Genomic DNA, 143,073 nt, shown 5'->3' on the forward strand with positions numbered 1-143,073 from the left:
ACCAGCCATGGAAACAGAATAACTTTGTGACTTGATACAAGTAAATTTGTGTTTATAAAGTTAGCCTGCTACAATGGTTGCAACATAGACTGTATTTAAGATAGATGATGGATTTAGCCAAAATGTTCCGGATATGGTCGCTGCCATCTTGTGCTGGTGACATAATTTGGAGCCAGAGTCTGCACAGTTGTGATCTCTGTGATATTTCAATTGAGATGTTTTAAATTCACATTTGGAGAGCTGTCATATCATCCATCTTTCTATACAGTTTGCAATGGCTGCTCTTAAAAAACATATAAATTTAAGTGAAAATAATTTAATATGAATTTTATATAACTTGAATTTAAAATTTGTATTATTTAGTCGTAAATCTACACAATTCTCAGAAAAACTGGTAGTTGATATTTTGCTTATCCCTCTTTTTACACACCAAAGAGGGGTAGCATACAGTAAGCTGTAGTGTGGTGCCCTGGAGCAGTTAAGAAATCTGATGCCTTGCTTAAGGGTACCATGGCAATGCCCAAGAGGTAAAATTACCCTCCGTTCAGTTTTCGTGAATGCCGAAATTAGCTATAGAGACCGAAATCGTTGTTGTTGGGTTTTTTTTTTTAAACCAGCCTGTAAACATGTTTATTGCCACTGTAGAGTGGTGCATTTTAATGTGGAGGTGTATGAGGATTGACTCTGTTTTGGAGCCAGCCTCAAGCGGCAATTAGAGGAACTGCAGTTTTTGGCACTTTGGCATTGGCTTCATTTTGGCATTGGCTTCATTTTTCAGCCTAGGAGGTTGCTGCTTGGTACTGAGCTTCTGCCCTGTATATTTTAACGGAATGTCTATTTTTATGGCACCAGCCATTTCAAGCTCATTTAGTAGTCTATTATGCTGACAAAAATGTTGACAGTTTGTTTTATCTTTCAGCATTTTATTTTTAGTGTCAGTGGAACAACAGGGGTGGTATTATTCTCGTGCTCTGTGTGTAAATATAAAAGTGGAACCAAAATCAGGTCACTTGTACTTGTACAAATGAGGAACAGTGTGTGTTCATATCGTGTCTTGCCTATAGGCCTCTGTAGCCAATTAGACTGCAGAGATGGAACGCTGTGCGTCTGTGCTTCTAATGAGCTATAATGTTGTGATGGTTTGTCTGGGTATTGGAAAGTGCTGCTGTTTATTAGTGCTCAGGCATCATCACTAACCACAGATAAATCATTAAGGTGTGTGTGTGTGTGCGTGTGTGTGTAAATGAACACCTGCCTCAGTGTGCTTACATATGTTGTTTTTTGCCGTGTGTGGGCTTACACATGCTGTGGTCAGGAAGCTGCATGCTTATACCATTTGCCGCCAGAACAGCATCTCTTTGCGGTGTGTGTGTGTGCCTGTGAGTGGCCCTGAGGGACCCTCCTATTCTCTTTGCTCAACTATAACTCAGTTGTTGTCAGGTCTGGCCTTTCATATGCCAGAGAATGAGGGGTGGTTTAGGTCAAAGGAAGTCTAGAAAGAGTGAAATTAGATGTTGAGCCTTGTCTCCTCCTATGCGTGACTGCACTGTAAGGACAACCCTTGTATCTGTGATGGAGGGAGACATGCGTGCGTGCGTGCGTGCGTGTGTGTGTGTGTGTGTGTGTGTGTGTGTGCAAGTGCTTTGAAACATCCACCTGTGTACCCTTTTTGCATATTGCTTCTCTTTATGGCAGCATTTACGTACATTGCAAGAGTGAGGCATGTAGAAACAACAGTTTCGACAGAACAGCTTGGATGATGAAACTTGCGTTTTAGCATTTTGAATTTACAGAATCTTTCTCATTGGGAGTTGGCCCATAAGTTCAGGACTGGCAAAGATCTAGAAAATGTGTACACACCAGACTCGTGCCTCATGGGAACTGAAACGCGAGACTGCTGCTTTTTCTCGAGACAGTTGATCCTTTGTTTTGGTTAGGGGGACGGAGAGGGGAGTGATGGGCGCGTACCTGTCAGAACCTGAGAGCCTGAATCTTTATCAGTCAGCTGAATGAATATTTTCCAAGATTACTCACATTAACACACAGTTACCCTCAAATGGGGAGACAAACAGCAAAGGGAGAAGTATTCAGTGCAAGACTGCCAGAGCTTTATTTATAGAGCACTTTCATCTAAAAACAGACTTTTACGAAGTGCTGTTAAAATAGGAATGCGTAAAAGGTGAAAAAGTTGAAGATAGCTGATGAAAGATGTTAAAAATAACACAAGAAATAGACAAAAATGTTGGCTGGGGACTGACAAGAAAAAGAATGAAAGTCACGAAGATGTTAATGTTTACCTGCTTGTGTTGTGCTGGTTAACTATTATGGAGTCAAGGTCGAGTTTTTGTCACCCTTACCTAACCAGCCCTTGGTCTCTTGTGGTAATATCAGCCATGTCAGGTTAAAGTCTACAGAAGCTTGACAGTGCACACACTTCTTCCTCAAAATGTACATCACAAAGGGGCAGGGTTTTTAGGCGTCCTGGTGACTCACACAGTTAAAATGTGACCTTTATGCCAGAGTTTCACACATATATTTATATGGGGTGTCCTGCTATGATAAAAACATCTTCTGCCACGTATTGAGTTTCTACTTTTGGAGCTGAGCTGTTCATTAGGAGCGCCGTTGGAATATATATACCGTTTCATTTTTTTTTTTTTATAGCATTGCACTCAAGGAGCACAGAGTGTATTCTGGGCACAGACAGAGCAGCAGAACGTCAAGTGCATTGAAAGTGAAACTTCATTTATCTGATCAACTCTGACTGCATTAACTGATCAATTATCCATCTCGTGACTCAAACTCCCCAAACTGCTGCCCATGAAAAAGAACTCTGTGTGCTGTATTCTGTGCAATAACGTCTGATTTTAGAGAGTTGACAGAAGATTAAAAAAAAAATCTTCGCACACACATAAAAGTCTGATTCTAATAATTCCAGTTCGGTATTCTGGACTTCTGGTCTAAATGCGTCTCAATGCATTTGCTCCGGAAAGCATCCTTTGTGCTTCATAAGCATCTGCAGAGGACCTACATCGATTACTACGGCACCATTAATGAAGGGAAACAGTGTATAAAATAAGCTAACTTTCCTGCTCGTCTTTCCTCATTAAAATAACATTTAATGTTGTTTAGACAGGTGGCAAGCATAAAAGTGTCAATCATCACAACCAATTGCAAGACGCGTTGTGCATTAGTTTTGTGTAAATGTAGATACAGTAAAAGAAAATGGCAGTGACAACGTTGTTACAGAACGTTTCACAACACAATCACAAAGTAAACTAATTGATGAAATTGTCATTCTGCTCAGTTCACTGTGTGCGCCGGCATGTTGCTATGAGCACAGGTGTGTTTATGTCAACAAACTCAAGCTAGACAGACCTTGCATGAGTTTCAAAATAGGAATTCCGACTTCAATGAATGGTCCATTGTGCTCTTCCATGTTTTCCAAGGTAGTTTCTTCCAAGTTCCAAGTACAATGCATTGCAGCAATATTCATAGTTCATCACGTGACCTTTTCTGTTATTTCAAACCCAATGTCTCTCATCTAAAATAGAGATAAAAGTGTCTTTTTGGGACTAGTTTGACATGCAAACATGCAAATTTGCTTTCTTGCTTAGTGTTCCATAAGAAGATTAATACCACTCAATATCTGCTAAATATGAAGCTACAGGCAGGAGATGGTTAGCTTAGCATGAAGACTGAAACAATTAGCATGGCTTTGTCAAAAGGTAAAAAATCTGCCTACCAGCACCTCTAAAGCTCTCTAACACATTACTGTGTGTTAGTTATTTGTCAAAAAGTGCTGATGAAGGGCTGTGAGTTAGGCTGAGCACCTGGTTGGCTGCTGTGGCATTTTGCATCAGTAAGACCTGAGGGGAGTTTCGGGGATCAGCGTCTTGTGTGTGTTCAGCACAGACACCCTGCAGCGATGCCTCAGGCTCAGAGCTGCTCTGTAGCAAAGCCTTATATATTCTCCTGAAACTCCATGATGCAATGTAGTATCGGCCCGAATAACCACGTGTATTGTAATTAGTCTAGTACAGGGATAATGGAAAATTAACCAGTTTTTGTTAATGTCTGTCCTCTTTGTGTCTCTCTTCCCTCTCTGTGCTACATCTTTGTCCTCTCTTCCCCTCCTGAACTTGTCTTTCTTTACTTCCTCTGCCTGTTATTTTGCAGAGGAAGCTGATTACACGACGTTTGGCACCGACTCGCTGACCAGGAAGAAGAACACGGTGCTTTCGGCGGTTCTTCTGCGGCCTGACACCAACAGGAAGAAACCCCCAGTGATCATCAGCCTTCCGAGAGACTTCCGCCCCGTCTCCTCCATCATCGACGTGGACATCCTCCCTGAGACACACCGGCGCGTTCGCCTGTACAAGCATGGCCAGGAAAAACCCTTGGGCTTCTACATCCGGGATGGCTCCAGTGTTCGGGTCACTCCACAGGGCCTGGAGAAGGTCCCGGGGATATTCATCTCTCGCATGGTGCCTGGTGGGCTGGCAGAGAGCACTGGCCTGCTGGCAGTCAACGATGAAGTACTGGAGGTGAACGGTATCGAGGTGGCTGGAAAGTCTTTGGACCAAGTGACAGACATGATGATCGCCAACAGTCACAACCTCATCATCACTGTCAAGCCTGCCAACCAGCGGAATAATGTTGTTCGTAGTGGTGGTGGAGGCGGAGGTGCGGCGTCCGGTAGCTCAGGACGCTCGTCAGACAGTGGTGCCAGCTACTACGGCTACTCATCGCATGGGGTCCCTGCAGCGGCTTCCATGCCATCGCACATCATACAGAACTTCCCTGTCGGGGAGTTGGAGAGCGACGAGGACGACGAGGACCTGGTGATCGAGGCGGGGGGTGAGGCTGAACCCATCAGACGTGCCCCCTCCAACTACAGCATGCCCTCGCTGCCTCGCTACGAGCCGCACCTCAACCTCCGCACTGCCTCCACCTCTGCCTCCGCCCTCTCTATCAACGCCAACGGAACCCTGCCAGCCAGCGGCAGCAGCGGATCACTAAGCAACACCAATGCCACTTCGACCACGCCGTCCCCAGACAGAGTCATTGAGAGGCGGAGTCTGGAGGAGGATGGCACAGTTATAACTCTGTAGGCATTCACACGCTTAACACTGGAAACCAGAGAGACAAAAAAACTCAATAAATCACGCTTGTAGGAGTCCTGGATCAGCTGATCAAACCGGGGAACATCCATCATACAGCGACTGTACCTGAGAAGCACAATAAAAAGTGTACATATTAAATCTCGATGTACATCCTAACATTTACACGTCAAACACTGCACTCCATACCTTACAAGCCAATGACAACGCATGTGTGCCATAGCGGTGACCTCCACCCCCTCCGCCAGTTCTGCAGGCATAGAGTTTAGTGTAATTTGATGCCCTCCTCTTTATCTCGAAACCACTACAAACACTTGTTTTTAACCTGGAAATTGTTGTTGCGCTGAGCTTCCACAAGAAGGCAGCGATGAGAAACCCCATCATCAGTCCCATGAATAGATGTCAGTTGAACTCCCGTGAACAAGTTAGTTCCACCTATCGCCACCATTATACAACTGCTGCCCACTCCACTGGTCCACCAAAAATGAATACCTCTATTAAGAAATTAATACGAAAGTAATAAATAATTGGAGAACTACATTACTGTCCTTAACCTTTTGAAACCCGGATCTACATCAATTTTCTTGTGCTGTGTTGAGATGCTCTTCACAAGCTATTTGACCCTAGAAACCTGAGCAAGTTGGTTTGACTTCTTTCAAAAAGATGACAGGCAAGAAATGTCCTACAAATTTCAAGATATTAGTAAAATGTGACAAGAAACTGACCTGAAAATTTGTTTTAAAAAAAGAGGAAAATTTATATTTATCATAACCATATATTTAAAATTCTGTTAATTAAAAAAAATGTGTACAAATTATTTCTCCTTTTTTTTTTTTTAGGATTTTTTTGTGTCATTTTCTTTTTTGTTTTTTACATGTCTTTTTTTTAAGTAATTTCCTGCTTGTTTTTGACCATGTCTTGTTAAGTTGTTCATTGCTTTCTACTCATGATTTTCAAAATAATCAAACCAATTTGCTCAAGTGTCAAAGTCGAAAGAGGCTGTGGTATGCTCATTTTCCAAGCTAGTGTGAGGGTACTGGTATCTTGTAATAATCAAATTACTAAAATTCAGTTGTAGCTTTCGGTTTTGGTGTGCCATCCCAAGATGTTTAGCGGCCCCATATGGCAACCCTTTAAGCGCCCTTCCTGCTGCACAAAAAACCCACAAACACCAGCTAACATCTGGCTTTTGTATTTAATGGGAAAGGCACCACTCTGCATTCACTCCAGTTTCAAATAACTCTGCAGTAGTCACAGGTATTTATCGATCCAATCAGCAATGTTGGAAATACAACACCCAGGTGGACGTGCAAGTTTTAGCCCCTTTAACAGTAAGATGCCGTGATGCGGCACCAGAAAATACCGTCCGTCTCCGCCCAGCTCTCAAACTCCGTTCCAAATCAGTCTGCACCGAGTTTGAAAGAGAGCAGGTAACCACTGTTAGATTTTCACTGGCCTCCATGCTGCTTTCTACTGTATACTAACATGTTTTCTGGCTGCCTGTGACCTCGAACATGACACAACGGTAAAAATACAAAAAGAGAAGGGTGAACGCAGCTCTGCTCTACTGGCAATGGGAAAGGAGTTTATAGCCTATTTTTTAGTGGGTTTTACCATGTTTTGAAAAAACCTGTGTACATGCGCTAATTTCGGTGGAAAAGGGGTATCTGAAAAATTTCTGGGGTCACCCAGAAATGATTCCACCCCACCATTTCAAACACTCTGAAGCAGGATTTTAGCTCAAGCATTTGTTGACAATCTGTGGTTATTTTTTTCCTCATCACCCCACCCCTGCACCACACTCTGACCACCGCCTTTACCCCAAGGTGACCACAGCATTTGATTGGGAAACAGTTGCGGTGCTCTCCACACAATGCCGCACCGCAGCAGTCAACCAAGTGCTGAGATCTGCAATAATACTGTACTTTTTCTTTTCTTTTTTAAAATTTTGCAAGGAGACATCGCCTACAAAACATGTCTGGGTTCTTCGTGTCGGCTTAGATGCTTTTAACCACGCTGTTAGCTGTCCTTTTTACCTGCTGTGTTAATGACTGATGAGTGAAAGGTTGATGATTTCAGTAATTTTTGGGAGCAACTTGTCTTGAAAATTCCCTTTAACACCATGCCTGTGTTTTATATTATTTGAATATTTTGTTTCTTTTTCTTTTTTTACAATACTTGTACCTCACAACTGACTGTATGACCAGTTTCCATCCGACCACTTGGAAGTTGCAAGTCACTCCAGAAAATTGCTCCTAACAGGAAATGAAATATCTTAGAATTAGTTTCATATTTCCTTCATATTGCACTCCCGCTCCTTTCCACGACAAGGGCTATTCCCCCTGCTGCATGTGTACAAATGACAAAATGTGAATGTGATTTAATTTTTGTTTATCTTCTCCCACTTCATTCTTTCTGGGCCGAGACTCGTTATATCTTATCTCAGTGCTGTACAACATATTTATCTCTGTTGTTTTGTAAGGCTCTGAGTTCACTTGGATGTGTCCCAAATCATTCACATATGAGAAGTGTTCTCGCTAGTATTTCTTCACCATTTTCCATTTTTTTGTCTTCATTCTCATTGAATTCAATTATTGTTACACTGGGATAAAATATAGCGCAACATCTGTATTCAGAATGCTACCAAATATTGACTTTGGGACTAAATTGCAGATCAATGGCTGGACTACAAACACTGTTAACACATATAGCCACAGTGGTGAGTTGAAATGAGTGACACATACAGTGACAAGAGAGAGAAACCACCTATATTACAAAAATAAGCCCTGGTCAGACTGAGTCATATTTGAACAAACACACATGCAGGTACACTGGGCACAAACTGATTGATGCAGGGTGTTTGATAAAGGTGAGGCAGATCTGTCTTATGTACAGAATGTCTTGGTATTTCCATCGAAACAGTTGCTTTCTTTGAGAAGTCCCTCAAGAGGCTGTTTAGAACTTCGTTTCAGTAAAAACTTGTCTGACAGATCAGGCCCAAACTTTAAAATTCAAATATAATTGTTGTGTTTTTACTGTAAAGCTGCACTATGGAAAAACAATGTGACACAAATTTGTGATTTTGGACAGTGTAAATACTACAAGTGACTTGACTTAAATAATTTTTTGGTAGTGGACCCAGTAAAATTAGGCCCTGTTTTGCCATGTTTTTGTGTCAAAATTGAGATAACAAGTTTTGAAATTGGTCCAATATCGACATAGGTGGATTATGAAACAATGGGCTCCTGGGCCTGGATGCATAAAAGGCCCCCCTACATCCTCCACCCCCCTGTCCGGTACAACATGCTGTTGTTTCTGCCTTTTAGATTTAATAACAGCAGTAATACACCTATTAGGTTTAAGAGAGACCACTCCAGCTGCAGTGGTGAAAAGGGCTGCAATTTAATCTAATCCCTATAGGCAACTGTGCACCAACAATTTACATCCACTAGAGGACAGACTCAGATTGTTTGAGAAGTGTCTGAAAACATTATGGAAAGCACCCTACAGTGAAATGAATGTTTTAACTAAACTTTCGCTGATCTGTTCATTATTGTGACCAAGCCTCGCTCAGGGAGAAGTCTTGTTCTGAAATGCAACTTTTTGAAAACAAATTTTTGAAAAGCTTGGGAAAATATATATATATAAAAAAACCCTACATTTATAATAGTCATAATTATAAATTTGAATTGTTTTGTAGAACTGTTATTATTTTTAAGCACTTTCTATGAGGGTTTTTTGTTTTCTTGTTTTTCCTTTTTTCTTTGTGTTTTTTCTAATATTTAATTTCCTTTACTTTTTTTTAAAACAGATTTTTATGCCAATGCTAATTTTGGGGTCATTTTGTCTTAAAATTTCCATAACCTTTTACCATGTTTTTGAAAAAAAATCAGGCCAATTTTTCGGGTTTCAAATGGTTAAAAATATTAAAGTTTTCCTCTAATCTAAACTCACCAACAAAATTTCATAGTGCAGCTTTAACATGTATTTGTGGACTTCTTGAACTTGAACTAATTTGGTAATGAAATCCATCAGAAAGGTGTGCTCCCAATCACATGCCATGAAACACTCCACAGAAACGAGCTTTAGTTTTCTGTTCTTGAAACAGATCCATAACAATATTGGAAGTATGTATCCATTAACCCAACATGCTGCTGCTGACTCCCTCCCTGAAGTGAGAGCAGACGTCTGTTATTTCTCTTATTGATTTTCACCATTTGCTCTCTCGTGAAAAGTGATAACATAGACCTTAGCACGGATTTGAGCTCACTTGCTCAGACATTGTGTGTGTGCGCGTGCACACACACACACACAAACGGGCACTCTCAGTAATGTTAATGGCTTCAGCTGAATCTATGTGCACTTGCTATGAGACACAGTACGTTCATACAGACCACCATCACACTATTGTAGTTCTGTTTATTGCTGAATATCTGCTGAGCCTATCAGACAGTGAATATCTATGACTGGAAACCAACACACAGGCCATGTATGTGCATCCTCTATTGTATTTCAAGCTCCATGTATAAGGTACTGTCTTTTTGGCCTTTTATGGTACACAGAGAACCTGTGCGTTTCTCTTGTACTCCATTCCCGACATTTAACAGTCATGAACGGTACTCTTGAGTGGAAGACTTTTAGAAATCAATGTTAATTTATTTTCTTAATTTCTAACTCTACCACAGGACACTGGGATTGTAACCACAGCGACATTGTTATTTATTCTCTAATCATGCGTCTGCATATTTTCTTCCTTTGTACACATTTTATGAGTTTATTTTTTACAACTGATAATGTTTTTTGTTTATCCGTGATTGTTTTGGTCGTAAATCTCATGGTAGATGTTATAATGCCCTATAGGAGATGATTTCAGTAGGTGATTTTACTGTTTTGGCTAAAGCAACAGGAGAATCTGTGCAAAAACGTGACACTATTTTTATTTTCCATACTGTGAATTACCAATATTATGTTGCGGAAGAGAAACAGTTGTATTAGCTCAACCTCAAAACAGGCTACTTGTTTTGCTTTGGCTTTTTTTTTTTAAGTGATTGAGCAATGATTTTTTGCTTGCCAGATAAATCCTATGGTATAGATTTGTAATGAAGATTGTCAGTATTTTCATATCGATGCTATATATGATGTACATTTTTATCCCATTTAATGAAGATGTTTTAAGATTCAACTGGAGATGTATGAATTATAGATGTACACCTGTAATTGCTGACTGGAGGAGCTGGATAAAATAAACTAATATGTAGCAATCTTGTTTGTTGTCTGTCAGCTGAAACAGCTGAGAATACATGAAGTACATATAGTAGGGGAGAACGGGGTTAGTTGTAACACTTGACTTTCATTTGAATCCCTCAAAAACTATCCTTAATAGATTCCCTTTCAACTCTTGAGCTTTTTCGGATAAAACAATATGGACTGTAAAATATGTGTTGTGCACTTGTGACATTCATTCATTCGTCACACACAATGGTATCGGTTATCCTTATGCTATTTTAATGGGAATAATTTTTTTCAGTGGGTTCGGGTTATGGCTAGGGGGACAGAATCGCAATCTTAAAAATGGATTTAAAAAAAATCATTCCTATAAGTGCACTTTTTAAATCCTTTTATAACATTATTAAAACAAACAAAACAACAAATAAAACATGACAACTGACCCCTGACAGAATGTGAGAAGCATGCCCAATTGTGATTTTTTTTTAAGCTAGCGGCTAAGCTAACAACCACATGTTGTAGCCTAGGTAAGAAAAGCAACCTTAAGTGTGGCTCTCTTTCGCTTGAAATGACCCTGTGGGTGACCTCTAACCCCAATTCTGAATATTTCAGTGACATTTTTTTTCACAAGACTCTCTGGGGAGTGAGATCTAAAAAATGTGATAACCACCTGCATTCTCCGCTGAATACAATGCACACTGAGCAAAAAAACTGTGCAACACTTTTGTTTTAACTCAAGTTATAGATTTAAGACTGTTTTGCACTCAATAAATGTATATCTCACAAATTGTGCACAGTGATTTCTTAAATTGCATGTTATTGATGATCCATCCACCTGACTGATGTGGCATGTCAAGATGCTAGTTAAATTGCTAGTTGTCTGGATTGACATTGTTTTTCTTGTGCTGAATCCAGAAGCCTTTCATAAGCTTTTAAACCTCTGCAACCTGTGAAAATTTGTTTGATTTCTTTTGAATGACATGTAGAAAATACAAAAGAAAAAAAATTAAAAGGTGACAAGGCAGTGACCTGACAATTAGCCAATTAGCAGAGGGGGATTATTAGATATTACAAAAGAAATAAAAAAAGACAAGTGAAAATCTTCCAGAAAATTTCATAAATAATTCTTAAAATTTTATATTAAAATGATAAAACTATTGGATTTTTTTTTGCACTTTCTGAAAATCTATTTGTTTAGTCTGGCTTTTAATTAATGTAATTCTTGTATTTATTGCTTTACATCAGTTCTCTTATTTTGACTCTTTCTATTGGTCTCTGCTTTTATTACCATACGTTTTGAATATCTAATCTTGTTCGTTGTTCTTTGTGTTGCATTTCTTTTATTGTGAATCACTTTAAGCTGCATTACTTGGATAAATAAAGTTTACTATTATTATTACTGTTATTATTATTATTATTATCATTATCATTATTTTTCGTCTTCTTCTTGTTATTATTGTTATGTTTTTGAAATATCAAACCAATTTGCTCATGTTTCAAAGGGTTAAATGGGGGTGTTCCTGTGATTTCATTGTAGTGTTTTAGTGCCACCTGCACGACATTTCAAGAACTGTTTCTTTTCCGTGGGAGCGCTTGTTTTGCCACAGCGGAGAAAATTTTGAACTACTGCTTAACTGACATGGCCACGTTTAAAGCTCCTCTAAGGTATATGTAACCGCACAAGTTTTACACTGTTGGCTTTAGTCGGGGTAAACATTTCGGTGAGTTAACTATGCGCTCATTTAACCCGGGTCGGGGATGCTGCGTGCTGCTCGCGGTGCTGTTGTCAAAACCCAGACAGCTGAGCGTCACGTGACGTGACGTGTAAGCAGCATGGCGGCGCTGAGCTGAGGTAGCGACCCGACTGGACTGACACGGATAGCCTGGCTTTTCGTTAGCTTTCCTTGTCACCTGCTCACTCGCAGGGCCGGGCCGAAAATGACGGCCTGAGAGAGAAGCGGTAACAGGGACCGAGAGATGCAGCAGCAGCAGCAGCCACAGCAGCACAACTCACAGTCGAAGGCAGAAAACAGTAAAACCAAGAGCATGTTTCTGTCCCGGGCGCTGGAGAAAATCCTCTCGGATAAGGAGGTGAAGAGGAGCCAGAACAGCCAGCTGCGCAAAGCCTGTCAGGTGGCGCTCGGTGAGTGTTTTTGTAATGTGCTTTGCCGAGCTTTGTGTTTTATTTCGTGCTTCAAGGAAACAATTCGGTCGTGTCTGGCTCGTTTGAGTGAGAGCTAACGTTAGCATTAGCTTCTAAATGGCCTCCGTCGTCTATACAGCTGTCCGTTAACGTTTACAGTTGACGTTAGCTAAATGTGTGTTGGCATCGCTTTCACATCATATTTATTAATTCAGTTACCACCCTGCCTCCCCGCTGCACCGTCATTACTGCCAACGTCGACAGGTAAACAAGCTAATGGGTAGCTGTGGATAGCTAGCTGCGGCTAGGTTAGGAAGCTAAGCAGACCAATCCGTGTGTTGTACGTAGCACTGTCACCCAGCCAGACAGCCCAGTCCTGCTCTGCACCCAGGCACACAGGCCACCCAACTCCAGGATCCTCTGACGCCCGTGCTGCTCCATTCAACACAGTCCCGTATAGTGTTACACAGAAGTTCATTGTGATTTGCTGTTTATATGTCAGCTCGAGCTGCTCGGCCTGTTTGTGTGCACCCACCTCAGAGCCATACTGTTTGATGTGACAATTAAAAAATAACTGGTACAGAGGCTTCAAGAGCTTGTGATGAATAGACAGTGGACTGGTGCAGATTGGATACAGTTAGTTTTTATTTGAGGGTGTTTTTTGCACTCTCAGTGGGAATGCAGGTGATTGAGAAACTAGCAAACATGAAGAAGTTCACAGTAACAGGAACACAGAATAGCTTGCAAAGATATAAATGTCACTGAGAGGCGGGCAAACAGATCTGCCTGTTTGAGCTGCTTTGTCTGCTCTCGGTCCCTGTCTGCCACTGACACTCTCTTATTATTCATGAGACCTGAGGAAAACATGACTCCTTTTTGACTCCTCACACTACATATGTAGGTTGTTTGGTGTGTTTTGCATGGTCATTCTGATTGTCTGGTGTTTTGGTAAACGGTGTGCAAGCTGAACGCACATCCCATCTTTCAAATATCAAAATTGTTATGGTGTGGATTGCAGGCCTTTGCATCTGTTGCAGGGTTCCCACAGATCCTTAAAAAGCCCTAAAAGGCACTGAATTCATTCATCTGAAAATAAGGACTTATTTGGTATTAAAATGACTTAAATTAAGCTTTAAAAGTGCTCAGACCTGGGAAGTAGGATTTTATGAATCATTTCTTTCTGATGTCACATTGGTATATCTCAAAATAACTGATAGCATCGTTGTAGTAAGTAGTAAGTAATGTAATGAATTCCTCTTTTTAAACTTGTGATGAAGGGAATCCAAACAGTTTGATCTCGCATGCAGAGTGAAAAACATAAAACTACCAAGAAAACTGCGCAGATATGCCATATATTTCCCACTTTGGTTGATAAACCAAATACATTCTTTTCTATAATATCGTCATCGTCTTTCATGTGTTTCACTCAAAGTATTTTTTTTTCAACATTTGACACAGATTAACAAGGTTTTTCAATGGAATATATTGATCTATATGTGATAACATCGATTATTTTTGTTAAATAACTTAATAGATTTCTCTTCGTAAACTGGTCACGATGTGATTCCAAGCAGTTGAATCTCACATGCAGAGTGAAAACCCCCCCCAGATATTTCAAGTGCCAGATATTTTACACTTTGGTTGGTAAACCAAATAGATACTTTTATGATAATATAATGTGTTCATTTTCTTCCATGTGTTTCACTCCAAAAAGAAGGTTTTTTTTCCACATCTGACACAGATTAACTAGCCTTTTCACTGGACATAAGAAATGTTATGTTTTATGTCATAATTAACATTTGAGCAAAGAAATTGTCCAGCTTTAATTTTGGTTATTAGAAAATGTGTCTTCATTCAGAGTGGCATTAAAAAAGCCTTACAAAGCATTAAATCTTACTTGTCCTGAGCTACAGGAGCCCCGTGTTGCCTCCATGATGAATTGGGCGTACTTTGGAAAGAGAGATTAGTTGCTAAAGGCTGTTTTTGAGTGAAATGCCAGAGCTTAGCCAGGTGACTAAATAAAAAGATCAGGAGGGTTATTAACGTTTTTTTTCTATATTTAGGTGCAGCGCTTATTTATGGAGAAAGCAGTTGAGCTCACAATTGTATCACATGAAATGACGCGTCATGCATTCCTGGCACTCACTTTAAATATATCATTGCTATTATGGCGATTGCGACATTTGTGGTGAATGTTGCTCAAGCTGATTTCCTCGCTGTAGACGTGTGAGTTTGTTAGAGTCGAGTTTAGCAGTATTAGCTGCCACATTGTTTGTGGTTGATCTAGTTGGTCACCTCTGGCTGACTGTACATCATTTCTCTCTGTTCCCGGCTGGGTGGCTGAGTAGAGCTGCGGTGAATAATCGATTAGTTGTCAAGTATTTAGGGGGAACTTCACCTATTTTCAAATTCACACGTTATTCCTATGATGTAAGGCAGATTGAAAATATTAGTAGAAATGAACAACTCTCCAACATCTAAAACCATGAGTGCTAAAACTCTGGAGCTGCTCCACAGACGATGAATAATGAAAGGTGTTCAGATTTTACCTTAGTCATTTGTTTAAGGTCCACACACTAGATTAACAGTTTTATACCACACAATGTAAACTACATGTTGGCTTATGCTGCCTTTACCTGCTCCTCAGAAATATTGTCTTTACTCTATTTACGCATATGAATGCAATGAGCACATTAACAGCCCACCAAAGCCGTAGTTTGATGACACCTGAGTTGCAGAGTTTTGACATTTGTTTCAGGGCAGCAGAAATGTTGGAAAGCATGGAAACTGTCAACAATTGACGATAAAAAATGGTATATTGGTTATTTTTTTCTTAGAAGCTATCATTTAATTTTAGCAGTTGCACATTTTAGTATATGCATTTTTTTAGCCGTAGCAAGCAAGCAAACATTTGACCAGAAAGTATGCCATATGTGATATGTGATTGCTTTTGGTAAAAAAAAAACAAAAAATCAGCCACGAGAAAACACATTTTTCTACCTTTAACGTCTTTGTTTGTAGATTTTTTTCCGACCAGAGCACTTGAGTGTGTGTATGTCGTAATTACTACTGCACAGCTGGGAAGCACAATATTTCCGAAAAAGCGCATGAAGGCAGCATTAGAACACAAAGACATATTGCATTAAAGATCATTTTGGTATAAAAAGAGAAAAAAGCAATTATGTGTCCACAAAATCAGGCTCCCATTCATTGTCTGTGAGCTACAGACTTCATACTTGATGACATCACAAGTTTGAGACTTACCTCTCTGGTTTCTGGCTTTAAGAGAGAGCAGCTCATGTTCACAAATATTGATTGAACTTCACCGGACCATAGAAATAATATATTTGAATTCTTAATATCAGTGTCGTTCTCCTTAAAAATCACTGCCTAGTTTTGGGTTTTTTTTTTTTTTTTTAAGAAAAAAGTTAAATTTATCTCATTCCAGCCTCTTAATCTTGATCATTTTCTGTTTATTTTTATTCCTTTATGACAGAGGACAGAATATCTTTGGTTGGGGACAAAACAAGACGTTTATGGATAATGTCATCTCGGGCTTTGGGAGACATACATAGACAATTTTTTATTTATTTTATAGATCAAAACAACTAATCAAGAGAATTGACAATGAAAATAATAGTTGGTTGAATTTGTATTTGGTTATATGTATGCACTAAATGGTAAATAAAGGGTAATAAAGGCTATAAAGTACATTACCATTCATCCCAGAACTTGCTAAAATCAATAATTAAAAAAGCGCCAAAGTTTAAAAAAAAAAAAAAAAAAAAAGAAGAAAGAGTTAGTTGCAGCCCAGTATTGTTTCTGTAGCTTTGTATAGATTAGCGTGTGATTAAAAAGTATGAAGAAATGAAAGTAGATTTAGTGAAAGAAGCTTGCAGCAGATGGGAGTGGTGATGCAGGGGTTAAAAGAAAAAGTAAAGATCTGAAGGAGGCTGTGCAGTTGAACCAAATGTGATTAGAAATAAAATAATCGAGGCACTCTCAGATTAAATCTAGCTCATTATACAATAGTATACTATGAAAAAAATTGAAACAAAACATGTCCTGCTACAGTCTGAAATGTAACTGTGCCAGTAACCCCCAGATCTACAGTCACATCGCTGATGGGAGCTGAAAAGGGTCAAAGTTCAGACTTCAGTAACATTTCATCTCTTGTGTCTCCCTCCACAGATGAAATCAAGGCAGAGCTTGAAAAACAAAAGTGAGTATTGTTATGCGTGTATCTTTTTCCCTGAATGACTGAATGAATGAAAGCACAGCAGCAGTTTGCTTTTCTTGTGAGGCAAGGTTTGCCCTGCAGCAGTCTGCAGTAAACTCTGCTGCTCACTGTGATTTGCAACCAAGGTGATCTGCTGCTTTTATAACTGCTACTTAGGAGTATATCAGCAGCACTTCAAACAGCCTTCAGGTAACATAACTGCTGCTACAGGCAAGCCGTTATTAAACGTTATGCCATTATTTAACAATCTGAGGTTTAAATGCTCCATAAAATTCAGCACTGTGAAAATATAAATGCACAGTTAAATGTTTTACACAGCACTAGGCGTTAATTGTCAGTGGGACTCTGTCTTCACAGAATCAGTGACCTCTTTTCAAAAACTTCTTAAAACTCATTTTTATCCCCTTTAACACCTGTACTGTCATCCGTTTTCTTGTTCTGCATTTAGACACCTTTCACAAGAGTTTTAACCTCTGAAACCTGAGCAAAATTAACAATAATAAAATTTTCCAGAAAACCGTATTTACAATTCTCTTAATTATATATTAAAAATTATGTTATGGTAAGCAAGGACAGAAAAAATACAAAAATTTTAATAAGAAAGAAAATTATATGATTTGGCACTTTTTTGGCAAGAAACCAAGCTTAGGTGTCAAAGGTTAAAGACTTGGTTTTATGTGAGGTTGTCTCTTTTTTTCCTTCATCGCTTTTTAATTTATCTTTTAATTTTTTCTTTTATTTTTTTAGTCTGTCTTGATCCTGCTAATTATTATACTTGTTAATAATAATAACAATAATACTAATAATAATGTTTTCTGTTTATGGCCTTTATTTTGCTATTGTATTTTCCTAACACGTTTCTGCCTCTAATTCCGCCTTAACTCTGGCCTTTGTGTGACATTATTGTTTGGCTTTTATTATTATTTTGTATTTTGTCTGGGGTTTCTTGCCTTTTCTTTGTTTGCCAAAGAACTTTGTAAATGCTGTTTTTAAAGGTGATATATATATATATATATATATATATATATATATATATATATATATATATGTGTGTGTATGTATATATATGTAAAGTTATCATTATTATTTATTATATCTAGCTCACACTGCTGTTTGCGCTCCTCCTCCCTGCAGGGATGGCACAGTGGTTCCACCTAGAGCCAACTACATCGAGGCTGACAAATATGTGCTGCCCTTCGAGTTGGCCTGTCAGTCAAAGTCCCCCCGGATAGTTAGCACCTCTTTGGACTGTCTGCAGGTCAGTATTCACTGCTACACACACACACACACACACACACACACACACACACACACACACACACACACACACACACACACACACACACACACACACACACACACACACACACACACACACACACACACACACACAGGCTATACTGGCCATAAGTTTTTCTGCTTCCTCCACGACTCCTCTCCACAGCAGGTATTTTTTGGTTGAATTTCCCACTTAACGGCTGCAGGAGGGAGATCTTGTTCCACCTGTTTCACACTCCTGACATTCACGTGGAACAAAGGCTCCACATTCCACGCACACAAACACACACTGCATTCTTTCACGTTTCAGTAGCTTTTCATAGCAGCTACATTTCTGTGTTCACATTAGCTATAATACGTTTAGTATATTAATTGCTCTATTAAAGCTTTGAACTCTGAGCAAATTGATTTCTGTCAAAAAAAAACTGTAAAGGCTTTTAGCAACTTGGCAAGATTATTATTATCATTATTATTTTGGAAATTGCAAGACATTAAAAAAAATTAGAAAATTTAAAAAAAGCTTGGGAAAAATTTCCAGAGAACTGTGATTATCATAACTATGTATTTAAAATTATTATAATTTGAAAGCCTTTTTTGCTGATCAGTTCCTTGCTTTTGTGTTTTTCTTTTTACTTTCTTGTTTTTTTTTTTGTTTGTTTATGTGTTTGATTTGGGGTATTTATTTATTTCTTTATTTATTTTTACATTTATTTACTTGTTCTTATTTCCAGCTAATTTTCTTTATTTAAAGTGTGCACTATATTTAAAAAAAATTGTCACTGCTTCACCACCATTAGGCAGTGATTTTCGACGGGGAACCAAAGCCGTTATATCGCTCTCTTAAAAGCCAGACTCAAAACAGTAATTTCACATCGCTAATCACAGGAGCTGCTGGTCTACTGCTGCTTTTTCAAATTAATATTTTTGGGACTTTTTGCCTTGAATGGATGGGACAGTGACAGCCTGAAAAGGGGGACAGAGAGGGGATGATATGCAGCAAAAGGGCTGAGGCCAGACTCAAACCTGCAGCTGCTGCAGCGAGAACGTAGCGTTTTGTACTTGGGCACCCGCTCTACAGCTACTGGCCACCCCAGGTCTACCACTGCTTTGATCAGTTATTTTGTGTTATTGTTCGACTTTGACATTTAAAAGTTTTAGTTTGGATTCAATGACTTAAGTGAGCCAAAATTGCTGTTTTTGTCAGTGGAGTCTGGTGGCTTTAATGAGAGCATAAAGGGGAACAAAAACAAAAAGTGCTTCTCCTCGGGCTGTCTGGTGGTAATAGAAAGCAGTAAAATACTCTCAACATAGCTTACACCTTAACTGTTATAGACTTTTTAGGTGTTTAAAATATGTTTTTTGCTGCTGTCCCCGCCGTACAGAGCTTTCCTTACATTCTGTCACTTCAAACGGGGGGCATGCTGACTGACATCTCTTGTGTGTAAAACATTACCTATGGATAATTAACTCATACAACTCCTCTTCTAAAGATCTGAACTACCTCTTCAAATAGTGTTTGTGGACACAAAATGAGTCACAAACCCACAACAGAGCAAAACAAACAAACACACAAGCGCCAATGAAACAAACTCTACACTCACCCACTTCAGTACAGACACAGTCACATGCGTGCAGTGAATCCTGTGCATCACACCCCACAAAATCACTCTTCAATCACACAGAGACCCCAAACTTCTCCTAACCTAACCTGTGCACCGTCTCCACTGTAGAAGCTGATCGCGTACGGCCACATCACAGGCAACGCCCCGGACAGCAGGACCCCGGGCAAGAGGCTGATCGATCGGCTGATGGAAACCGTCTGCAACTGCTTTCAGGGCCCGCAGACGGACGAGGGAGTCCAGCTACAGATCATCAAGGTACACCCAGAGCCCCTCTGCACATCTGGCAGCCTTCAGATCCTCCAGCTGTCACTGCTGTTGTTTATCTGAGACGCCATCAAAGCTGTCAGGACTGAGACTCCAAAGAGTTCAGTCATTTAATACACGATGCCTGTGATCTCATAACAAATCCAAATATTCATTCCCCTTTGCTGCAATTTTATAAAATTGGATTTAAAGGTGTTTTTAGACTGACAGCCTTCATTTGTTGCACCTTTGACAAATCTAAAGAGCAACACATTTCTACTTTTCCTCTCTGAACAAGTTTCGACACCAGCAATCCAATTTTTTTTTTTTTTTTTTTTTTTTTGATTTGTGAAAAAAATATTAAGTTTGTAATGCTGTGATACATGCACACTTTTGCCATCTTTCTCAGACATTTTATCACATTTACTCACATTTCTTGCTCACTGGTTTGGCTTGTTAACCTGCCTAACTGTTTACACAGCGATTATGATTCATAACTGCTGCTCACTGAAGTTTCCTCTTGGTGAATGAAATACACATCCTGATTGTTTGGAAAGGGCAAAGTCTCTCTGCTGTAAGAAGCACGCAGTTTTATCACTGTTGACGAAAGATTTATAGCAGATTATCAACTACTGTTGGCCATCGAATGAGAACTCAATGTCAGTGCAGTCTATTTACTGACCTGTCTAAAACGAGCATGAACACAAAATTCTATTTTTTAAAAATAATTTTCCATTTTTTTTGCATCAAAATGGAAGCATAACGGAGCTTAATTTTGCACCAAACATACTGCAGCACGAGAAGTACTACAGTTTTATCGTGCCACATAAGTAGGGAAGTGGAGTGGTGATTCAGCAGGTGCAGCAGCATCGTCTGAACAAGACATCCTGTCTGATAACTCTTGACTTCCTTGTCTCTGCGTCCAGGCCCTGCTGACGGCGGTGACCTCCCCCCACATCGAGATTCACGAGGGCACGGTGCTGCTTACCGTGCGAACCTGCTATAACATCTACCTGGCGAGCCGCAACCTCATCAACCAGACTACCGCCAAGGCAACGCTCACACAGATGCTCAACGTTATCTTCACACGCATGGAGAACCAGGCTGTTAGTGCATTTACCACTGTTACTCTGTCTGTACAACTGATGGCAAAACACTGAGGAATGCTTGCTTTCTCCTCTGCACTGTCTGTTAAAACTAGATCACCAAAAGAAACAATAAGGATATCCACATGAAACATAAATTTATGCCATATTCATAAACCCAGCCAAAATGATCATAAAGTGAAATGTGCATAAAATGCGCCAAACACTCCCTTAGGGTTCAAGTGATTAAAAAACTTTTCTTTGAAGGTAAATACTGAAGGAACAGAAAGAGTTTTATTCATTGCACAGAAACAACAGCGTGAGTAGGAAGGCCAGGCTTTATATGTTGCCATGGTTACTGCTGTGTGATTATAAGTGGCTGACTGCTCTTCACACAACCTTAGATAGTAACATTTGCCAGGAAAGCATCGTAAAGCCAGACCCTTCTGCCAGGATTTGGGTCTTCTGTCAGATATGACAGATTTGTTACTGTCTTCACCACTGTTCTTAGCCTTTGCTAATTATATTAACCCTTTGAAACCTGGAGCTACATCACTTTTGTCGAGGTGCTTGCAGGTGCCTTTTACAGATATTTAAATCTTTGAACTCTGAGCAAATTGGTGCAGTGTGCAAGTTGGCAAGAAATGTTAAACAAATGAATAGATTTGGAGAATTATTTTCTAGAAAGCGACTGAAAAATGTTAAGGGAAAAATAGAAAAGCTAGGAAAAGACTACATTTATAATTAGCAAAATTGCATTTTTAAAATTACGTTATTAGAAATTATAATTACTATATTTTAGGAACTTTTCCCAGGTGATTTTCTTAAAGATTTTTATTTTATTTTATTTTATTTTTACTTTTTATTTAAGTTTTAGTTGAAATATTGTGGAATCACAGGTAGTTATTTTTTAATGTGAATCAGCCGGTCAGACTTTATAATAACTTCATTTATATAGCATAAGAGGTCAAAATAACAACAGAAAGCCAAACAGTCTTACTGAAAATGAGAGAGACAAAACTAGGGTATAAATGAGAATTTAAAACAACAGGACAAATAATACAAGATGCAACATGTCACTATAAATTAATAAGAATCACCATCCATCAGCAACTACAGAAATTCAAGCAATACAATCAAAACCACAAATAAAGAAACAAAAAAAGAAAAATTAGAGAATAATCTATCTAATTGTTTATTTTCATCTTTTTTGGATTCAAATCTGCGTTATTTCTGTGACTAGTGGTTGTGTCCACATTCCCTTTTATTAACCAATTCCCCAACATGGCTTTTCTTTCCGCTGCCTCTACAGGCTCTGGAGGCCCAGGAGCAGGAGAAGGACCGGCTCCGTCTGCCCCAGCAGAACCCGTCGCCAGTCCCAGGCAATCGGCGGTCCGGCTCACCCCGGTCTGACCAGACACCGACTCCAGAACCCCAGAGCTCCCCATCCCCAGCAGCCAGTTCTCCAGACCTCACCAACACAACCAGCTCCACGCCCCCACCGCCAGCCCCCGACCCGGACCAGGACCAAGACACACCATCCATCAATGGAGAACCCGAGGGCGGAAACGCTCCGATGAATGGAGGAGCAGAACAGATCACACCATCAAGAGGTTTGTGTCAACCTGGATCCCCGGCTTCCACTTTAACCCTTTGAAACCTGGAGCGACATTGCTGTTATTGTGTTGCTTTCAGACGCCTATCACAAAAATGTCTGAGCAAATTTGTGCGATTTCTTTAAAAAACTTAGGGGGGGGGGGGTGTAATTGGAGGCCAGACTTAGAAAATGAGTTGTTAAAAAAAAGTTAGGGGAAAATGGGGAAAACAGAAAAAAACAATGTAAAAACAAAAAATTATAATATTTTTAAGAACTTTTTCCAGGTCATTTCCCTTTTGTTTTCCAATATTTTTTATTACTTATTTTTTCATTTATTTAGAAAATTATTTTTAAAAGCTACAGTAAAAATGAAAGAAAAGCTACATTTACAATGGTCATAATTACATATTTAAAATGATGTTACAGAATCATAATTTTTAGGCACTTTTCCTGGGTCATTTTCTCTTCCTATTTCCTTTTTTTCTAATTCTCTGATTATTTTCTTGTACTTTTTACTAATTTCTTGCTAATTTTGAGTGATTTTTTTTCTTTTGTTGCTCATTGCCTTCTACTCATGTTTTTGAAAGAAATCAAGCAACTTTGCTCAAGTTTCAAAGGGTTAAACTTTAGGCTCCAATTTAGTTTTCCTAAATAAAAATCATTGTTTCTTTTAAGTATTTTTATTTAGGAAAATCTGACTTTGATTTTGCAGTTTGTATGTTATGGCTTCTTTATTATTCATGACTGGTCATCGTCTTTGTTTCCATCAGACTCAGTTTTTGAAGATGGTGTGGAGACGCCTCCTGCAGCAGCTGAGCGAGCTGAAGAAGCGGACAAAGCAGAGAGCGAGCCAAATCCAGCAGCGACTGAAGGAGAGCAACAAGGAACAGGTCAGAACGCACTCTGCTGTTTTTCTTTCAGTTATCCTCTCTTTTACATCTCCTGTCTCTTTTGTTCTTAATAAATGTTAAAATACAGTGTTTTAAATGGCGGTCATAACCTGTAAATATCCATTATGGCCTCTCCTCCAGGAGGTGAGCAGCACCCTGCTGAGGAGCAGACAGAAGTGGCCCCCCCCAGGGTCAGGACAGAGGGTCAGCAGATGAACGGCATCATTGAGGACCGCTCCTCTGTTTCCTCCACAGATATGCTGGTGAGTTGTGTTGATACAATCAATTATTTATCATTATTATTTGTTGTGTGCTGAGGACAAAAACAGTGAAATGAACAATTTAAATTCTAAAAAAATAAATTAATCTTGAAGTGCATATGGGTCCGTTATTCTGTTGTGGTTTGCGTCTGCAATAAGTTAGATATATGATGGTTAAAGAAGTATTTCATTGCTGGAAAGGTGGTCTTTTCATAAAACTGGCTTGTCTCTGCAGTTGAAAGACGCAAATACTTTTGGAATTAGTCCACATGACCAGAGAAACGGAGAGAAAGGGCTGTGATGTTTGCTTTTGCTTAAAATGTACAAAACCTACAACTACCAGAATGCATTGCTTAGCACGGTACCAATAAAAGCTCCTGCTGGTAGATGACATAATGCAAACTCGTCCGTTGGACACAATGGCGGCAGGCAGGTAACAGTAAGTATTAAAGTTAGATGGTAAGAGACAATGTGACTCATGCAGCAACATTCTTTTACATTTCTCTAATATTTTCACAATGCACCAAGTTTAGCTGTATTTCTTTAGCCCTGAAATTGAATAATCCAGTCATTGTAATTACTTTAAAAATGTTATCTAAATTTGATTAATGAAACTGATGCATTTTTATCATATATTCTTCAAATATAAACCTTATTTTTTCTTGCGCTGGGCAGCAGTTCGTGATCTGTGAAAACTAGATGTTTTTCTCTTATCTCGGTCAGAGTGCTCTTGACCACTCGTTAAAATTTTTCTTACCTAAAAAAAAAAAAAAAGCAAAAATTAGAATCCCAAAAATCAATGGGTACTGACAAAATAAGAACAGATCCTGGATAAGAGCAAAAACAATGACAGTTTGTTGGTATATAGTTGCTTGCATGATGCCCAATGTGTTTCTTAAAAGATTTGAGCATAGGTAACGCAATGCATGAGGTTAAACATGTCTGAAAAAACATTGCATATATTATAGGAGCAATTTGAAATCATTAATGACATTTTTCTTTAACCAAATTTTATTCTAAATGCTGCTGAAATGGGTGGCACTTTACACTGTTCATTATGAACAAAACACATTAGCCTACAAAACAAATACCATTTATTTACTGTGTATTCAACATCCCGACTCATCTCCTTTCAAAACACACACCCAATTGCTAACTCTTTCATGCAAGAGGGTGCACACAAATTGACACACACACACACACACACACACACACACACACACACACACACATCCATAAATGTCCTGGCTTGTTGGGATCTCTCATGCAACCAAAAGCTACTCTGTCATTCAGCCTGGAGCGAGTGTGTGTTTGAAGTTCGGACATACTTTCTGCATTAAACAGCTGCTGACTTCTACTGGTTGCATGCACACAGTTCCATCAGTTGAGTCTGGAAGCACATATTTGTATTTGAGTGTGTGTGTGTGTGTGTCTGTGTGTGAAAGATAGAGAGACAGGCAGAGTCGTGGGTAATCAGAACTGCTGGTTAGTCTCGCATGCTGATCCAAACTCCTCTCGTTCTCCTGTGGGTATCTTCATAAGACGTTAAACTGAGTTGTAACTCTGGTACACACTACTAAGAGTAGAAATTTTTAACTGTCTAGCCGACTAATTGCGTACTTTCCGAACACAGGCAGCCCTGCCTACTGATAATGTGTCTGGCACATGTGAGATATGGCCAGAAAGCTTTCTTCCATTGTGTAAAAATGGTCTACTTTGATTTTTATTAAGGAAAACTGAGCAGCAATACTTAAGTCCCTTTCATCAGTCACACTGTGCACAGCTGAAGCGATATGAACATTTGCAGTAGTTTTAGAGAACTTCAGTTTTATGAATATGATTAAGTAGTAAGCTGCTCTGTCTTGATTAAAAGTAAAATGAGAAACATTTTAAGGGAGAATGTTTATCCTATTTTTCTCTGTTCCAACATCAGGACACATCTGGAGTCATTATGGAAATGTCCCATCACAGTCACAGTTTAGGACATATCAGAGCTGCTGCTTTCCTGTTTTGATGATGTGTTGTTTGCATAAAATATAAAAGTGATTTTCTTCCTCTGTCTCAGGATGCTGAGGCGCTGCAGGGACCCCACAGTGCTGCCCGGTTCTCTCACATCCTGCAGAAAGACGCCTTTCTGGTGTTCCGCTCTCTGTGCAAACTCTCCATGAAGCCCCTCGCTGACGGACCTCCAGACCCAAAGTCAGTTTTTTCATATAACAATCTCTTTCTAAAATCGTTTGTTTTTTTTCCCCATCCCTAGTGACGAGAATAACAACTGGAATAGATTTCCTGCTCCATGAACCTGATTTCTGACTGAGTCGTGTCTAATAGGCTCAGTTTTCATCGGCAGTATTGGTTGTTTAACAGTGAATGATTTTATTTCACGATACCATCAAAGTGGCAAAAATTAACATACTGTACATTTCAATTGTAAGTCTTTTATGTGGCAACCTCTTTTTGTCATGCTGCAGTTCACGGAAATGAATGTAGATGCTTTCGGCTTTGACACAGCGCCTCATCTCAGTCTCTGCAGGTTAATTTGCTCTTCTCCATCTTTGGTGTGGCCCCGTCATCTCTAGTTACTGTAACATTAGACCAGGAGCCAGTCAGTGTGAATAGGCTAGAGAAAACTGAGCCTGGAAGAAACTGACAAAGAAGTCAGTCTGGCCTACATTTAATAAATACTGTGAAGAAAAACCTCTACACACAAGTAGCTTGTATTTCCCTCCATTTAGAATAAATCAGAACATTTATTGATGAGTTAATGGGGCACATCTGTGTCGACTGAGCGTGCCGCTGGATCTTTGTGTGTTTCTTTTATTTGTGTATTTAAAGCACACAGTGTCACGGTCCCTCTCCTCTGCAGGTCCCATGAGCTGCGGTCCAAGATCGTGTCCCTGCAGCTGTTGCTCTCCGTGCTGCAGGGCGCCGGGCCCGTGTTCCGCACCCACGAGATGTTCGTCAACGCCATCAAACAGTACCTGTGCGTGGCGCTGTCCAAAAATGGCGTTTCCTCTGTGCCTGAGGTCTTCGAGCTCTCGCTGGCTATCTTCCTCACCCTGCTGTCACACTTCAAGGTCCACCTGAAGATGCAGATTGAGGTACAGACGCAGAGAAACACACTCATCTGGGCTTATTCAGGCTGTCTGGCATATCTTAGACTGAAGAGAGATGTGCAGCTGTTTTATTTTTTTAAATTTTTATAATAACGTTCTTTAATGCAGCTTGTTTGATTGGAAAGTGACACTGTCTTCTGTCTCCTCTCGTCCACGTTGCCTCAGGTGTTTTTCCGGGAGATTTTTCTGACCATCTTGGAGACATCGACTAGCTCCTTCGAGCACAAGTGGATGGTCATCCAGACACTAACACGCATCTGTGCAGGTACACAGACGCCAAGTACACAGAATCCACTGATGCCAACTTTACAAAACATAAAAATAAATACTTTGGTTTTTTTGGCAGCCAGGAGCTTTACAAAAAAAACACAAAACTGTTACAAAAACTTAACTTCAAGCCAGTTTTGGTGGTAATAAATCACAACAAAAGTACAAGGCAAAAAGCAAGTTAGCAGGTAAATAAGCAAAAGCACACAAGGATAGATCAATTTTAAAAAGTATATTAATAAAATGAACAAATGAATTCATGAAGAAGAGTCAATCAATCAAATTTTAGTTATATAGCACCTTTCAAACAAATTAAATGCAATCCAAAGTGCTTTACAGTTTGATTGAAAAAACAAGAACAACATAAGAAATAAGCAAAAAAGGATCTTCTGATCTTCTGATGAGGCTCCTGCTGTGTGAGAGGAAGTGGTATCGGTTGAATTTTAATGATGTGATGGAAGACGGCTGCATCACTGATGGATTTTGTTTTTTGGGGACTTACCTCCTCTTGCGAACCTAAAAATATTTCACAATCATTAATCATTTATTACAATCTGTAGATGGAGAATTCTGCTGCCTGTTTCATAATGTCAGACAGCGCACAATCTCAGAATACTAAGATGTTCATTTATTCATTTATTGCATGAATGTGAGTAGTAAACATGAGGAGAGAGACACCTGGTCCCATGATTCCTCTGATTGTACACAAGCTGTGCTATTTTTAACATTTCCCACCCTTACAGTGCAAAGAGTTGAAGATGCTTTTTATACACTACTCTGAGGTGAGAATCATCTCCTCAGCAGCTTAAGCTACGCTTGTTAATGTGTTTCTTCTTTTTTTAATTTAAATTTTTATTGGAATTAAAATTAGCGTACATTATACAGGACAGCATGCTTACATCATTTTCTGTTTCTAACATTAAATTGGGAAACAAATCAAATTAAATTAAAACAGATTGGACTTATATGTTGCAAAATTGTTCATACAGGTGATACTAAAAGTATGTTTTTTTTTTATTGTTTTTTTTAAAGAAAACCAATAAAAAAAGCAAACAAAAGATATAAAAAGAAACCAGTCCACCTCCCGGTAAAGTTCTAAACGAAATTTGGCAGGACAACAAAAAAAGTAATAAACTGCAAAGATTATTTCTTGCACCTCTATACACTTAAATTTGTTACCATCACATCTTCCGGCCTGTGTGAAAATATTTCAGAATCACTTCCCTGAACATGTTCATTTGAACCTTGTGAGTTAAGACCGATATGTGAAGTGAAATAGGATTAGATGTTGTTACAGCTGAGGTTGGTAGAAAAGGAGACTGATTTTTATTAAAATGAGTATGTAAACAACAAATGCTTATTATTATCCATTTACTCAAGCCAAGCTAGAACCCAAGATAAATAAATAAATGAAGTAATTAAAAACTAAATAAATCAATAAAATCTATAACAATAATACTTTGAAAGGAGGTCTGGCTGCATACTTGTACTCCTAAAGAAAAGAAACAATAGAATCAGAAATAAACTATGAACAGTTAACTCATGAGTAGCTCAATGTTAGCTTAGGGGAGGTGCTGTTATAATCATATCTTCTTAGATCCAGGGTTTCCGCGAATCCTAAAAAGCCTTTAAAAGCATTGGATTCATTCATCTAAAAATAAGGCCTTGTTTGGTCTTAAAATTACTTAAATTCGTCTTTCAAGAGTCTTATGAAATGGCAAGTAGGATTTTATGATTTTTTTTCCTGACGTTTTATTGTAAAATCTCAAAATAACTGGCAACATTTGTTTTTTTTATTATTTATTATTATGTTTTTAAATCATTTAATAAACTCCTCTTCCTAAACTCGTCATGATGGAGATCCAAGCTGTGCAGTCTGACATGCAGAGTGAAAAAAACACAAAATCGCTAAGAAAATCAGTGTGTGCCAGATTGTGCCCGATATTTCCTGCTTTGATTAGTAAAACTAAAAGATACTTTTATGATAATATTATTTATTTATTGTCATACATGTATATTACTCTTAAAAGGTTGTTTGACATTTGATGCAAATAATCTAACTTTTTCACTGGACCAAAGGCTAAATAAAACTGTCCTTTTTCAGTTTTGGTTATAAGAAAATTAGTCTCAAGATTCATTCCAAGTGCCGTTAAAAAAGTCTTAAAAAGGCTTAAATCTAACTTAAAGTGATGTCTAATTTAAATGTGAATATATGTTCCGTCCACGATACCCTTCAGCTTTTGAGTTTTAATACTTAGATTAAACAGATTTTATTTTCATTGAGCAAAGGAGCATTTAGTAACATAAGATTTATATGTCAGTTTCTTAATAAGGCGGAACAACATAAGCATTTCGTCTCTTTCTGTAAGCTTGTTGTGCTTTAGCTGTTATGTGAATCTGACAGCATTAGATTCAGACTGATGTGTTTGAAGTCTTACAGAAACGTTACAGAGGACACACAGTTAGAGATGTAACATTTAAAACCACCATGCTATTAACATAACAGGACACATGACTGACAGGGGCTTAACCCCTCCGACTGTAGCTGCTTGTCATGGCGTCCCATGACTCGAGTCACATGTCGAACACACACCAGCAGCACAGTGGAGTTGGGAGTTGTTGGTGAGCGTCATCCTATCAATTGTCTTTTTTCTAGTGCAGCTCTGGAGGTATTCTGCTGATATTCAGTTGACAGTGATGCACTTTACACAAAACTCTTGAAATAGTTTAACTGTTGCCACCATGATCAGGTTTTGGTTAAAGTGGCCTATGATTTGAGTCATGATTGCTTTCATTGATCACTTCAGCCAACAGTGATTTACCGTATCACTTCTTGTATCTTAAAAAATGAATTTACTCTGTATTTTAAACATTTTTACTTACATTTCCCTCCCCTCCAGATGCCCAGTGCGTGGTTGACATTTATGTGAACTACGACTGCGACTTGAACGCAGCCAACATCTTTGAGCGTCTTGTCAACGACCTGTCGAAGATCGCCCAGGGAAGGAGCGGGCAGGAGCTCGGGATGACTCCTCTGCAGGTACACTCAATGATTCATGGTCACTCTGTTGCAATTTGTAGAGATCAACAACATAGGAGCACAAGTTTTGATTAAATGGGTCATCTTACTAATTCCTCAATGTTTCATATGAATATTTTGTATCCTAGTAGGTCTGGGCAACGTGTCATTTTTTTGGAGCAATATGGCAGATGAATACTTTATCATATCAAGATAGTTCTTATGCATTTTAGTAATTTCTTTATGCATTAAAAAGCACACAGACACCCCAAACTGATCAACCACGTCCACCAGTTAAACGTCAATAATGGTTCTGAGTTCATATCCAATTAAACGCAGGAAGATCCCGGAGTGGGTCTGTCATCCACATCTGGTTCACTTTCAGGATGGCAGATGTGGAGCAGACTAATTTCCTCTGTGAAATATGCCACAAAACAGTTGCTGCTAAAAGTAAGCAGAACCACAAAACTTTTCATCACCTAAATAACACCCAGTGCAGAAGACTGGAGTCAAACTGCAGCCTCTAAACTAGCCCTAATGTTGTTTTGTGGTGCGTGTATATACCAGGTATTACAGTAAGAGAGTGTGAGGACTGGCTTCAAAATAGAAGCCATGGTCTGTTTCACTTTTAATCAATATCTGAAAGAAACGACTAATAAATCTACCCTGTACCTTATACCTTGTCTGTCTATCAATAATAAATTCATTAAAAAAATACGTACATATACGTACATGAATAAATAAACAAAACTGATATACTTAACCTAATCATGATCATTTAACAATAAAACTACCGCCTTCAAACTATATTTCAGAGAATAATTGAATTTTAACTCTGTGAATTCTTAGTCAAACTTCCAAAGACCGAGTCTCCAAAATGGCAGTTCACCCCAGAGTGTCACAATGGTGTCGGCTTCAAGTGTGATATATAATGTGTCAGGAGCGCTTTATAAAAACGATAACAATGGCTGACCTCGTCCTCTGCCCGTAGGTTATGGAGCTTCCAAATCTCACTGTTTCCCAGTTTTTGGATATTCATAGCTGCTGTTTTTCTGTGAGATAGCTGCTGACTGCTATCAGCTACTTTATAAATCTCCTGCGATGGGTCGCACATATAACACGCAATCAAAACGTCACACCCCATCCAGTCCTAATCCCGTCCTGCCAGCTGTCCCTTTTACATGAACACAGTTTCGGTGCTGTTGCTTTTCTCGATTGTAGCTTTAAGATAAAATGGCAAGGTTGCATAACAGCAAGATATTCATAGCCCTGAACATGTAGGGTAAAAGGGGGCAACAGACAATATCTGGACCTTCTGATATGGAATTTCAAAACGAAAGCCCCCTAAAATGTCATAAATTTTGTCTCTAAATTCACAGTACTACACGACAGTGGTCACACTGGCATGATCATAAAGGTTAAATCAAGCAGTGGTGTTATTTTAGAGAAAATATGGAATATGGAAGCCTTACCGCCCAGCACATAGTTGTGATGTGGTCAAGGCCAAGGTGGGACCCTCAGTTTGTTTCTGTTGACTTGTTTGTGTGAGTGTGTAAATGATGTTGGTTGGTTGTGTGATATCCACAGGAGCTGAGCCTGCGGAAGAAAGGTTTGGAGTGTCTGGTGTCCATCCTGAAATGTATGGTGGAGTGGAGCAAAGACATGTACGTCAACCCAAACCTTCAAGCTAACCTGGGTGAGTTTTTGATGTGCAGTAAATATGTGAACAATACACAGGAAGAGGGGGCAGTGCATATATATATATATATATATATATATATATATATATTTTTTTTTTTTTTTTTTTTGTGTGTGTGTGTGTGTGTGTAGGCCAGGAGCATCCGTCTGACAGTGAGGGAGGAGAGCTGAAGCTCCCCGAGCCACTGGCAGGACGTCGAGACAGCATCAGCTCTCTAGACTCCACCGTGTCCTCCAGCATCACCGCCTCCCAGGCGGACCACCCTGAGCAGTATGAGGTCATCAAACAGCAAAAGGACATCATCGAGCACGGCATCGAACTGTGAGACCCTTTGTTTTATGCAGAACATTCTGCCTCCATCCTTTTTGTTCTTGTTTAGAGAAAATGAGCATTGATTTTTTTCCTCTGTTCCTCTGTTTTTTCCCCCCAGTTTCAACAAGAAGCCGAAGCGAGGTGTGCAGTACCTGCAGGACCAGGGCATGCTGGGTTCCACAGCAGAGGACATTGCCCAGTTCCTCCACCAGGAGGACAGACTGGACACTGTGAGACGTTACGCACTCTTTAATTGTACAACGCTGTATTCTCAACTAAGAAAACTGTTTATTCAAGTTAGTAATCCCCTCCAACCACTTTACCTTTGCATCCACAGACCCAGGTGGGAGAGTTTCTGGGCGAGAACATTAAGTTCAACAAAGAGGTGATGTACTGCTATGTGGACCAGCTGGACTTCTGCGGGCGGGACTTTGTTTCTGCGCTCAGAGCATTCCTGGAAGGCTTCAGGCTGCCCGGTGAAGCCCAAAAGATCGACAGGCTGATGGAGAAGTTCGCTGCTCGATATTTGGAGTGCAACCAGGGGTAAGGCCCATCGTAGATTTCCTATCAAAATATAAGACATTGGAGCTTGTCAAATTAAGCCAAAGTGAGGTCTTTTTTTTACATAAAGTGAGAAGAATTTACATAGAAAGAAAACTAATGACTAACTCTTGCCCTAATACGCGTCTTCTTTTGCAGGCAGACTCTGTTTGCCAGCGCAGACACGGCCTACGTGCTGGCATACTCCATCATCATGCTCACCACTGACCTGCACAGTCCTCAGGTGAGAACTGTTATTTGTTTTATGACCCTTCACTATTATTATCAGAATCACTATATGTGGGTTATTACATCATCCAGGATGCAACTGTGTCCTGACTCTCTGTGGAGTATTTGATAAGGATTGTTGTAACACCTTTTCTTTCATCGAGTAAACTGATAACTGCTGAAAAAGTGACATGAATGTTTAATATTATATTTAGTGCGTAACAATAACAGTACAGAACAGCTCAAACTGTGCAATAAACACAAATGGTGAAGGCAATAACTGACGTTTGTGTAAAATAAGGGAGATGAGTTCATTTAGAGCAGATTATTTCCTGTGAATATTGCATCAGAGATGAGCATTCCTAATTTATTGGGGAACTTTTTTATGGTTTTCTCTCCCAGTGTTATGCATTTTTTTTATTTTTATCAATCATGCATACTTACTAGGCTTCTTTATTGACAAATTTAGTGTTTTCCTCTTGACATTTGGCCGTTATTATATTAGCCCTTTGGTCTTACAGGGCCCTTCTCAAAGTTTTCATCTTAAATAATGATCAAAAGCTTAAACTTTAAAAAATACAATTCCATTTAGGTTTTTTTTCCACAGAAATGAATGAATCAATGACATGAAGGCCTTTGTGTATACTTTTGTGAAAAGTTTTCTTAAATCCACTAAAATCAAGAAGGCTTTGTGACCCCCTGTGAAGCTTTGGTGACCCCTAGTGGTGATCAGGACTCCCAGGTTGGGAACCATTGTACTGAAGGATCACACTAAGTTTTATGCAAAATGTAAGAAAAGCAGAACCACTAGAAATTATGTTGGCATTCAGATGAAAAAACAGCTGTGTGTTTTAGAAACAATGCACAGGCATGCTTTTGTGTGGCTGTTGTTGTTTCAGCTACTGACGAGACGATAAAATACAGGAATTCCAGTCTGAGTAACAGATCAATGAGCTAGAGGGCTTATCAGACACCAAAACACTGCAAAGTTGTTGCTAACTCTGAGACCGGATCCTACAAAACAGCAAAAGGATCACAGTGACAGTCGTTTTATTTCTTGGAACTCCACCTGCAAAGTAAACACTGCACAAAGTAATCCACCAGCGCTTACATGTATTTGATTGGGCACAGCAGCAGTTTGAAAGGTGACTATATGTTACATTATAGCAAAAGTCCAACAAGGCTCATCGTTTTTGCAGGACGACCCTGCGTTTATTCACCAGAGTCTGGGGACCGTATATCAGTTGCAGCGCAGCCTTCTACAAATAGCAGCTGAGGCTGATTTATCGCAGCAGACAGACCGCTGTGACAGAGGAAATTGCTTTTGAAATTTAAAGTCTGAGAAAAGCAGGTGTGAAATGTGGTGCACTGTGACACACACACACATATATATACACTCACACACACACATATATACACACACACCGGCCCACACATACAGAGAAACAATAGCTAGGGGGAGAAGAGAGAGACGATGAGACAATGTCTGACAATGAAAAGACTTAACTGACAGCAGCAAAGACTAATACAGTAAATTAAAAGACAGCACAATACAAAAGAGCAGCAACAGTCACTACGCTTTCTTTGGCTCTGCTACAGACGTGCATCAAAACTGCAAATCAGATGGATTCCCTCCCTTGTAATCAATCACTTCAACTGCCTTTCTCAATCCTCTTTGTTTGTGCAGGTGAAAAACAAGATGACAAAGGAGCAGTACATCAAGATGAATCGTGGCATTAATGACAGCAAGGACCTGCCTGAGGAATATCTATCCTCCATATACGATGAAATCGCAGGCAAGAAGATCGCCATGAAGGAGAGCAAAGAGTTCTCAATCACCCCGAAGTCAACCAAGCAGAGTGAGTCTCCTCCAGTTTTCACCAGCTAGTGTGTGACAGACAACAGACCAGTGATGGATCACTGTAGTGTCCTCCAGCAGGGTGCAAAATAATTTTTGTGTGTCCATGCAGCAGTGCATGTAACTTTTAAAATTACACGCACCATTTTTTTCCTGCACCAAATTAATTTTGTACTGCCCCATTTGGTCTGTTTTTCCTTTTTTATCTGCATCTCCGCCCCTTCACAACGAGATATATCTAAAATTATAGTAATATGTTGTGAAGCCCACTACTATACTAGTTTAATATAGTTATAGGAACATTTTAAGCAGCTCTTCAGTAAATCTAATATGGAAAATTATATTTGATATGAATTTGTATTTATATGCATTTTACGATCGATATTCATTTTCCAGCACATATCAATGAGCAGGTTATTCTTGAAATGAGTGACAGCAGTGCATACAATCAATGCCTAAAAGACAACACTGCTGAAATAAGACTTATTAATTAAATATTAATACATAATAAATGTCTACCTCTTCACTTCAATTACCAACTTCTCATGATTATGACAACTTTCACTGCTATTTGTAAATATGAATGAAACCCAGTAAAAGTTAATGGAAGATATATCATAATTGTTTTTTTATGAAAAATAATAATAAAATAAGCAGAGGTGTGTCCTGTGTGTCTGATGTATTCATACGTTTTGATATTAAATTTGACAACTCATGAGTTGGCGGCTGTACCAAGTTCCTTTCGCTTTCTGTAGAGCTGACAGTTATCTGCACACCTCGAATGTGCACGTGGTATTTTGAGCATGTGTAGGCTCAGGATCTAAAGCACTTCTGTCCTCCTCCCTCCAGGTGTAGCCAGTGAGAAGCAGCGGCGTCTACTGTACAACATGGAGATGGAGCAGATGGCAAAGACCGCCAAAGCTCTGATGGAGGCAGTGAGCCACGCTCAGGCCCCCTTCTTCAGCGCCACACACCTGGAACATGTCAGACCCATGTTCAAGGTACTGCTTGTCATTTACTTTACATTCCTGATTAGACTGAACCACATGTTCGAGCAGAGGGATGTTCGACCATCAGTATGTGGAAATGTTAGCGATGTGCGCTGTGTGTTACAGCTGGCGTGGACCCCCCTGCTGGCAGCGTTCAGCGTGGGACTGCAGGACTGTGATGACCCAGAGGTGGCGTCATTGTGTCTGGAGGGCATTCGATGCGCCATCAGGATCGCCTGCATCTTCAACATGCAGGTCCACTCATCTCTTAACCACAGATTACGCCTAATGTTGTGCATATTATGTTTCATTTTTTGTTGATTCTCAGCAGGTCACATAATCAGTCAGTAATGTTTTATTGTAAAATGGTCTCAGAGTTTTGGACTGAGTAGTAACTGTCCCTTCTCCTCTCTCTGTAGTTGGAGCGGGATGCGTACGTCCAGGCTTTGGCCAGGTTCACCCTGCTGACGGCCAGTTCTAGCATCACCGAGATGAAGCAGAAGAACATCGACACCATCAAGACCCTGATCACTGTGGCCCACACTGACGGAAACTACCTGGGCAACTCCTGGCATGAGGTGACCCCCTGCTGACAGGGATTATGAGCAGGATTATCAAAGAGTTAAACTTATATTGAATCTCAGGAATAACTTTTGTCAATATTGAGTATTTTTAAATTCATTTTCAGGTCATTTGTTCTACCTTTATTTTTTAATTTCTCGCGTTTCTTTCTTCGCGTTTTTTTTTCCCTTCACGTCCTTGAAAGAAATCAAACAAATTTGCAAATTTCAAACGGTTAAATAGCTTGTGAAATGTGCCTGAACACAGCATGAAACTGATGTCAATCCAGGTTTCAACGGGTTAAAGTCACACTAGGGCCAGGGTTTTCTTACAGCCTGTTGCAAATGGATTATTGGCAAATCTGGTTATGATGTCATGTTTATATCATACATAATATACAGAGCTTAGTCAAATATATTTGCATAAAGCCTTTACATAATAACATGAATTATGTTGCTTTTTTTAAAATCTATTTCTAAAGGCCGCTGACAGAGAGTTACAACTGATCATAATTTATGCTTTGCAGCTGAGAGTCTCTAATATGATGTCATACTCTCTCACAGGAGTAGTCCTGAATGTTGGAAGAGTTATGTATGACTTGAAGTCATATCCTGAAATATGAGTGCTTTTAATCTTTGGTTAACTTTCAGCTCAACTCCCCAGGCATATTTTTAGATGACTGATATAAAGGAGAAGCCTTGGTAAATTATGTTCTCACCACCAAAGGAATCTGCCTCAACCATATTTATTTAGTTTTTATTATCACTTTTAAGGACATATTTTTCATATAAACTGGAAATTGTTCTCAGTTTATCTCAACTTTTCAAAAAATTATTAAAACATACAACCATGAGAAGTTATTTGTGTTGTGTGTGTGTGTGTGTGTGTGTGTGTGTGTGTGTGTGTGTGTGTGTGTTTGTGTGTGTGTTGTAGATCTTGAGGTGTATCAGTCAGCTGGAGCTCGCACAGTTGATCGGCACAGGGGTGAAGACACGCTACATCTCAGGGGTGGTCCGGGACAGCCAGGTCGGCATCAAGGGCTTACCATCCGGCACAGAGGAGTTCATGCCCCTGGGGCTCGGTAAGACACACACACACACACACTCACACACACATACACACACAATTTCAGCTCACAATTCAACCCCTAACTCAAAAAATCATCACTAAATGTGTCTCGGTCCTGAAGATTCTCATCAGAACTACAGGTTACTGTTGTGCTTCTGCAGTAATAACCAGTGTCAACTCTATTTAAGCTACCAAATATGCAGTAGTAACTCCAAAGCAGCTATTGTTTAATCAGAAAACAATGGCGCCCCGGTATCTCAGCACAGAGCATATACCATTACGGCTGAGTCCTTACTACAGCGGCACAGGACAAGTCAAGTCCGGGACATCTTGCTGCAGGTCTTCCCCTCGCTCTCCTCTTTTATATGAGTCTTTATCTCTCAATAAGGCATGAAAAATGACAAAAATATCTCTAAAAACAATGCCAATGGCAACAATTCTTAAAGTGAAAAGAGTTTTAATTACATATAACAGTGCACACATTCTCATGCTTTTTAAAGACACACACATTTGTTTATTTTATTTGTTCAACCTTTATTTAATCAGGTTGGTCACACTGAGACTCTGTTTTTCAAGGGAGACCTGGAGACAGTCAGCATTGAAAACACTAAGTTGCAGACAGAGACGCAAAGGGAGACAAAATACAATTCACAAGCAGTAAAATTTGCATTAAAAAAAGAGCTATCCATGTGTCAAAAGAGAACTTTCTGGGAGTCAGTTGTATGACCACACAGGCTAAAAACAGTCTTTCATTTTACATTTCAAAACATTTTGTGTCTCATACTCAACTGTTTACTTTAGTTCATGTTGAATGTGTTTTCTGTTGCAGGTAACCTGGTGGGAAGTCAGGACAAGAGACAGATGGCTCACATCCAGGAGTCAGTGGGAGAGACCAGCTCTCAGAGTGTGGTGGTAGCTGTGGACAGGTGCACCAACATGCCATTAAAAATACCCAGACACAGGACATTAAAGACATAAGTGTCATTACATAAATGTTTCTTTTTCTTACAAATACCAATGCTGCTGTTATATTTGCAGGATCTTCACTGGTTCCACCAGATTAGATGGAAATGCAATTGGTGAGTGTTGTGTACAGTATCACTGTTTGTGTATGTTAAAAAGAAGTTGAAGTTATTCATTGCGTTTTTCTGTTTTTATTGTTTCCAGTGGACTTTGTGCGGTGGCTGTGCGCGGTGTCCATGGACGAGCTGGCCTCAGCGCACCAGCCGAGGATGTTCAGTTTGCAAAAGATCGTGGAAATCTCGTACTATAACATGAACCGCATCAGGCTGCAGTGGTCTCGAATCTGGCAGGTCATAGGAGACCACTTCAACAAGGTCAGTGGACTGAAGCGATTGAAAAGTTTTTAAAATGTTTCACGTGAAGGTTTGGTTTTTTTTTTTACCACACATAAGTATGAGCTCATGTGTTTTAAGTGGTGTGGCAGGCTGCAGCTGGATGACTCAGTATTCTTCTTCCCTGCTGCTCTGTGCTCCCTGTTTTGTCCTGTGTTGCCCTCTCGGGGACATAGATTTACCGCCGTGATGACATCAGACAGCTCTTTAATCATCTTCACACAGGCTGAGTGTTTGCAAGACGTTTATTTTAATGTGTTTAGGTGGGGCATGTTTTGTCCAGTACACATTCAAATACATATATAGATTCTGCACTGAAATGTTCTTTCACTGAGCTTTTTTATTTCCCATGCACTGCCGCTAAGATTACAGATGCAATTTTAAAAATAAAATTAAATCCAGAAGGTACAAAGAACCAAATAATTGATGCAACACTTGCTCAGTAAAGCAATTTTGGGCTTTCACCTTATAAATTTATTTATTTATCTATATATGCACCTTACTTAATCAGCTATTACAGCTGATTCTGATAAAGGCGATAATATTTCATCATACAGCTTGTTGCACTGCCCCCAAGCGACAAAAAACAAAACAAAAAAACAATAACTGTCAATCAAATTGAGTCCAAGTATAAAGTGCACATACGGACCAAACTGTCTTGGAAAGAAACTGTTCATCCTGATTATTTTTGGTAAATTTAAAGACTGTTGGATCTTCCTCTAGGTGGGCTGTAACCCCAATGAGGATGTCGCCATCTTTGCTGTGGACTCGCTGAGGCAGCTCTCCATGAAGTTCCTGGAGAAAGGAGAGCTGGCTAACTTCCGCTTCCAGAAAGACTTCCTCAGGCCTTTTGAGCACATCATGAAGAAGAACAGGTAGAGACCATGGTAGTATGGCCAGATGGGATGAGACTATATAATATCTCAGTACACAAGTGGCCTATTTATATTTATAGTAAAAAAAAAAATACAGTATCATAGGAGTAAGAATGGAAAAGTTTTTTTCACTAAAATGATAGATGCAGTGTACATTTTGTGTGTGTGTGTGTGTGTGTGTGTGTGTGTGTGTGTGTGTGTTTGACGTTATAATAACTCTCACTCTGCCCTCTTCCAGGTCCCCCACCATCAGAGACATGGTGATCAGGTGTGTGGCTCAGATGGTGAACTCCCAGGCATCCAACATTCGTTCAGGTTGGAAGAACATCTTCTCAGTGTTTCACCAGGCAGCCTCGGACCACGATGAGACCATCGTGGAGCTGGCCTTCCAGACCACTGGGCACATTGTCAGTGAGTATGATGGCAGCTCTTTGCTCAGGGCGGGGCCATATTGACTCAGGTGAAACTCGGGTCAAACTGCTCAGCCGACAGTGGACGGATCCTCAGTCTGCATCAGCTGTGTAGTGACTAAAGATCTGTGCTTTAGCCGCTACTGGCTGACGTGTACTCAGAAAAAACAGTCTTTATTTGTGTTTCTGTAATATAAGTTCATTTTTTCACAAAGCGTCTGGCATGTATGTATAACTTCCAATAAGTTTCAACACGGTTATGAAGAAAACTGTTTGCTTCCCTCAATCAGCAACAGCTGTGTTAACAAGCATGAACTTAAATCTCTACGGCCTACACTAGCTGGTACAATAAACCCCCTACTGCCAAGGCAGGACATTACACTTTAACAAAAATTAAATATGTGGCTCCTATAAGCAAACAACACATAAAGTAAAACATTACATTCACAGTCAATCAGCTCTGACAAACATTTACATCTGTACATGCACATTGTACAGTATCTTAAACAGTATTAAACGATAAACATACAAATAATTAAAATATATAGATATATTGAAAAAAATTATAAAATTACAATAAATAAAATGAAATAAACATTTAAAAAATGTTGCGGGGAAGCTACTGAACTGAAATCTCCAATTCTTTTCCTTTATATCCTCGTTAGGACTAAAGGACCACTAATTCTTCCTAGGAGATGTGATGTGGTTGAAATGATCAGTAAAAGGTTGCCAAAGAATTATTCTTGTTTTCTGATTTTTATTCCCTCTCTTCACTCCTCTGCCATCAGTGAACACCTTCCAGCAGCACTTTGCAGCGGCCATTGACTCGTTCCAGGATGCGGTGAAGTGTCTGTCAGAGTTTGTGTGCAACGCAGCTTTCCCCGACACCAGCATGGAGGCCATCAGACTCATACGACACTGCGCTAAATACGTCTCAGAGAGGCCACAGGTGGGAGTCACAACGACTGCTTCAATAAAAATAGTGTGACAGAATAATAGCATTTATCTGTCATTTGCAAAAAGCACTATGTGGTCTCTTCAGAATGAGTGATGTAATATTCCTCTGTGTGTGTGTCACTGTCCAGGCTCTGCGGGAATACACCAGTGATGACATGAATGTTGCCCCTGGTGACCGGGTGTGGGTCCGCGGCTGGTTCCCCATTCTCTTTGAGCTCTCCTGTATCATCAACCGCTGCAAGCTGGACGTCCGGACCAGGTAAGAAACACAGCTCAGCGTGGAGTGTAGCCAAACTTTTATTAGCTACACCTTTAAGCTTCAGTAATGTTTCCTCCAACAAATTCTCAATTTTATAAAATTTAAGGCCTTAAAAGTTCTAATATAGACCTAAATTTGAATTTTTAAGATTTTAATTTCCACTAACATTTAACCTTATTTTATTTATCTATCTCTTAATTTATTTTTTTCAAAATGAGTCAAGCTCTTTTGTGTGAAAGTCCACATTTGTGATACAATGAAGAAAACTCCCTGTGCACAGCCAGTGTGATCGTCAGATGCTGGTTGGCAGCAGAAACATATGAAGTGAAAAACAAAATACCCAGCCTTCTCACTTAGACAGAGGGACAGCTGTGGGACTGATAGTTGATCCTTTTCATGAAATTGAGCCTGCTAGATAGCAGTTAATTTTCTTATTGTGAAAATTTGGTGTAAAAATGTAAATTTGCTTATTATTGTAGGCTCTTTGGTGTTTCTGATTAATGTCATTTTTTAATATATTGTATTTGCTCACTTTTGAAAATGTTATTGACACACACAAAAAATGAAGGGAAGAGAGGTGATACTGATAATTGGTTATGTGACTCGTGTATTTATCACATCTGTAAATACTCTCGTAATTTCACTGAACGAACCTGAAGAAGCCACAGGTGAAACGCGTCGCTCCCTCTGAATAAACAGTAATTTTACGGTAAATTTTGTGATGTTTTAAAATCTTTGAACCACTAAACTTAATACTTAGCTTTATACTTGCACTTACTTGTTGGCAAAATGTGTATTAGCCTAACTGACTTCAAAAACCATAATTCTACTTCAAACCTACATCTGCACTGGACTGCATATATAAGATAAGATAAGATAGAACCTTTAATTAATCCTGAAGGAAATTCTTGTGCCAGATTGCTCCAGAAATACAGTAGCAAAAAAGAATACAACAACACAGCATCAAATATATGAAAATAAAATAAAATGAAATATAATACAAGGTGTCTGAAATAAAATACAAACTCTCTAGTAATAATAATGTTTAAAAGTAAAGACTAAATAATTTTTTAAAGTAAAAAGAAAAGAGTTTAAAATTGTACGTTAACATAAGTACAGTACTATTGCACAAAATATACTTCAGTTTTTCTTCCTGCAGAAGGGGAAGGACTTATATACCTTCCCTTGATTCTTACCTGCAATACTTACATAAAAAACGGATACTTAAATACTGAATGAAATTAATTCTTGATCTTGAAAGGGTCTTAAAAAGCATTAAAGGAGAGTTTCTGAAACCTGTAGACACTTTAATATAAAAGAAACAGAATTAAACAGAAAATCAGATGTAAGACAAACAGAGTGTTAGGGAACGCTCACACTGCGTCTGGCTTGTTGCAGAGCTGCTGAACAAAAACACTGACGTGTCAGCTGTTTGTGTTTGCTTCTCTCAGAGGTCTCACAGTCATGTTTGAGATCATGAAGAGCTACGGTCACACCTTCGAGAAGCACTGGTGGCACGACCTCTTCAGAATCGTCTTCCGCATCTTTGACAACATGAAGCTCCCCGAGCAACAGACAGAGGTCAGAGGTCACTGCCAGCGGGCTTTCAAGTCCCACACTTGTTTATGTTTTGGGTTTTTTTTTTTCAAGTTATGTCTGTTGGGTTTTTGTGTTCATTTGGAATAAACAAAACAAATATTCACAAATCCCATCCCATATAACAAAATCTTTCCTGGTTAAAGGAAAAACTTAGACAAATCTATCAATTTTAGATGAAGTAATGATGAAAAAGTTAAATAAATAAAATTTAAAAAAAGAAAAAAAACACATCTGGTTATATAATAATCTTATACATTTAAACCAAAAATCAAATAAACATAATTCCTTGACTGCATAAAAATCAGCAATGTATAAAACTGTCATCATCGTATTTTTTTCTGGCTGTACTTTAAGTTAAAATGGTGATGGTGGTAATGGTGATAGAACCTGTTTATCTTACTGGCATCTACACAGTTAATTCTTTCATGAACTCTAAGAAAGGTGTCCTCTGTACTGATGCACTGTCACAATCAATGTTGCTGCAAATCGCTGACATATCCCAGGCTGTGATAATTATTAAATAATAATGATTTAAAAAAAGTAATTTTAATAATGATTTGTTTTCTGTTGCATGAAAAAAAAATCATATTCATGATTACGACTGATGTTGGTTAGAAAAAAAAAAACTCAATGAAAGTAGAAAATATTTTTTAGAGCCTGATTTTAAAAAAGCGCATTTTGTTTGCTGAGCATAGTCAGCATATATGTACATATGTGTATGTTTGTAATATTAAAGCAAGCCCTGAGGTTTAAAAACAGTTGTTACATGCTGCTGATGTTTGCCTCCAGAAAACTGAGTGGATGACGACAACATGTAACCACGCTCTGTACGCCATCTGTGACGTGTTCACCCAGTTTTATGAGCCTCTGAGTGAAATCCTGCTGGCTGACATCTTCACACAGCTGCAGTGGTGCGTCAGGCAAGGTGGGTGCTCACACTCATGCAAACGGGGAGAGCAGAACATGCACACTACACCCCATCAGGCAGAGCGGCAACAACTTCTGTGCAATGTTTGATTTTACAAACCAGATGTTTTTGCGCTTTGCTGGTCTGACCTGCAAACAGTTTCTCCCGCCATTGGACGGCTTTTTAGGCGTCAGTGAAGCTGACAGTGTCTTTATGTGTCTGGTGTGCTTTAAAAGTTCTTACCTTTCCTCTACAGACAACGAGCAGCTGGCTCGGTCAGGGACAAACTGTCTGGAGAACCTGGTGATTCTGAACGGGGAGAAGTTCAGCCCCGAGGTGTGGAACATCACCTGCTCCTGTATGCTGGAGATCTTCCAAAACACCAGCCCTCACGCGTAAGTCCTGAACCACCTACAGCAGGACCACAAGTCAATTTAGTTTCAGCTTAATCAGCTCAGAAATCTCAATGAAACTTCACATGAACATTGTGACGATAGCGTTGATTCGGTCAGTTATTTAATTAATGGTCATGGTTTAGATGGATGTTGGTTTACTTGACCCTTTAAAACCCGGTTGGACATCAGTTTTCTTGTGCTGCACTCAGAGACCTCTCACAAACTTTTTTTTCCACTTGAATCCTTATTAACACAAATATTTTTGACAGTGACATGTCTGTTCCAGACCAGTGTCTTCTTTTTGAGTCTTGTAAAGAGTTAATTTTACCAATTTACTTTTCTTAGCCATTGGTGTTTCAGAGAATTTACATAGATAAAGGACCAAACAGCTGTTAGGGACCTCATATTCTAGTATTTGATTCCTTACATAGCATTTCCCAAAATGTTATTGTTTTCTGACATTTCAAAAAAAAAACAAAAACAAAACTCTCACACCCTTTCAAAAAGCTAAACAAATTAGATTTTTTTTAAAAACATGGGGAAAAAAAGGCAATGACCAACTTGCTAAGAAATTTAGTAAATTAGTAAAAGGTGATGAAGAAAATGATCTGAAAATGAACTTTAAAAAAGGGGAGGAGATTATTAGATAATTCTCAAAACAAGGGAATAATGTTCAGAAAAATATATTGAAAATTATTATTCAAAAATGAATACATAAATATGTAAAATGGAAAATAAAATGGGAAAATGAATACATTGATAAATTAAATGGGAAATTAAATATTGTCATCTTTGGCATTTTCATTTATTTATTGACACATTTATTTATTTATTAATTTTTGATTTTGTCAGTTTCAGTCCTCCATATGGGCCAGCCTCACAAAGTTCTTGTGTTTCTGTGACAGCTTATTATCACAACACCTGAGTCCTGACCTGCTGTTCTGTTTGCTTTCCAGTTTGTTGACATGGCGACCGGCTGGACAGGAAGAGGAGACCACAGATGGCAAGCATTTGGTAAGGAAACGAAAACAAATATAGTCATATAACTCAACAATGTATACAGTGTGTACAATAGCAGCTCTGCGGATGCTTCATACTTGGTCTGAAAAGTGCTGTTACACATCCTTCTAACCTTCCCACCACATCAGCAGTGTGACTCTAACTTGTGACTTTTGTGTCTGTTTGTCTGCAGGAAGCTGATTTTGACAGCTTATCCCAGAGCAGCTACGACAGAGCTCTGTCTGAGAGAGGACACAGCCAGATGTCCAGCGACGACACCTGGAAGAGCAAGTCCAATGAAAGGGCGCCCCACCCCCCCCCCCCGCCCCCCACTTTTTAAAAAAACCAAAGGGGGGGGGGGGGGGTGCCATCACTTTTCTTATGCTGCTTTCAAATGACTTTTTACAAGTATTTAAACTTTTGAACCCCGAGCAAATTGGTGCAATTTCTTTCAAAAACATGGGGGGAAAAAGGCAATGAGCAACTTGATAAGAAATTTTCCACAAATTACAAGAAAATAGTAGAAAACTATATTAAAGAAAGCTAGGGAAAAAAAAGAAAATAGCTAGGGTAAAGCTATGTTTATAATAATAATAATAATAAAGTCACAGAATTTTATCATTCTTTATACACTTTTTTCAGGTAATTTCTTTGTTTGTTTCTTCTTTATTATTATTTTTTTATTTTACTAATTTTCAGATAACTGTCTTGTCTCTTTTAGTAATAGCCTTCTTTGCATGCTTTTGAAAGAATTCAAGCCATTTTCCTCAGGTTTTAAAGGGTTAACTAGTCTGTCACATACGTGTCGCTAAGTGTTAGTGTGAAATTAGTCTCTTGTCAGAGTCAGTTTGACTTTTAAACGCTCACGTCTTTACACCACCACTGTTTTTTTAATGTTGTACAGGAGTTTCAGACCAGAAGCTGTTTGCTGGGCTGCTGATTAAATGCGTAGTCCAGCTTGAACTCATCCAGACCATAGACAACATCGTCTTTTACCCAGCAACCAGCAAGAAGGAGGATGCTGAGAACATGGCTGCTGCACAGGTGAGCTACAGCAGCTACTGTGTGTTGATTTTATCCCAAAATTACCATTTAGTGAGCAGCATTTTAGAGCAGGTTAACTGATATATGAGCTCTCACAACCCTTTTGTTCCTCGTTTTCGACTGCAACACTGTTTCCTCAAATATATATTAAAAAAGGTCATTACAAAATAATCCGAAATGATATGGGGAAGTAATCGAATGTCAGACTGAGGCACAAGAAAACCTTATAAAGGTCAGCCCTGTGTAGTATTTTTTTAAACAAATTTTCAACAACATAGCCACTGCAGTACAATCAGCCTAGAATATCAAAACTATAAGAATTTGCATGTTATCTCTTTTTTGTATCCCCCTAACCCCCACCAGAGATACTGATAGACAAATTATATAACATTAAATGAAAGCTTACATACATACACATACATGTACACAATTAAGACGGTGAAATAAATCAAAATGTAAACATAAATACTCACACATATTCATACAAATAGATGTAAACATTAGTCACAGTTGTCTATAGTCTATATACAATGTCTGTAGCCATTGTAATTTGCTTTGAATGGGGACCAGTTATGGAAGAGTACACAGTTTTGGGTGTCTTCATGTATGTCAGAAATGGTTGACATGTTGCACTGGACATGTGTGGGAGACGCCTCCTGCTTCCACTTCAAAAGTATAATGCGTCTCCAGTTAAGGAGGCAAAATCTGGAGCATTTAAATATTGCCTGGGGAGGAGTGTGTCCTGTTGCACTACTCTGAAAATTGCAATTAGTTGGAAAGGGGTAAATTTGACTCTTAAATCAACTGCGAATGTATCAAATATAGATGTCCAATAATTATGGAGATTTGGACAAGTCCAAAAAGTAAGGATGAGGGATCCTGTTATTGACCTACATCCGTTGCATAGAGGATCAGTCTCTGGATTATTCTTGGCTAGTTTATCTCTGTGGAATCGTAAATGTTCAGATACACTGAGTTTAAAATCTGTCCTCCCATCAGAGAGATGCTCTGGAGGAGTCGGAGGCTGAGGGAGGGGAGGCGGGCTCAGATCAGGGCATGTACAGACACATGACCTCTGCACACCTCTTCAAGCTGCTCGACTGTCTGCTGGAGTCGCACACCTTTGCCAAGGACTTCAACTCCAACAACGAACAGAGGACAGCACTCTGGAGGGCAGGTAAATACAACAAAAATGCCTTTATAATACTTATTTTAAAAAATGTATGTATTTATAAATAAAAATTTTATCCCTATCTTTTGCACTTGTTCTATATAGTATGTGACATACAGTAGAATAATTTTGAAACATGTTATGGAGTTATGGACCGTCCATCTGCTGTGAGACAGTGTCTCAAAACAAGTTGTCAAAGCTCATCTCCTTAACCCTTTGAAACCTGGAGCAACATCACTTTTCTACTTTCAGACGCCTTTCATAAGTATTTACACCACTGAGCCCTGAGCAAATTGGTGTGTGTGATGTTGTTTGTTTTTGTTTTTGTTTTTTTAAAAAAGAAAAAAAGGGGGGAAAAAAGGCAATGAGCAACTTGGCAACAAATGTTTCACAAATTAGAAAAAAAAATTAGAAAATTATTTTTTTAAAAGCTAGAAAAAAATGTCTAGTGAAAAAAGAAAAAAGCAAGGGAAAACAAACTAGAGACTTATAATCATATCATATCATAAAACTGTCAGAATTATTCAAATGTTTTTAAACACTTTAAATCTTGTTTTCTTTTCTTTTTCCTTTTAATTTTCTTTTTTTTTTATAATTTTTTGGTAATTTTCATGTCCATTTTTCACTAATATCTTGCAATTTTTGGGCAATATTTTTCTCTTTTGTAACTCATTTCCTTCCTCCAATGTTTTTGAAAGATATCAAGACAATTTCTCAGGTTTTAAAGGGTTAAAGGAACAGTTCACCCCAAAATCAAAAATGCATATTTTACCTCTTACCCTTTAGTGCTATTTATCAGTCTAGATAGTTTTGGTGTGAGTTGCTCAGTGTTGGACATATCGGCTGTAGAGATGTCTTCTTCTCTCCAATATAATGGAACTAGATGGCACTTGGCTTGTGGAGCTCAAAGCGCCAAAAAAATACTTAAAAAAAAACCCAACAGCAATGTCTCCTTTCTGAAATCACCACCCGGTTACTCAAGATAATCCACATATCTTGTTTTGAGAAGTTTCATGTAGGAACTACTTTCTTCTTTCAAACTACACCCACCAACCTGCTCACAACAAGGTCTTTTAGATTATCTTGAGTAACCAGGTCATGATTTCTGGAAAGAGACATGGCGGTTTTTCAAATTTATTTAGTTATTTATTTTGATGCTTTGAGCACCAGAAGCTGAGTGCCATCTAGTTCCATTATATTGGAGAAAAGGCAGACATCTCTATACCCGAGATCCTCAACACTCTGCAACTCACACCAAAACTATCTAGACTGATAATTAGCAATACTTGAAAGAGGAAAGAGGCTGAAATGTCCCCTTTAAAGTCTTTAATGCGGTTTGCTTACAGTTCAAAGGTTATTAGAGGTTTACAAAGTAATCAAAAATTCATAGTCAATGCAAACGTCTGTATTAAAAACTGTGTTGTTGCCAGGACTGAACCTGAAAACTTTTCCTTATTGGCTGACCTTTCTGCTGAGAGAATGTATTCTTTGTGCTGTGAGAAAGCAGGCCAGTCACGCCGAAATATCTTGAAAGTCTACATTCTTACAAGAAATCCCCAGATCTCTTGTTATTAAGTGGCATCGACCTTTGCTCATTTTGGCCCTTCCTCTGTTGTTGTTTTGTCGTATTTTGGGGGGATTTTCTGCCTTGATTTTAGAGACTTGACGATGGAGAGATGTCAAAAGGAGAGACTGAGGGAATGACCTGCAACAAAGGTCCCTGGCCACACTTGGATCAGGGATATTGTAGTTCTTTGGCCAGTGCCTTAAAGCTTAAGGCCACTCAGAGATTATTGTTTTGTTATTTTTGCCTTTATTTGACAGAGACAGTAGAAATACAGAAAGGAAATGAATGGTGAGAGAGGGCTATGGCATGCAACAAAGTCCAGATCCAACCAGGGTCATTGCAGCATAATAACCTTGAGGCCATGCAAAGCCCTTTTGTTGACCCTCCTGTTGATGTTTGTTTTAACCAATGATTGCCTTTGCCTTGCCTCCAGGCTTTAAAGGGAAATCGAAGCCCAACTTGTTGAAGCAGGAGACCAGCAGTCTCGCCTGCAGCCTGAGGATTTTGTTCAGGATGTATTCTGACCTTCAGCTGCAGGACTCGTGGCCCGACATTCAGACACGCCTGCTGCTGTGAGTATAACAAACCACAGTGGTTTTGTCTTCTGGGGGGAATTGTTGACAGTAAAAAAAAAAAAAAAAAATTATCAGCAGACTTTTTTTATGAAGGTGCAGCATGTAGGATTTAGGGGGGATAAATTGGCTAAAATTGAATTTGTTATGGTGATAAGTATGATTTTTGTAGTGTATAAGCACCTGAAAATAAGAATTGTATGTTTTTGGTACCTTAGAATGAGCCGTTAATGTCTACATAGGGAGCAAGTCCTCCACCACAGAATCTGCTATGTTCTTCTACATTAGCCAGACATTGACTTTGGATATGGCCATTTTTGTTTTCGCGCTGGACACTGTAGTTAGAGCCCCTATGTGACAAGCAGAGTCAGAAAAACAGTGGTGTTTTTAACACAAAACTGCTTTAGTCAGTGTTTTTATTTTATTTTTATTTTTATATATTTATTTATTTTTAATTAACATACTTTATTAGCATTTTAAGAGTTATTTCAGCAATGAACCCGCACCACCCCCAACCTCCAGCCCTCTCATCTGAGGTTGAGGGATAATAAAAAATATGACAATCACATAACAACACATATCCAATAATCAATAATAAGAATAATGATTGCAGTAAGTTAGAGTAAAAGACAAAAAAAAAAAAAATTTTACATTTTAACATTTAAAATAAAATGTTAGAATCAATAAATTAAAATAAAATAAATAAAGAAATAAAAAATCAAGACAAAATAAAGTCCATACGTATGGGTTGCTGTAGTGTATATTAGGCTATTTTTTTTAAAGTTCTGACAATGTGGAGGCTTCAGCTGCTTTATATTTATTCAGGTTTATTTTTGGGGGTTTGAATCACTGAGCGTGCTTGTTTTTGAGAGGAGGAGACCTCTGTTGATAATTCATTTCCACTTAAAACCCCTGAATATCTGTATATTAACTTATTAGAGGAAAAAAAAGGTGAGCACACATTAGCAGGTGCTGTGCTTATGGGCCGTGTATGACAAGCCAAACAGCGTTGGAGGAACACTGATTTGTAACATGAAACTGCTTTATTGAGTGCTTTTACATGTTTAACTCACTGGTCTGTTTGTTTGGCGCAAAAGAGACATCAGTGGATTTAAAAAAAAAAAAAAAACAACCTCCTGAACAATGACCACTGAAGGAATTCAAACAGGGAGAAGTTTCAGCTGGTTGCAGATTGCTGTCCTCACCTTTAAATGCCACTCAATCCTCCACACTAGACCTTTAAAAATGCTTTTTTTTTTTTTTTTTTTATACCAATCTAACAGAAAATGCATTGTAAGAAAACAAAAAACCAACATATTTGATCTCCACTACTCCACAGTCACCAGGTTGTTATTGTCTGGTTAAACGCTGCAGAGGAAGTGCAGTGCTGGTGTTTGCTCCGTGTTGTGAGAGCTGTTTTGACACACGGCTCATACATCATTATATATTCATGAACTGTGCACTGCGTGTGGATTTAGTAGAATATATTGGCGTGCTACAGCCTGGTACAAATCACGTTTTGTTTTTCACTGAGCCGCTGCACCGGAGCAGTTGACTCATGTGTTACATTGACAGTACGTATGTGTGGTGTTAATCATTAAATAACAGTTTTTGATGCTTCAGTTCAACATGTGGACCAAAAATATGAAGAATTGTACTGTAGTAGCTCTGGTTGGAGATACGGTGCATCAGTGTTGTGATGGTTATCATCTAAGTGTGTGTGTTTGGTGGTCTCTCCCAGGGTGTGCAGTGAAGCTCTGGCCTACTTCATCAGTCTGACCTCAGAGAGCCACAGAGAGGCTTGGAACAGCCTGCTGATGCTGCTGCTGACCAGGACGCTACGGCTGCCCGATGACAAGGCAGGCACACACACACGCACACACAGAGTACACAAATCTATTTTTTGCAAACATTAAGGAGCTCTAAATCAGAATCAAGATCAGAGAATAAAGATGGACCTGGGCCCAAGATACCATAAAAGCTGAGAAAGTCCATTAGTGAAAAAGGATGGAATTCAAAAAAGTCTCATTTATTTTTATATTTTATTGATTATAAACTCTTCTGTGAGCTGTCACCGATGACTCATGTATTCTCAACATGAGTGCGTGATTCACTGATGAGTCACAGCAGCCCGTGACTCAGGGTATCTTTCCAGGGCATTTTAGCCCAAAACTTTACAAGTTTTTAGATACAAAAACAAGCCATCATGGGTCTTACAGCAGCAGGAAATTTTTAGGGTGATGCAGCCAGCTTTAGAATTTTTGTTTTCCAATACCACACAAACCACTGCATCAACAAAAATTATACCAGTATTGTTAAAGTGGACTGGCCGGCTCCAGTCTCTTGTGTAAGGCCTGCTGTGACTTATGGGAAAGCTGTTAAAACAAATGTTAGTTCTACAAATTGTGTTTATTTGCCTGAATGCAATTTCGTAATTCATGGAAATTGCCCCGAAAAGCAGCAAAGTACAGCAAAAACATGCATCAGTAAAGACAGAAATGGTCTCTCAGCACATTAATTTTAGCGTCCTGCTGTGAACTCTGCGGTCTCCCAGCAGCGGCCACACAACCCAGAGCACCCGCCCTTCCTTTCTCTGTCATGTATATACTAAATATTTCCAAACACACTGTTTATGTCGACAGCTGGACACAAATATTCCACTATTTAGTTATTTGTTCGTTGGGTTGGTATTCTGTTTTCAAGTTTGGGAAGTCAGATATTTGTAATGTTGTTGTTGTTTTTGTTTGGTGTTTGTTTTTTTTTTTTGAGAAATGGCAAAAGAAATTTTAAATAAATATCAGCTTTTCCCATGCATTCATTCAACTGTGGTGGCCTCAAAAATATCAACACTGACCACAACATGTTTCTTTCCTTTTTCACAGTGTGAAACTGGTTAAATCTTATTTTACTGTAAGTTGATGATTTAAATGAAGTCTTAAGTTGCGTACAGTGGATTGATTCGCTCAGCCCCTCATTGCGCTGTTCTCTTTCTCTCTGATTTGCCCTGGGGAGCTTCTGCCCACTATGGCTAGGTATCATTTATAAATTTCCATTACTGGTACCCTGACAGTGATATTGATACAAATAGAGTACTTCATCCATAATGTGAATGAAGTGGCGTGTAGTAAAGCCACACTTTCGAATGTTTTGGTGGCCAGTCAGCAGGCAAATCTGTCAGCCCTGTCATATACACCGTGCTCAACTTCATCGCACCACAGACTGTGTGGGTTGTAGCTTTTGCTACAGGCATGTGAGCCCCACACATACCATTGTGAGAGTTTGCTTGGCTGCACACACACAGTGACAGGGCTAGCTGCAAGCATCACATGGGAAGCGTAACTTAATTATATTAACAGGTTGTAGGTTTGAGTTTGTGATTTTTTAGCCAATGCTGCTGCATAAAAACATCAACCAGGCTGATGCTAACCTAACTGCTGGCCAAACAGAGAAGGTCTGGAGATGGCAGCAACAGAAAGTTTGCTGATCTGGCAGGGAGTTGGGACAGTCCAAGATCAGACACCCGTTGCAAAAACAAAAAATTGAACACAGACATAATTTGGCTGGAGACATTTTGATACTTTTTGGCACTGGGGTATTTTGGACAATACTTAAAGTATATTCAGGACCGCCTTTGTTACTTCTTTGGCAAACACTCTGGTTAGCAGGAATTTACAGCACATACAGTTTGTCACTTGGTTGAATTATCTGCTAAATTATATTTTTCACTTTCTCTTTGTCCAGTTTAAGCCGCACGCCTCCTGCTACTACCCCCACCTGTGTGAAATGATGCAGTTTGACCTGATCCCCGAGCTGCGGGCCGTCCTCAGGCGCTTTTTCCTGCGCATCGGCTTCGTCTTCCACATCGCTGCACCAGAGATGGCGTCTGTCCGAACTCCCACATCCTAGAGTGAAAAGGTGCAAGGTCAGGGGGAGGGGACGAATGGAGAAATGGAGAAGACATTGATGAGTAGATTGCAGATGGACGAATAAGAGACGTTCCGCCTCTTTTGGACTGGATGACAAAGACTGTAGCTTTTCTGTCTCAGTTCAGGAGTCTGCATTAAAGTGTTCTGCTTTTCTACTCAGCTCGTAGAAAAGTCTTCACCCTGTCCTTTTTCCCGTCTCTTCTCTCGGGGATGAACAGCACTGTGACCAGCACTCTCTGCTGACTGTTGTCCTTCATCGTCCCCCCTGACTCTCATCTCAAACTGTAATGACAAGAAAAGAACTGTAAACAAATAATTTATTGATATTGTACCTGATTTTGATGGGTTTGTTTTTTTTTTTTTTAAATACTTTAAAAAAAAAAAGAAAGTCTATGCTGAAAGCAAATGAACGAAACCATTGAATTGGAAGACGTTTGCCCTTTGCGAAAATCTCTTTCGGCCACCTGTGCCTGATAGGAAATGATGACACCCATCAGTGTCGCCCATATGGTGAGTTTGGTGATCTACTTAAAATAATTTGTAATATCTCATGTTTAGACACCCATCGCAAAGCATCATTTGTCACTTTATTGTTTTTGTTTCCTCTTTTGTGTGTGTTGTTCGGTAGCAGGCTTAAAAAAAAAAAAAAAAAGACAAACTCAGCTGCGGGTGAAAATCAACACTATCAGTGACCTAATGTTTGTGACGCACCGTTCTGTCATCTTTATAATTCCTTGCCTGTCAAAGAGATTTTACTTATTTATTTTTGCTCACTTGCTTTAATTTGTTTTATGATTGTTTTTTCAGGATAATCGCTGGTTTACAATGAAAGTTTGGTTGAAAGACATGTTATGTCCTTCTGTCATGCATTCCTTTGTGTGTGTGTTGACCCAGTAAGCCTTACAACTGAAGGACTTATAGGAGTCAACTCCTCATGGCTTTAAAGTCACAACTGGCTCATAAAACCCTCCGCTAATCCATCAGCTGGCCCTACAAGGTGACGGAGTCGCTGTCTATTTCCCACTCTATTTTGCCTACCTGTTGCAGAGAGTTTTCTCACGTATTAACACCACGCAGCAGGTCAACGTGGATGTTTGGAACGCCCATCAGTGTTGTGTCGCATTCAGCAGTTCAACCACAGAAAAGGTTCAGGAACGGAAACCAAAACTGGCATCTACAGAGGCACTGGAGTCTCTGCATCCTGGATCCATCCTGGTTTATTCCATGCCTTTTTTTTTTTTTTTAAAAAAAAAAGAAGGATGTATGTAATTATTTAAAGTGCATTTAAATATTTTTTGAGAAGCATTCCTTCCCTTGCAACTATGGATGTCTACTTTTCTTCCCTAAAGCTAGGGAATATATAAATATATATATATATACACAGAAAAAGAGAAAACGCAGACTGTAAAGTTTTCAATGTAAGATACATAGAAATGAAAGTGCTATATGGTTCTATACATAATATTGTGATGTAATCTTCCAAACATTTGGTGAAGTAATCAATAAACCCAAATTCTGATCCACGCCAGCGAGTATTGACTCAGTTTGAAAGGGCGGTAGAGCGTTCTCACACAGCGGCACCTGCAGATTTTTTTTCATAGGGGTGGCCAGATATGGCCAAGTGGCACCGAAACTAAAAGCCAGAATTGAATATCAGAAATTCTATAATGTTGTTGTAGTATATATGCAAGTTGAAAACTGTCATTCTAGAGTTAAAGAGTAGTTTAAATCCTAACCACTTTTTTTCCAGTTTAAAAGCAATATGTATAGGTTTTTAGTAGTGTTGACATTTGAGTGCAAAGTATCAACCCTTAGGGACTGTTTGGCGTATTTTACACGCTTTTCATTCTTCATTTTTTGATAATATTGGCTGTGTTAATTCATATGGCATAACTTTTGACAAGATAGTGTGTTTTTGTTTAATCTTGGAAATTGCCAGGTCAGCTCCTACAATAAGTCGAAAATACACTGTGTAAGCAAAATTGTTACATTCAGACTGTTAAGTGCAAATATGTGCCATATGAACCCATTCAAACTGACATTTTTGATCCCACAGCCATCAAAGCACAAAAACATGCATTGGATTATTTCTGGGTGTCATTCTGGGCTTTTGCCTTGGGATTTTTAAGTTTTACTTCTTTTTTTTTTTTTTTAACCATATTTGCCATATGGAGAAAATACATGCTATATCCATTAGGTGCACTGTTACAGTCAGTGTTGCAGCAAACCATTGACATTTCCCAGGCTGTAAAGATAAAAAAAATCTACTTTGTGTGTAGTATATTGAAAATAATTATGTTTTTTGTGTTTCTTCATCTAAAAACATATTGGCATCGTGACAAAAACATGGCCCTTAGAGGGTTAAAATTCTGAAAATTAATGAATATTTGATATTTATGATTAGGACCCATGTTGGTTAAAAAAATGAACTCAATGGAAGCAAAAAATTCTTTTAATGTATAATGTTTATATGACCTGAGTTTGGAAGGTGCATTTTGTGCATTGAGTGGTATGAGCGTGAGTATTTGAAATTAATGTTAACCCAGCTGTGTAACCCAGACTGTGGTAGTGAAAAAAACCCTACTACTGAAAATAATTAATATTTTATTTTGTGTGTTTTTTTGGGTTATTTATATAATCTTAAAACACGGTGGCATCATGACAAAAACTTGGCATTTAAAGGGTTTAAATTCTGAAAATTAATAGATATTTGCTTTTTATGCTTAGGACTGATGGTTCAAAAAATGAACCCAATGAAATTAAAAAACATTAATGTATAACATTTTATTATTATTATTATTATTATTATTATTATTATCATTGTTATCATTATTATGTGTAATATTGAAGCAGGTTCTTTAGTTAGTTTGGTTGTGGCAGTTGGAGGTGTGAAGAGTCGTCCCCAGTGTTTCCACATAAAGACGTCCACAGGGTGTCACTGTGCTCAAACTGGTGCTCGGCCTGAAAGGTTTTACATTTTGGGGTAACAAAGGTTACCATGGAGACCTCTCACATCCTTTGTTTTAGCAGGTAAAGCGGAAGGCTACCTGACAGCTGCTACATGGAGCCCTGTGAAGGAAAACGCCATGTTATATAATCCTGAGTCAGACACTGAACGTGAGGAGAGCGCGCGCAACTATCAAGTTCGATAACTGTCGCCCCAACGGACACAAACTAGCTCACTTAGCCAGTTAGCGCTAACGCTAGCGGGGACTTCACCGCTGCGAGCCGGTCCAGCTAGCCCTCATAGGCAGTCAGGAGGTGACAGTAAATACCCGTGGATGTATTATAGGGAAGTCAATAAATGCCTCTCTCTGCATGTGTTGCATTTTCTTCAGGTGAAGCTGTCATCTACCTGAGTAGACTGAACAGCGGAAGACTTTATGGGCAGAAATATGTGTCATTAGAGATTGAAGTTGAATTTTAGAGAACTGATTTTTAATTACATATTTTGAAACTGAATTAGGGGGAAAATGAATTCGAATCATGTAATATGAAATTCAATAAATCATGATTCAAACATTTTTTTTAAATGTGATTCAAATTCATTTCAGCAAGGGAAAAAAAATTGAAAATGAAAATGAATTTGAATCACATAATTTAAAAATAATTTGAATCAAAGAAATTTGAATCACATGCTTTGAAACTGAGTTTAAAATAAAATTGAAATGTGATTCAAATCCATTTCAGTGAGGAAAAAAATTAAATTTGAATCACATCATTTGAAAATGAAGTTTAATCAAATCATTTTTAATTACATGATTTGAAATTGATTTAAAAAATGAATCACATAATTTGAAAACGAATTTTAACTAAACGACTTTAAGTCACATGACTTGAAACTGACTTTAAAAAAAGAAATATGATTCAAATTCATTTTAATTAGGAAATATGACTTTGAATCACGTCATTTGAAAATGAATTTAAAATATTGATTTGTATCAATTTTGATTTGATTTTCCCTAATTCAATTTCAAATATGCAATTCAAATTCCGTTTCCTACAATTCACATTCAGTTTGTACAGGGACACATACCTCTTGCCCATAGCAGGCTGGCACGGAGTTACGCAGAGAGCGTAGCTGTGGGCGGATCTGTGGCAGCCAGTAGCTGGCTGGGAGATCTCCATCGGCGACGTTAGCCAGACGGGCTAGCAATGACGGATAGGATTACTCCTGCCGGGGTCTGGATTGTGAGCCACCAGACATGATTTTATGGAGACCACCCTACAAGTAAGAGTTTTTACTCAAGTTACGAATGTAATTGTAGGGACTGTGGCGGTTTTGTCGGTGAAATAATGAGAGAAAGACAGGCAGAAAGGGTGGGTTTTCCTCTGTGAATGCAGCTACTTAGAGGAAGGAGGTCGACAGATTTTGAAGAATGCGTAAGCATCATTTTGTTTCCTGCTAGCTTTTCTCGTCAAATATCATCCTGTTTGATGCTAACTGCTCAGTGCTAGTAAATGATTTCGCCTCTTTGAATACACTTTTCTGGGTTTACGAATGAGCGGCTACAGCAGGACTGTGTGTATGACAGTGACAGCCATCTTCAGCAGCCTACATGTTCAGTAGCTGCCTACAGTATGGTTAGTAAAGGCGGAGCTGTGTGTGTGTGTGTGTGTGTGTGTGTGTGTGTGTGTGTGTGTGTGTGTGTTTAATTCTCTGCTGAAGAATTAGGTTTGAAATGATTGCCGGTGTGGTGGAGTCTGTTTGGAGCTGGAGCACAGGGTGGTGTCGCAGAGTGGCATTTTCTGCCTTGTGATTAAAGGTCTTTGCCCACTGTTTATGACAGCAGTGGAGTGGCCTGTGCTGCCTTCAGGGACTCCTACCAAACACGTTCATCCGTCGGGAAAATTCAGTTTTTAACCCTTTAAAACCTGGAGCCACACCACTTTCCTTGTGCTGTTTCAGACTCCCAGAAGTATCTAAACCTTTGAAGTCTGAGCAAATTGTTGTGATTTCCTTGAAAAGCATGGGGAAATGCGATGAGTAACTTGGTAATAAATGTTTTATACAAATGAAATCTAAAAAAGATAGCTACAGAAAATAATTTTTTTTAAAAAGGCGAAAAATTATCCAAGTAAAAAAAGAAAAGAAAAAGCCCGGTAAAATCAGTATGTATAATTGTCTTTATTACATATTTGAAATTATTTTACCAAATGGGTAATTTCTGTGTTTGTTAGTTTATTTTGTAATAATAAAAATTGTATATTTTTTTCCACAATTATAATATCATCATTTTATAACAGGCCTTAACTTGAAAATTGTAGTATGCACAGATAAATATCACTGCAAGTATGCCAATTAAAAAACAAGAAAACAACAACAAAAAAAATACAACCAAATGAGCACAGATAAAATAAATTAAACTAAACTAAACTAAAATAAAACGTTTACCTTCAAAACATTTTTAAAAGGTTTTTTTGTACTGGGTTTTTAAACTTTCTTTCTTTCTTTCTTTCTTTCTTTCTTTTTTAACTAATTTTCAGCTTATTGTCTTGTACTTTTTTCTTGAAGGTTATTTCTTTATTCGTTGCGTACTGCCGTCTTCCCGTGTGTTTGAGAGAAACCAAGCCAATTTGGCAAGGTCTAAGTACTCGGAAATATCACAATGGGTAGTGAACAAAGCAGCAATACATACGATATATCAATTATACTGCAGTGACAAAAAAGTCTGGAAATGAGTGCGTCAGTCCTGTCACTTTCTATTTTAATAACTGTCGTAACAAAATAAGCTTTTTCAGATAAAAAGTGAACAATGATCACTATATTTTCGCCCCGGGTTATATTTCTAGATGTATTACATGTGTAGCTAATTCTGGGTTTTAGTGCCAGCGTGTTGTTCACGACGCGATCGTGATCCAGATTTTCAGACATCTGTGAAGGCGTCGTGTTACGTAATAGCGGAGGGCTGGGCATGCACGGAGCGGAGGGGGGAGTCGTAGGAGGATGCGTGCAAATACACACCAACTCCCGCACACAAAGTGGCTTTCTTACATTCTTGGATTTTGACAGCTTTTGTACACACGCACTGACTGACAGAGTCGGGACATTTTGACAAGAAGGAAAACGCGGAAACGAAGCGAGGATTACTCTGTTTTGTTTACCACTGCTGGTAAGACGCTCGGCTTCATATCTTATATTTAGTGTTCACATCAGAGATTTGAAATGTGAATTAGTGTTAAATCTGGACATGGAAACACAGATTCGGCCTCGCACGAGTCGCACGCGCGGCCCCGCAGAGGCAGCACAGTCTCGCGGACATCCTCTAATTGGTTTTTATGTGTAAGCTCCAGTCCAGATTCCAGCGTAATAAACCCAGCGATCACTTTGCTTTAGTTAATATTTGAGCCATTGTCATTCCAAAATGTTGCATTCAGGTGCAACATTTGGCTGCGACTCGCTGCTGTTCCTGTAGGAGCTGTGTGGTGTTTACATCAGGGCTGGACTATTAAAACCCGAGCCACGTGCTGCTGGTAGCTGGGGACCATGTGGCCGTTGTAAACACTGCTGCCTTGTGGGTCTTTATGTGCTCTAAAAGGCTTCTTTCTGTTTCTTTGACTACAAATTATGTCAGAAAAAGTGCCCTGAACGTGTGTTTGTAAGAAGTTTTTTGGGGGCTCGATGAAACCGCAGCAGTTAACTGGTTTGGCCAGGAGCCAGCATAGAGACTGTGTCGGGCTTCCATTGTGCTGAGGAGTAGAGTAGTTTATGTATTATGTAATGTCAGCAGCATTATTTACACGGAGCTCTCCGTCCAGCCGCCCCATACACTAATTTTTAAGTTATGACACTTATCAGCTGCCAAGTCAAAATTGTTACAGGAAAGGTCAGTTTCCCACATGATAAACAGGACAGTGTTTGGGATCACCAGCAGGTCATGTTCCTCACACACCTTTTTTTGACGCCTGTATGCACTAGTTAACCCTTGGAAAGCTGAGCAAATGAGCTTGATTTCATTCAGAAAAATAAAAAAGGGCAAAGAGCAAAATAACAAGAAATGACCCCAGAATTAACAAGAATTTAGTTCAAAGTTAAGAGAAAATAACCCCGAAAAAAAGCATTTAAAATTTTTTTTTTTTTTTTTAAAAAGTGCAAGATACAAGGAGTTAAAATAGTAATTATTATGAATTTCCTTCTGTAGCATAATTTTAACTATATAATTTTAGTTTGGTCATTCTGGTCTGGACATTTTCCTCCTAGTTTTTTGATAATTTCTTCATGATTTTAATTTCTTAATCTCTTGCATTTTTTTGAGAAATTTCTTGTGAAATCGCTAACTGCCTTTTCACCCTTGTTTTTGAAAGAGAATTTGCTCACATTTCAGAGGTTTAAATGCCTGTGAAAGGTGTCTGAATGTTGTCCAAAAAAAAAAGAAAGTAGATCCATGCTTCAAAGGGTTAATGGGATAGTGACAGCAGAAGATGAGGGAATGGCTTTGTCAGTCGCTCTGTCAGATTTTCTTTTGTTTGAATGAGAGAACTTATTGAAATTTATTTCAAATGTAAAAAAAGGAAAGAATTAACATATAGACATCCAACAACATACAGACATATCAGAAAAGAAGAAGGAAGAAGTGCAAACTTATTAAATCCCACCCCTTCTCCATCAGTTATTGAAAAATAATTGACCCGCTTCCATTTTTTATATAGATTGAATTTTCTATAACTATATATATCTATATGTAAAGACATTTATGTTGCACAGAAAAAGAGGAAGATATACAAAAGGGAAATAATATTAAAAAATAGAACAAAATAAATAATTATACAGTAATCCCTGTAAACACCCATGTACCTCCATGAAAATCATATCCTTCCTTGTACATCTTTTTAATTTGGTTCATGTTTGAACATTGCTTGAATTCTATCTTCAAACTATTCCATAATTGTCAGGGATATGAGCCTGCTTAAACTCAGTGTACTGGCTGCAGGATATTGACATAATATCTTTAATTAAGAACCTTTTTGTTCTACATCATCGTGCAGGAAACAACCATTACACAATGGTTGTTTCCTCCATAGTGATCATTAACTAAAGCTAAAATTAGTGCAAAAATAACTTATTAATAACTATATCACTGGGTTCAAAGGCAGAATATTTTAGACAGTGTGAGAAGGCAGGCAGGAGGATTGTCGACGGACACAAATTGCATTTATCTGCTAATTAATATGCGTGCACTCTGTTTCTTTTCCAACATATGAATCAGGTCTGAAACTAGCATTTTTTCTCTTTTGTGATTAATATACATATTATTTTCTTAAGCCATCATTCTGTCAAAAACATTTAGAAAATTAAAACAAATAAATAAATAGTAATAAAAATGCAAGTCATGATTTTCCACATATCCAGGAGATATACTCTGATTGTTTGTTTTATTTGACCAGCACTTTAAACCCAAAGACACCCAGTTTACGATCATATATGCAGTCATATATGTTTCAGCTTGGGGTTTGGGGGTCGTCTTAATAACTGATGTGATTTGATTTTCTGCCAATCGATCAAGCAATTAAGTGACTAATCACTGCAACCCTAATCTACTCTCCAACCACATCACCACACCGAAGGAAGTGTGCATCTACTCATCACTGAGCTGAGCTGTACAGTTTGCTAGCTCAGTGGTGCTAGGTGAGTGAGCAGTAGATGCATGCTTCCTTCTGCGTGGAGTTGAAGAAAATAGTTCCTTTATGAAAGTGCTCGCAACAAGTTCTGTAGATTATCCTGAGTAACAGGATCATGATTTTTGTTTCTGATGATTTTTTTAAATGTATCTTTTGGCGCTTTGACCACCACAAGCCGAGTGCCATCTAGTTCCAAATACTGAAGAGAAGGCAGACATCTCTATGGTTGATATCTCCAACACTCTGCAACTCACACCAAAACTATCTGGACTGATAAACAGCACTACATGTAAGAGGAAAAATATGCATTTTTTATTTTAAGGGCGAACTGTCCCTTTAACCTTTTTTTTTAAACCATCATAACACTTGTTTTTCAGCAGCTACATGCATTATAATGCTTTTACATGTGAACAGGAGTAGTAAAACAGTTATTTTATTTACATGATCAACAGGGGAGTTCTCATATTTGTACACTCACACGCACAAATTATGCTTTACACAAAGCACTTGCTCAACCTGAATTTGACTCATGAAAGAGTGCAATCAAGGGTTAATCCCTGTATGTCACTGTTAACACCAGACTGCAATCGTAGTACGTGCATCAAAGCTAAACACACACAGTCTCTCAGGATATTGTAAAATATGTTTGCTAAGAGAGTTTCCGACTCTTGAGTTCATTCAGAGTTGACTGCATGATGCTCACTGGAAAGTCAATGTTATTATAAGCAAAGCAGATTAACGCTTATGGATTCTTTTGTTTGATCATGGAAATGTAACGCAGCAACTCATTACGTATGTAGTTAGGTAAAGATAAGAGTACTAGCGGTGGCAGCAAACATCTGCTGTAAGGTTATAGTAAGCCTTTAATTCATGTTGTATTGCAGAAACTGCTTTATATAATGTCAGACTACAGCTAAAGGGATATTAAAAAAAAAGTCAACATCATTGTAAGTGTGCTTTACTGAGAATATTTTCACCGCTTTACCTCCCGTCAGACAGCCCGTTCCAACGGGAAAACTGTTTAACGGTGTTAGTCCCCCATCGATACTCTCACCAAAGCCACCAGACTCCAGTGACAGAAACAGTCATTTTAGCTCTTGGAGCAAAGGAGCTGCTGGTCTACAGCTGCTTCGATCACTTTGTGGGTTTCTGTTCCCACTTAAAAAAACTGAACTATCCCTTTAAACCCAGAATAGAGGCACTCTCTCTCTCTCTCTCTCTCTCTCTCTCTCTCTCTCTTTTTCTTACTTTTTATCAATAGTTTTGAAAGCAGTAAATTCAGTGACCAGTATAAACATTTACGAATGAAAATAATGATACAAGTAGGTACTAACCAGACAGACACAAATAAAATAAAATAAAATAAAATAAAATAAGATAAAATAAAATAAAATAAAATAAAAATTAAACACAAGTATGAACGCTTACAGGGGTTTTCCTAAATAGTTATATAATAAAGCTGAAGATTTGCATGAATTAATAGTTGTGATTATTTTTTTGTTACATGTCTTTAAGTCTGATACTGTTTTAAAATATATATATATGATTTATGAATGTAAAATTTATTTAGAATAATGAGCACATTAATTATGAACTGAAAATTCTTTTAGAAATTTGGATTTTTGAATAATGGTAATATATTGGCTTCTTTGAGTGAAATGTTCTTGCCAAAATGTCTTTGGAGAATTAACTGAAACGCAGTCCAGAAGATCGTCACATGTTCACATTAAAAAAATAGGTATTCTGGTGTTTTTACATACAGAATGGAAGCAGTGATGTAAGGCCAGCTCTGATAATGAGTGTTAATTAATTCAGACCAGCTTCCATCGCTGTAATGAGCTAATGACTTGTCGGGTTCTGGATACATTTAGGGAAAGTTGTGTGGAGATTCAAGGGCATGCTCGAGTGTGACAGTATGCAGATCAGCGTGTATGTAGCAGAGAGCCTGCTGAGACAAACAAGGTGCCTAAACGCTCTGTCTGAGGGTCGGAGGTCACTGATTAGGAGAAGGCGACTGTCTGCGTGGCTCCTCAAGCCAGACTGTGTCCTTCTGATCTCTCCTCACCTAAACCTCGCCCCCCTCACACCACCTCCTCCCTTTGTCTCACTCGCTGTCTCTCGTCCTCCCTCTGTCACACACACACTCGCTCTACTTTTGTCTCATTAATATTATTGCCATCTGCTCCATATGTAACAGGCCAATTAGAGAGATGCACTTTGACCCTACCTGTCCACATTTAATTTGAAAGTCTACAGCCATCCTCTGCACACTCTTCCTCCCTCACACACACACACGTATAACCGCAGCGTGCTTATAGGCTATCCAGACTTTGACCTTTCATTGTTGTCTCCCTGCAGGGCCTGAGCTGATTTGTCAGCCTTGTGTAGGTTTGGTTTTCACCCCCCGAGTGTCCTCTGGATATCAGCTGACCATGGTGGTCTGAGCAGGGGAAAGCCTGGCACGGTGTTTATTCACTCTGACACGGCAAGGCTTGACCAAGAGAGGAGCAGGAGAGGAGACGGACCGGCGCAAAGAGAAAAAGCATATTTAAACACAAAATGTCTCAAAACAGAGAACTGGTGGTTTTCTACATAAACTATAAACTCTCCCAGAGAAACTATCCTCTCAACCACATGGGACTCATAGAGCCTACAAACAGGACTGACGGGGGGGAGGAAGGGTTGGGCGAGGAGCAGCGGGTAGCGACGCACCCCAATGGGACTTTTAACGGTATGAGTCTCGGGACCCCGCCGGCATCCCCGCTGCGGCAGCAACAGTTGCCGTCGACGACGAGCCTGGACGCGGTGAAAGAGGCGCTCCGGGACTCGGCCAACGAGTTCGAGCTGCGGTACGCCCGCGCCTTCAGCGATCTGCACCACCAGCTGCACATCACGCCGGCCACGGCCTACCAGAGCTTCGAGAACGTGATGGATGAGGTGTTCCGGGACGGAGTCAACTGGGGGCGCATCGTGGGGCTTTTCGCTTTTGGCGGGGCGCTGTGCGTGGAGTGCGTGGAGAAGAGATGAGTCCGCTGGTGGGCAGGATCATAGAGTGGATGACGGTGTACCTGGACAACCACATTCAGCCCTGGATCCAGAGCCAAGGAGGATGGGTGAGTCTCTCACACACCAAAACATACACAGAGAAAAGTGTGTTCAGGTGCTCGTGGTGTGATGTTGTGTGCTTGTGCTGTAAAGCCTCTTTCACACTCTTCAATATTATGAGGTTTTTTAATTTTTTTTTTGAAATGCGTGTGTCCCCTTTGTATCATTCTGTGTCCCCTCTCCCAAATTCTGAGGTTTTTGCAGTTCCATAAAGGCAGCATAGGCAGAGCTTTCAGTGAGTTCTTTGAGGATTCCTATGGTCATGAAATTCCTGGAAAAGTTATAAAATAAAGAAAAAATGTTTCCCAGGCCTGGAAATGGTTTGGAATTAACAGATTGTTTTGGAAAAGTTGAGAATAGACATTGTTTTGGCTACTGTTTAAAATATGATGATAAAAATCCTAAGACATGCCTATCATTACATGTTGTTTGTGGTTGTTATCTACACACTGAGATTTTAAGATTATTCCCGGTGATTCAATCAAATATTCATATTTGAAGTAAAAATGTGTGGGAACTCAATTTTGTTTTCTCTCAGCAGCAGTTTGTGACTCCAGGGGTGGATAATTGATCTGTTGATTTGTTCAGAGCTGATCAGATCATATTGATGAATGAGAGGAGCAGCTGTTGTGAGTGAATACAAACTTTTTGACTTGACAGAATAAACGGCTGTCTTTCACGTTCAGTTGTGCCTGAGCCTCTACTGCTCCGTCTGTGCCCAGAGTACACTCTGCACTCTTCGAGTGTGGTGCAGTGCATAACCCAAGGGTATATATATTTTCAACAGAGCACCTAATAAATTATCTAGCTGCAAGAATAGAAAATCCATTTGTGGTTTCAGATGTGTTAGTCATTGTGAGCTGCCATAAATAAATGACTGTGTGGGGAAACCCTGAATTATATGGCTAAGGTAAGCTGAGGTCGCCTAAATGGAAAACGTCTATGTTGACACTTTTTCTCCACATCACTGGCAGCAACACAGGAGAAAAGCGGTCACCTGGAAAACAAGTAAGGTCCTTATTTTTCGAACTAGTTCTGGAAAGCGCGCATGGATGGTCATTGCTTTTGTTGATATGATAGCAGTTTTGTTGTGTGTGCCGTTTCATGTGTGACTCTGTTTGTATCCACCTGGCTTGACCTCCAGCGACACTCTGTTATTGGTGATGAGTTGTCTCTCGCTGGAGAGAGAAAATCCAGAGCACTGTTTTTATTCTACATGTTTAGACTTATCTTACACAGATGGGGCCAGATAAGCCAGCTCGCTAACATTTCAACTGTATCAGCCTCCGTGCGATTGTGACATGGCAGAGGGGTGGGGTCGACTCTGCGGCCAGCGGGGGAATAAAGACTTCAGATTAGATAGAACAGAGAGGACCAAGATAACAGGCAGCACTCTCAAGGTATAAAAAAACCCCATCTGTGCTTTAAACGTTAAAAACAGAATGTTTGTGTGGTCAGCAGCTGGTTCAGCTGTTCTCTAATTGATCAGCAGCACGGGGCTCAATGAGCTGAATCGAAGTGGGAGCTTAACAGGCTACATCAGGGCTTTGTAGCTCTCTGCAGCCCGGCCGCCTGGGGATCGAAGTTCTCTCATCACAGGGTGGGATGAAGTCCAGGGCTTTTACAGATAGCCCTTTGTTTTACTCCGGTCAGTTGATTGGCTCTGTGCTTTGTGCTTTTTTTTTTTCTTTCTTCTTCCACTATCTGTCCATTTTTCCTCCCCTGCCCTGTCCTGTCCTCTCTTCTCTTATGTTCTTCACCAAGCCAGCTGCATGCACATGAAAGCGTGTTTTTTGTGGAAAGCGATGCTGTCCTGGTACTGAGAGTCCCTGTGTTTGTGTGCGTGTGCATGTGTGTGCACATGCGCTCATGAACATCTCCAGGACAGTTAAGGTCAGCTCTTTTCCTTTGTGCCGGCCATTTGATGGTATGAAGGAGAGTGGGCTGAGGGGAGGGGTTGTTTATATCCACTGCAGCGCTGTATAAGTCCAGGTCGGAGGTCGATCCTATGGAAACTGACATCTAGGTGGCTGAGCAGCGTACCTGGAAGAAAATCTCTTTCGGCAGACAGTGACTTTGCTGTTGTTTGTTCAGCAGAGGTAGAATGTATTTATTTAAATGTTGGAAAGGAGAAAACAGAGGAGAGAGGGATAGTCAGGATGAGGTTATGGAAACAGTTTGACAGGATATGATTTATGATAGTAAAGGCGAAAGCTTTGCAACGTATGGATGTTAGCTGTTCCTTTGTTGAAGGGATGCTGTAGCATCTTTCTCAGCAGCTCACAGAGGTCTGTTCTCATAAATACACAAACACTTCACTTCTCTTGTCCATGTTTTTAGCCGCACCAGCAGTGGATCAGCTCCGTTTCAGTGCACCAGTGCACCGCTTAACACTTAATGGCTAGAGCTTGCAAAGTTTTTTTGAATGAAGTTTAATCTGTCAGCCAGCGGCAGCAACCACGCACCTGACAGCTAACAAAACAAACCACAATAGACACGATTACATGGAGCCTACTAAAAAAGCTGATAAATAGATGATAAATATCCAGTTAAGCGTTAGTTTGACTTCAGACTTCAGGGGAAAAGAGTCTCGGGCTGCGTGTCTCTCATGGTCAGTACAAGAGTTGGTAGCCCTGTCAAGTTATTAGATTAATCGTTTTTACCCACGTCACACAGCTGCTCCGTTTATATGCGCTGACGCATGTAAATGGAGCGATGTACAGAAATCTAGTAGATTATGTGGGCCAAAACACTTAATATTTAATATTCTTGTGTTCGACTGGCCCCACCCCACTCCCCGTCTTTGGATTTTATTCGTCTTTATCAACATTTTGTTACAAAAAGTCCTTAAAGCTCCCCCATATATTTTGAAAAACATCAGTTGATTATTATTTTTTGTTGTGATTATTACTTGGCATAATCATATCTAAACAACTGTTAGTCAAGTTAGAGTAGGTACTCTTGCCAACGAAAATAGATCAGCACTGAAGAGGTTGTTGTAATGGTTAATCTAGTGTCTCATCCTGATTACTCATAAATATTTTTACCACCGATGTTATCAGTGCAGTGTAATCAACACATCTCTCATGTGTGGTTGATCTCTATGATCTCATGCGCTTAATATCACCTAGGCACCCACACACACACTCAAACACAGCAACACACGCTGCACGCTGTAGCTGCGCGCTTTAGCTTTGCGCTGTAGCTGAGCGCTGTAGCTGAGCGCTTTAGCTTTGCGCTGTAGCTGTGCGCTGTAGCTGAGCGCTGTAGCTGTAGCTGTGCGCTGTAGCTGAGCGCTGTAGCTGTGCGCTGTAGCTGAGCGCTGTAGCTGTAGCTGAGCGCTGTAGCTGAGCGCTGTAGCTGTGCGCTGTAGCTGTGCGCTGTAGCTGAGCGCTGTAGCTGTGCGCTGTAGCTGTAGCTGAGCGCTGTAGCTGTGCGCTGTAGCTGAGCGCTGTAGCTGTAGCTGAGCGCTGTAGCTGTAGCTGTGCGCTGTAGCTGAGCGCTGTAGCTGAGCGCTGTAGCTGTAGCTGTGCGCTGTAGCTGAGCGCTGTAGCTGTAGCTGCACGCTGTAGCTGTAGCTGTGCGCTGTAGCTGAGCGCTGTAGCTGCGCGCTGTAGCTGCACACTGTAGCTGCATGCTGTAGCTGCACGCTGTAGCTGCATGCTGTAGCTGCACGCTGTAGCTGCACGCTGTAGCTGAGCGCTGTAGCTGCGCGCTGTAGCTGCACACTGTAGCTGCATGCTGTAGCTGCACGCTGTAGCTGCATGCTGTAGCTGAGCGCTGTAGCTGAGCGCTGTAGCTGTAGCTGTGCGCTGTAGCTGAGCGCTGTAGCTGCGCGCTGTAGCTGCACACTGTAGCTGCATGCTGTAGCTGCACGCTGTAGCTGCATGCTGTAGCTGCACGCTGTAGCTGCACGCTGTAGCTGAGCGCTGTAGCTGCGCGCTGTAGCTGCACACTGTAGCTGCATGCTGTAGCTGCACGCTGTAGCTGCATGCTGTAGCTGAGCGCTGTAGCTGAGCGCTGTAGCTGTAGCTGTGCGCTGTAGCTGAGCACTGTAGCTGTAGCTGTAGCTGCACGCTGTAGCTGTAGCTGTGCGCTGTAGCTGCGCGCTGTAGCTGTAGCCGAGCGCTGTAGCTGTGCGCTGTAGCTGAGCGCTGTAGCTGCGCGCTGTAGCTGCACGCTGTAGCTGCATGCTGTAGCTGCACGCTGTAGCTGTGCGCTGTAGCTGAGCGCTGTAGCTGCGCGCTGTAGCTGCACGCTGTAGCTGCATGCTGTAGCTGCACGCTGTAGCTGTGCGCTGTAGCTGGCTTGCATGCCAGCGGAACCTTGACTTGGAGAAGTGAATGACTTCATCTGAAATGCTGAATGGACCGTTACGTTGGAAGTATCCACTGGTACGGTTTCACTTCTCGCTGCTGCCGGATAACATTGTCTTGAGCACATGACACTACCACTTCCTTCCCTTCTTAGCTGGGCATAATTCACTTTTATTCTGTTTTTGATCGCTCAGAGAGAGAACTGGCTTGATATGTGTCCCGTGTTATGTGTTCAGAAGTAGACACACTTGCCTCAAGGGGTTTTCCCAAGCTGTGGTGGCAAAACTAAAATACACAATTCAGTAGGTGGTTTGTCATCACCGTCCTGCCATTTCTTCCCATCACTCTACAGCTTCTCCCCTCTTTGTCACAATATCATTATGATCTCTTTTTTTCTGGGTTCAAAGTCAATCTACACTTCACCTGAAACGTACCAGAGTCTCTGAGTAAACCCACGTGAGACTTTGTTTTTCTTTTTTTTTTCTGTCTTTTATTTCCCTCTTTCTTCCCTCCCTCCCTCCCTCCCCCGAGTCTCCTCACAGGGATGAAGCACGGAGCCCTTGGCAGATGTGGGAACCTGAGTGTAGCTGTGAGGCAGGTGTGCCCTGAGTGTTAGCTGATGAAATATTAGTCTGCTCTAAGCAGCAGCAAGGTCACTTTCACTCACTTGCTCAATCACTCTGTCACCATCTTATTGTTGCTTGCCAAGTCTCTTGTTTGTGTTTGCGTTTGGACGGATTGTGACACAGAAAGCAGAGGAAAAAAATTACAGAAAATGAACAGTTTGTTAGTAGGTGATGGCCCCCGAATATGATATCATAAGGTTACGTAAGTCACAATATGATATTATCACAATACTCAAGTCCTGGGACAATATTATAACGATACTTAAGTTAAGATAAGATATTACAATGATCATTAAGCCATTATATTATTGCAATTAATTTTTTTTTTTTTATTCTGAGTATTGCGATATATTGCAATTTAGTACCTTTTTTTCCAACAACAGCTGCAACATTTGTTTTGATAAAATAAAGTTTTCAGTCTGTTTAGCTCCATATCTTTGGGTTACAGGTTTTGGTCAGTTAAACAGGCTGTTTGAATACATACATCTCGAATATGGGATGTGGGAAATTATAATTGACATTTTTCAATATCTTCTACATTTCTTAAACAAAAATTTAAATAAATTCTACTTACTCTATTTAATATCTAATTCTTAGGGGTTTGAATCATGAGAGGCCCTGCAATATGAATTTATCACGATACCCACGTCACAATATATTATCAAGATACACAAGTCCCAATACAATATTATGATACTTCACTATTGCAATACTTAAGTCATATTATTGTGATTAAAACATGTAGCAATATTCAGAGTATTTAAGGTAGTTAAGTTATTACCTGTTTTTCAGCTATAACTGCAAGTATTATCTAATGAGATACAGTTTTTACTCTATTCATCTCACCTCACTGATTTTTATTGTAGACAGTTGTATCAATACGACTGATACAGCAATCGATTTTATTCTTCTAATAGCCTACCAAAAGTTCAATTTGTATTTGTAATGTTAATAAATTGTTAAATAAAAAAATTGCCACTTGACATTTCTGTATCGATATATTGCCACGTAAAAAATATTGCGATGCTATGCTGTATCGATACCCCCCCCCCCCCCCCCCCCCAACTTTTTTCCACTTATTCTGCCTATTTACATGGTTTTTCAGTACAGAACTTAAAGAAGAAAAAGTGCAACAGCCTTTTGAACTGGTGAAATAGTGGAGGTGACAGTTAAATATTGAAAAGTGAAAGGTGTTTTTCACAACAGAGCAAAACCCCCGCTGTCAGAAAAACTGATAGAGGCTCAGCCTAAATGATCCCGCCGGAGCTTATTTTGCAGCCTCCACTGTCCGGGATGCTGAGATATTTGATATGAGCTCGGGATGCGAGATAAATACGCTCAGCCAGATTCTCCCTCCACAGCTCATGGTGTTAAAAGAAGCGCAGGAGTAAAGCCATATATTGTCAGATAATAAACCTTGGCAGGCAGCAGAGGTAGAGACAGTACCATCGACCTAATAATGCTGTTTCCAGCAGAGCAGGCGATGGCAGTGATTACTCAGTGGAGATTGAGCCGCCTCCGGGTGGGGGTACGGGGTTATTACCAATTATAGATGAATAATATCTCAACCTGCTACTAGGGGAAACAATGTTTTTTTTCCCTCTGACAGACTAATAAAGGCTAAACTCATTTAGAAGAACCACACTGCCACGGTCTGGAGATGCTTGGCTGGAGCTAGATGGGGGCGAGGGGCACGGGGAGGGGGTTCCAGTAGAGAAACGAGGGAAAAAAAACAGACCATTATCCCAGTTGTTCTGCTTTGTGCTGTCGACGGTCTCTGTAAGGTCAAAGAAAAGTTAACTACAAGAAAAATGTCCTCAAGCGGTCAAGTCTGTCTATATGGCCTATTTATCTTGGCCTTTTTTTCTCACCTCTGCTACTTATGGCTATATACAGTACATGTTATTTTGCACTTAAATAATAAGTTGTATAAGTAAGCTGACATTCTATATTTTTCTTAGCGTCAAAAAAATCTCAAGAAAAGAGAAGCACTAATGAACTCATCCTATTGTCTGTGTATCACAGCCTGATATATCTTCACTATAGCTCCATTGTTTTCCAAAAACTATTAAAAAGACATCAGCGAGCCACACTGTGTCATTACATGGCATGCTCCTTCTATATTGTGATATATAAAATATCACAATAACAATATGACGTGATACATAAACATTTAATACGGTGTACTCTGTTCTTTCTGCTTCTGTCCATAAACTGCTAAAATATGACACATTGCTTGTTGAATTAAAAAATACATGTTTTTTTTCCCTTAATTGAACATTGAACTGAACCCAAAAGGCACCAATAATTAAAAAAAGAACACATGATTTGTATTGATATCCTCCTTTTTATTTACTAGAAAAAAAAATCCCTGAATGCAATATTGCAGACTTGTGTGATATGTATCACAATGACAATAAAAAAAAAAAAAAAACATCAAGAATTGATTTTTTTTGTCCGGCCCTTAGAGCTGGGTCGATTTTTATATAATAATAATAATAATAATAATAATAATATTTTTATTTTATTTTTATTATTTTATTTTTACTGGTCTGGTCCAGTGTACAAGTTTGACTTTAAGCAAAACAGCATTTGAAATTGACTTTCTGCACATCTAAAAAGTAGCCTACATCAGCAGTCTGTGCAAACAGCATTATGGCGCTACTACTAATACTTGCAGTTACAGTGTAAAAAAAGGTAATAACTGGCAATATATCACAATACTCAGAATACTGCAACATGTTTTAACTGTAATAACGTGACTTAAGCCTAACATCTCTCTGTTTCTGCCTTTTCATGGGATAGGTTGACAAAACTAGAGATACACAACATGAGGCAGGGTTCCATTGACCCTCAAATTGTGCAAATTGAAATTGCGAACATAAAATACATACATATAATATAAATATGTCAGTTTTGAAAAAACTCACACTTGCATGAGGTGGTAGTTCAGGCAACTTGAGAAAGCCATATTTTGCAAAACTGCAGTAGAAACACTTTTTTTCTATTTTACAGGTCACTTGTACAAAAAAGAGTCACATGACATTCTAAAAACATGGCATGGTATGTGTGGACGGCGGAAGAGAGACTGAGATCATAAGCCCTCCTACGTGGCCTCTCCCATGTCAGGGGAGGCTCGCCTTTCCATTATCTCTCACTTAACATGCCTTTGATTTTATATAATGACGGCTAGTGCGGTGGCTGCAATAGACATAAAGCTGCTAATGTTATCGCCAAAGGAGAAGTCGCATAACTTCACTCAATAGAAATGCAGTTGTGTTGCAATTGTTTTTTATCGAAATTTCGAAAATAAAGTTTTGTGCAAATCTGTAATGGAAGGCCACCTAGTGTGACAAAAACAGCGTGTTTATCTGTGATTGTGAATGTGTGCAGGTCGGCTGTGCCGTAAAATGGGTTAGACACTGAGGCTGTAATTAAAGGCCCATGGAGGGCGACTCCATTGACTTGTTTTGACAAGGAAAACACCTGAGCTTCCTTTGTGCCATTCTCCTTGACAGACTTATTTTCTTTCTCTCTCTCTCTCTCCATCTCTCCCCCTCTCTCCCTCTCCCTCTCCTCCTCTCTTGCTGTAATTAACATGCACATAAGATAGGCAGTTAGATCCACAGAGTCGTCTGTCAGACTACCCTACCGGAGAAGAGAAGGAAATCTCCCCCTTGGGACCTATCCAGCCCGCCTCCATCTCTCTCTCTTTCTCTCGCACTCTCTCTTTTCGTCTCAAACCCGCCCCCCTCCCTTCATCCTCTGTACATCACCCCCTCTGCTTGTCCCTCCACCTCCTCTGTACACACCCCTCCCACTGCCACTGATCGATTTCCGACCCTTATTTTTCTGTCTTCCTCCTTCCCCCTCCTCTTCTATTCATCATTTTTGAGCTCTTTTTTTCACCCTTGTCTGCCCTTCCTCCCCTCTCCCTCCTCCTCCTCTACGTCCATCCATCTCTCGTCCACCTTGCAGACCGCAGTAGCTACACATATTACAGAGCAGACATGCTACCACACGCCTCGTCAATCTGGCCGTTAACCCCTCGCACCCGTGTTCCACTGCTTTTTCACGTTTGTCAGTTTGTTTACCCAAAACACACACTGCCTGTTATTGATTCCCTCCGACTTGATCCCTGCTCAATACCCCCGCACCTCCACCCCCACCTGTGCAGCTGCCACCATCCCTTCATCTTTCCCTTCATCCCACTTCTCCATCCCATCCTCCTCCTCTTCCCTTTATCGCTAATGACTCATGTGTGGCTAATTAGGAGATGTTTTTATTTTTTTAACCTCTCTGGGTTTCTATTCGAGGACAGTGTTTTGCTCGTGGAGGAAAGTTTCCATGCACTGATTGTATGTTTGTATGTAATCACACATGTGGCGCGGGCTGTTGTTGTGGAATACATTTGAGCGTTTTATTGTATGGTGGCACGCTGCAGAGGGGAGGGGACGGCGGTGCCGAGTCAGACTGGTCATGTGACTCTCTCAAACAAAGGACCTGTGGCCACATACACACACGCAGGAATTTGCCTTGCTGGCTTTTTTGGTTTTGCCCACAGGTGTGTCGTCGCTGAAAAAGGACGCCACAGATCCAGAAGCGACTTTGTCATTGTGTCACTCTTTAACTTTGGACACACAGAACACACACACACACACACACACACACACACAGAACACACACAGACAATGCTCCTGAAAAGCTTTTTGCATTGGATCAATGGCGGCCACTTTTGTTCGAGTGCCGTCAATAAACGCCTCTGCGCGGTGGGCGGTTCTATGCAGATTGATCTCTGAATGTTTTCGGATGAATGTAGCTGCTCAGCCATAGATGTTGTTTTCGTATGCATCGGTTTAAGCTCACGCATTAGTTTTTCATGATCTGTGAGATCTGGCGTGTGTGTGTGTGTGTGTGTGTGCGTGTGCGTGTAATCAGTGTTGTGTATCATAGTCACAGCTTGAAAATAGCAGCTAACAGATTGTGTGATTCAGTTGCCTCCAGCTCCATGACGAGAACATTGGGGACATGTCACATGTTTTTAGGTGGGCTTTGGTCGTGTTTATGTGAGGACGTGAAGATATAGACCCTCCTGTTTGCCTTTAAGGAGAGGGACGGGCCAAGCCATTCCTGTGTGCGTGCAGGAGGCAGTTATACGCTCACATGTGAGGAAACTGGGCTGTACCATTCCTGCACGATGGTTCATTCTGCCTTTTGCCCTATTTTAGATGTGACAAACAAATGCAACAGAACTTAACATGTGGATAGATTTTAGAGAAAATTTGCACTTTATGAGTTTTTAAGGAGCACTGTGTAAGATTTAGGGGGATTTAGTGATGAGGACTGCAGATTGCAACCAGCTTAAACTTCTCAGAATTCTTTCAGTGTTCACTGTTGAGGAGGTTTTGGTCAGAGGCCAAATTATATGCAAAGGTCTCTACCTCTTCACCCCCCCCAAAAAAATATTTAATTTGATTTGAAGTGGTAAAAAAAAAATGAATTAAGGTGTTTCACTTTAGAAATCGGTGTTTCATAACTCCTGGTCACGAAATTCTTAGAATGACAAAGTTTTCTAAGAAATTTCCCTTAAAGTTCAGTAAATCCTGGCAAAGATAAGTTATTCACAAATCATCTTAAAGAGAGTGCTTAAGGTGAAATACTGTTAGCAGTGGAGATGAGGACTTTCAGGAGACTAAAGAGTTTTTTAAGCAGAAGAGAAAATAACAGAAAGACAAAGTTGAAGGACAAAATATTCTCTAAACACTGAATAACAGTGAGTTAATCAACCGCTAGATGGTGCAGGGTTGAAAATAAACTTTTTTCTCCACCTGCCACAGTGGCTGGTGGACTCAAAAATCTAGCAGCCACTCAGTAGATTAACAATCTTTTTTGGCTGGTGAGTCAAGCGAATCTAGCAGCCACTTGTATATTGCAGAAGGGATAATGTTTGTGGTTGATCTCATAACAGATGTGCTAACATCTCTCACCCCAAGCAACAGCAACGCAACACCAGAAATGAAGTGATCACAACGCTAACATATTTGGCAACTTGGAAAATGCAACAGTGCAGCAATGTGTCATGTGATCACACAAACAATAGCAACACTTTCACATTCTCATATTGTGACGTAGTGAATTTCATTTTGACTGGGTGTCCACACCTTACAGGCTCACAAAAGGAGACAACCAATCACACCTGTCAAAAGAATGCATCATAGTTAATACTGCCCTGCCTTTCCTGGCTCAGAGTTTCACTGAGAGTCACTCCTGAGCTAGGACTCCTTGCTAGAAATTTTTAGGCCAAGTCATGAGCTCTCTGAGGGAACTCTCAAAATGAATATGGCCCCAGGTGATTTAAACTTGTAAAAACACTCAATATAGCAGTGTCATGTCAGAAATTGTTATTTCTCCGATGACATTTGGCAGGTTGGACCCAGCACCTACTAATGTAGGCTCATGTTTTTTCTCTAGTAGTTTAAAATCCAAACATTTAGGAGGATTTTACCAGGAGCTGAATTATTCACGGGGAAGACCTGGTGATTTAAACCTGTGAAACGCTGAATGAATGAAGCAATTTCATGTTAAAAAAAGTGTTTTTCCAATGATGCTCATTGCAGAGATGCTGTTTACTACATGGCCAATGCAAAAATGCCAATGTCCCTATCTAGAGCCAGAGTTAGGTTTATTTGTTCTGGGTTACTGCAAAAACATGGCAATCTCTGTGGACAGGGACTTATGTGACATAAATGGCTCATTTGCAGGTAACAAAAACACAACTATCCTTATTTTACGGTGATTATACATTCCCATTTTTGCCAATATATCCCCCTAAATCCTGCACACCGGACCTTTTGAAGAAGAACTGCGTATTTTGATTAACGGAGGTATCTTAGCACATGATAAAAAGCAACCAGAGACTCAGTAAATTGGCAGACAGTCTTCTGATCAGCCCTATATATAAGTAATTGGTGTTCGAGCAAGTCTGCAGACAACAGCTCCCCGCTGCGTGTGTGTGTTTACAGCTTCTGTCAGAACATCAGTTGGTCATGTGAAAGACGAGACCTGTAGCCCCGAAGCACACGCACACAGCAGCGAGACATCAACACGGCGACTAATGACTACATTTGCTGCATTTAGACTGCACCAGAATCTCTTTCTTTCTCTCGTTTAGAAACACACAGTGGTGTCACAGCAGCGAGTCGCCCGCGTGTTCCATATCCAGACGCTGTTTATGTATACAGGACAGACATCCAACTGTGTAATAGATGAGCTTGTGTGTCTATACTGCCAGAACACTGCAGAGCGCTGAGCTATTACAGCGGCTTTGCCAGACTGGTAGACATCAGACTACCACTGACTGTGGTGCACCATTATGTGCTGCCCTCCCCTCCCTCTGGAAGTGTCTGGCAATGTGTGGCAGCCAAGAAGACGATGGGTAGAGATGCACATGCAGATGGCGAATGGAGAGGAAGACGTTGCTAGTGACTCAGCTACATAAGGATGCAGGATGTAGGTTAATAGGTTACGCTGCATGCTGCAGTTTGTGTGTACATTTCTATATGTGCATGCTCAAATGTTGTATGAGCAGCTGTACGAGCGGAGAAATTTGGGTTGCCTGCGTGCTGCTCCACTTCTCTGAGGCTTAGTGTCGAAATCAGGTCATGTGCAAGCCCCCCCCTTCCGTCTTTTCCCCTCTCCTCTTGTCTCCTTGCCCCCTCGTTTTTTTACCTCCCGCTCCAGCCCGCATCCCAACCCTTCCTCCTGCGACACATCCTTCTTAATTTTTCCTGTCTTCACGCAGCCGAGTGCATCCCTCTCTCCTCTCTGATTGCATTTCACCCCTCTCCATCCCTCTGCCTATCGACTCTCTGTTTGTCTCTCCGTGCTCATATCTGTGATCAGATTACGAGGCATATCATGGGATTAGTTGAGTCTCATGGCATGTATTAAAGCGGGAGAGCGGAGGAATGGATGGAAAGGGGTTGATGAGTATTTCATGGTAATGTGGCACCCGATCTCATATAGCGCAGGGACTAAATGATGATAAAGAGCATCAATGCCATCGTGGCTGTATTCATCACGGGCTTGTTTGAATGGCCGAGGGGGTTAAGCAATAAAAGCTATCTGCAGCGGCTCTGCAATAAGAAAGGGGAGATAATAGAAAGACAGAAGAAGAGGAAGGACTAGTGCGGGGCCTGTAGATATTCATCTGTGCTGAAGTGAGTTTCTTTCATGTTGTTGAACTTCGTGAAAATGTGAGGTAAGTTATGCAGAATGTGCCAGTGAGCTTCTCTGCTGCCACTTCCTCCTCTCTCCACATACTTTTCGCCTCTTGGGTTTCCTCCTTTTTCAGTTGTTTTCGTCAGCTTTTCTTTTCTCCTTGCGCAGCCTGCTTCATCCTTTTTCTTTTGTTCTAGTTCCGTCTCTCTTTCCTGTCTCACTCCCTGCCTCCCTTTGTATCATTCCTTCTGTCTCAGTTGCACTGTTTCCTCTCCTCAATTCTGTTTCTCTTTCTTCCAGACAGATGGCAGGGTCCCAGGGTCACAGTGAGGTGTTTGGGTGGGCCTTCAGCAGGGAAACTCAACTTGCTTTGCTCAGGGGCCAGGGGCCAGGGGCCTGTCACAGCAGCCCCAACGCAGCAGCTCCATACATTTCTAGGATTTAAGGATATTTCTAGCACTTAAGAACGTTTCTAGAATTTTGGGATGTTTACAGGATTTTGGGATGTTTCTTGGATAATAGAACATTTCAAGGATTTTAAAACGTATCTAGAATTGTAGGACATTTCTTGGATGGTCTGTTCTCTCTAAGGTTTTAGGATATTTCTAGGATTTTAGGGCGCCGCTCTATCCACTGAGCCAACAGGCGCACTGAGATGTGCCAAAGATTTTAGGACATTTCTTGGATTTCGAGAGTTTTGAAAATGTAGGTACATTTCTAGAATTTTAGAACCTATCTAAGATTATAGGATGTTTGTAGGATTTTCGAATGTATCTAGGATTGTAGGGCGTTTCTTGAATTTTGTGAAGTTTCTAAGATTTTAGGATTCTAGAATTGGAAGGCATTTCTAGGATATTAGAATGTTTCTCGGATTTTAGGACTTGTAACATTTTTGGACACATCTAAGATTTTAGAACATCTCGGGGACTTAAGTACGTTTCTGGGATTTTAGGGCATTTCTAGGATTTCAGAATGTTTTTAAGATTTAGGACATTTGTAGGATTTATGGATGTTTCTTGGATTTAAGACATATCTAGGATTGTAGGATGTTTCTAGGATTGAGGGACATTTGTAGGATTTAGAATGTTTCTCGGATTTTAGGCCAGTAGGAGCTTAGCTTGGACTTATGTCAGGAGTGCAGAGGATCCTCCACTGGCCCTTTGTTTTTGACAAACAAGCTCTATTTTGATGCTGTTTTATGCACTCTTGCACCTTATGTACAATAAAAGTACCAAACCAGTTCTCAGTGTGAATCACTTTATTTTTATCACTGGCCTGCAGGATGGAGGGTTGTATTGTGGAAGAAGTCCAGTCAGAGAGAATCCCCGTCTTCTTTGCTTCCTCTCTCTGTTCTCTTTCTGTGTGTTTATGCTTTCCTAAACATGTGCTCTCTCTGCCAGAGGTACACACACAGTCCTGAGTCCTTGGCCTACCTGCTGTGCCTCAGCGGTGGATACGCATGTGTGTGAGTGTGTGAGTGTGTGTGTGTGTGTGTGTGTGTGTGTGTGTGTTTACTGACAGAATGAGGTTTTGTGGAGAGAGACAACCCCCAGAGTGAGGCAGGGAACAGATTGGAGTCTGAGCCTCCATGTCCTGACTCATTAATCTCCTCTTTAATTCATGGCCTCACCGCCGGCTCAACACGCGCACACATAGACCCGCACACAGACATACACAGAGCCAGCTCCAAGGTCCAAAAGGAGACGAGAGAGTACATAGAGACGCGTTGGCGCTGGCACAAACTCCAGCAAGTGTCACCACTGAGGGGAGGCTTAATGATTCAATTTCCTCATTTTTCTTGCTTCCTTTCGTCTGCTTTGAAATGATTCATCTCACTTCAAACCGGCTCTGTTGTCCCCCCCTCGTCACCACCCCCTCAACGCCAGCATTGATCTCATGCTTCAGGTGGCATTCGTGACATACCGCGCAGGTAACTGTTGTGCTGTGAAAGCTGCTCATCCTCGTTCCTGGTCCTGCTCTCTGGCTGTCCTCCAGTTTTCCATGTAGAGGAATAATTAAAAAAAGGTTGACATCACACTACTTTCTCTAAACTCAAAGCCTTGACGGTCGGGTCCTTTTGTGCTCAGAGCTGCTGCCTGTCAGCTCGTCCTTTGAAATGTCATGTTTTCTTGTTCCCAGCATCAGAAAAATAAGCAGAGGGGAACCACATCTAGCGTTGTTCATACAGGCTTTAATATAGAATAGCTACATAAGCAATAGAGAAAGAAGCCATATGAAACATGCACATTTTAAGTAACACGATTCAATTGGATGCACTCCTCTTCAGGCATCAGCAAGCGTAATATGTATTTTTCATATTTTCCTCCCACATGGCGTGCATTTTCATCTTTTTGGCTGTTAGCTTGAACAGTCTGTCTTTTCGGATTGCCCTTAATTCCAATTTTTCTTGCATTATGCCTCGACTTTGCCCTCAGTGTTATCCGGTGGCTGCTCTTGTCACTTGCTGAAATAGAATCCTGAAAACCGCAAGTTAGCCCGCTGGCTCATAAAAGGGCATCAGCTTAATGCCCGAGTTGTAAGATCCGACTGCGCTGTGGGCTTCTTCTCATGGTGTGTAGCTCCACAGTAATTCCTACCTTTCCTGGTCATGTGGGGTCTTTGGCAGCCGGCCCTGACTCGCTTGAAACGGTGAAAAAAAAACATTGGAGGGCCTGAGGAGGAGCAGGAAGAGATGGAACTCGTGGCGATGATGAGGACAGTGATAAGGAAGGAGGAACAGTCAGTCACATTGTTGGCCTTTTTTTTTTCAACTGAACTCAGATTTGAAGCTCTAAAGACTCAAACTGATGTCATGCAACCACAAGATCACTAGAATAATGCAAGTATTAATGAAAACAATGATCACATGATTGTGATGGCAGTCTTGATAAGGATGAGGGTTATGAGGTTACGCTGCGTTTGAAAAGTGAGATCATCATATTTTGCTATGATATTGAGCCAAACCGTGATCTTTCTTGTATAGTTCAGGGCAGCTTTTGTTCAAGGACTTTATCAATTCCCTGTCCCTTCACAGATAAGAAACATTAAATTACAAAGACAAAAATAGCACTTGAGAACTATTTATCCCAGCTTCATACGAGTAGAAGAAAAGTCTACTGGCTGCTGGGCTAATTTATGCAAAAGAAATCATAGGCTTATGCTAAAACAATACTAAACTAAACTATTTAAAAAGTTATAGACTTATGCAAATAACTTTAGTATGTTTTATTTTTGGTGGAAAATGTGTCTCGCAAAAGACATTTGTTTTGAGTATGACGCTTGTGAGTTTCGTTTGTTTAATGCATGTGTTGTTAGCTAAATCAATCAAACTTTACTGCACTTCACAAAAACACAACACAAGCCCTGTTTACACCCCCGGTTCAAGGCGGGAATATTCTGTTATGCTGCCTCGCTGCTCTGTATAAAAAGTACCAATATAGAATAGGGAGACAGAGTGGTCTCACTTTTAAACCAACAGTGGAGGTAGTAACAGCACGTGAACGGCGTCTATGTATGGATGGGTGCAATGTTTGGATGATGTCTTATGTGTGCGACCCTGTGCAGGAGAGCGCTGCTGATGCATATGTTACATGTCACACCAGAAGTCATCGCAGTTGTGTTAAACGTCACGCTCATCGTGCCTCTTTTGCTTCAGCGATGCCGATATGCTGTCTAAAATCACACACAGAAGCAGTATGATGCTGCCATCATTTGGTTTTCAAAGGGGGTGTAAAGAAGGGACTAAGAGGGGTAATTACAGAGTGATGCAGACACACCTCTGCCAAAGTATTAATACCCACAACAATGTTGTTCACATACAAAGCAGAGCCCACATACAGCCTTAAATCAGCCTTAAATCACGTCCAAACAAATTGAATTAGCAAGTTCTAGAGATTTTATTTTTTTTAAATCAGAGCTAACAGGACACATTTGAACTGAATTTGAAATGCTAGCACAGTCTGAACTTGGTCTAAGTGCTTATGTAACTAAAGCATACAGCAGAACAATATTCTCTAGAGAGGCGACAGTATGTACCTGTTTTTTCGGAGGTTGTTTATCTGCTGTTTCTTTTGATCTTGCCGAGTCACAGTGATCTCATGAACTGCTCATGAATCACAGTGTAAGGCAGAGGTCACTCACAGCACACACATCCCATCCACTTACTGTACTTGATACACGTTCTCCTCCGATATGACATCATCTTGTTTCAGCAGCTAGAACATCATGTCACCTCCCCGTGTTATCCCCAGTATTTCATCAGTCACACAGAGGCAGCGGTGACTTTACTCAATAAACAAAAACACATTGTGTGTTATGTTCCTTGCTGCACTCTGGGCCCTGGGACACTGCCGTTTAGGTCTCTGTGTGTGTGCACAAGGCCATGCTGTGTGTGCATGCACACATCCCAAGTGTCGCAACTTGCAGGAAGTGTTGCTCAGCCACAGCAAGGACAGATGACAGTTCAAGTGTATTAAGAGGCCGCTTCTTCTTCTTGTGACTCTCTGGGACCATCAGGCTTTGGGTCACCGGTTCCATGTACTCTTGAACTGTAATCCTGCTGTCTCTTTTTCTAAATCACCCAATGCGTTTAGATTCTTCCCACATCGTGGGGTTTTAAAGGAATACTCCACCCCCCCAAAGTTGATTTATAAATCTATGTGTTATGTTGAGTTGTGAAAAATACTTTTCTTTCTCACATTCCTCCATGTAACTAGAAGAATCCAAAAACAGAGAAAATTCTTGAATTGAAGCAATAAAGGTACACATTTCATGACAGCAAAACTATTTCAAAACATATGTTAACAAACTCGCACACAACTCGTGTGGTTAATCCAAGGTTCGTATATCAAGTCTTAGGCTCGGTACCTCCCAAACAGACAGCCCTTTTCGACTGTGAACTTAAAAGTGAAACTTACCTATGCTCTCCTCAAAGCCAGACTCCATTGACAAAAGACGTAATTTTGCTTCTCTTAACACAGGAGCTGCTTGTCTACCACTGCTTCAATCAGTAGTTTGTTTGTGTCACTGTGTGCCTTTGGTGAATCAGAGTTAACCCTTTAAAAACACCAGATTCACAAAATAACAAAAACTAACTAACTGATTGAGACAGCGGTAGAGAAGCAGCCCCGATGTTCAGCAAGGTATAGTTACGTTTTTTGTCAATGGAGTCTGGCTTTGAAGACGGTCGATAAGTTTAATTTTCAAGGAAGAACTGAGCACAACTTGATAAATGAGACTTGGATTATACTGAACAAGCTATGCCAGAGTGTGTAAACTATGTTTTAATGTAGTTTTTGCCGTTGTTAAACTTGGACCCCTATGACTTCAGTTCATCAAGAATTTTCTCAGTTTTTGGATTCTCCATTCACTGGGAGGGATGTGAGAAAACTATAGTCTGCCTCACAAATTAAACATATAATGGGGTGAGTAACTTTTGTACAGATGTTCATGTGAAGGGTGAAGTATTCATTTAAAAAGTGCATTTCTATAATACTATCTTCAGGTGCAGACAGCCCTCTAAGAGGCATAGGAATAGATTTGATGTTATGTCTGCCGTACACTATGAAAAGTTCTCAGTCACAATATCTGCCTTAAAGTTATGTAGAAGAGAAACGGACAACAAAAGCTCTCCCTTTGCTTACTTTCCTCTCTGGCCGGTCATTGACTGACTGTGCGGATGTTGCCTTCATAATGACTCATCGCATTCTGCTCAATTATGCACTTGCGTACACAGATATACAGATATGCCCTTCATGACATAAGCACAGGGAATTCAAAGTATGCTCACAGTAACTTGGAGTTGTGCCTGTATATAAGATCACAGTAACACTCACATGGTTTGGGTTGGGTATTGAGAACAGGCTCTAATTCAAATCCAAAAAATATTTGACTTGAGATTCTTTCAAAAACCTGCCAAGTTTTTTTTCTTTCTGCTTATCAGCTCAAGTCAGGCATCAAATGTTTTTTTAAAGCTAAAAGCACCAAACCCTTTCCACATCCTTCTCTCATCATAGAAAAATGCCGCCGTTATTGATTTATTTATTTGCTTTTCTCTTTCTCACGAAGTCCAGCCCCCAGCAGAGTATGACCTCCTACAGATCCAGTAACTTTCCATTTTATCTCGCGCTTATTTGTCCCCTCTCTCTGGATGCAACAAAGCTGGTCCATCTAGATTGTTTTAGTCAAGTCATAGCTATTCAAAAGCAGTGTTCAGAGCTGCCCTTATGTGTGAGGCAAAAAGTCTTGGTCAGCTTTCTAACACACTAGAGAGGTTTCCGATTAGCAACAGTGAGCCCTCTGGATTCATCTCTGCATGTGAATGAGACCCTCAGCTTTGTTTCAGCATCAGCACAGTTTTGTCACAGACATCATGTCTGTGTCTTTTCGTTTCCGGCCGCCGCTTGTGGCCAGTGTGGCCTGAACATCATGTGCTCTGAGGGTTGCTAGAAAGCGGTCCTTGTCTATTGAGAGCGAGCTGTCTAGGTCAGATGTTGCACACAAAGACAGAAGGACTCTCACATTTAAAAAACAAAAAAAAACCAAAACATCTTCATAGAGCTAAAAATGTCAGGACTGCAGCTGATGCTAATTGTTCTTTGTAATACAGATGGTTATTCTTTTTTCATTAAACAGATCATATTTTAGTCTCTAAAATGTCAAAGAAAATGGTAAGAAATGGTTGTTAAAAGTTCTCAGACCTCAAGCCTAACTTTTTAAAAAAGTTTTTATTTCATCATAACAGTGCCATAACATCAACATAATTTTGAGCTAACGCTTGATCCTTAACACAGTAAAGATCTTACAAAAACACGTCAGAAACCCTCGTCCAGCGTGCCCCTACCCCTTTGGATCAATAGCCAGGTGATTATCAGAGTTCGCCAAAGCTCTATAAATCTGTCAACACCACCTAGCTGCAGATGCACAGACCTCGATAAGCACATGCAGACTCTCTGTCTCTGTTAGTGCGCGCTCAGTAACACCTCCATTAATGCATGTGCACGAGAGATTTCAGCACCTAACAGGAAATTAAGTCACCTCACTAGTGAAAGTTGTTTTTCTTTGTGTTTTATTTCCCATGGAGTAACAAATGTATTCAAAGACAAATGTACAAAGTTTTAAGTTAATAGAGGCTCTATATAATATTCTAAATTGCAGACATTGCGAGTAATAAATGTATGTTAAATCAAGTACTTAGTTACGTTTGGTCTCAAAAGTCTGTAATTAGTTTGAATTTCCAGAGTTAGTCAATATAAAGTTGCATAAATCTTCATTCATTCAAATGTTTGCAGCAATGCAAATGTTAGCCAGATGCCAAATAATAAGATAAGCATTTCAGCACCCGGGTTCCCTTGTCTCAAAGTCAATATTTTTGGGTTGTTTTTTTTTGGTTAGAAGCCTGAAATAAGATCTGTGGTTAACACAAGCTTAAGAGTCTTTCACTCTTTTTTCTATGACATAAAATATGTAAGTAAATACTACACTCATAAACTTTGAAGCTTTTATGTGTTTAAAAAGGTGATTGCTAATAAGTGGCTAACTGAGAATACAGAACGCCATCACGCCGTGCCACGCCAAACACCGCTTTACAGCCTCGAAGTGTTGGAGATGTGACAGGAGAGCAGTTAATATAGCCTAACGTTAGCTTTTTACTTTCAAAACTCCTAAAAGTGGTGTTAAATTGTTGAGATGACCTTGCTGAACAAAACGTGTGAGTATCATAAACGTTTGTTTACCACAGAGCTTATTTTTGGCAGTGATTGAAAATCCAATAGAAACATCCCATTGGCTTTTTGACAAGGGAACCAGGGTGATGCTAACAATTTTTTAATAATTTTTTTTTAAAGGGACCATGTACAGTTTAAAACATCAATGTTACCATTTGATGCACTGTAACAGATTATAGCTTCAAACTAGTTCTCAGTCTCTCGGCAGGTCAAAACAATAATGCAGCACAATGACATGATAATATAAAGTTGTAAAGGAAAAGAAAAGTCACACACAAGGCAAATAATACTCACAATAGCACATGATCACGGGCACTCAATTGGAGCAAGGAGTCAAAAAGTGCGGGACTCAGGAAGGGTCAATGGACAAAACTGTTGTGGACTAATTTTGTCCATTAATGAACCCATTGTAAGTATTTATAAATACTGTCAGTATCTGAAAATAGCTGGGTTTGTGTCAGCTTTTAGTCATTGTAATTTTTCTAGATACTTATTGAACAGATTTCTCTGTGTGGTCACACAGCCTGTTACTGTCTGTATTCAGCCTGACATCATGATTGCACATGCGATTGCTGATATTAAGGCAACGTGCTTTTCCAAAGTGTCCGAAAATGATTGAATTTCCAATAATCTCCAGTCCCATTTTGCGTAAAAGAAACAGGATGTGATGTGTTAATCGACATGTGTGAGTGTGTATGTGCGTGTCTGTCGTGGTCAGGGGGTTTTCACCATCAGGGGATTTGTGTGTTGCAGCTTGTTATGGTGCAACACAGGAGCAACCGACAAGTCAGAGCTGATGAATAGGAAGCTGCAGCTAATGATCGTTAAAACGCTCCTTTCTCCACATGTAGCATCGGGCCATTTATCAGCCACAGAGATGGACCTACAGGCCCAGACACACTCGCACACATCACACACGCTAATCAGCTGCTTCCCGGTAGCCGTGGCAACTGACTGCAGAATCTCCTTTTCTGTGCCCCCTTCACTATTCGTCTCCCTCTCTCTCCCTCGTATCCAACCTTTTGCTTTCATGAGCTAATCCTCCCCTCATCCTTTTTTCTTCTCCCCGGCGAACGAAGAAAGAGAAAGTTAGACACAGAAGAGAAAAAAAAAAAAAAACAGAGATGAGGCCTGAAAGCACTCTGCAGGCCGCTGCCTAGCACCTGATTTCCTGTGGGAAAGGAACAGAGATAAAGAAATAAAGGCGTGACCGTGTGAAAGGGAAAGGCAGAGAGCAGATAAAGACTGGGTTTACCTGCCAGGTGGGACCAGGGGAGCATATCAAACCAACAGCACTGCCTTGACATGTGCACAGTGAGCTGACTGGTAATGCTAGTTAAGAAATAAAACAGGGGGCCCCTCAGGCGGGCATACTGTTGGTGTAATATTGAAACTATGAGGATAATACATTTTCTGATTCCCAAGTGAAGAAATTAGAGTGGAAACAGAAAACTTTTCTTCTCTCCTCCCCTTCAAAGACAACCAGAAAACCTTTTTCCTCAGAGCTGAACAACTAACCGTTTTCCAAGTATTTAGGTTGTTCCACCGTCCACCATTTTTGCTACTGGGAACCGTAACTGTACTTACACTGATACGCTTTGGTTTCTGGGGAAAACAAAAGTGGTATCTCCTTCCTGTTTTGGTTGACGCACTTCCTTCGTGCTGTAAATAAGCCTTTATTTTCCCAGAGATTTACCTGGTGGGGGACAGAGTGAAAGGAGAACCAACGTAAACACCAATAGTGTCATTATGCTATAGCCATCACACAAGCTGCGTTTACATGTACACTTTTTTCTCAGTCATAATAAAATCAATATAAGACTTCAGGTCTACTGTTTACATGCGCTGTTCCCTAATACAAGCTGGTGTTTACATGCATTGACGCATGTAAATAGAGCAGCTGTGTGACATGCAAAAAATGATGAACAGGGCTGCCAACTCTAACACCACAAGTGCATTTTCTCATACTGAAAAATAAATTACGGATAACGTCTGACAGCAGTGCACCCGGGGCAGGAATGACTGAGTTACTATGGCTACGGGAATGCTTGAGCGTCTTGTTTGCCTCCCACTGGAAGCTGAAGTTAAACTAACGGCTATAATGGATATTTTGTTCAGCACAGAATTTTCTGTTGTTTTGATGCTCTTAATTAAGCAACAGATAAAAACAAACTCTCCGCTGTAGTCTACTTCTGCTTGGAAGTCGCCATTGTCTGGAAGTGGAGAAACGTATATCGCCCCCTTACGTGAGGACAGGTCATGCTTAGAAAGAATACAGCCAGAGATGAATCAGCTTCATCATTTACATGATACAAATTTTCTTTATAAAAAGGTTTAAACTTCCACTCTGCAACCGATTGGATTTTGAATCAGTTTAGGTCTGTTTAAGCAGACTGAGGTATTTATATGGATCATATTTGATCAGTTTGGGCTTTTAAATCTGCTCTAATTAGATTAGTAGGCTCCATGTTAATGTGCCTTGTGTGCAGTCAATGGCGTCGTAATAAGTTAAAGCAAAAAAAAAAAAAAACACTAATATTTCCACCTTAAATTTATAGGTAGAGAAGTAATGGAATAGCCAACAGCAGTGTATTTTTTTCTTATTATATTTTACTTGATGTGTGCAATTCTCAATAGTGGAAAAAGTGAAACACAAGTGGAACTAATGATGCTGAGGGCAAAGGTGGAGAAGCAGAGCTCCAGAAATAGTGTCAGGCGCTATCACTGAAGTGACAACATGATTTACATTTAGGTTTGAAATAATAGCATGACGTGTGACCACAGTGTATCCTGGTAACAGCCACCACACCAGTGGAAAGGTTGAGCTGCAGTGTTTGATTTGTTTCCTCTTCTAAGTAAATTGGCCATTTTAATATGTCAAGTGCACAACAGAAAGGTCAGAAACTCTCTCAATCTTTTAGGATTGTTTATTCACTTCGCAGTTAACTTCATTACCATAAATACACATGCTGTAGTTTATTTTAAGTCAGCGTCACGTACACCGCCCCGCTGCCAGAAATACTCACCAAAATGTGTATTAATCAGCAGCTTAAAATAGTTCCCAACAAGTGCACTTTTTTCTTTTTTACTCACCCCATGTTTGAGTAATGTGGCACACACAAAAAAAAGCTACATTATCCATTTGATGAAATGTATTCACCTTTAACAAATTGGCTTCACTTCTTTTAAACACATGGGGAGAAGGCAAGAAGCAACTTAAGAGGAAATTATCCACAAATCAGCAAGAAATTAGTACAAAAAAAGGACTTGAAAATCAGAAAAAAAGCACAAAAAAAACAGGGAATACAAAACTGCTTAAAATTAATAATATTGTATCTCTGAGCAACTAATATTTCTGGAAAATAATTTTAAATTTATAATTATAATTAGAAATTTAAGCCTCTGTTAATTTTTAAAAGCTTTTTAAAAAATAATTTTCTAAATCTAAGAATTTCTTGCATTTTGTGGGACATTTCTTGCCAAGTTGCTCATTGCCTGTTTTAATGTGAAAGGTGTCTGAAAGCAGCACAAGATAATTATGTCGTTCCAGGTTTCAACGGGTTAAAAAAAAAAAGAATATATATGAGTGATCTGTTTTTAAAGATTTACATTACAGATTAACACACTCTTTACATTTGACTTATTTTACCCCTTTAAGCAATTACGTACCCTCCCAGGTCTGTGTGGGCTCTTCCAATTACATAAATGACCCTGGCTGCCATTAAAGCTCCCAGTGCCATCCCAAAATCTGCTTCAGTCAGCCATTAGGGGATATCTGGGAGATTCTAACAGTTTGTTTTAACCAGTTAAGCATATTTTAGCCTCCTTATAAGCCCCACTTAGAAAATACACATCAGTTTCTAGTATGTAAGATTTTTGGAGCATCTTTTGTCAGAATTTGTGTATAATATTAATAGATGTGTTTTCTTTAGTGTATAATTTACCTGAAACTAAGAATCGTTGTTTTTGTTATTTTAGAATGAGTCATTTATTATCTCCATACAGAGCGAGTCCTCTTCCACAGAGCTGCCATCTTGTTTCTACAGTAGCCCAGAGCAGACAAACTAAACACTGGCTCAACATTGCATTGTTGGCATTTTTGCTTTAGCCATCATATTTCACCCTCCTCTGGCACACAGGAGAAGTTTCAGCTGAATGCAGTCTGTAACCTCAGATTTTATCTTCTTATATCGCATATTTTATTATTATATGTGGAATATTTTCACCAGTCTACCTTCCACAATAACTTGCAGAGTCAGGCGAGGCGAGGAGGTTAAAGGGCTGCCTCTTTAACCCTTGAAACAGCAGCAGAGGCGGAACAGGCTTATTGTATTTTGTCCCTGTTTTCTTGCTATCATATTTTAAAATCATATTGTACCCCCACAGACTGGCCTTTCCACTCTCATTTGGAACTTTAATTCGCTCCCCATTCGCAACCTTGCGCCTCAGTTCTTTCAAAGCTGACACTGCAACAAGCCACAAGCAGAGGGAGGTGTGTGTGTTTTGTGTGTTATTGTGTGCGGCCTGATTGACAGCTCAGGAGTGATGAGGGCAGGGTGTGTGTGTGTCACAAGACTCGGTCAGAGCTTCAGCAAGGAGCATTGACTTTAGAGCAGCCAAAAAAAACCTTAATTATGTACTTAAAAACAAAACCTGACCCGGCCCTAGCCCGAGGTCGGGCCTCGGGTTCCGTAGGACTCAGGTCGGGTTGCAGACTTATATCACACCCAATAAGACAGAGATACAAATTTATGTATGCAAACACAAACATGTAACATTTAATTTTCCACATTTGAGGGAGCTTTTCATTTCACCTCATCATAATCACAACAGATTGTTCCAAACATATTTCCGGCCCTCTGTGTGATAACATGTCCAGACATGTCCGTTTACAGGTGTCAGTCACCATCACAAGGTGCTGTCGCTTGCTCTCTACACCCACATTCCTTCAGCGTCGCTCCGGAGGATTTCACAGGAAGGGATAGGCAGACTGGACCTTTACTGAAAATGAAACAGTAAACATTGACTCATATTTCATGATGCACAGTACCATGTAATCACATTACATCACCATTTACTTCAGTACCATTTATCAATCCCTTGTGGCTAATTCAAATTACTTTACTTTAATGTGGCTCAGTCATCATGATGCTGAAGAACAACTTTGCTCCAGTGCATATTACACATAAACACACACACTCTGATATTTGTAGGGGTGGACAGATTATCAGCCTGGCCAATTACTGGGGCCAGTATTATGCTTGTTGCAGACTATCTGTATCGGCTGTTTATTTTAATGATCACTGATAAAATTTCTTAATTAAAAAGTGCAAAGAAAGTGTCAGCATGAGAGGAACTTTTACTTTGTAAAACTTCAAGGAGCTATTTTTATTTTTATTTTTTTTCACTTGACTTGCTGGGACCTTGCTGTATTTGATGGTGAAAGTTTCAGTTTTAAACATTTGCTAAGGGCATTTAAGCAAAGTTTTGTGTTGGAGTTTCTTATATTCCAAATTCTAAACACTGACAGAAAAAATTCCATTCATATTAAAAATGCAGAGTCAGCTATCGGTCTCATTAACTACTAATACTTGGTGTCGGTATCGGACCTGAAAAACCAATATCGGTAGACCTCTAGTTATTTGTGTCATAAATAACATGAGAAGTTCTTTTCGGTGAGCTAGAAGGCCAGTGTATCTCTTTTGGAAACGTTCCTGTGCTGTATCAAGGCCTGTCGGAAGTCAAGGTGAAGCTGAGCACAAATATTTATTCCTCCTTGCCAGCTTTCTTATGCGCAGACAGTTAATAATAAGGCCTTGGTAGAGTGGCTCAGAGGAATGCTGGGGGCTGAAGGTAGAAGTTTCACCTTGACTGAACCGTGTACGAGAGGGCCTTCATTTCCAAACCTGCTCTTGCGTTGCACTCAGTTACATATTTACAGATTCCTCCGATCCTACTCATTGACGAGGAACACTGACTCAACGTTTAGCTTAACAGCCTCTCCAGAGTGTTTGCCCACTGAGTTTCTTTATTACAGTAGCAGTGTGTTTATTTAGAGCTCAACCATGAATGAAAAGAGCTACTGTGAGCCCACAAACTGGCCTTCAGACGCAAAGAGCAGTGACTGCTTTAGGCAGTCTTCTCAACAGAGCTTTCTCCTTCAATTTTGATTGCATTTATGTCTATGATTTATTGTCAAATGAAAGAGTGTGGATACATTCAGACTGCAAGCAAAGATTTGTTTCTCAAAACAGACCGTCCACATTCAGTGTGTTTACACAGTGTTAGAAAAAGTCAAATTCTTGTGTTAGTCCGACTAAAACTGGACTTTTAAAATACATGTAAGCATGTTAGTCCGGCTGAAATCCTACTAAGTTGAATTTGTCAATGTTGACTGACACACCTATATAATGAGGATACTTTTCATGTCTGAGCCTCAACCGGAGCTGAACTGGCACAAGGGCTTCGACCTGGAAGTCAAACAACATAAATTTGTGGAAGAAAGACAGAATGAAAGATTAACTAATTATCAAGTGCACTTTATTATCTAGTGTACGTTTTTTTTTGCCTAGTTTCATCATTTTTTGAGTAGTCTTTGTGCACTGAATACCACCATTGTGGATTTTATTGATCAGTGTCACAGCTTGGCTCGCCCTTTGTAAAGTCATTTCAGAACATCTGTTTGCCATTGTTTTACATTTTTATAGTCAGCAAAGACTGACTGTCTCTCCATCTGACACCCAACCCTTTCTGTGACGCTCAGTCTCACGCCCATAGGTCGCTACTAAAGACTCTTTAAATTCTCCTCACAAAAGAATGTAGCTTCACATTTAAAAAAGGGTGGGTAGTTTCCACAATCAGTCCAACTGTATTTGTATAGCACTTTTCATACAAATGAGCTGTAACACAAAGTGCTTCATACAATGAAACAGAAATCCCCCCCAACACACACACACGCACACACACACACGCACACACAGAGCTTTATTCAAAGCATGTGAATCAAAAAAATGAAAGGAAAACCAGTAACTGAGGGAATGCTACAAAAAGTGAGAATACACCAGAGGCAGGGTACAACCAATAACCAGATAAGTAAAATAATGAATAAAAAAAGAATAAAATAATAAAGAAAGTAGCAAAAATTGTAAAACAGACTAAAATTTATAAATAAATAGTCAATGAATAAATAAAGTTCAATTAAAAGGCAAGCAGAAACAACAAGTCAACAGTTGGGCACTGTATCTCTGAGCAAATGTCAGTAAAGTGTGATTTATTTTGGGGGGGGGGGGTTCAGCTGCGGATGAATACACATTTCAGAGTTTCTCTAGCTGCAGGACTGTATATTTGACAACTGATTTTGCTGTTACCAGTAAACACCATATTATCTGTTACTGGTGTGATGACACATGCATTGAGCTGCTAGTCAGTTTATGGTTAAGGCCGTACCGCACACTACAGAAGTGAGGTCATCACTGCACCATCTCCCCCCTTATCCTCCTCCAGCACATCCACACCCCTCATATTCTTAGAAATATATGCCTTTCGTCAGACGAAGCCCGATTCTGTATAATATTGCAGCAGACGTGATGACGTGCACGGCATAGTCTCATTGTGGCTGTGTTTCCTGAGAACAGCCATTGTTCAGGTTTTAGTCTGCACTTCCATGATGGTGTCACCACAACAGGCAGGGAGAGAGGCATAGGGGTGAAAGAAAGTTGACTCTCAGAATGACTTAAAACTCCTGGAATGACTTAGGAATGATATCCCTGTGCCTCCTCGCTCCTCTACGTCTCAAGTTGAAATTGCGAACACAAAATACACCGAATGGAAACACGTAAATTTCAAAAAAGTTTTTATGCTCCGATAAGGTGGTATTTCACAGGAAAAAGCCATATTTTGCGAAACTGTAATGGAAACACTTTTTTACACTTTTATAGCTCATATGATGTGCAACACCAGATGGCAGTAATTTGACTTTATGGATGCCAACCGCCAAATAAGAAGTACAACAAAGTCACATGACATTCTATTTCGAAAATATCCCTTAAGTTTTGCACAAATCTGTAATTGAAACCCAGCCTCTGAGGGCCTTTCTCTCCTTGAACCACCTCTGATTTGTTGCTGTCACTCCCCCTGTACCTCTTGGAATGGGGCTGGGTGATATGGCCTTAGAATCTCAGATTTTTTCACATCAAACTTAATTTCCAATTTTAACAAATTGTCTTTTGTTCCCTCCTAAAACCAAACTACAAATGACAATGAAATGACTCAAAAGAAGTTTTGCTTTGGTTTTTGCAATAAAAATGAACGAAGGCAAACTGAGAAACGACATCTATTGGATGTCTGTCCGTCCTGATAGAGGATTCCTTCCTCAGTTGCTCTTCTGGAGGTTTCTACCGTTTTTTCTTTTCCCTGTTTTAGTGGGCGGGGGGCTTTTTTAAATAAAATTGATTTGACTTAAAAAATGTAGATGGCTTCAAGTCAGTTTTGCATATTGCACAGTTGTACAGTTTAAACAGAAGAGTATTGATAATGACCAATTCTCAAATTATACAACCGAGGCTCAACATCATTTCCATGTTAACAAATAATATTTTTGGTTGTGTTGAAATTACTGGCCCATAGGTCTGTTGTAGTGGAGTCAAACAGCATCACCACTTTATCATCCAATAAGGCAATCCAAGTGTGGCAAATGATGAATAATACGTTATATAGAATCTACGTTTTGACTTATTGACTCTTTTCTCCGTTCGGCTCCGGCTCTATTGCTCCTGCTGCGATGTGTTTACAAAGATATGTATTATGCATAGGCACGCATTAATATTTCCAGCTCCACTGGATTAAAATGGAGGCCCTGTATTTACCCATCGCTGTGGAGAAGTGTGTCATTGGAGCTGATTTGATGAAGGCTTTTATTCAGCCACCATCCCTGTGGTTAACTTTCCTTTCCCAGCTCAGGATTAGCTCAGGGTCAAATCCTCTACTAATTTATCAATCTCTGTTACCAGAAACAAGCCCCCCCCCACCCACTGATAAGCTGTGTCCTGGCACTCTCCTCTTCCGGTCTCCTCTTTCAGGCCAGTTTCCAGTAACAACCCCCCCCCCCATAACAGAGCCTCTGTCCCGCCTGTTGAATCCACCTCTGACTAAGAATCAGACATCAGAGTTAGTCATTAGTTCAGATTTGCTCTTAAGGAGGAGCCTCACACATAATGTTAACTGAGGTGAAGCTCCGACAGGTCGGACGTGTGGACATCATCATCAGCAGTGATTCAGTGAGTGTGTGTGTGTGATGTCCAACTCAGCTGATCTGTGTGTAAATGACATCTGAGCCTGGCTGGCGCCTCCCTGTGGCCAAATTTGAAAACTGCGTGCTATACAGCTCATTTCCAGGAAATGATTTCAGTGGGCGGCAATGTAGGCTTGGCAATCAGAGGACAACGGTGGGAAAGAATGTCAGCAACAACAGGGATCTGCTGCAGAACTGTGATGGGGAGAGGAGGAAGAAGAAGTGGAAATTTTTCACAAGAAGGAGTTGTCGTGATCTAGCCCTGACTCTGAATTTAATGATGTGTTTTTTTCCATGTAATCAATGAGATCATGTTGTGACTGTGCACAGCACTGATGCAGGTGGCTTTTGGTTGTTTTTTTTTTTTTTTGTCAGCCCCGATGTTGCCTTACCTGTGTGATTGCTGCAGTGGATGGAAATTTCCACATGTGAGCATCTGTGTGGGCTCTGATAGTCATACAGATAGCAGCTGTGGGTGGCTCAGCAGCCCTCTGCTTGTTTCGGGACCAGAGACCTTTAAAAAGGGGAATCTACCTGATCCTCTAAACCTGCCTCTGGCATTTTATTTGAATGGGTAGTTTCGGGAAGTGTGCACACGTGGGTTTTGTCAGATTTGAATATATGTCACATAGCCAGCAGCAAAAACCCTAGTGTTAACCCTTTCCTTCCCATTTTTATACCTCTGCACCAGCAATAGCAGAGGCCAAAAGGGTTGTATTTTCGTGTTGTCTGTACATCCTTACACGCTTACACCTGTTCATCCCATTCTTGTGAGCGCAATATCTCAAGAACAACTAATGAAATAGATTTAAATTTGGCACAAACATCCACTTGGACTTAAGGATGAACTGATTATATTTTGGTGGTCATAGGTTAAAGCTTTAGGTCACTGTGAATGCATTATTTCAAGAACACCTTGAGGGAAATTTATCAAACCTGGCACAAACGTTCACTTGGAACGAACATGAACTGATTAGATTTTGGTGGTCATAAGTCAAAGGTCAGCGTCACTGTGACCCTGCATCCATCTCATTCTTGTAAAGACATTATTCCACAAACACTATGTGGGAATTTCTTCAAATTTGGCACAAACGTTCCCTTGGACTCAGCAATAAAATGATTACATTTTGGAGAATAAAGGTCAGTGTTACCTTGCATCTGTATCATTCTTGTGAACACACTATCCAAGAAGGCCTTCAGAGAATTTTCTCAAATTGGGCACAAATGTCCACCTGGACTCAAGAATGAACTGATTAGAATTTGGTGGTTGTGGTCATTGTGATCTCACAAACCATGTTTTTGGCCGAGGTTTTTGGTCTAATAGGATAAAATGATGAAGTGATGACATTTTATATTTAAAATGTCAAAGGTCAGCTGCACTGTGACATCACAATATTCTTCAAAAACACTCTTCTGGCCATTACTTGACTGGTACATTGAGGCACACAAGTGCATGGAGGTAATTATAGTTTTCTTTTTTTTCTTTATTTCAGGAACGCTTTGCCGAAATCTTTGGGCAGGACGCGGCGGCAGAGAGCAGGCGGTCTCAGGAGAGTTTCAAGAAGTGGCTGCTGGCGGGAATGACCCTAGTGACCGGAGTGGTGGTGGGCTCACTCATCGCCCAGAAACGCCTGTGAAGGGAGACACACGACACCCCTTCCCAACACTCATAACCCTTCTCCGCCTGTCACCATCCTCGACCTCCACAACGACAGAAGTGAAAAATGAAGGTCCTGTTTGTCTCATCAGAACTGCTGATGATGTTTACTCACCCCCCCACCACACACACACACACACACACGCACGCACACACACACACACACACACACACACACATCTCTCAAAGTGGACAAAGAATCCTCACGTTGTTGAACTTTTTGAGAAAAAAGACAGAAAAGAGGAAGAGTATTCATGTGTTCATCTTATTCCACCTTGAAAAAAATGTGTGGTTATACAGAGACAGACGTGTTTTACTTGCTGGACCGATTGTTCCTGCGATTCCTCCCTCCACTGGTTCTGTCTTTATGTTTTAGTTTTAACAAATTTTGGTTTCCCGTGTTTGTCCACAAAAGAGGCTAAAACTGACTTCACAGTGAACCTGTCTGATATTAAGAGTCAGTGTGTTTTGGGGCTCGGACCGCTCCACACATCTCCGTCTCCAAGCTTGTTTTTTTGCTGGTTCCCTCAGACGCCTCCACCATAGCTTTGTGTGTGCCATATGGAGAGTGAAAGCAGGGGAGGATGTAGCACCTGCCCCTGAGCGGCTTCTAGCTCCCATTTCCTGCCAGCCATCCAGCACATACCAGTACAACATCATCAGCCATGACTCCACTCACTGTTTTGTCTTCATGCTCATTGGTTTTGTATAAAAGAGAAACCTGATTTTAGTTAATGAAACACGGGAGTCTTAAACGATCTCCTCCGCTTGTTTGTGTTTATGGCGCGTTTTTGGTTATTTTTTGGGCTTTGTAAACCATTAAAACCCCAGTGCTCCCGCCGATCTGTGCTCCGTGGTCATACTTGGCCTTGAGTGGATCCTGTTTGTGTTTAGTCAGCCTGCCGAGTGCCAGGCCGCCGTGTGTGGCAAGTTCTCAGAATCGGTGCGAGTGCAGTTCATGCGAGCGGGGCGCTGCGGCTCACACCCTCCATGTTTACTCCACAGTAGCTGAGGAATGCAGCAAAAACTGTAGCAGCGTGCACAACAGACAGAGCGACAGTATCACAGCAACACTCAGACAGCAACAGACATGTGGGTGTAATGTTTTTATTTTGGGAACACTTTATTTTAACCCCCCTATTAAGCATTTATAAGCAGGTTATAAACATTTAATAAATGGCTCATAAAACACTATAATAGTGTTTATTTATGTATCTATCAACAGTTAAAACTTTTGCATGTAAATGGGAATTGACAAGATGTTAAAGATAACAATGCTATTATCAATCCTGCATTCCTGTCCAATTCCTTTTCGATTTCCCCTTTTGATTCCTGATCAGTTTCTGTGTGGAAAAGAGCGGGCCTACACAGGGGTTTCACCATCAACGGTTTTATCTCTTAGTCTTAAATTAGAGAATATTTGTGCAGCATTTATTTCCATGTAGTTCAAAAATTTAGAAGAAAAACTTGCTAAAAACCTTGCTTGCGTGGCGCTGATGTCATTATTACAGGATGTTTACCCACGGTAACGGACATGCTGCTCGGTTTGGAAGCATAGAAAGATGTTAACTATTGTCATCTTTATTCGTAAAATGAAGCCATATTTTGGACCATGATTTCTCCTTGCTGCAAGTTTACGGCAGCGTAGACGCATGAGTTTGACTTCAGTGTTTTGCAACTTTTTGTGCAACTGTCAGAAAAACATGCCAGCAGCAATAAGAGGAACTGGGGAGCTGCTTCCAGTGAATTGGACAGTCAGGAACCGCTTCTCAATTGCTAGTCCTAATGATGCATCCATAACTGGTGCATGAACAGTTAATGATTGACAGATAACAATCTTAATAATACTGAATGATTCACAGTTACACACATGAACAAATCCTCACAGTGTGATATTAAACATACATTAACTGTTAATGAACAAATCATTTACAGGCAGGTTTAATGGAGACATGTTGAGTTTGAAGTTTCATTCCTGACCACAGAAAATAGTAAATTCTTAAGTTCTGTGTACTTGAGGGCTTAAATTAATGAATATAATAAGAAATATTTCATGTGTGATAAAAATATAACGATTACAGGCCGGCCCAAACTGATTTTGCTGTTTGAACTTTATAAAATCAGTCAATTACATTTGCAAATAGCTATAACATAAACACAGCATCTAGACTGCATATGTTTCTTTTTGTAATTTTTTTTTTTTTTTTACATGAGCAGGATCCATACTCAGTGGGACATTTTACAGGGTAAAAATCAGCTTGTCAGTGCTCTCTGGTGGACAGACTATGTAATAGTGATAGCTGTTTCAAACCTAGTTTGGCATTTCTGTTCTGCAATTTGTTGTTATTTATTAGCCGACATGTGCACTGGTATAAAAGCATAGCTGCAAAAAAGCTAATATGAGCTGATATGTTTATCCTGGCCAATTTGCTATAACTATCCATTAATTATCTGTTCATAGTCCAGTTATAGATGCCAAGTAGTAATTGGAAAAGAACATCAATAAACACTTGAAAGGCCCTTATCATTTACAACTACGTAATAGTGTGTTTCAATTTATTGTTTGTAGAGCTGCAAACAATCAGCCAAGTGATTGATAATTTTACCCAGCAACAATTTTGATAACTGATTAATAATAATCAAGCAGAAATGACCAAAATACACTGGATCTATCTTCTTAAATGTGAGGATTTGCTGCTTTTCTCTTTTGTCTTTGAAGAATTGTGACAGAACGTGTTTCACTATGTTCTGTGGAGCCTCTAAAGTTCAGAAATGTGACTTTAAAAAAAGTTTAAAAAAATCTTGCAAGCACAAGTAATCATTTTCTGGTGAGACCAATTATCGTGTGCATACAAGATAATTTGTTTTCACAAAATAATTTGCGTGTAAGATGGAGAAAATTAAATTTTGGGACTTTAGGGACTCTGCAATTTTCTGACATTTTTTGATAAACTAAGAAAAGATTATTTCGATAATGAAAGTAACTTTTAGTTGCAGCTATAATTGTTTATATTTCTCAATAGGGTTAAAATAAAGTGTTTGAGTGATTTCCGTGCTAATTTTGCAATAAAATCCTAATCATGTGCTGCAGTGCTCAAACAGGAGACTACTTTTCCTCTGTGTGCTAATTCAATAACCATTCCTTATTTTTTGCACCATTAGTCAAATCTTACATTTATCAATGACGGAGTTGCGCTTCATGTTTTCACCAGAGTGAACATCATAGCCTTTTAAAGATTTATGTAGCAAACTGGTGAGGCAGCTGTTCTCGGAGACAACGCAGTTCTGCATCAGATGTTATTTGATTTAAATTTGATTAGAAAAGTGTCAAAATGTGTCTGTGTACCATCTTGAGCGAATCAGCAACTGTCAGCGGCTGTAGGACCATGAAACACCCAAACCTTCACATCTCATCTCACACACATTCACTCCAAGTTATCCATGCATTGCTTTCACGGTACCCCAACCCCCTCCCAAAACTTCTCCCTCCTCCGTCCTCCCCTGACGCCTAAAATCTGTCAAATCTCCATCCGTCTCTCCTGCTCTCCCCTCTCCATCCAGCTCCACCTCTTCCTCAGCGATCCCCCGGCTGTCACTGCGCCTAGTCACGTGTGTCAGTCACAGCTGGCCCACCTGCTGCTCCGCACAAACACACCTCAGCACGCACACCAACCGCGGTAAGGTACACACCTGTCAGTCACATGTAGTCCGTCAGAGACGTGGAGAAGGAGACCTCATCTTTGTTTCGGAAAATCTTTCCATCTTTAATTTAAAGCTGCAGTCGGAGAAGTTGTTTGTCACCGGGCGTTTCACGCACCAACGACTGGCAGCTCCATTAATTTACTGGGAAGGGAGAGAAGGTGGGGTTGGGGGGTGGGGGGGGGGGGACTCCTTACTGTTCCCAGTATCCTATCCAGTGCTCCAATCTTGATCTTATTCCAAATACAGCTCACAACAATATGTCCTTGACTCTATTAGTGTGTTATAGCAGCTCAATAAAGCACAAAACATGACAGGGACGTCTCATCACGGAAGAGTTCAGCACTCGATTCCAACACATGGAGCCAGAGAGCATGAAAATTTAAGGAGGGGACAATAAAAAAATCTTGATTTACATGTTGAAACATCCGTCACTACATTGTTAGTGCGAGCTCTGTCTCTGTCTTCAAAGCAGGACTCATCATCAATGCTCCTTTTCATCCTCATAGTTCACAGAATCATCTGCAAACTTTTACATACACAAAGTTCTCTTTCTAATGCTGATTGTTATCATTGGAATAAATATTACACCCAATAAAATAACCCTGCATTGACTATTGATGAGTATCATCCTCTAAATGCTTGTGATCTGAGCATCTTATTAGCCAAGGTCTGCTCTCATACATTCCAGTACAGTATAAATCTATTTTTCTAGTGTATGCCCCACCAAGAAGCTGCTCGCAGGCTTTTCTCTGCTGTCCTTGCCCTCACTGAAACAAGTTCCCCCCTATACATATGTGTGTCTGTGTGTGTGTGTGTGTGTGTGTGTGTGTGTGTGGTGTGTGTGTGTGTGTGTGCGTGTGCGTGCGGACCCCACATTTGAGTGAAAAACATATGGTTCCCTTAAGGGTGGAAAACCTGTGTGTGCGTGTGTTTGTGTGTGTGTGTGTGTGTGAATTTCCGTGCGGCAAAAATGTTCTTGAAGGGAGGCACAAATGAAGGAAGTGTGACAGCATTGGCACGACCCTATATATATATATGCTAGTTATTTAAACTGATTAGAATAGTACGTTAGCTTAGCGACATATTTAAGAAAAATCGGAAGTGATGGCTTTTAAACATTTATTTATATTTGGTGTATAAAGCATAATTGTGCCCCTTCAAATGGCCTTAAACTCCACTTTTGCATTGATGTGCATTGTCATTCGTTGTGTTTTTTTCTTTCTTTGTTTCTTTTTTTTTCTAGGATTATTGGACTGCCACTAAATATAAACATAGTATGGGAATATTTTCAAAAACTGAGGTGCATTGTTCTTGGCCATAAAGAGTACACAAAATTTAAAGATTGCAACCATGTCCAGTGGTCTGTTTGTGTGTCTTAGAATGCCGCTGTAAAAACTTAAATTGCATTGAACCTAATAAAGCCCATGTTGGAAGATGTACTGAGTTTGCTGTGTCTTTTCTAAAGACTTGCTTAGTGGGTTTGTGTGTCAAGTAAATCTTTTTTATAAAGCCCATTATCACAAAACATGGTTGCCTCACCTAAGGAAAAACTCCCGAAAAATAACCCCTGTAACAGGAGAAAGAATGGAAGAAACCTCAGGAAAGAGAGGCAGAGGATGATGAGGGATCCCTCTTCCAGGCCGGACAGGCGTGCAATAGATGTCGTAAATAACAGTTTAATTACAATAATGACAAAAAGGAAAGAGAAAGAGAGAGGGAGAGATGCACAGCAATAATGGTAAACGCATGTCATATTACAATGATGATAGTTGTACAATTACTAAATGCACTCTATGATAGCATGTGATGTTATGTGCAAATGTTGTGGTTGTTGATAAATGTCCCATGCGTATATTGATAGTGGAGGCATGACTCATAATAATTGCAGTAGAAGGTCTCGTCAAATATGCATGATGGGATGCTCAATAACACAAGGTTAAATATTCAAAGTGTTTCCAGAATCAGAAATCAGCCTGAAGGAAGTAAATTCTAGGCTCAAAATAACTGCTCAATGATGTGAAGGTTAACCTAAAACTAATGTGAAGAGGAATTCTTTGTAACTCTAAACAGTGCTAATGTTATACATTTAGTTAGCTTAGTGTTAAGTTGCAAGAATGTGTTGCATACTTTAATTAAGTTAGCATCTATATTCAGCCATTAAACAAGACAAAGAGTCCACAGTCATCCCAGCAACGCTGTGCCACTGTGCAGTTTGAGCTCAATTTTTAAGATCAGTTTGCATTCTTTAAGACCAACAATTACACAGACACACAAGCACGCTGACCTGTTACACAGGACACACCTGAGTCACACAGCTGATAGTGATTAGATCATGCTACACCAGCTGGCAATTTTTGGTTCTAAAGACGTCCTGGTATTCATGCAATGCAACCAGTGCAATGTTTTTAGTGATGTTTTCAGCGGCTTTAGTTTCCAGAGCTTCTTAAATTTAGGATAACATTCTCTATAAACATAAAAAATATCATATGAAATACCATTTTTATTTAAAGAAAGTCGTAATCTCAATAACATGTTCTGAATGTTACTTTCCTTACTTTGTTCTCATTTAACACTGTGGGAACATTTTATAAAAGAACATTAAATGATCTGTCGCCTCTCAACATAACCAAAAACATCCTCAGAATGTTGCAGTTAAAACATTATGTCCTAGTCAGCATTTACCCTTACAGGGACATTATTTGAAGCGATAAACATCCTTAAAATGTTCTTTTAACATTAGATTTAAAATGTTTTAAAACGTTATTGCAACTTGTAGGACACATATTGATGCCAAGTCTAAATAAGGTGATAGTCTTCTCTGCACAGCTATTCTGTGTTAGTCTGTTTTCTCCACCTCAGTGTTTTCTACAACCTTTGCTGTCAGCCAATCCCTGTGTTTCCCACCTTTTGCCTGAGTCCACCCACTCCAGCTGGGTCTTGTTCTATTGATTAGTTCCCTATATGTACCTGTGTCTTTGTCTTTGTTCATCACTGTGTTTATCCCTGCCCATGGAGTTGTTCTCTGCTCAATCTCTCGAGCTCCGTGTTAGATTTCTTTCAGAAGTTCATCCTGAGGTTCAACATGTCATTCTGGTTAGTTTTTAGTTGTTTTGCTTCTTTTTGTAGTTCTGTTACCTGTCAGTGTCAAATACCCACACTGCTCTGCACACAAAATGCGCTTTTCAAAATTAAGCTGTAAAAAAGTAGTATACATTAATATAGATTCTACTTTGAGTTAAAAAAAAAAAATCATTATCAGTCCTAATCATAAATATCAAATATTCATTAATTTTCAGATTTTGGCCCCTTTAAATGTCAGGTTTTCGTCATGATGCCATCATGTTTTTTAGATGAAACAAAAATTCAGTATGCTGCATGCTAAATAGACTATTATTATTATTATATATGTCAATGATTAGCATCAACATTGATTGTAACAGTGCACATAGTGGAAATAGCATGTATTTTCTCCATATGCCCAATATGGTAAAATTGAAGTCATCAGGTGGAAAATAGTAAAAAATAAAAAAAAATCCCAAGGCAAAAGCCCAGAATGACAGCCAGAAATAATACAATGCATGTTTTTATGCTTTGATGGCTGTGAGATCCAAAATGTCAGTTTGAATGGGTTTCTATGGCGACTTTATTGCACTTAACAGTGTGAATGCAACAGTTTTGTTTCCACAGTGTATTTTAAACTTATTGTAGGAGCTGAGCTGGAAATTCCAAGATTAAACAAAAATATACAATCTTGTCAAAGTGTATGCCATATGTATGAACACAGGCAAAATTATCAAAAAATTAAGAATGAAAATCCTATAAAATGTGCCAAACAGTCCCTCAGGGTTAAATTACTTTCTACCACTGATGAAAAGTAATTACTATGAAAGTGATCAGATTCTCAGTTAATGAGTCTTTTGTGCATTTGAAGCGAGCAGGAGCAGGCGTGTACTCCAGATAATGAAAAGAGCTGGACAGAAGCATCAGCAAAACTTTATTATTATTAGGTTCCAACAGGACGGACACAGTAATCACCATGACAGAAGGCTGCAGAGGTTGGAGAGGAGGCCCCTGACTGAGAGCCACAGGTGGCACAGAGTAAAATGGCCCCAGAGGTGTTGTCAGTGGATACGCTCTATTCTTCTAGTGGTTTTGACAGTTAAAATGCAACATTCAAATCGAGACTGACTTCAACAGCTGCTTCACAGTATGGAGCAAAAATCCATCCTCTGAGGGCAGCAGGTCCGGGACTCTGTGCCACCTCGGCTACAGTCTGGTCCTCTCTTTATTTCCACTGGCCCTTCTCATAGTCCCACTTGGCTGAGAAGCCCTCGATGGGGTTGACCCTCATGTCCAGCATCCTCTGTAGCTGTTTGGCCTGCCACTCTTCCTCAAAGGTTCTAGGACGCTGAGGGTAGACTACAAAAAAACAAGGAGCAAAATGGCTTGATTTCTTTCAAAAAACATGGGAAGAAAACATTGAACAACGAAAAATGAAATGACCCAACAATTATTAAGAAACTGTTAAAAAAAACCCACAAACAAACAAAAAAACAAACAACAAAATTACTGAAAAATAAGTTAAAAATAAATAAATAAATAAAAATAAAATGACCTTGAAAAGTGCAGAAAAAATAATTTAATTTAATAACATAATTCTAAATATATAATTATAATAATTAGATAAAGTTTTCCCTAGATTTTTTCCTATATATTTTCCCTAGGTTTCAGAAATAATTTCTACTTTTTCTACTTTTTCTTTTTCTTTTTTTTTTGCAATTTGTTTAACATGCCTTGCCAAGTTACTTAATGCCGTTTTTATTTTTTGCCAAATTTTGAAAGAAATTTTACCATTTTGCTCAGGGTTAGAAATTATATATTTATTAGAGGCATCTGAAGAAAGGTGATGTTACTACGGGTTTCAAAGGGTTAAAATTTAGAGCTGTCGAACACTGGTATAACTCATAAAGCCCGACATCCAGTAACAGGGCTCTGTTTTTTTACTGGCCGACTGGTATGGCTTACTGGGATACTTCAAAGCAGCAGAGCCAGTGTTAATGCTGTTATAAGCAGCTGTGTGTGATGTTGAGGCAGAAAAGGTTTCCTGGTCTTGGCATCTTGCATTGTCTAATTTCAAAGAGCTAGGTTTGTCTTTTCAGAGAGTGAAAGCAGATTTACCGTAGACTCTCTGCCACCACACCACCAACCCGGTGAAGCCCAGAAAGAGGAAGATGCCCCCCATGACGGTCTTCCACTCTGCTGACGGCTGCTTCATCTCTGAGTAGGTCTGACGGAAGGCGAGGCGATACACTGCGGGGGCGGTGAGAGGAGAAGTGAAGGACAGGAGAGGTGGGTGAGATAGAGGTCAAGAAGACAAAACAGGAATGAGCACCATTCACAAAATACCTCTTGGTATCACTTTCTATAAAGACCACATCTATAATGCATTATAAGGACATTCATAGTGAATTATAATGTAATGCTTTATGACTAAACTCATAATGAAATATAAGTATGAAGTGTCTTACAGATATTCTTGATTAGTTAGAAACTAGAGGTTGGCTGATCCATTCACATGAGCTAGGGGGTTGTCCGATATTGTTTTTTCAGAGCCTAGAGAGACAGATAACCAATTAATCTTCTAATTATCTGAATACAATGTGTAAATTTCAAAACTGTCCGTTTACCACAGAGTGTATTTTCAGCTATAATCCAAAATCCAATCAAAATATCCCATTGGCTCTTTGACAAAGAAACCAGAGCGAAGCCAACTCCAGAGTCAGCCTACAAATAAACGTCATCCCTGCAGCAAATGCAGTCTTGGAACACATCTGATGACAATTTAGCTTATTTTAATTTAACTTGCGTTAAGATACATAAGTATAAATATTCACCACGCAGGAAAATGGCCCCTTTCAGAGCTGGTTATTGTTACTGATACAATAAAGTGTAGTATTTTTGCTTGTTCATTTACTTATAGGTGCTTTAAACAAATAACTGTATTTTGTATCCTCATCATAGGTTACTAAAATCACAATCTGCAAAAGTAACAATAACTGTAGCTATCCTAATATCATGTAGTAAAAATTACTGCTTGACTACTCTGGTGCAATAGAAAGTATATTGTTGCATAAAATTAGAAGTACCCCATAGTTGTACTTCCTGTGAATATACTACAATCTTCTATGAGTATTGAATGTATTAGTTTTAGATGTATTTTTAACCTCGTGATGTGTTTTTGGCTGCACTGTGCACCGCTTCAGCGGCTCCACACTCTCACCCTGCAGGTCAAGAGGAACCTACGTGCAAGCTTCTCCTCTTTGGTCAGCTGGCCCCAGGGTCCCTTCTCCTTCTGTTTCAGGCTCTTGTCAGCGGCAGTCAAGACGTCTTTGTAGGGTTTGTCAGGTAGAGGGGTGTCCAGACGGTCAAAGTACTGAGGCTGAGACATGTCCACTGTCCCTGACACCTCTGGATGGACAGAAACAAGAAGGGTCACTTTTGGAACCAGCTGCTGCAGAAATGAACAGTCAAGAGAATATTTACCATTTCCCTGGTTTAGAAAATGCTAGTCTGTGTCCTATATTTGATCAAACACAAAGGCCCAGAAGACCATGTGTCTGTGTGGATGCCTATTGATGCTGGTGCAGCAGTGCCATCTGCTGGTGTGAGGCCACTTTAGACTGCCTCCTGTTCCTCTACATCAGCCTTGATGGAGAGATGCTTGACTGACTGAATTTGGTTGATTTAAATGTGGTTTCATACAGCTGACATCCATTGCTGTGTTCTTCAAGTTTGTACTAATCATAGCAAACATCGGTAATCTCCAGGTATGCTTTTTGGAAACATACGTACCGCTGATATAGATTCTGTGACACTTGTTTTTTTTTGGGGGGTGTTTTTCCTGAGGTGATTTGAGGGTCTAAGGGCAATGGGATGTTGTAAGCTGTAAAGCCCTCTGAGTCAAACTGTGTTTTGTGATAATGGGCTTTAAGTATGCAGTGGTGGAAAAGGTATTTAAATCCTTTACTTCATGGCCTACCAGACATGCTAATATCACACTTTGAAAATACTCTGTTACAAGAAAATTTCTGCACTGAAAAATGTTAATTGATTATGTATGTCAGTATCATCAAGAAAATTAAGTACTCATTACAGTGACATGTCCCTCTCTTATCACTGCTCCTGCATGAATGTAAATGCAGGATTGGTCCAGCCACAGGGTCCAGAATTCTCCTTAGCTTTAAGTTCAAGGTCCACAAAACAGATAAATTACCAGATATCCAATTATATTTCACAAGATGTAAACAGTATGTTCACTTAGAACACAAAAAAATAAAACATATTTCACGAATAAACAAAACCAGCACTTCAAAATAAAAGCTGTGTGCTAGAAATTCACTCTACCTCAAAATAAAGTGTTTTTCTTGTCCTTTTTTTTTTTTTTTTTTTTACAATTTGACAATGTTCATGAGTCACTTGCGGTCCATTCAGAATGGACTGGTGACCCACTTTTGGACCAAGACACACCAGTTGGGAACTATTTTTCTAAAGGACTGCAGCTAATGGTTATTTTTATTATGGATGCTTCTGCTTTTTTCCTTATGTTTCCAGTCTTGATTAATTGACTAGTAGTTTCAGTATTGCTCCTAGGCCTACATACTTTTGGACAGTTAAATTTTCATATTTAAGCTATTTGTATATTTTTATGCAAAAATGCTTAACCTCAAAGTAGGCTAGCTAGTGGCGAAAACTGTCAAATAATTGTAGTAGAGTAAAAAGTAGCCTATAATATTTCCCTCTAAAATATAATAGAGTGGCATTTAAAGAAGTGACTCCATTACCTCACATTTGTACTTAAGTACAGTACTTGCAAACCCAATTTCTACTGCCAACAGGATGTAAATAATAGGCTAATTAGCATATAGCGGAAATTCCTAATCGGGTCCTTGAATGTGATGGGTCACCGATTTAGGCGTAACACCTGTACAGCCGCCATTAGCTCGTGAAATTTGACCCGGTACCATATGTGACGTTTGAAAACCGTCCGCTCGTCCAGTTTGTTTATCCAGAGAAGACTGACTTTCCCACTCGAGGAGTTTAATATGTTGTATTTCAGAAACAGATGTGATAAAGTACATTAGTGTCGTCATTGGTGCCATGTTACCGTGACCGTGGCTCGCGGTCGCCATCTTCGCGGTGTTGGTGGTCAGGGCCGCTGTCGCGCGCCTGGTCACCAGGCTGCCCAGGCGGCCTGCAGTCAGGCGGAACATCTGAACACAGGTCAGTGACAGAAAAATACAAGTTTATTTCATTTTACTACGACAACATGGTAAACTTCTGTGTATAATTATCATATTTCTTTATTAAACAGGATTGGTAGTCCACCTCGACAAAAATAGTCGTTCCTAAAATGTAATGTAGGCCTATTCAGTTATCAAAGATGGTGGAAGAAAACGGGCTGAGTACAGTCAAACGCTTTAAAAGCATATTTAAGAGATTTAAAAGTGATTTTTTTGTCAGAGTGACTAATTAGGTGGTAATAATTTCCATAGTACAAAAAGATATAATTCTAATGAAAAAAACGAACCTCTACTTTTAAATATAATTTTAAAATGTGTGTATGTTTTAATATAAAAGTCTTTTTTTTACTCATAAGTTCATGACCATTTGAAACTGAGTAAATTTGATTGAATTTTTACAAAAAACATGGGAGAAAGCAGCAAGCAACCTAACAAGACAAGACAAAAATTAGCAAAAAAGTTGTAAAAAGTTTAACAAAAATCCCCTGAAAACAACTAAATAGAAATATTAAAAAGGTACCCAAAAAACCATTAAAGTAAGTTGCAGTGCTAAAAAATAAGTATTTCAAAAAATTATTATTTTTTTCTGTAACAATTTTAAATGTAAAATTTTGATAATTATAAATACAGTTTTTGAAAAAAAAAAAAAAAATTGCGATTAATTTCTAATAACCTTTTTTCCCTTATATTTTTTTTAAAACTAACGTTTAAACAATTTTATTGTCCCTTTTACTAATTTCTTGCACATTGTGTGACATTTCTAGCCAAGTTGGTCATTGACTCTATCCCACAATGTTTTGACCCCTTCTTTGTAAATTGTTTTTAGGGAGCCTGTTTTAAGGACAAAACACCCATCATTCCAAATGAAGGTAAGTCATGATTTTTCTTTTGTTATTAATTTGCCAAGTGCTTTTGTCTGAAACCAATTTGATCATATCCAGAATATAAAATGCATCTTTCACTTTTTCAGTCTCTTTGATTGATAGTTTTGTGTATAACTACTGACTTTGGACAGTAAATGCCAGGCACACCTGCAGTATTACTTTGTTACGAGGTCATTTGTACTATAAGCAGGACAAAAGAACTGAAATGCACAATGAGCTGTATTTATGACTCTCAGAGGAACCCTTAAAGGCAGCAGTAACCTCAGCCAACAGTTCATTAAGGCAGAAAGATGACAGCAGGTTATTTATGAACTTCTGTACTCACACAAATATGCACACACTTCATTTACATACAACGATTCTTCTGTAAATATCTGCCGCGCATTCAGTTTTATGGTGCAGTGGTCTGAACATTTAATTGGCCGTTGATTCTTTGTAAAAGCAAACAGTGGACATGCTGATCTGTCTGTGTGTTGTTATTCACAACAGTGAATCAGAAGATCTCATTAGGTGCTTTATACGGTGGCCTGGATGAATGCCAAATCTGTTGTTTGTCACTCGTCTGGCTGCCTCATTAGCTTTCACTGTTAAATACACCACAAGGCGACAGACATGCAGATTTTTAAAAAAAAATATGACACATAAGCCAGTGCAGCTCCATTATCGATGCTCTGGTATGTCACAGTGATTGCAATCAGGTGTTTTTTTGCAGGGATGCAGACAGCTGGTACTTCTGATACTGGCATTATTGTTAAATTAAGCACAGTGAAAGCAAAATTGTGTCTCAGATGAAAGTAACAGATGCATTCGAAGGTCAGTGATATGCAGCTGGTCATATTATGACATACAGCAGTGCATTCCCCCGTATCCATTCAACTCAAAACTTTATTAAGGACTCAGCTCATTAGGAGGTCTGTAGACAATAATACAAAATAATGCTAACAAAACAATATTAATAATAATGAAAAAGGCACGTAGAAAAAAATCTATTAAAAAAGCTTCCCAACTTTGGAGAGAGACTTACTGCTCCCTCTCTGAGATTTGTTTTCCCTTTTACAGCAGCTATATGCACTTTTTTTCAAAGCTATTTAAGGTAAAAGAATGCCTAAAAATCTATACATCATTTAGGAAAAACACGATAGTTGCAGAGGAAAAACATCATCCCGTAGAGCCTAAATTCTATGTTGTATTTAAATGTTCTCCAACTTTCTTCACTCTTCTGAAACCAAAACGCAACAAATGTTGACGATGACTCATTTTCACTCTTTTGTATACTATGCTGGAGCAGAGTTCACAGAACGAATATTCAGCTGACAAATCTTCTAGATTTGAATCCATCCCATAATAATCTGGCCTGCTTTAATTGCAAATCAAAGATCCCCAACAATGTCCTGTAAATGTGGTGTGATCTTTAATACTCAGCACTAAATATTTGGCCAACATAAGAGCATTTATTCAATTATATTAGATATTTTTAGGGAGGAGCAAAGTAGGATAAACAAAATATTATGTGGTTGTGGCACAGCTGAAGGTATTATGGCTGCACATTTAATCGAAACATTATCGTAATCGCGATGTGAGCAAGTGTATTGCAAGTATTTTCTGACTGAAACATGTAGGATATGTTGGAATTATTGTTTTAGGAGCATTATTTGGACACACAGCATCTTGCCTGTGTATGGTCGGCTCTGTGCGTTGCCATGGATAAATTGTACTAGGGGTTGACTGATTATTGGTCTGGCTGATTATTGGGGCCAATATTTGGCATTTAGCTGATTATCTGCATCAGCGTTTTATTTTAATGAGGATGATAAAGATAATTAATTAAAGGTGCAAAGAAAGTGTCAGAATGGGAGGAACTTTTACTCTGTAAAACCTCAGGGAGCTATTTTTATTTATTTGTTTTTTATTTAAAATTTCACTTGACTTTATAACAAAAAAAGCGGCTAGGAACTCGCTGTATATGCTGTTGAAAGTTTTAGTTTTGAGTTTGTTATATTCTAAATTCTAAGTATTGACAGAAAGTATTTTATTTTAATTTTAAATGCATATCGGTTCCAAATATCGTTTATTTGTTCATTATTACTAATAAGCGGTATCAGCCCTGAAAAACCAATATCGGTTGACCCCTACATGATACTCAACCCAGCAGTTTGCAAGGCTGTGGGGTAGAGATGCATATTCAAAAGCACACATTTTTGATCATGTAAGACTTGGATATCGACACGTGTTTGGATAAGCAAATATCACAATATCGATCTTCTCAAGAAGGTGGTGGACTGAATGAAAAAGGGAGGCTGTGTTTGTGTGGTCCAACGAGTCCGCCACCAGTGAAAAAATTCTAGTATAAGCAACCATAATTTGAGGGGATAAATGACACGTTAGGACGTGTTAATAAGTGTATGCAACGCTGCATGTAAACAGGAATATTAGTTCTTTTTCATAAACTATGTAAACAACTTAGTTGGAATATTGTCTTTTTGGAATAAGGGCAAAAAAAAGGGATCTTTTGAGTGTGTAAACATAGTCAGTGTAGTGCTTCAGAGATGCTCAGGCCACAGATAGTGTTCCAGATCAGGAGGACATACTTGATCATTTCATTGAAAATGAACTCAAAAATGACAATTTTCACCAAAATGGCATTTCATATTGCAGTCGCAGTGTCTTACATAATAATGGCAATATGATTTTGTATGCATATTGTGCAGCTCTGGAAGATAGAAAACAAGAAAGGAAGCTAAAAGTTTCGGGGCTTTTAAGAAAATATTCAGGGCTGGAGCCCCAGAAGCCCCCCCCCCCCTCCCCCGCCACTGAATGAATATTTAGATTATGCTTAATTATGTTGTTTCTCTCATATTGCCTTAGTGTTCGAACCTTTCACCTGTCGCTCTGTGACTTATCACACACACACACACACACACACACACACACACACACACGACAAAATAAAAATGGCGGAAGTTGGCAGTTAGTCAGTTTGAGAGTCCGAGCTGACCTTCTGAGAGGGGCAGAGGTAAACAGAAACATTTATCCTGTTTTACACATAATTAAAAGTAAGTGACGTACTTTAAACTGCACTGTCTTTTCTCTGAATTCTTCATTTTTATCACGAAAGAAATGTTACTGGAAGGAGCAATGTTTGCTCTTATAAGTTTTTATCCCTCCAGGATGAAAAAAATGGCATAGAGTTGTAAAGAGCAATCTCTCTGTGCACCAGATACTGCTTCCATTTTGGTTCGAAATAGCACCATCAGGTTTGACATACTTCACTCTGTCTCGAGAGCCTTTTTTTTGTAGCTTCCTGTATGAACACAGCTGCTGCACAATTATGCAGTTTGGCAAATCTCTCAGTCCGATCTTTGTCATGGTTTTGCTATCTTTTCTGCACGTCCGCAACTCTCCCAAGCTGTGTGTGTGGGGGGGGTTAGAGGAGGGTGGGAGTCTGTCCCTCCGTCATCCCTTTCAAGTAAATCCTTGCCAAACACAATTAAAGTCTGTTTATTTGATCGGGCAAAGTTGGATACTCACGGTTGTCCGAGGAAAGTTAAAGTGCAGGAGAAGATGCAACAGCAAAGGACCAAATCTTGAGAGAAAAGGGCTGCTTAGGCCGTCTTTTTCGTCTGAGCTCTTATCGCCACATAACACTGAGCAGGAACCAACTGGTGGGCGGGTGAGAGAGGCTGGATCGGAGGAAGAGAGAGAGAGAGGGAGGGAGTTTGGGACGAAGAGAGAGACCAAACCAGTGCAAGTAAACAAGCTGGCTGAGCATGTGACTGGCACAGCGAGAAAGAGAAAACAGGTTGAGTTTAGCTGCAGATGACAAAGACAGAGCAGCTCTTATTTCCCTCTCGTTCACCCTTCTCGCTCACAGGTCCTGTGCAGGCGGAGCAGAGACGATGGGGTCGCTTTAGGTGAGGTTACTCCAGGACATGTGGGGGCTATATTTCACAGTGGGCAGGAAAAAAAGGGTGTGTGTGCGCATGTGCATGAGGAGACGGAGGGCTGTGGAAAGACAGAGCCAGACACAAACCAGAGATAAGCTGCAACCTTTTACCCTTAACTAACTACTCCAACACTGCAGGTTGGCACCTGGCCACCATTATTCCAGAGCTGTTTGGCGGTGAGCCCTGCAGCTAACCGCCTGTGGGTGGTATGTGGTGCACAAAGCAGCCAGCAGTCAGCAAGAGACAGGGAGGAGATACTCAGGTCGGATAAGGACACACTTGTTGATTGTAGCTCCACCCACTGCTGTGAGCTTCCAAAAACACACTGACCCAAAACACAGCTTAGGTAGTATCAAAATACACAAGAAACCTTCTTGTATTAATTATATATTGAAAAAAGAAGACCTATCAATAGTGTTTTTTTCTTAGCTTGAAGTCTCGTGTGTACTTAAACTCAAAGGGATACTTTACTTTTGTAGTGTGTATGGATAAACTGTGGTAAACGTCCCACCAGTGAACCAGATCTCCCTCAAATGCAAACCAAGATTCTGATGCTGAGTTACATGTTTTAGCTTACTGTTAAACTGTAATTTGAGATTGTTTGTTATTGTTCATTGGTCTGCTGCAGCGCAGTGCATTCTGGTAGTTGTAGGTTTTCTGCCTGCTGAGGGAAAGTGAATGCCACAGTCGTTTTTTCTCAGTTTTCTTTTGTCATGTAGCTCCAGTTTCAAATGTATTTGCGTCCTTCTCTTGCATAGACAGCCAAGTTTTATGAAAAGACCATCTTACCAGCTGTGAAATACCTCAGCTACGCACTTAACTTTGGCAACTCAAACAAAGCTCATTCCATTTCTTATTTTTCCCCCCATCCCCTGATTTCACGTGCTGCATTGTCCCATGAACATAGTATCAAAGGGTAATGGCTGAAAACTTCCTCTATGAAACGGGACAACCCTTCAAGACCCTGACGCATCATCCGTACTCTGGTGTTTATGCAAACCCTGAGGATATTGGGTTTTTCAAAAACATTGGAAAATAATTCATTAGCATCTTGGTAAGAAATGTTCCAAAAATTGCAAAAAAAATAGTACATTTAGATTTTTTTTTAATAGCTAGAGTAAAATATCTAAGGAAAAAAAGAAATAAAACAAGAAAAACTGTATTTATAATTCATAATAAACAACTTGTTAAGCTGCTCGATCATGGCCAAAATCATAATCAGGATTATTCTGGTCAATATTGAAATCACAATTATTTACTGTGATTACTCATTGACTTTGTAAACATTTTGCATTTATTGAACATAAAAAAAACGTTTAGAAACAGTTGAACTTTAATTCCCCTTAAAACTTTTCCCTTTAAGCTTCTTTTAATTTCTTAATTGAACTGCTTTATATAATGTGCCCTTAACTGATGGCTGAATGGTGGATGGTGAATGTCGATGGGGTTGTCCTTTTCTCCTTTTTTAAAATTTTTATTATTTTGGTCTTTGTGTTTAAACTTAAGCTGATTTAAAAGATTTGATGTGTTGCCATGTGGTGCTGACACCATGTAAACAAATCTTGCATTTTATTCTTTTTTGCTGCACGTCAGAAACCTCCTATCCAAAGTGTTCCCACACAACGGAATTTGTTCTTCCTGATTTGCTCACCAAACGCTGTTGCTCTTCTCGTCATCTTTCCTCGCGCTGATACATCTTGCCTTGCTGGTAGTATCGGCTGTTAGTGTTGAGCTCTGGCTGAGGGAAGGGGGACCCAAAATGCACTTGGCATTCAGGGCACGAGACAAAATAAGGGTACACCTTCAAAACGGAATGTGGAAAAAAAATTTTTTTCTCAATTACATTGTTTTTGTAATTGTTGGGAGCTGAAATTGACATTGAGTTCAAAATTTGATTAATTGCACAGCCCTAGGTTATGTTGAGGATGGCTCCAGTGCATCACCGAGCCACAGTTTCAGGCCCCCCAAAAAAAACCTTGCACACAGAAAAACCGTTTGAACAATGCATCTTTCTTTTTATTTTTCAAATCACCCAGACTTTAATTTAGCAACTCTATAGGCATGGTTAACTTCGAAAACTCTAACAACTGTTCTTTTTTTATCCTTATTTATGTTATTTCTTTGAGTGTAAAAGATATTAATAGAACTCTCCGCTGTTTTACAGATAACAGGTATGTGTATGGATTTTCTGTTTACATTGTATACTCAGTGTTAAGCTTGTATTGTGTGAACAGAAGAGGAGAATGCAGCAGAGCACAGCTGCGGTATAAAGCAGGAAGTCAGTCGGGTGCTTTTGTGTCACTGGTCAACACTCACATAGAGTTATATAACCCTCAGAATATACACTGTATGCTCAGTAACCCTGCCTGAGTTCACAGTCTGCTCTCCTTCCACCAACATGGGCCAAAGTACAGTCACTGCCATGGCGTCATTTGGCAGGAATGGCCACATGAATTATTATCCAGTTTATAATTCCTTATGCTTTATCTTGGACTACAAGAAATGTTTCTTAAGCTGCAGTGGTGGAAAGTAACTTAAATACAATTACTATACTTCATTTTCTAGATTTCAGAGGCACGTATTGTACTTTTCTCTACTACTTTTTTCCACTACATGTATGACTTATTATTATGACTTAAGGATTTTACATATAAAATATTCACTCGGTTTAAGTGTATTTGGTAGTCTACACATAGCGATGCTAAATTTCATATAGTCTAACAGCCCTGCAATAAAAATGGCCTTCATGGAAGCTACACTGTTTACTTAAACTGTTCAAAGTCGGTCTGTTCTCATAATAAACAGTTTCGAGCATGTACATCCAAAAATGTCAACTTTTGGCCTATTGCCAATTTTTACTTCTCCAGGCGCAGCAGCAGAGGTTAACCCTTAGGGACTATTTGGTGCATTTTATGAGCTTTTCATGCTTAATTTTTTTGATCATTTTGGCGTGTGCATGCATATGGCATACATTTTGGGCAAGATTGTGTATTTTTGTTTAATCTTGGAATTTGCAGCTCATCTCATAATAAGTCTAAAATACACTGTGGAAACTAAACTGTTGCATTCATAGTGTTAAGTGCAAAAATTTCTCCATTGAAACCCATTCAAACCAGCCATTCAAGCATAAAATCATGCACTGTATTATTTCGTTGTGTCATTCTGGGCTTTTGCCTTGAAATTTGTCATTTTTATTATTTTCCACCTGATGACATAATTTTTTACCAGATTTTTCTACTCTGCATGTAGTATATTGAAAATAATTCATTTTTTGTGTTGTTTTTTATCCCCATCTAAAAACATACTGGCATCATGACAAAAACCTGGAATTTAAAGGGCCAGACTTCTGAAAAGTAATGAATATTTGATATTTATGATAAGGACTGACATTGATTTAAAAAAAATAACCCAATGAAAGTAGTAAATAATATTTTATAAAGATTGATTTTAAAAAAGGTCATTTAGTGATAACATTAATATTGTAATAGTGAGCCCTAAGGTTTAAAGTTACAGTTAGACATGAGGTCTCCCATAGGTTAAATCTTGGGGTTAGGTAAATATTATGTTCATAAAATAAATAACTTTTTTTTGGTTGTGGTTTTCCTAGAGCCTCCTCCTCCCGCGATACTTATTGGCTTTTTGTTTTAAGCGAGAAAATGCAGTTTTATGTCACTATGTCAGAGGAATGAGTGAACTCAGTGGAGTGGGTGGATTCAAAGGCCTGGACCCAGGCAAAGTGTGTTGTGGCAGTAGCTCAGTCACTGCTTGGGTTGCCATCCTATCCTAATGCATGTGTAGAGGTCCTATTTGTGCATATGTGTATTTAGGGTCTGTGTCTGTTTGTGTAAAATAACAAGAGTGAAAAGAAACTCAGTCTCCCCTGGAGGGGTTTCTCCTTTTTCTTTTTGTTTGCTTAAAAGCTGCTTGCTTCGTCTTGAAACAACGATACTCAGTATGTTTACATGATGTTAGAAAAAGTGGAATTACTGTGTTAGTCCGACTAAAACTGGACGTTTAAAATACATGTAAACATGTTAGCGCGACTGAAACTGGTCTAAATAGAATTTCTTTGGACCAACATGTCCAGATATTTTGACTGGAAGTCGAGCTATTCCGTCATGTAAACACCTCATTTGGACTCTAACTGGACTAGGTGTTCTGCGTGTGCTCCCCGTGGCCGTGCTGGCCTCCTTCTGTGTTTACAGATAGGGACTGTTCATTTTTGCTTTTTTAGGAGTCACGGGTCAGTCATTTAAGGAAAATGTAAGCACTGAGGAGGGACTTGAGTTTTTAATTTTGGCTTCGGTGAGGGACATACAACTTAAAAAGGTAGTATTTAAAAAAAAAAAAAAATCTCACCCCAGCCACCCCCCTTCTCTGATAAATAAAGTACAGTCCCACAACACCGACATGGAAGCTAAGTGATGTGCTGCTGTGGACAGGGCTGCAGCAAAACATAGTTTAGTCACCTAACAAATATCGTCTTTATCTTCCATAGCTGATGGAGGCAGTAACAGGCTGTTCAGTCGAATAAAATGTTTTTCTCAATGGAGTCTGTTTTTGGATTAGGGCTTCAAATCCCTGTTTTATGGCAAGGCAAAGCGCTGAAAATATTCTAAATAGGCCTATAACATAGGCTACACCAATCAATCAAGGCTGAGTTACTCTGTGCTTTTTAATTATATGTATGTGACGCGGCTGTTCTCTACCCCGAAGCAGCTGTAAATAAACAGTTATGATTGTGATTTGTTCTATATCATAGACTGTAAAATTATTATAGGTTTATAGCAACTAGCTGAAAGAGGGCATATCATCAATCAGATATATTTCCGTCAATAAATCAATTCTCCCCCGGTGCTTGTATACTGGGAGGACAGTAGTCATATTGAATGGCCTAATGGAGCTATAACTGTAGCTCCACTAAACTGTGAGGATGAACAGAAACATTAAAGTTGCGAGCCATAAAAAACCAAAACAGTGAGCAGCCATAAGCCAGTTTTAGAATGCAGGACATTTACTTGAAATGGAGCTTATTTTTACAATATGGTTTTGCTACTTCTACATGAAAACTATTTGTTAAAGTTACAGGTACACATGTCTGGAGAAAAACTGTCTGTTCATTTGTTATGTGCTGTTTCACTGCCAGAAAAGAAAACCAGTTGACATCTATTGTTTGAAATTGGTCGCACATTAAGGACGTAGATACCTCAAAAACCTAAACCTAAAAACTATCTCCACTGCCAGAAACTGGACTGACCCTTCATCATATGTATGATAATTTAATTGAAGGTACCATATTTGTCCACAAGATGACAGCACCACACAGACGTTTGAAGCCGTAGCAAACAGAAAATCTCTTTGAATGCAACACATTTGAAAACGAAAGCTTTTTAAAGAACAAACTCATACAGTTTGTCAGTTAAAAATTGAAACAAAGCCAAGCTTTTATCTTGCTGAAACCGGCCCAGGACATTTTTTACTGGGGTGGAACATTTGCATTCTTTTCAGCCTTTTCACGTGCCCCAAGCATGCACAGCAATTACCAGCATTTCTGTTTTGTGTTTCATGTGTAGAAACAGAAAAAAAGTTACTTTTGCATTGTTGACTAAAACACCGTCTGGCTCTTTTAGTCCTGCAGTATATCCGGTTTAATCATTTGCACAATATATAATTGCTTCATTAATATAATCAACTTTGTACTTGTGTGATAATTCATGAACTAATGATACTCAAGCATTACTTGGTGAAATATATCCTTAAAGTTCAATGCCTTTCCTGTTTTTCTACATGGTTTTAATGGTTAACACAGTCGCATCAGTGAATGCTCCAACTTCTTGTGAGAGCCGCTGTCTGTCAGTGCCATTAACTGGCCGCATTCTGCCCGACCAGTTGGCTCCCAGTTTTTGTTTCTGGAAAAGCATCTGACGCTAAGAAACACAAACACGATTGATGTGCGGCAGATTTTCCAGAAACGCATCCAAAGCGTCCTCACAAACGCATTTTTTTCTCTCCAGACAGAAATGAATGTGTTGAAGCCCTGGCTGACATATCGCAAAGACGTTGTCAAACACGACAGCAGCTGCCAGCACAACACAAACACAGTAGGGCACGCGTCCCTGGTTCATTTATGGAAATTAGACGAGGACCGTGACGGTGCACATAACCCCCAAATCCACCTCCCGTCTCCCCTCCCTCCTCCACACACTTTGTCCTTTATTCCCTGCAGAGCTTCACCCCACTTTGACCCCCAGCCGCCGTCTCCTGTCCCATTAGAATTGGAGATGTTTCTCCATCTCTCTTGAGGAAACGTTTGCCATCCGTCATCTCTCTCCTCTTTTGTTCAGTGCTCCCCCATTGTCCCTTATTATAACAATAAAGCGGCAGAAATGATGATCGAAGGGAGAGAGTCGGCCCTCCGAGTGTCAGCTTGGAGTCAATCTGGCGCGTTAACCAAACCACACGCTCACGCAGCGGTACGCCTCCTTGAAAACAGCCCTAACGGCACATCTTTCAGCAGTTGACCGGGACACGATTCCCATTTGACATCCTGACAAAAGACAGATTCAGCCCACCGCTTGCTGACAGTGACACTGATGCCTCTCGGTATTGATGGGAGAGGAGTGTCGGGGAGCTTTGTCACCGTCATCTCCATTTGTTGAGACGAACGCTTCGTCACATTGTTTTAATGAATTCGGTTTACCCTGCAGGGAGGGTGACTTGCTTCTTGTGATTCCACTGTGCTTTGCAAGTTTTTTTCCCTCTCAAGTTTCTCTTTCATCTCTTCATATAGATCATACATAACAGTGCTACAGCTTACTCAGCTGAGGGGAAACCGCAGGGCAGAGAAACAGAAGGAGGCAGGACTCGCTGTCTGCTTGTCAGTCAGGAGAACGCAACAAACCCTTAATTCCTCTAACACAGTGAATGTAGGTCATGGAAAGCAAAAAAAAAAAAAAAAAAACCGGCGTGATGGTGTGCGGCCTTAGATCTTGTGCTCGGTGTGCGTGAAAGCCTAATTCTCGTGCCTGGTTCTTTCTGTCGCTGCCGATCCCTCGGCATGTCCAGACTTGTTGTATCTGCCCTTTTCTGTAGACTTAGACCTTGGAAGAATTTGGCTGTGGCACAGTGTGTGTGTCGGTACGTGGGTTTGCACGATTGTCTGTCCCCTACACTTGCACCCTTGAGGCATTGTGCCTAACTGGGTCATACTCCCCAACACCCATGCTAACGGTGCTGCGCCTCCTCCTCTTCCTCATCATTCCTCTTCCCAATCGCCCCTGCCATATTCTGCTCTGCTGCTTTGTGTTGTATCGGTGGACCCACTGCCCTCGCCCCCTTATTGGCACCCCCTCAAAGAGAACACCAATGCATGACCAAGGATGAAAGGGATTGGGAAGTGGCCATGACTGTGTGCTCGCTCTGCATGCATATTCCAAAACAGTAGCCAGACATACAGTCTACGTTTCATTATTTGATCATTTACTGCAGTGCTTGCAGAATGCTCATCATTTCAGCATGCTTACTTGTATATGTTGGCCATCCATCCCCCCATCCATCCATCCATCCATCCATCCATCTATCTATCTATCTATCTATCTATCCTCCACTGTTAAATTGATTGGTTTAGGGTTCTGGTGGCAGCATGCTGAACAAGGTACCCCATTTGACCTTCTCCTTAGTCACATCCTCCAACTCGTCTTGGAGGATCCAGAGCTTTTCCAGGGCCAGAGGGGATATGTAATCCCTCCTGCATGTTCTGGGTGTTGGACATTCTCAGAATACCTCCACAGGAAGGCACCCCGAAGGCACCCAGATCAGATGCCAGGACCACCTCGACTGACCCCTGTCAACCTCCGGGAGCAGCGGTTCTACTCCAAGCTCCTTTTGGACATTTAAGCTCCTTTTGGACATCAGAGCTCCTCAGCCAATCTCTCTGTGTCTGTGCATCATTTGTTCTTTCAGCATTGGATTGTTTTGTTAATGTGCTAACTCCCGTTTTGAATAACCACAGACCATCACTGTCTGTTGGTATGAAGAGGTATTTGCTCTCACGCAGGCGCAGAATGTATGTGTTTCAGAGGAACTCTTTGGCCAAGACACAAGCGATGTGAGGCTACACAACAGTTGGCTTCACGGCTGCTAGTTCTTTGATGTTGGTTTGGTGTGTCAGATCTGCCGACATTCATGTCTTTAGCTTCAAGATCAGCTGCAAACCTTCTTAGTAAGCACTGGAGGTCACGCCTTCATGAGGCCACCACACTGGACACTCTCCACGCCCTAGTTTTGCTGAGATTCTGTCCATGAAAATCACTACCAGAATCGGTGATAAGGCTCAACCTTGTTGGAGCCCAACGCCTTCTGAAAGTGCACTCAACTTCCTGCCAAGAATGCAGACACACCTCTCACTCCAACTGTGCAAATACCAAGGAGCTAATAGTGAAACCACTGGCACTCACTACTTCCACAGTGCCCCATACAAGATGCATGAGGATATCTCATCCTTCATAGCCTTCTATGAGTCCATCAGGACTTTAACTCATGGGAAAACTGATGGATTTTTTAAAATTGAACAAGACTTCACGACATCCAGTATGAACAGTTACTCTTACTCTTAGTTAGTGTTCAGATGAGCTGAACATGAAAAAAAATAGTAAAGAAATACTGATGGACATGTTTGTAAAGAACATTTGTGTTGAAGGTTAAGAAATGTAAAAAAGCCCAATTTGAACATTGGGAGAGATTCTATTTTAAACGAAGATATTGCAAAACTTGTCATCGCCTTTCCTGAAAAGTTCTTTTTTAACGATCTTTATATATCATCTTTATACATATTTTAAATGACAGCAGGTTGTCTATAGCCATTTAGAACTCACATTTCTGATGGGCAAACTCAAAGACCGTCCAGAATCCTTAGAAGCATAAAGAGCTGGTCCACTGTTTCATGACTAGGATGGAGTCCACATTGCTTCTCTTAAATCTGAGGTTCACCAATGGGTCGGAGTGTCCTATTCCTTTTTCCTTTTATCGTGAATGGACACTTCTTGTAGTGTATTCATCTGATGCACATTTGAAGTATTGGAACCAAAAACACTTTCTGGGGTTTTACTTCTGGACAAACATTGGAATACTGTGCAACTTTCCAGATTGAAATTGAAGATTAGAAATCATGTAAAGCAGCAGGTTGTTGGGCAACACCCTGGCCCACATTTTCATTGATGAAGTCACCTTCCATATGTCCATTCACCCGATGAAAGACTTCCACTGTTGGTCTCTCTGATGCTGACCTGGATAAAGTGCTTCATCAGCACTGAGCGTTGGCCTCTTTGTTTGTTTTCACTCTCTCCCGCTCTGTCTCACTCCTCTCAGTTCCTCCTCTGATAGTAGCTTTCTCAAGTGGAGTCTGGGAATTTGTGATAACATTGTTTTTGTAGGCTGGGTGCTGTCATGTTTCCACGGGGCATGTTGTCTCGCCCCCCAGATTGAAGTTTAAGTATTTCCCCCTCAGTCAGGGATAATTTTTGTGTCCTTGTGATGTTTTCTAATCACCATGTTTATGCACACAAGACCATCAGATTATTTGAGGAAATTGTTTATGGGATGAAAGTCGAGATCACCTTTACATGCCCTGAATAACCAAGTTATTTAGTTTACAGCGTATGTACATTTTAGCTGTTCAGTGATCAGATTTCTCCTCTAACTTCTCTAATATTTGTGGACAAAGAAACAATATTGAAAGTGTATTAGTGATAAAGTGAGAAAGCAGCCTACTGTTCAGGAGGAAATAAACTTTTGAATAGATATTATCATTTTCATTTTAGGTAGACTTACCTTTTTTGGATACATGAACCTATTGCTAATAATAATAATAATCATATTTCCTTTCTCCCTGAACTCTGTCAGAATATTACCTCTTTCTCATGCACATGTAATGATGCTGAAAACATTAAGTGCTTAGAAAGCCATGAAATTAAGTCAAAAAATTACTCCAGAAACTCAAATATAAAGTGCTTGAGAAAATTAGTTTGTCAGTGTCAGTTGTTTTTTTTACCGTCAACTAATCAGTAGCAAGTGACATATCCATTATCATCATTTTAGTCAGTACAGACTGCGGTTGATGTTTTTCACATCAGTCAGTAAAAAGTAGAATTTGAATTTTTATTTCTGTAAGTTGAAATGCAATCATGGCATACAAATACAGCTGTGTTAATTTAATCGAAACTTGTTTGCATTTTTGCAAACTTAAAACTCATCGGCTCGTGGTCTGAAAAGGTCTAGAGGCAACGGCCAATATTTCGGGAAATCCAGTGTAGAAAGCAAATATCCGGGTGAAGACTTCCTACTCTGTGCACCACTCATTTCATCTTATTCCAAAGAGACGTCTGCATATTTATGTAGATGGATGTATATATATATATATATATATATATATATATATAAATGCTAAATTGACAAACGTGAGGCTTGATAACGGGCGTCCACATACCGATGGGTGCTACGTCCATTGTTTGTGGTTCTGGAGGTTTCGTTCATATATCTGCAAACTTAAAGCTCCAGAACAGCTACTATAAAGATCTTGAGCTAAGATTTTGTCAACAGCTCTCTCCAAAAGAAATTAACTTTGGATGAACTTTGAAACTCTAAATATAAGTTGTCTTAATAGGATGTGACAATGAGCCTGCAGATCAGCTTTAATTCATTCTACAAGTCTGTAGAAGTCTACAGTAACAATAAGCATATTCATTGATTGGTGTTCTAATGATGGTCGTGGAGAGCATCACATCATTTTCAGACCCATCAAACCCCTCAGTGAACCCCTCATGCCCTGTTTGGAAGCATCTGTATTCATTAGTTTCTCCACTCATTTTCTTGTATGATTGTTTGTGTTGCAGAAATCTAACTTGAGAGACAGGAACTTCATTGAAGCCTTACACTTGAAACTGATAAGGTACATCAGGAAAATCTTGTTACTACCACACAATTTAGTGTGGTTTAAATTAGTTTAATTAAGTGCACTCATTGTGATACTGTCAGCGTAACCACACCCGAAACAAGGTTAATGGAATGTCAAGTTCTGGTATAACTCTTTTCTGTCATGTCAGTACCGTCTTCACTCTCATCAGTACATAAAGCCGCTTAACACTGATAAGAAAAAATAAATAAATAAATAAATAAATTTAAAAAAAAAAAAAAAAAAAAAAAAAATATATATATATATATATATATATATATATATATATATATATACACACACACACACACACACATACATACATACATACATACATACATACACACACACACTCACATATATATACACACATACATACATACATATACATACACACATACATATATATAAATATTAAAATATAAAAATAAAAAAATAAAAATAGAAAATAGAAAAATATATAAAAAACAGATTAAAAACAAGAATGTTATACATTTTAAGAAAGGAGAAATACAGGGGAAACCCAGAAAACCCTCAAGGGGGCTTGATAAGTGAGGTTCATCATGAAACTATCAATCAGTGTATACAGTCTCTTAACACTGATAAGGAAAAAAATGTGTGTGTGTGTGTATATATATATATAGTATATATATATAATAGCTGGAGTGCTTTTCGGGTGTAGTAATTATGAAACTGATTGTTAGTGATAGAGAGGTCATGAAGAAAAGTGTTTTATTTGAAGAGCCATGTACAAATTGAGCAATTTGATAGCTATTAATTTGATTAATACTTAGTATGCCAGGTTTGTGAAACAGACACGTGAAATGATGACATGAAATAACTTTAACACCTCACAACCCTATTTCAAAACACACTGTATCCATTTAGACTCCAAACCAGTTGCTGTTTACTGTTTCTCTGCTCCGTTAGTATTCTTGTGCGGTCGTTTTTAGCTCTGTTGTGTTGGTTGGTTACCGTGGCAGCGAAGGGTCGGTTTTGTTACTGCCCTGAAAGCTGTGAGCCTTCCTCTGTGTGTCAGCGAGCGTTCAGTTCCCAGGATGGATCACCTGTGGACACAATACCAGGGTCCCGACCTGCTGGGGTTCCCAGCTACACCCTAATTAACTTAATACCAATTCATCTACAAGAACCATGCTGTCCTCTGTCACCTCTGCCTGTTTTGTTCAGGGGCCAAAATCACCGGGGGCCTCGGGCAAACGTGACAGGAATGAATGTGATCTGCGTAATTGGTGCTAATGATTTTTCCTCTATAGGCAACAGACAAACAGGGCGATGTTTGTTAGTCATCCTCTGTTTCAGATGTGCTAATGATGCAGGCTGCCCATGTTTCTCTGTGTTTCTATGAGCAATCCTGAGCTGTAAAGGTAGCGTCATGACAACACAATGTGATCAGTCAAGGACTGAATTGATTGAGGTCACATGGTAGAGGAGACCTAAAAGAACAACAATGTAAACAATAGCATTTTATTCATTGGTAGTAAAAACACAGCCAGCTAAAGAAAAAGTGCATTTTCCAAGGTTCTAATATTGAATCCCTGTTTTAATCAAACTCAGGCATTATTGCTATGTGGCGAATATATTGTATTTTTTCTCGTCTGAGTATTTATATAAGAAAATGTATATGAGAAAATTTCTGTATCTGTAAACCACCACATGATGACTCATCTCGAACTCTGGCCTAAACATATATTTTTTCTATGGCTCCGTGGTGTCTTTTTTCACAAATTCACTGTTCTGTACCATTGAATATTTGGTTGGACCTTATCCATCAGCGTTTTTCAACACGTCTAAAATCCTCCCATTTGATATAAACATGCAGCCATAAAATAAAAACACATAATGGGTTTGAATATTTTCTCTCATAAGTATGATATGTAAATGTATTTGACTCATTATTTTGAAAATAAGTTCCATTTTTTTAAAAGTCAGTTGTCCCAAAATAAGGGTGATTGTTTTCTTTTTTAAAATAGATAAATACATAATTTATTTTTGAGGACCGCTGTGCCTAATCAAGAGCTTATTTGTGTATTCTTCCCATTTCAGGCTTTACATGCTGTGTTGCTCATCACAGGATAAGCTGAAATCCAACATGACACAGCCAATAGCGATCATGCTTCAGGGTGATAGCGACAGTTGAATCAGGTAAAACTGATGTGCTTTTATTTTAAGTCTAAAAATGTCTAAAAATCTGATCTTTTGCTCTGGAGGGAATCTGTAAAGTCCTTAACAGTGACCCTTAATTGGCAACCATATGGTATTGGAACTAGCAAACATGCAAAAATGTAAATGTCACTTCTAGGGAAACCCTAAACCCTGTGGTTTAAGCTTGGAACAGACAATGTATAGAAAAATAGATATAGCTACTGTCTATTGGTTTGTGCACTCCCATTTTAAAGCCTCGAGTTTGGTATACAGGCTGTTGCCACCTTGTTTTTTGTGAAGCCAAAAAGTGACCATATTTGGATGAGATGGTGGACCTGTGGAGGAGTGATGGGTAGATGTGACTGAAAGCTGAGCACACTATGATCACTTAAAGCAGCCCACCCATAAAATTATATCTAATTTCAAGCCTTAATATGATATCAACAGGGGAGTTATATAAAAATGTACCCTCTGTACAGTCATCATGAATGTTTAAATTAGCTAAAGAGACCAAAACTGCTTTTTTTTGGTTTGTTTTTTTTGTGCCAGGCTGTAAACATGTCTATTTGTGCTGTAAAGTTGGGTGCCATTGGAATTGACTGTTTTGAAACCAGCCTCCAGTGGCCATTAGAGGAACTGCAGTTTTTGGCACTTTCGTATTGGCTTTGCTTTTTAGCCCTGGAGGTTAGCTACTGCTTGGCTTGGAAATGTGTTTTATCAGTGAGTACAAGAGTCTCTCTCAGCCTATTTAATGTAATAATTAAACCAAAGAAAATAATGAAATATCAAGAAAGAAAATATTCTTACAACTATTTTACTTATTGAGTCAGATGTGAAAATATGGTGGTTCTACATGCTGTTTACACCTGCTGTCTCTTTCTGCTGTTGCTGGGCTGTTTAGTTTGCTTGCTCTACAATAGTCTTTCACTGAAAAGTCTCACATAGCCAGACCCATCACCACATTGCTGCCAGCTGAATTGGGGCTCTCACTCGATCTTCAGACACAAAATAAAATGACAAAAATTGTCCCCCAAGTACTAAAGGAATGCCTTCATATCCTGGTTTCCAGTCAGGTGACCCAGAGCGAGCCCAAAGTGAGGGACAGAAGTGTCTGAGGTTGTTTGAGAAGTTAGGTCCCACCTCCTCCAACATGTTGCAGTGTTCTTGCTTCATATCAAAACCCTCATGATGAAACGCATACAAGAAGATGACTGGAGAAACATGAGTGCCTTCACTGACACATAGAAGCTAAACCCTGTAGCTGTAGAGCAAATTATGTTTGTGGTGTTAATTACCATTTTACAGTTTAGTCAACAGACCAAAGACTTTTAATAGGAAAAAATAAATGATCAGAAATATTAAAATGTTAGAGCAGTGCTGCATTTTATTCACCACGGAAGTCGGGGGTCAGAGGAACGTATGACATCACACCCGAGTTGATCTTGTTTCAGTACAAGACGGAAAATGAAGACGTTAACAACACTGGTTCCAGTCACGTTAACCATTGTTAACATACCACTTATAACAGTTGTGAAATGTGCAGACTGTTTTTATAATTGATATTGAGGATTAAAGAGATCATTTTGATTTGAGATTGATAGTATAATCACCATGACAGCATCTGATGCATGGTCAGCCTGGGGCTCAGCAGACAGGGAACAAATGTGAGATCCAGTAAAAATTATTTAAGCACGGGGATTGGAGTGATTATTATTTCTTTACTGAACACAAGAAGTGCGTTTTTTGGCAGACACAACGTCGAACATTGTCGAATCTAATTCCCACTCTGGAATGAATCATCCCTCCCTGCTTATTGCACAACTTCCAGTGCCAGCTATGTATATTATCTTCCTTTCATTATTCATTTTCATATGATCCATAATTCATGTTTGGGTGAAGTGCCTCTGTATGCGTACAGCTGAGAGTCCGCAGGGGGTTTCATGCTGCCGCAGACCAGCTCGTACCACACACTCTGCATCATCTGTCCCAGATTATCAGGGATGAGGGGATGTAACACAGAGAGCGATGGGGTTCATGGAGAGGAGTGGGCCGTAAGTGTGCTGAGCTGGGAGGGGGATTTAGCACAACAGTGGGATACTGAAAGACAAAGCACAGGCGAGTGGAAAACAGACTGAAAAAACAAGAAGGGATAGTTCCACATATATGACCTCAAATCAATATTACGATTAATTGAAAATTTTAACTTGATAAATGGGAGTTTTTTCATAATTGACACATTTCCATAAGGTGCACTTTGCAATTTCATTTTGCGTAATTTGAGGGTCAATGAAAACCCACCTATTTTGTGAAAGTTAAAAATATGACATTTTGGGTTTTGTTCTCCAAACGTTACGACTAAATGTTGTTACTCTAAATAAAAATTTCGTTGGTCGCCCAATATAACAACCTAAACTCAACAAAACATAAATGCCTGTCAGTATCGGTGGCCAATTGGGAGAATGCCTGTGGAGGCTTTTTTGCGGCAATGTTCCCGTCTTTATGCTAAGCTAAGCTAACAGCCTCCTGGCTCTAGCTCCATGTCTATGGTAAAAATATGGAATAATCACTATAGTCATTTCACTCACAACAAGAAAGTGAATACAAATATTTCACACGATGTCAAAGTGTTCTTTGGGAATGAAGGATAATAGGAGTGGTGAATTCCCAAAGAGCCAAGCGCCATCCAGACCCACCATACTGGAGAGAAGGCAGACACCTCCACAGCCGACATCCCCAGCAATCTGCAACTCACACCGAAACAATCCAGACCAGTAAAAAGCACCACAGGCAAGAGGATAAAAAGTGCATCTTCTTAATTTGGGATGAACTGTCCCTTTAAACTTGATTTTACCACAATCAGACTAAAACCCATAAAGCTGAAATCATCACAAGTCTTCAAATCTCGAGTTGTAATTTGACAGGTATACCTCAAGAACGGCTGCGAAAGAGTCAAGACGTGAGTGCTGAACGGTTAAAGACAACCTGCTGTCTTTTAAATTAGAAGGGATAAAAAAGGAACTTCTTAAGAAAGTCTTTGGCAATAAAGGGTTTCCCAGTATCTTTAAAAATATAATCTTTCCAAATGTGCAAATGGGCCCTTTTTTTCACTTTTTAAACTCGAACAAAAATGAACACCTCTTTATTTTTTTTCCATGTTCAGGTCATCTGAACGCTAACATTTGCTTAAAAACTAGTTTCTATGTGACTCAGATATGGCTCTTCGTGCACATGACAAAAGTGTTAAATTCCAGTTTCCAGCGTCATTTAAACCAATTAGCAGCATGTTACTTAAACCGCACTTTGTTGGTTCAGAGTCCGACTTAATCAGGATCCAACTGCTCAGTCTGGATTGTGATCTGACCCGAGTTTGACCCAGAATAAACTTTGTTGGAATGACTCAAATGTTTAAACAACTTTTACTCTCCATGTCTTATAACAATTGTTCTAAAAAGCTGGAATATCTCAGCAGGTTCGGCCAGTTGGACAGATCAGTCAAAAAGACAGTGTAAGCCCATTTGAAGGTTTCCCAGCAACTCGTTTTTCGTGGTGACCAACGTCATTGTGACGAAGAATCAGAAGCATTGGAGATGTCCAGAGGTGCTCTTTCATTATTATTAACCCTTTGAAACCTGGAGCGATGTCATCTTTCGTGTGCTGCTTTCTGACACTTTTAACAAGTATTTAAACCCTGAATGCATGAAAGCGTATTAAAACCTTTACCATAATTTGCCGTGAATTATATGACAAATACAAGAACAGTTAAATAAGTTACTGTACTTACAAAACCTAGCCTTTAAAAATTTTAGCTTTCCTTTAGCACACGTTAAAACAGGAACAGCCCATATGATTGCATTGTGAGCATGATCCTTGTGTGCATCTGCAAAAACAACCGAAAATGCTGTAGTATGCATATCAAGCTTTTTGTTGGCGGTGTCACTTTGAAATGACATGCATGCACATGCGCCAAGTGCGACCGTGACGTCATTGTTCTTACAGGATCCACACATTGCTTGTTTACACGGTGACAGAAGGCGTGGCGTTTTCAAAAGATTACACTTTAGAACCTGGTTACAAAAGTTTTCAGGCCTCCAAAACACTGTTGTCGTGTGCACGAAAGGCCAGACCGCAACAAAAGTTTAACATTTCATGCAAGAACCATTGCCATTTAAACGGCTCCTGAGTGTCCCAGATATCACAGTCCATCAACAGCCAAGCCAAAAACATGATATTAAATGCTTCATTATGGGTGCATTTCTCTGTACCACACTTTTAGCAAGTAATTAAACACTCTTTTACCTGCATTAAACAGCTTTTCTATCCTTCTCCCAAAAGTATACGTTTACAGGGCTGTTTTTTCTAATGTATCAAGTGCAGTGTTGTGGAAATTTCTGGTTCAGTGTTTGGAGAGTTTTGCATTATTACTGTTTGCTAACGGCAGCTGCTTTGCTGCAATGAAGAAACAAAGTGAAGTTGTGTGACCTGCTTTTCTTTAATTGCTCAAAATGTGTTTGAGGCAGCACTTTTCTGTAAAAAGAAAAAACCATAAAACTTTAAAAGGGGTAGCAGGAAAGGGAGAGATGGAGGAATATTTCAGGTGCAGGCTGGCTAGAAAAAGAGAGGATGACAGAATAAAGTGATTATGGCTTATCTGCTCCCATGGGCCTGTGTGTGTGTGTGTGTGTGTGTGTGTGTGTGTGTGTGTGTGTGTGTGTGTGTGTGTGTGCGTGTGTATGGATTGTGGAGGTTTTTCGTCCCCTGGGCTCTGACCCTGACTCTGCTGTTAAACCCAAACCCTATATCTTATGTGTGTGGTTAAACCCCATAATGAGTGTGTGGCTGGGGGTCTGTCGGACAGGGACCCCTAAAGGCAACAGAGGACCCAGCTAGCAGGGAACGTTCCCACAACATACGCGAATGTTCCCTACAAGTTGCAATAATGTTTTAAAAAAATCATTTTAATTCAATGTTCAAAGCACATTTTAAGGATGTTTATGATTTCATATCATGTTCCTTTAAGGTTAAATGCTAAATAAGACGTAACATTTTAACTGCAACATTCTGACGTTTTGGTGAGAGGTGACAGAGCATGTTCTTTTTTTATAAAACGTTCCCACAATGTTACATGAGAACAAAAGAATAACGTTTTCAAAGCAACATTTATTAAATGCTATTGAGGACTGAGGTTACAGAACTTTTTGCAGATGAAAATGTAATGAGAAATGATATATTAACAATTAAAAAAAATAAACCTTTTTATGTTTATAGAGAATATTGCCTGAACTTACTAAAACATTCAGAACACACAAACATTTTAATGTTCTCAGAACATTTTTAGAACCAAAAACTACTAGTGGGGGAGTGTGTGTGTGTGTGTGTGTGTGTGTGAGAGAGAGAAAGAGAAAGAGACAGATACAATTAGAAATGTGTGTGTATGCATTATAACAACAGTGGTCATGGTGATGGAGAGGGATCCAACACAAAAGATCCACACACATTCAGGTCTGACCTATGTCTAGTCGCACCCATCCGCACCCTCCCTCCCTCCCTCCCTCCCTCCATCCTGCCAGCCCTTCTTCCTCCTCCACCTCTTGTCCACCTCCAGCCCCTCTCTTCCTCTCTGGGGATCACCCCTTGCTCAGATGGAGGTGTGGAGGCAGCTGGCTATCTGCAGAGAGGAGAAGCGGAGGTGGCTGAGGGGTTGACTGAGGGAAAAGGGAGGGAAGCAGAAAAAAAGGCAAATTGATCCGATTCATGAGGTTTCTGTAACCTTTGGCACAGATTTGCACTCTCTCTGCATGTCTTTGACTTCAGCAGTTGTTTTGAAAAATAAGTTACAGATTTATCACCATGCAGCACACCTGACATCTGAACTTTTTGTGTGTGTTTTGATATCTGAGTGAAAAATAAGCATTATGGAAATGAGTAACATCCCAGTGATGGCAGTTACAGCAGCCAGAATCGGGACGAGTAAACACTAATCATTTAAGAGAGATACATGTCAGCAGAAGGAAAAAAAACAAACAAAAAATCTTTCCTATTTTTCACCGCTTTGTTTGTTTTTTTAAATTTCCAACCCCCTTTTCTGTTTTCAACTTTTTCAATCTTTTTCTGTATTGGCTTTTATGTCTATTGACTTGCATGGGGGACCCCACAGTGTCTGCTGTGTCCCTGAGGGAACCTGCTGCCAAACGCTGCTAAATCACCATCTGTCTCAACTCTGTGATCAGCTGACCTGAAACTGTCAACCTTGACCTTTACCCCTCCATCCCCACACGTGCCTGCTGGCCTTTTACCCCGTGGATTCAGAGATAACACACACACAAACACACACACGCATGCACGTGCACGCATGCATGTGCAAACCCAACGTCTTGTGCATATCAACCCAGAAATTAAGATTAATTGTGTGCATAATCAGCTGGATTGTTTCTTGTCTGGTCTTTTGCCATGTACAGAGTACTTTTTTCATTCAGGGCTGTTTTTGGCAGCTTGACATCTTCCACATTTGACTTGTCTTGTCAATTTGTCTTTTAAACAGAGCAGCACATATATACTATAAATATTAATAAGAGCAGAATAAAATCATTGGAAATGTTTTGAACTGTTCTTGCTGCATTGTCATCATGTTTGGATTCCTTTTGGCAGACTTGATACTTAAAGTCCAGATGAATCGGCATCTTGAGTGTATCTATCCTCAGTATCGTGACGTATTTCACAGTGAAGCAGGATAGTCAGGGGGGATGTAATGTTCGGTGGAATTTAATTTGATCGTTGAAAAGTGGGCACATCATTAAAGCAAGGCTCTGATGAGCTCCCAACCTGTCAGCAGGGTGGAGACTGGGCACTGGAGGCGCGGCACAGGGGGGAGGCTAAACACCTTCATACACACACTGCGCTACACACAGCTTATTGAATATCTGCAAAGTTTTCCTTCCTTGTGTATTTTGTATTTTGTGTTTGCAATTTCAATTTGCGCAGTTTGAGTGTTAACGGGGACCCTCCTTGTTTGATAACCTGTCAAAACACATATTACAGGCCCTTCTGTCTCTATCGCTGTGAATTTTTTTTTAAGTTTCAACAAAATTAGATTATATTCCCTCAGGGAAAGCAGTTACTTACAGTGTTAGCTCCAACAGCTTGACAGGCCATCGCAAAGGGGCGGGGCTTAGTGAAGGGTTAACTGTCCTAAGAACAACCAGCAAAAACACGCAAAAAGCTTGTTAGGCTCATTGCAGAGAGGATTGTAATAATTACAGGTGATATATTTGTATCAACATTTTTATCTTTACTCATCTGAGTTCTGACAGCTGGACTTTAAGAGGACAGAGATTTGAGTTATATGTCCAACAGTGGAAATAGCCTCGAGAACGGCACATTTTCAGTGTTTTGAGCAGCACAAACAACATTCCCTTCATGTTAGTGGGATGGAAACAGACAATTTAGAAGTGGTATCTCAAACCAGTAAAATGAAAACTGTCTGCATGACTAGATACCACAAAGAGTACGAGATAATCTGTGTTTGTTGTGATTTGCATGAACAGACTATTTGAGGAGCTTGTCTAGAAGAAACACAGTTAAGAGAGGGACAGAAATGTGTCTAGAGTTTGCATTTATTATACTGAGTTGTAAAGATATCTTGAAATAACATGTGTTTTCTACCCAGTAAGCAACAGGAACCACGTGAGCATGTCCATGTCTTAGTGGTTGCTGCCACATGTGAGTAGAAATTTGATGAGTTTATTATGAGCTCATGGAGGAGCTGAATGCAGTTATTTAGCAACTGCCTCTTTATATGTATGTGTCAGTTTTTCCGTTTTTCTCACATTCCAGTGAATGGAGGTAACACAGCTGTACACTACCATTATAAAACCCAGAGGCACGCTGTGGTTGGCTTTGCTGCAAGTCTCGTCTGCTGCCCAGGCAATTTGCTCTGTCCACAGCTCACGTTTTAAGTGGAGCGCCAAGGCAGACCAGGCTTCTGCTGCTCGAGACTTCACCCCATCATGTTTCTCTCACTGTTTGTTCCCTTTTGCAGACATTTTAGACATTATTTTAGATAACCGGTTTGGTTTTGCTTTACATTGTTTGAATTTTCTGGTTTTTGTTGTTTCATTGCTCAGTTTTGAGTGTAAATATTCACTCGCTATGAGGCCCAACTCGTTCACATTCCCAGGGTGTCAAATATGACAACCTGGTGAGAGGCCCTCAGCCTCTGATTCCAGAAGCTAATCCCATCTCCAACAAAAATGCAGTAGAAAGAGTGAGAGAGGCCAAATAGAGTGGAAGGGAGTGGTGGTTGAAGGGTCAAAAATACGCTGGACTTTTACCCAGAGGGCCGCTGTTTGTGTCTTGCAGGAAACTCAAAGTTTAAACCATATAAGGTAGTTACTGGTATATGTAACGTGGCATAGTTGTCAAATGACATAGTTGTCAAGTGACATACTCGTTAAGTTACTGTAACAAACATTGAACCATGATAATTTTTCTAAACCTCGCCAATAAGCCTTGTTGCCTAAACTTAAAGTAGTTTTTTATTGTTGTTTGTTGAAACCTTAAGTCGTTTTTTGTGGCGAAACTGTTTTGTTGCCTAAAGTAAGCTAAGTGCATTTGGTTGCCTAAACCTAAACAAATAGTTTTGTTGGCAAAACCATTTTGTAGCCCAAACTTAAAGTAGCTTTGTTGTCTAAACTTAAAGATGTGGATTTGGTTGCCTAAACCTGAAGTAGCTTTTTTGCCTAAACCCTGATTAGTAGTTTTGTTGCTCAAACCTAACCAAAAGGGTTTGTTGGTGAAACCATTTTGTTGCTTAAACCTAAAGTAGTTTTGCTGGCAAAATTGTTTTGTTGGCGACACTGTTTTGTTGCCTTAATCTGAAGTAGGTTTTTTTGCCCATACCTAACCTGATAGGTTTGTTGGTGAAATCACTTTGTAGCTTAAACTTAAAGTAGTCTTGTTTGCGACACTGTGAAGTAATTTTTGGGGCAAAATAATTTTATTGCCCACAACCTGACAAAATAGTTTTGTTGTTTAAACCTAATCCAATAGATCTGTTGCCGAAACTTTAAGTAGTTACGGTGGTGATTTTGTAATATTTTATTTACATTATTCAACATATATACAGAACACATCCCCACAGCACAAAACAGAATGCCACTACAAAAAAAAACCAAAACAACAAAAACACTGATGTTTCCTGTGTCAGAGTTTGAAGCATGGTGTCACTGATCTAGCTGTTATATTCCATGAGCTGGCAGTATGAACTTGTTGCAACAAAACCACTATGCCTCAACACTTGAATTGAATTGATATAAATCTTGATAATCACTCTTTCTTGTATTTGATTGATGATGTGTCAAATAAACAACAACAGAACCATATCCAGGAAAAATCCCCCCCACAGAGGATGAAAAAGTGTGATTACACAAATTCCAATAAGAAGTCAACAAAGGTAATGATGTGTTATTTTGGAACCTCAAACTTCCTCAGAAGTTCCACGAATAGTTGCGTGAAGGAAACTGCAGAGCGTTGATGAGGAGCGAGACATAACTGGCTGGATGAATCAAGCGGAAGACTTTAGAGAGTGGAGCTGTCATTTGTGATGCACTACCTGAATCCAGGCCAGGCCTTTCTCCAACAGCAGCCTCATGGCCCCTGAATGGCAGGAAACCAGCCGTATAAATAGCTCTATGGTTTAATGCCTGATGGAGAGAGCCGATAATAACACAAATCAACATATATGGTCAAGGCGAAAAGGAAACGATATGTTTCCAAAAACAAAGCTGAATAGACTTTGAGCTCCATGCTTATTTTACTTGAATTTAACTTGTGATTGCATTTGCTTGGAATTCGCCCACACAGTTTATCAAAGAAACAGGGAGCGGAGGGAGGCGAGTGTGAACATGATAAGGGCAGTTGAGGAGGGATGGATGCCTTATTCACATGGGACTTTTTACTGTTTTTACATAAGCGAAGTCTGAATTTTCTCATATTGTAGCAAGATAAAATGGTACAATGATTATTAATACCTGGAAAGTTGTATCAGCAGAACCTACTTTTAAGTGTTAAAGATAAAGAGCATCTGAGGTGCCTAATTAAGACTATGGAAAAGATGAAGGTAAAGTTCATGGGGAAATATCATCTTTCATCTGACAAATATACATACACTCATAGGCATGCTTGAATTTACTCTTAATATTGTGTTACATAGTGGTGGACAAGAAAAGTGTTAAAATTACTTGCTGGCAACATGAAACAATGCCAGTACAAAGTTGGTCAGTATGTTAGAAAAAGTCAAATTATTGTGTTGGTCCAATGAAAACTGGATTCTTACCATACATGTAAACTTGTTAGTTTGACTGAAATGATTCCAAGTCGAATTTCTCGAAGTCGGACTAACACACCTAGATAATGCGATCGACTGACTCCTTCATGCCTCAACCAGACTTGAACTTGCCTAGGAGTTCTGCACATGCTCTATAGTCCCCATGATGGGCTTTGACCTGGAATTTAAACAGCATAAATTCTTAGAAAGCTGGGAAAAACAAAAGAAGAAGAAGAATGGAAGAAAACGAAACAATTATGCATCTCATTAGTACGTACGAAATGTACAGCGCCAAAAAGTTATCCGTATTTTCACTGTCAACCTGTTTTCCGCTCGCTAACTTGTTTGGTATGTGGCATAATGGGTCAAGTGGAAGAAAGTCCAAGAACTAGTAGCTTAAAGGGAGCATATCACCACCTGCCATGACAGAGTTGGACATACTTCTGTCAATAAATCAATTCTCCCACCACTTGTATACTGGGACAAGGACAGTAATCTGAACAAACAATGACAGTAGCTCGACTTAACTGTGCATGTAAATATACTGAGTGAGGACCTTTTGTCGTGGTGGACACACAAATTGAGTTTTAAGTGTGAGAAAGTCTTTGTAGAGCAGGTGAGTCAAACAAAAATAGACTGAAACCATGAGACTTGACTTAACTATGCAAAGTACTTAACATAGGTACTTAACTTGACTATGCACAGTACGTAAATTTACGTCTTTAATGTCCTGCACGTAGTTGATTTAACCAAACCGCACTGTTTTCCTAAACTTAATCAAGTAATTTCTTGTTCTTGAACCAACCAAGTGTTTTTCTTTCCTTAAACCTAAACAAAATTGCAACTGTTCGGAATAGACTAGTGGCTTTGTTTTCATTGTTCAAATTGCCATTATGTAATTTCAAAACATTTTCTACCTACAACCACAAGATGCATTGTGAAGAGGTTGTGTCTGTTTCACGTTTTTCTAAGAGACTGTGTTTTCTAAGAAACAGTACACACTGTTGTGCTGTTCTGGTTGTTGGGTGCATTGATCGGCTGTAAGGTCTTTTCAGGTGGACTTGCGAAGCACTTCCAAGAAACTTCCAGGGCAAATTATGGTGTCCTCGCAAACGGTTCTGAGAAAAAAGGAAAAACTCAGAGGGAAAAGCATGTTTACTCTATTGACTTCCCTTTCTTTGCACACACGTTGTCATTTTTTTCACATTTTGAAGCTCTTTTTTTAACAGACCTTGATATGTTTCCTGTTTAAAGAATAATTCTTTTTTTAAAACTGGGATGAAGATGTGAAGTGGTGGATGTTGTGACACCTTGGCAAGACAACTGCCAAGCTGCAAACCACTATACAAACCAGCAAATAACAAAACTGGTTCTTTTTTTAGTGAGAATTTTCTTGCATTTCCAGCAGCTATTGTGCCAACTAAAGATTGTACCGCCAGAATATGGTGTTCTTACAGAGACATGCAGCATTTCCATCGGTGATTGTCTCACCAAAAGAGGCCTTTTTTTATTGGGACATCTATAGCATTTCCAGCAGTGATTGTGGTGCTAAATGGTTTTTTTTAGCAAGCCATGTGCATTTCTAGTTTCAATTGTGCCTCCAAATGCATATTTTGTAGTAGGACATCTGTAACATTTCCATCAGTGATCATGCCACCAAAGTGGGTGTTTTTTTAAAGAAACATCACTGCATTTCTAGCGGTGATTGTCCCGCTAAAAGCGTTTTTTTTGTTTGTTGTTTTGGTTTTGGTTTGGAACATCTGTGGCAATCCGGTGGCAATTATGCAACTAAAATTGCAAGTTTTTTAGCAAGCCATCACTGCATTTCCAGTTGATTTTGTGCTGCCAAAAGCTGGTATTTTAAGCCAAAGTATGATCTTTTCCTAAACATAACGAAATGAGTTTTGTGCCTCAACACAACCCCAGTAAACCACAGGGTTGTAGAAATGTAAGATTGAAATGTAGTGTATCAGTGATTTGCAGAAAAGTACAATGCCAACATTTATTCTAGCAACTGGGTTGCTGCAGAATGTTTAAGTACATAACTGTTGACTCAGAAGTTTGACATACAAAACTTTAGAAAATGCATCAGTGTTGTGTTTATAACCTGTACCCCCAAGTTCCCAAAAACTCACTTAATGAAGGTTTGATGTTTATACAGAATCCCAAAGCATCATTACTATGGAACCTCTTTCAATGAAATGCTAAAAGCCAGTGTAAACTATAATTCATGACTTGTGCAATATTGATGCAGCATATACTGTAAGAGCTTTCTCATTATACTCTGCCCCCTGCTTACTGTATATTACACCCTGTGTATCCAAAAACAACCACAGCAACTGATGACGTCGTGTCTTCCAGGGGCCCCTCAATGATTTCCTCCTCTCTGAAGTCCAGCGGTTCGACCGAGGGTCACAGTCTGAGCCCTCATCAGCTTCCTCCTCCTTAACTGGAAGTCATTGAAAGGACAATCGCGCAGCACAGGTGGGGCTGTAAACAGTCAGCCTGCTGTTTAACTGGCTCTTTATCAGTATGTGAGGCTGTGGAAAATATGTAACTCGGTGGGGGGATTATTTGTTATGCTGCATAAGAAGGGCAGCGGCAATGTTTATGAAGGTAATTACAAGCTTTCTGGCAAAATCTCAAGACGCGGAACATTAATTGATAAGCAGAGTGCTCAGAGCTGTTTCAGTGCGCTGGAAGAGTGTGTGCTTTTAAGGTGCGGGCATGTGCGGGTGTATTTTGATGCCCCGGGCTCAGGTAGCTGATAAGAGAGAGATAAGAGAGTTGCGTAAGCAGAGAAATTAGGACCTGCCAACCCTTACAGTGATCAAGTTAGAAGGAAGTGCTTACCCCTGCTGCAGGCTTACTAAATAAAGACACAATCACACAGTCAGACGCCAAAGTTTTGTGACAAGCAGAGTCAAAACACGCTTTGCCATGTCTGATTTCAAGCTTTCTCTCAGCGCCCTTTCTGCTGCTGCTGCTTCACAAAGATAAAAAAATCATTTCTGAGGCTTCAGTTTTAGCACCACAGATGACGTCTAAGCGTGTAAAACACCAAAAACTTCATTATGTTGTATTTAAATAACTGCTTTTTCTTACTGAGATTTGGATTGAATTCAAGTTTTATATTTCTACACATCCGACAATACCCCTAGACTTTACTTTTTGTAATCTAAGCAAATTGGATTGATTTCTTTTTTAAAAAAAAAAAGGAAAGAAGGCAATGACCAGTGAAGGAAGGATATATTGATTTTTTTTAAGTACAAGAAAATTACCCTAAAATTAATTTAAAAAAAGAAGAAATTGAAGTTTAAAAAAATAATACTTACACATTTATAAAAATTATTTAACCTAAAGTTATATATATATTTATGATAAATATGAATATTGTTACCATTTCCTTTTCCCCCAGACAGTTTTCTCTTGCTTTTTTAAAAATAATTTTCTAAAGCTATGCATTTTTTTACAATTTTTTATGCTCTACAGAGGGGCAGGACACACTGCACATCTGTGCCAAGGGGCCTATTATGTCATAGTCCACCCATGTGTGAATAACTGTGAAAGTTGCATTTTGTTTAAAAAAAGTCATGTTTGGTTTGATGTGTGCCAAACTCACCAGCACAAATGAGAGATTCAGAAAAGGATGTTTAACAAGCTGTGATATTGTACTGCTATTACTGACTGTGACAGTCTTTCTTTCTCTCCTCGCTTCTTTCTTTACAGCCTGTAAATGCTTGTTTCCTCTACGTAAGCTGTTTGGATGTGGGCACAGTGCCGCAGAATAAAGGGTAACAGGTAACACAATTTATCATTTGATTTACATAAAGTAAACAAAATGTTGTTTCTCGCATGAACTCATGTCTGTTAAATCCACAGAAACTAATCATCCAGCACAACACCTGCAGCTGTAATGTGATTGTGCTGTGATCGCCTCACACACACAACTCCGGGCTTGCCTTTGATGTGCTGTAAGTACACTTTGCTCTCCATCTTATCGACACTCATCCAGACGTTTAGCCTCGCCGTACAGAGGAATGACACTGGGACCAAAACAATGATTGTCCTCATGAGAACGGTGCGTTGTGTCGTCCTCTGCAGTCCTCTGCACACATGTGGGGAGAGAGAGAGAGAGAGAGAGAGAGAGAGAGAGAGGTGGGGGACAACACACTCCTCTCTCCTCACAGCTGAGGTCATCCTGAATTAGTTAATTAAAGCAGGTTGTTGCCAAAACATTAGATCATCCCCCCAGCTTGTTTTGTCATTAGCTGAACCCGGGCCCCTCTGCTGGCCCCCCTCTCTTTCAGGAGGAGAACATGAAGGAGGCAGATCGTCCCTACATTCTGGAAAAATGACAGCAGAGCTCTAACCTCACTAACTTTCCAGCTCATCATCCAACTCCAAATGTTTTTTTTTAATTTTCAGCTGAGAAATGTTGTATTCCTGCATATTCTACAGTTTTCACTCATTAGAGGGTTCATAGTGATCCTGTAATGATTAACTAAAAGTTTTGTTCCTTATTGGTATGAAATGACTATTGTTCTCCTATTCTCCCATTCAGTTTTTGTTCTTGCTGGCCCTGCACAACATATTATAGAACTCATTTAGTGTTTTGGGAATGCTTTGTTATGCTAATATATTTTGTAGATGGACAATTTGAATAGAATTTATGACTTCATTCCTCATGCTTTCATATGTTTCCATCACTGTCTTTTGTCAGTGTCTGAAATGGTGTTGGCAAAACTCCACAGTCCTTGGTAATGAATAAGTACAGTGAAAATACTGAAGGCCTTCACCTCTGGAGCAACCGTCTGACAAAAGAAAAGCCTGTTCAACGTTCAAGCTGTCATATCATATTATGGGTCATGCCTTTTATTCTCGCGAGAAGAAGTGGTTACCAAGGTACCAGGCACGCTGCGTTCTCCAAATGTGTAAAAGGCCCAGGCTGACCAATGAGGAGACCCGACCGTACCAAAGTGGAGCTCATTTTAGGGGTGCGCCAAGTGGCTTTCTTTAATAAACGATAATGTAAAAAGAATTCGGCATTTCACAATCACTGAGTCGACGGTTACTCAAATAGATGGATGCATTCATTATTTTGAAAGTTATAATACGTTTCATTAGCGTGCATTAGAAGCCCAGCTATTTGTCACAGTGTGGTTGGAGTTAATTCGTGGTAGCAGCCGCGCGCACATTGAAAGTTTCTGTGAAAGTGAACACCGTCAGCCGTTAATATGGTCAATAATACCGACGTTTCCGTGTGTTCAAGTCAGAAATACTCGCTTCGATGTACTTCACACGAAAATAAATACACTCTCTTTCAAAACGGGCTGTAAACACGGGTGAGTAGGCCTTTTTTTCGACTAAAAGTGGTCACGTGCAACAATAAATGTGGCTTTTGTGTTCTTTAACCTCAACGTAATGAACACTTTTAAAGCTGAATTCACGGGCGGGGGGGATTAAAGCAAGGGTCATTTCGCGGTGTCTTGTAGTTTGGCCTTTTAAAAAAATAAAATATATTACAGTCGAGGAAAGCTAAAATAGTTTGTTTTGAGACGGTGTTAACGTGGCCTTTAAAGACTTCCTGTTCAGTAGCAAAGGATACTATGTTGTACGTTCGTGATCAGACAGTCAGTAAAGTTCATGCCCCCATTAGCCTGCAGTGTATCTGTAATCTGTCTGAGACCCCCTCAGTTCTTCTGTAATTCGCTGTTGAGATAGTTTTACTGGGGAGGAGATGTTGGGAAATCAGGCCTGTTAGCTGGGATTCCCAGAAGAAATGTTAGCTAATATAGTGCCTGTTGCATAAAAAGAGGAACTCCGCATGAGTACCAGAGGATATGAGTGTAGTC

At 39.7% G+C, this 143,073-nt stretch overlaps 4 protein-coding genes across 4 annotated transcripts in view; 3 read left to right on the forward strand and 1 right to left on the reverse strand.

Annotated features, from left to right (window-relative positions):
* The window catches only part of pard6b (par-6 partitioning defective 6 homolog beta (C. elegans)), a 25,254-nt gene extending 19,515 nt beyond the window's left edge, over window positions 1-5,739 (forward strand). Inside the window, exon 3 of the mRNA XM_042491845.1 lies at window positions 4,180-5,739. Within this exon, the coding sequence (XP_042347779.1) occupies window positions 4,180-5,114 (935 nt within the window). The 3' untranslated portion in view covers window positions 5,115-5,739. The remainder of the gene's footprint in view (window positions 1-4,179) is intronic.
* Window positions 5,740-12,181: 6,442 nt separating this feature from the next.
* Window positions 12,182-54,924, forward strand: arfgef2 (ADP-ribosylation factor guanine nucleotide-exchange factor 2 (brefeldin A-inhibited)). Its single transcript, XM_042491265.1, has 39 exons — window positions 12,182-12,492; window positions 16,684-16,714; window positions 17,867-17,990; window positions 19,741-19,887; window positions 20,802-20,981; window positions 22,273-22,573; window positions 23,328-23,447; window positions 23,589-23,710; window positions 25,773-25,906; window positions 26,574-26,808; window positions 26,989-27,088; window positions 29,991-30,130; window positions 31,697-31,805; window positions 31,940-32,129; window positions 32,239-32,350; window positions 32,458-32,663; window positions 32,820-32,904; window positions 34,576-34,747; window positions 35,596-35,747; window positions 35,862-35,990; window positions 36,155-36,313; window positions 37,230-37,377; window positions 38,194-38,290; window positions 38,403-38,443; window positions 38,532-38,701; window positions 39,443-39,594; window positions 39,833-40,005; window positions 40,793-40,953; window positions 41,090-41,220; window positions 42,672-42,801; window positions 43,609-43,744; window positions 43,983-44,121; window positions 45,078-45,135; window positions 45,314-45,419; window positions 46,022-46,164; window positions 47,164-47,341; window positions 49,336-49,474; window positions 51,216-51,333; window positions 53,216-54,924. Exons 1-39 carry the CDS (start codon window positions 12,327-12,329, stop codon window positions 53,378-53,380), a joined length of 5,499 nt encoding a protein of 1,832 aa, XP_042347199.1. The 5' UTR covers window positions 12,182-12,326; the 3' UTR covers window positions 53,381-54,924.
* A 2,589-nt stretch (window positions 54,925-57,513) lies between these two features.
* bcl2l1 (BCL2 like 1) lies at window positions 57,514-97,571 on the forward strand. Its single transcript, XM_042491541.1, is given in 5 exon segments — window positions 57,514-57,631; window positions 64,378-65,035; window positions 65,038-65,132; window positions 96,793-96,909; window positions 96,911-97,571. Coding segments are annotated over 4 exon segments (786 nt in total). The 5' UTR covers window positions 57,514-57,631; window positions 64,378-64,578; the 3' UTR covers window positions 97,028-97,571.
* Window positions 97,572-104,635: 7,064 nt separating this feature from the next.
* LOC121947306 lies at window positions 104,636-113,712 on the reverse strand. Its single transcript, XM_042492292.1, has 5 exons — window positions 113,371-113,712; window positions 108,823-108,928; window positions 106,962-107,126; window positions 105,837-105,968; window positions 104,636-105,077 (listed from the first exon to the last, which is right to left on the reverse strand). Exons 2-5 carry the CDS (start codon window positions 108,926-108,928, stop codon window positions 104,944-104,946), a joined length of 537 nt encoding a protein of 178 aa, XP_042348226.1. The 5' UTR covers window positions 113,371-113,712; the 3' UTR covers window positions 104,636-104,943.
* Between the last annotated feature and the right edge of the window lie 29,361 nt (window positions 113,713-143,073).

The sequence above is a fragment of the Plectropomus leopardus genome, chromosome 8 (genome assembly GCF_008729295.1).
Source record: "Plectropomus leopardus isolate mb chromosome 8, YSFRI_Pleo_2.0, whole genome shotgun sequence".
Classification (NCBI taxonomy): Eukaryota; Metazoa; Chordata; class Actinopteri; order Perciformes; family Serranidae; genus Plectropomus; species Plectropomus leopardus.

Excerpts from the sequence above, each read along its gene's own strand:
- arfgef2 (XM_042491265.1), top strand. The coding sequence starts at position 12,327 with ATGCAGCAGCAGCAGCAGCCACAGCAGCACAACTCACAGTCGAAGGCA. Across the intron at positions 20,982-22,272 it reads CACGCATGGAGAACCAGGCT|GCTCTGGAGGCCCAGGAGCA; the intron begins GTTAGTGCATTT and ends CTGCCTCTACAG. Across the intron at positions 25,907-26,573 it reads GACGGACCTCCAGACCCAAA|GTCCCATGAGCTGCGGTCCA; the intron begins GTCAGTTTTTTC and ends TCTCCTCTGCAG.
- LOC121947306 (XM_042492292.1), bottom strand. The coding sequence starts at position 108,928 with ATGTTCCGCCTGACTGCAGGCCGCCTGGGCAGCCTGGTGACCAGGCGC. Across the intron at positions 107,127-108,822 it reads GACCGCGAGCCACGGTCACG|AGGTGTCAGGGACAGTGGAC; the intron begins GTAACATGGCAC and ends CTGTCCATCCAG. Across the intron at positions 105,078-105,836 it reads GTGGTGGCAGAGAGTCTACG|TCTACCCTCAGCGTCCTAGA; the intron begins GTAAATCTGCTT and ends GTTTTTTTGTAG.